This window comes from Schistocerca cancellata, chromosome 5, assembly GCF_023864275.1.
Source record: "Schistocerca cancellata isolate TAMUIC-IGC-003103 chromosome 5, iqSchCanc2.1, whole genome shotgun sequence".
Lineage (NCBI taxonomy): Eukaryota > Metazoa > Arthropoda > Insecta > Orthoptera > Acrididae > Schistocerca > Schistocerca cancellata.
In genome coordinates this window covers 247191934-247336112 of record NC_064630.1, presented here as the reverse complement: position 1 = coordinate 247336112, position 144179 = coordinate 247191934, and the positions used below count along the sequence as shown (strand labels likewise).

Here is a 144179-nt window from a genome sequence, read left to right as displayed (position 1 = left end):
TCCCGTAGCGGCGTACTACGGTTCTTCGTTGCGAGCATTTCAGTATGTACCGCCATTGTAGACCTTTACCTGCAAACAAACAAAAAATTAACTACGTAACTTTATTTTTACGAGCTAACATGAGGAGTAAACTACAGGGAAAGATAGGTATTGTAGACTGTTTCGCAAATCTTAAGGACGAAAAAAACTTCCATATTTGATGTTTCACTGCTAAGTAATATAACCGGACGAAACTTGGAATGTATATAGAAAGCACTGTTACAGTATAGTGTAGTGTCAACGTAAGACACCACTCGTTCGCTGGCCGTCAAAAGCACGCCAGCGCGAACGTCAGACCCCGAGGGGTGGTCCCAGCGTGCCAGTCTACTCAAATCAGGCGTCGCACTTTCCCTCTCCGAGAACACGACACGACACCAGCGCCCCCTCCCGTGCTGGCATGAAGGACGCCAACGACAGCGCTCGAGGTCCAGTTAGTCAGTGCAGATCGTCTTCTCAGACCGACAGCTCACCTCCACGAGAGAGCGGCTGGCGACGTCATAAATAGTTAGGTCTGCTAGAACCAGCACAGCTAAAAAGACGGTTTACTGTTGAGTTGACAACAGACTTTACTCATAGATTGGAAATGCTTTAAAAGCGATGCCTTGTTTGTTTTAAGTACTTTTTTATGAGAACGTGGAAAGATACCTCAACAAATAAATTTAATAAATAGGCGATAGTTATTTAATTCAAACTCTGTATCCCCTATTCGGGATAAGGCAACCAACTTTCACCACATCAAGTGGAGTTTTGTTCATCACTCGCAGCGAGCCATGACTCTTCCCTTATTCCGGAAGGAAGAATTTAATTAGTTATAAGCGGTTCCGTAAGTGAAATGGTTACAATGGGTCTGCGAGAACAAACTCCTCCCCAACAAAGAGAAGCGCGAGATCCGCACGACCTTACAAAAAATGGTTCAAATGGCTCTGAGCACTATGGGACTTAACATCTGAGGTCATAAGTCCCCTAGAACTTAGAACTACTTAAACCTAACTAACCTAAAGACATCACACACATCCATGCCCGAGGCAGGATTCGAACCTGCGACCGTAGCAGTCGCGCGGTTCCGGACTGAAGCGCCTAGAACGGCTCGGCCACCGCGGCCGGCGCATGACCTTACACAAACCGACTAAGTTAATTTGGTTGATGGGGAGGGTGGGTTGCAAGTTGCTCTCATGTGGGAGGGGAGTTTCATTGAACTGATGAAAGCAGATAGACATTAGCATGACATCCTTATTACAAAAAGAGTGTAAACGAGAACTTGCCTAAATACAAAGAAAATAAGGTCTTTATTTCCGCTCCTTCAGACACTGTTGAACATAATTTTGCGGGAGGAAGGAAAGATTGGTTTAGCAGTCGGCCCTCTTCACAATGGCGAAGATGGCGGGAAGAGGAATAAGGGTCGTTATCGTTGTAACTAAATAGATATGCTACCATTTGTACAAGAGAGTGGTATTATCATCAAGCACTCACCACTACCGTAGACTAAACAGAGTAAGGGATAAACACCAGAATAAGAAAGTCCCAAAGTGGCCTCCCCACTGTAAACCAAGTAGCTCACGTGAATATCTGTCATCGCACCACCTCTTTAAAGCGAAGAAAATAAGATCACTGCAAGGTTAAGAAGTGTCTATTGAATTAGCAACACGCAAGACCAACCGCTCGTCAAGTGGTTGCTTGCTATAGCACAAAGGACCATGAGTTAACAATCTAGACACTTAAATTCACAGCCGTATCACAAGAAAAAGACTAAACAAGAAAAGCTGAAGGCGATACTGCAACTTTGAGGACAAGAATCTTTACCCCAATACGATCCGTAGCTGACCTCATGCTCGTAACGGAGAAAGGTCAGACGCGAAGTCCAACATTACTCACGAGTTATCGAATTTACGAAACAAAATTTATTAGAAACGAAAAGAAAATAGTATTCTCTCACTAACGAATCCCTAGTGCTCTAAGGGCATTATAACCAACTAAGTTGGCATTACTGAGTACACACATGCTTACCGACATCAGTATCGTGACCTCGCCTCCACCAGCGAGCAGAAACAGAACAGAACTGCCCGAGGTTCCACGTCTCCAAAGGATAGCTGGGAGCGTTGGGTCGCGACCATTGGCACGCCCCTAACCCGACCAATCAGAGGCCACGAGATTGCCACGGAACACGATGCCCGAACACCGAAAAATGACTCGTGACTCGTCAGCAGATGGTCAGAGTTTCGTCAGGAAGGCTACTTTGCAACGTTAAAAGGGAGTGAGAAGTTAAGCTTCAGGTTTGGCACAACATTTGTAAGACTAGGAAGGGGGTCAAGTTTGTCCACTACATAGCATTCAAACTGGTCCCACATGCTCCCTACAGCAACGATCAGCGAGGGAAAAGGGAAGAAGGGAAGCCATCATGCCCACTCCAGGCAGACTACTAAACTGGATTCACAAATAATGAAAAATATCCTGCGCTCAGCCTCTCTCACTGGCCAGCGTAACATTACCATAGAAAATTGCCTAGCCATATAGGCATCCCACTGCAATTCATGTTCTACATCACTGCTTCTCTAAAGACAAAAATGTGTTCGAGTATTCAATTATATCTCTGTCTATTGACATTATGTAGTGTGCTCAGCTACCCTCGTCTGTCTCCTGCTTCCTAGTCGACGAATTAGTATTATGACCACTCGAGATACAACTTACAGTACAGAAGGTAACTGAAAGAAATACGCAACGAGACGAGCAAAAATGACTCTTTTACTGAAGTGCAGGAATTATACTGAAGTAACCTCGATTTACGATGGTCCCTTAGACAATGCAAAAGGCCTGACACAGTTATTAACAAGATGTGCGACCACCACTAACTGCATTGCATGCTCTGCGACGTCCACTCATGCCTCAAGGCTGGTAAGTAGTTCTTGTGGTAGTGTAGTAGTGTATTCCATTCCTCAACCAGCGTTGTTGGAACTGCTGGACGATGCGGTCGCGCAGTGTAATCCATAAAAATGAATTCAAGGATAATGTAATTGAAAGGAGTACACAGGGGAGGAGAACACTGTCACAAAAACGTTGACCAGTGAGTGTTCAGAGACTTGCGATAGTGTCAGAACACAGAGACTGGACCGACGAGTATGAGAGTAGACACAGTCTGAGTACTGACTCTGGACGTGCCCACATATGGCGGGCGGTGGCAACACGTAATGCTCCCAACATCGGCCTTGAGGAGTACATTATGACAATGTTCGTTTGAACCACAGCATTGGATGACAGTGAATGAACCATGGACGATGGGAAAACTGAAAAAGAACAGAAGCGAATCGTTTGAGATGTACTGACGTAGACGGATGTTGAAAACTGAATGGACTGATAAGGAATGAGGAGGTCTGTACAGGTTAAGCTAGGAAAGGAACATACGGGAAACACTGACAAGAAAAATAGACAGGATGATAGAACGTGAAATAACTTCCCTGGTACTAGAAGAAGACAGAGATTGGGATACATTCAGCAAATATTTGGGCGCAATTGTTACTCTAAGGTGAAGAGGTTTGCATAGGAGAGAAATTCATAGCGAGCCGCATCAAACCAGTCAGGAGATTGATGATTTTTTTAAAAATTGAAATTTTATGACTCGCACCATTACGTCACGGATGACGCGTCCTGGGTACGTGTGGGACCTGAGCTGCAGAGCGCATGCGCCGACAGCCCTGCGTATTTTGCGACCCTATCCTGACCCCGGGGTGCTGCAAATTTCACTTACGGGGTAGGGAGTGGGGCGGCTGCGTGACTTGTCAACAACATTCGTCGCGCTGGGAGGAGGCACAAACTGGCGCAGGTCGTGTCGTGTACTGACCATTATTCTTCATTATCTGGTGTTCTACTTAATGTTTTGTGTACGCCCTGAGTACTGCGCACGTAAGTTTTGCTGCTTTGGAATGAAAATTTCATCATTGTATGGTATTTATTTAGTTTAGGAAGTAGACACCATTACGACAGCTATAATTTGACACATCACTTACAAGACATTTTCGTGTTGTATGGTACATACATTATTATACATACACCAGTTAGGAAAGATTTACAACATTTTGTTAAATGAAAATAATTAAATGCATTCACATCACTCTTCCAAATATTAAAAGAGACGGGTATACAACTGCAAACACTTGCAATCATTAACAGACACTGACAGGCAGAAAGTCCTAGATTAAATTTATGAGAGAAATTACAGATCCTTTCGAAATCAACACTGAAGTAAGACAAGGATATGAGCTGCCTCCATTAATTCTCAACTGTGATCCTGAGAAAGTGAAGCAAGGATGACGCAAACAGCAATCAGTAGTCAACGTAGATCATCCAGTCGCTTTGGGCAGTGGCAAGTTACCCTACAGATGGCCCAGCATTTGCAGATCATTTAGCAGTCTCAACTCGAAACATTTCATCAGCCCAAAATCAGACTGGATTCTTGAGAGAAAATACAGAAAAAGTCGGTCTCCAGATGTCTTTTGAAAAGGCCGAATATATCATATCACCTGCAACAAACGAGTATCCAAATTCATGGAAGCGAAATTAACAGAGTTCAGAATTTAAATACCTTGGTGAAACCATTCAGGAAAATGGAATTGAAAGCAGAAAGACACATAAAACTAAAGACATTACAATAAAGTAATTAATGCAGAATGCCTCAATGTCTTAGAACGGCTAATATTTAACAGGAAAGCAGATATTGAAAACATCGAGAATAAGGAACATAAAATCATAAGAAAAATTCCAGATCCAAAACTTGTAGACGAACAATTTACCCACTCATAGGCAAATAGGAAATCAAACAATACACAAATATCCGCCGGCAGTTGTGGCCGAGCGGTTCTAGGCGCTACAGTCTGGAACCGCGCGGCCGCTACGATCGCAGGTTCGAATCCTGCCTCCGGCATGGATGTGTGTGATGCCCTTAGGTTAGTTAGGTTTACGTAGTTCTAAGTTCTAGGGGACTGATGACCTCAGAAGTTCAGTCCCAATGGCTCAGAGCCATTTGAACCATTATGAACAAATATCCACAGTTATAATTAAAAACTGCTGGTTAAGATATTATGGACATATTACAAGAATGAACCTAAACAGACTTAGCCGGCCGGGGTGGCCGAGCGGTTCTAGGCGCTACAGTCCCGAACCGCGCGACCGCTACGATCGCAGGTTCGAATCCTGCCTCGGGCATGGATGTGTGTGATGTCCTTAGGTTAGTTAGGTTTAAGTAGTTCTAAGTTATAGGGGACTGATGACCTCAGAAGTTAAGTCCCATAGTGCTCAGAGCCATATGAACCATTTAAACAGACTTACAAAACAAACAGTTTACTTCTTTGACAACAGGAGTAAAGCCAAAACCGATACGATGAAATGTATGAGGGCAGAGAAATGAGAACCAAAACCAGCCTGAAACTGTCAGGAATCAAGACGCCCAAAAACACGAAATTTTAATGTTCAAATTCACAAGTGGCAAGCTAACCATAGGAAACACAAAACAAGAAGAGTGGAACAACATGGTCTGAAAAGAGAAAGGAAGCCCTTAGGAAGAGAATAAAAGAAATATGGGCACGAAGGAGGCAAATTCCCACCTCTAAATACTTTTTGGAACCCTAAAGGTTGTATTCACAAATAAATAAATATACACACAATAAAATCACAATGTTTTGATACCTTGATGTCTGACGCTTTAAAATAGTTTCTTATGACGCACTAGATACATAGACTGTCTGTATAAGGTGCATTTCAAAAAATTAAATAAATAAATAAATAAATGAAAACCGCTGATCGGAGCGTAATGACACTGGCTACCGAAGAAGGCCCTTATAAGAGCTCTGATATCCCACACTCGCCACCATAGGGATATGGACGCACATTCACGTGACGAAGGAGCGAGCACGTGCACGCGTCGACCGTCCACTGCACTCAGTTGTGCTGAAGACAGTGAACTGGAAGATTAAAAAGAAGAGTAAATGACTGTAGTGCGCTTCCCTACTGCTGAAGGAGTGCGAGCAACGGAAATTCATCAAAGAATGGCACAAATATACGGAGAGCACTGCAAGACGTTGCAAGGATCAAGACCGATCACAAGCGATTCAAGGAAGGACGGATGTCGTTGGCCTAAGGTGCACTATCTGGAACGCCACACCACGTTACCGATACCATTGTCCAGCAGATGGATGCCTTCAGTGAAGACCGGCGAATTCTGGAGGTAGCCACTGCTCAAGAGGTCGAATTGAGAGTCGTAATTGCAACGGATGTGCAATCCACTCAGTACTGTTGTACCATTATTCGATGAGTATCCGTTCCCCACACTCTTTTCGCTGTAACGAAACGCACTAGACCACTTTGTTCTCCTTTTGAAGCGCACATTTCTCTGTTTTCAGCACTACTGAGTGCAGTGGATAGTAGTCGCGTGCACGAACTCACTCTGTCGTCGCCATCTAGAGGTGAATTTGTGGCTTCAGCGCTCTTATAGGGACCACATCCTCTTCTGTAGGCAATGATGATTCGACCCCTTCATCGATTTTCATTGTACAGTCTCCGACTCATTTCCTTTTGAAGGCATGTTATACATAACACAGCTGTAAAAGAGGAAAGTAACGAAATTTTTAACTGGCTTAGTTCCACCTATGATTCTGCTAACGGTATTCGATATTCAACGTATTGGAGTGATTTGAATCGAGTTCTCCATCACTGTCATGCCCGCACATGGGGCTCTAAGGCTGTTTTGTAGAGATAACTGGGCTAGCACCTACACTATCTGATGAAAAGTATCTGGACACCCCTATGTACAGCAGAACTGACCATTACATGTCACGAGAGGCGGACTCGCCAGTACAAATGAAGTCAAGTATTGTGTTGTCAACAGAGAAACAGGAACAACAGAACTGGTCGGCCAGGAGAGAACTGTCACTTCCAACTCGGATCAGTCATTGGATGCCAAATAACCAATAAGTCCACCACGGGGATTTCAACCCTTCTAAAGCTGCCCAAGTTGACTATTAGTGATGTGATTGCGACATAAGAACGCGAAGGCATAATCACAGCTCAACGAAGAAAATGGTTCAAATGGCTCTAAGGAATACGTGACGTCACCAGTCACCTAGGCTTAGAACTACTTAAACGTAACTAACCTAAGGACATCACACACAGCCATGCCCGAGTCAGGATTCGAACCTGCGACCGTAGCGGTCGCGGGGTTCCAGACTGAAGCGCCTAGAACCGCTCGGCCACATCGGCCGGCCCTCAACGAAGACCAGGCAGGCCTCATGTGATGACGGACGGGGCAGCCGAGAATTGCGGAGCGTGGTTGTAGAAAATACACACAGCAAAAAAATTTTACATCACCCCAAGTTCACTGTGGATATTGTATCACAGACACAGTCCCTTTGAGCCGGCCGAAGTGGCCGTGCGGTTAAAGGCGCTGCAGTCTGGAACCGCAAGACCGCTGCGGTCGCAGGTTCGAATCCTGCCTCGGGCATGGATGTTTGTGATGTCCTTAGGTTAGTTAGGTTTAACTAGTTCTAAGTTCTAGGGGACTAATGACCTAAGCAGTTGAGTCCCATAGTGCTCAGAGCCATTTGAACCATTTGAACAGTCCCTTTGACTGTTCAGGGATGTCACTAAACCCGCCCAAAGATGTAAACAACCATCCATCAACAGCGCCTATTAGACGGAGTGGGTCCGACAGCCGATCAGTCCCAGTCATTCCACCAGGAAAGAGGTACACGGCTCGTCTTGTCTGTAGTTCAACCATGCCTAGACGGCCAATACCGCTATTCGATCGCGTCCGCATTGTTACTTTGTGCCAGGAAGGGTTCTCAACATGGGAAATGACCAGGCGTCTCGGAGTGAACCTAAGCGATGTTGTTAGGGCATGGAGAAAATACAGAGAGACAGGAACTGTCGATGACATGCCTCGATCAGGCCTCCCAAGGACTACTACTGCAGTGGATGACCGCTACCTACGGATTATGGCTTGTAGGAACCCTGACAGCAACGTCACCATGTTGAATAATGCTTTTCGTGCAGCCACGGGACGTCGTGTTACGAATCAAACTGTGCGCAATAGACTGCATGATGCTCAACTTCACTCCCGACGTCCATGGCGAGATCCATCTTTGTAACCACGACACTATGCAGCACGGTACAGATGGGCCCAACAACATGCCGAATGGACCGCTCAGGATTCGCATCGTGTTCTCTTCACCGATGAGTATCGAATATGCCCTCAATCAGACAATCGTCGGAGACGTGTTTGGAGGCAACTCGGTCAGGCTGAACGCCTTAGACACACTGTCCAGCGAGTGCAGCAAGTTGGAGGTTCCCTGATGTTTTGGGGTGGCATTATGTGAGACCGACGTACGCCGCTGGTGGACATGGAAGGCGCCGTAACGGCTGTACGATACGTGAATGCCATCCTCCGACCGACAGTGCAACCATATCGGCAACATATTGGCGAGGCATTCGTCTTCATGGAGGAAATTCGCTCCCCCATCGTGCACATCTTGTGAAATCACTTCCTTCAGGATAACGACATCGCTCGACCAGAATGCCCAGCATGTTCTCCAGACATGAACCCTATCGAACATGCCTGGGATAGATTGAAAAGGGCTGTTTATGGACGACGTGACCCTCCAACCACTCTGAGGGATCTACGCCGAATCGCCGTTAAGGAGTGGGACAATCTGGACCAACAGTGCCTTGATGAACTTGTGGATAGTATGCCACGACGAATGCAGGCATGCATCAATGAAAGAGGACGTGGTAATGGGTATTAGACGTACTGGTGTGTACAGCAATCTGGACCACCACCTCTGAAAGTCTCGCTGTAAGGTGGTACAACATGCAATGTGTGGTTTTCATGAGCAATAAAGTGGGCGGAAATAATGTTTATGATGATCTCTATTCCAATTTTCTGTACAGGTTCCGGAACTCTCGGAACCGAGATGATGCAAAACTTTTTTTGATGTGTATTACAAAAAAATATGAGCGTAGGTCTCAGCTTAGAACGGAACTTCTCTCCAGCAATCGGCATATCCCCTTCGGTCCCTGCCGGCAACTTTGGGTATTATATCTTGGCTGATTCTATACTTCTAACAGTTTGGAAACCAGACTGTAACTGACGTGAGAAGTTTGTATCTCTCATAAATGAGTCTGTTATTTTTGAGAATGGTGGCAGCAGGCGACACAGGTCGGTGGTTTTCCATGTCTTCTGCATTTCCTTTTTTTTTTAGTAGAGGCACACCTGGAAGGTTGCTTGATGTGAATGAGTCGCTTATTATGTTTCTTAATGGAGCTTATGTACTTTTATTCATTGCTTCTGCAAACACTTGTACTTCGTCTCAGTCTACTGACTTCTTACTTTTTTAGATTTTTTAATTTTATTGACATTAAGCTCTATTGTTGGTAGTAACATCATTGTACAAGCTATACTTATTGACAGGTCTTATATTTGTTTTGGGTATTCTAGTTTCTAATTTCTCTGTAATACATGAAAATTGCTTGTCCATATAGCTGACTAGGTGATATTGAATATTCATTACTTTATTGCCCTTCTTCATCAGTATGTTACTATGCTTTTGGTATCCCTTTATTTCCTGTTTAACAACATCCTGGACTATTTGTTTTCTTTTCGTTGGATAATATTTTGTCATTAAATGACTTTTTGCAGCAATCAGCACCTTACTGATCTTTTTGTACGCATGATAGAAATTGAAAAACTCTGGGTCATTATGACTCTTTTCCATGGAAATGAGATATTTAGGGTTTGGTAGAACTTCCTAATACCTACTGTTACCCGTTTGCTTTTGTGAGAAATTGGTACTGATGTGGATTCTTCGGGAAATGTCTTTTCAAAGTTCCACTTAAATAATGTTGAGAAATTAGAGACTTACACATTTACATCAGTCTCTCTGAACAATTCATTACAACTATGGTTGGCTACTTCTCTTGAAAAATCTTTTGATAAATGTCTTTTGCAGGCCTGCAGTTTAGGGATTTCTTTCCATGCTTAATTTTACTGTTATTATTTGGCAAAAGTGGTCTGAGACTCGAAGACTTTTACAGCTACATCACATTTTTCCCTGTCCATAGTTGGGACCACATGGTCTATTGCTGATGTAGACATTGCATTAGCCTTTGTTGGACTGCTGGCCAACAGGGACATGCCAAAACTCTGAAGGATATTTGTGAGCGTGTCACTAGTATCATTCATGATATTTCACTTGATTTTTATGACTCCACACAAAATTATGTTATCTTTTATGGGTGAGACTGAAAGTAAATGGGGAGGAACTAAGCATCCTGGCTATGTGAGATAAATTAAATATATCTATTGGGGGACTGTGAATGCTGCTGCTTGATTCTGCAGATGATTCAGCACAAAGGTCGCCAGATGCCTGAGCGTCAATGATTAGCCTGTAGGCGAGTAGGCTGTTCGGAAGCTATCTGTTACTTGAAGGAAGGCTTGCACCATGTAACTGTCATCAAAAACAAAGAAACAACGTCTCTCACACCTAAATATGGCTGATGGCCTAGGTTAATCTGTATTCAATTGACATGGGGTTAACTAACTGCCAAAAGGAAATCAACAGCAATTCGATTACTGCACATTTATTTCAAAATGGTTCAAATGGCTCTAAGCACTATGACTTAACATCTGTGGTCATCAGTCCCCTAGACTTAGAACTACTTAAACCTAACTAACCTCAGGACATCACACACATCCAGGCCCGAGGCAGGATTCGAACCTGCGACCGTAGCAGCAGCGCGGTTCCTGACTGAAGCGCCTAGAATCATTAGGCCACAGCGGCTGGCACATTTATTTCACAGAGGTCTAGGCGCGTGGGAAAACTAAACATGACGAACGTCATCGTTCAAAATAACAAGAAACACATGAAGTCTCAGCTATAAGTAACACACGTATGGTGCGTCCGCAAGGTACTGGGGAACACAGTATAAAAGAGGCGTTACTTCCAGAGATCGTGACTGTACAGACTTTAAATGATGTGGCAGAAATAACTGTATTACCCGCAGTATTAAAGAGAGGTTAGACGTGGACCACAACTAATATGTGCACCTGGCAAGTTAACGAGCAAGTCAATGGTAGCTCCAAATTCACTGTAACAACGTTGAGTCTAGAGTCTAATGATAAAATTAAGAATCGTGACTATGGCTGTTAAACGACTGAACTTGAGTGCAATGTTGCTAAACTTCACATAATGCCGACCTCAGTCACATCCTAAAACCGCAGCGAGAACACCCACCATTCGGGGTGCCGTCTCAGATCTCGAACGAACACCGTCTGCTCTCCGTCGATCTCAGCAAGGAAAGCTGCTGGCCTCCGCAGATCTCCGACACAAAAAGTTCTCTCTACCGTTCTCGGAAACAGAATCCTCTCTTCGCCGTTCCCCGAAACCTAATGTTCCCTCTCCTTTTTCGTTTTTCAAACTCTGGCATCACAACAAAAATAATTCCGCCAAAAACCCGTGTCGGCCAACCAAGATTCGTGCTTATTTGTTCGACCTACCGGAAGAGAGAAATTTTTCCACACGACTTTCCTCCTCTCGTCTTATGAACCTCAGAAAGACCCACTTCATGTATCAGAGGCCAAGGAGAACTCTTATCCGAGCGTTATATTGTGAGACTCGAGTAATTTATCAAGAACATTTGTTAATTTATTGAGAAAAGTGTCTATGCTCCTACTGGGTTATCGATACACACACAAAATGATTAATTTCTTGTTGATGACAAACCCTGTTAATTCAACAACTGATGTTTCAAAAAGTTTGTCTTCATTAGGCCTGCCAGTGTGACCGAGCGGTTCTAGGCGCTTTAGTATGGAACCGCGCGACCGCTACGGTCGCAGGTTCGAATCCTGCCTCGGGCATGGATATGTGTGATGTCCTTAGATTAGTTAGGTTTAATTAGTTGTAAGTCTAGGGGATTGATGACCTCAGATGTTAAGTCCCATAGTGCTCAGAGCGATTTGAACCATTTTGAAGAACAGTCCAATGAAGTTTTTGAGCTCTCGTCGGGTGCGCAGACTTGTGTGAGGCCTAGCGTTGTCATGGAGAAGGAGAAGTTCGTTTGCTTTTTTGCGGCGACAAACACGCTGAAGTCGTTTCTTCAATTTCCTGGAGGTAGCACACTATTTCCGAGTTGATCGTTGCACCATGAGGGAGGACATCAAAAAGAATAACTCCTTCAGAGTCCCAGAAGACTGGCGCCATGACTTTACCGGCTAAGGGTGCGTTTTCGAGTTTTTTCTTTGGAGCAGATGTGGTCTGGCACCATTCCACGGATTGCCGTTTTGGTTACGGTTCGAAGTGATGAACCCATGTTTCATCGCCTATGACGATATTCGACAAAAACTGTCATGATCAGCCTTGTAACGCGCTAGCTATTCAGCACAGATGATCCTTCGTTGTCCTTTATGGTCTTTTGTTAGCGGGCGAGCAACCCAGCGGGAACACACTTTGAGTTCCCCAGCTGGTGGACGAGAGTGTCAGTGCTATCAACAGAGACGTCCAGTCGAGCAGGAAGCCGTGGGGTTGAGAACCTATGATCGTCTTGAATGAGAGTGTCCGCACGTTCCAACATTGCAGGAGTTACAGCTGTGTGCGGCCGGCAGACGCGGTGGAGATCTGACACGTTTGCGCGACCACGTTGCGATGATGACAAACGCTGCAAAGTCTCTGTAGGCATTCTGCAAGCGCCTACGAATATCTGCAATGCTATGGGTTTCCGCCGAAAGAAACTCAGTGACAGCTCACTGCTTGGAAGGCACCTACGTTACAGATGCTGATTCGAAGGCTGTGTATAGCACCGCCGCCTATCGGAACATTATAAAACTGAAGGGGCTGAAGCTGGAACAAATTTTAACATTTTCATCCGAAATTGGCCAGGAAAAAATGATGCATTACTTTTCGAGTGCCTTCCGTATTTTACTTTCTCCAATGTTTCTTTTTTTTCTTTTCTTTGGCATGTAGTATGTTTAGCATTTGGTGTGTTAGAAACTATCTTATGAGTTATTATTTCGTATTTTTTAACTGCTGATGACAATCTTTAGGCAAAGGAACTGGTTGTCTGTGTTCATTCTAAAAAACAGACGTAGATCTCCCACCCATAGCCAGAGGTATTCGACTATATACGGTCCGAGATCCACCCCCTATACTTTCATGAATAAACAGTACCAATCTTCTCTACCTAGTCCTGCTTTGATAAAAGCCATGCCTAGTAAAATCCATCTGTCTGGTCTGGAGAAACGAGTAGCTAAAACTTGTGCTGGATTCCCAAAGATGGGGGATACTATGAGCTGTTGGACCTCAAGTGTGAGGGTATTATTGGACAGGCCATGGTGTTCTAGCTGTTTGAGCAGTTATGGGACTTAACTAGCTGGTACAGAATATTGAGGGGGGGGAGGGGGGAGGGATAAAACAGCCAGATACATAAAGCAAGGTGAAGTTCAGGTCGTTCTAAAATTGGGAAGGAGTGGCAGAACTTTGGAGGAACTAAAGTCCATGGCGCATTTCTGTAGATGTGGACGTGACGGATGAGGGTCTGGTAAGTGTGGGCAAATATCGTGGGATTTAGTGGCTATTTTCGACAGTTAGTAATTTCAGTGTATTGTGAACTTCCCTTTTGATGGTAAGTAGATGGACATTCCAAGTTAGTACTTGCTCAGGTGTTAGCCCTAGGTATGTTGGTGACTCAGAAACATGGTTCTGGCAGTTGCGGAGCATTGGGTAGAAATCACGAGAACGGAAATCCTGGGTGCGTGTTTTCTCCGTAAATATTGTTTAGATTTTTACTAGGTTGTTGGAAAATATCAATGGTTCTACCATAGACGTGCTTCTCCCACCCACGCCAGAGGTATTCGACTATATGTGGCTCGAGATCCACCCCCTATACTTTCATGAACAAGCAGTACCAATCTTCGCTAACTAGTCGTATTTAGATAAAGGCCATGCCTAGTGAAACTCCATTGTCTGGTCTGCGGCAACGAGTAGCTAATACTTGTACTGCATTCCCAAGGGTGGGGGTACTATGAGCTGTTGGACCTCAAGTGTGCGAGTATTATTGAACAGGACAGGGTGTTCTAGTTGTTTGACTGGTGAAGTTGGAGCCACCTTTGGGATGGATGGATGGCGATACGGACGGCAAAGAGGACGTTGTCGTCAGCGTGTTGTATTAGGTATATAGGTGGTGCTGGTTTTGGAACATCGGCTATGTATGAGACATAAATGAGGGCTGATGCTACGGATGTTCGGGTCACATCTGCTGTTGGATGAAAAAAAACAGCTTGTTGCTAACCGCTGGATAAGAATGGTGTTTTACTAGAGAGAATTGCGTAAGCTTTCTCTATGCAAACTTAGACATTGGTACAGCAGTGACTTTGGATTAATTCGAACCGTCGTTTCTACCCGCTGCAATGTCACAATTGTCAGTGCACAAGCCGGTCATTTCAGCTGGTAAGTCCAGCATCACCGTCAACAAGTGTAAGCACAGCTGGCCATTTCAGTTAGGAAGTCCAGCATCATCAAAAAAATGGCCCTGAGCACTATGGGATTTAACTGCTAAGGTCATCAGCCCCTAGAACTTAGAACTTCTTAAACCTAACTATCCTAATGACAGCACACACATCCATGCCCGAGGCAGGATTCGAACCTGCGACCGTAGGAAAGGTACTTTCAACCTTTCTTTTCTTCTGGTACATACTAAAGCAATCTACCTCTAGGCATAATAAACGTCGTGGTTCAACTCTTGAAAGCACTCTAACGAATATCCGCCCGGTGGAGAATAAAAGCAGAGCATCAGGAATTTTAGCGATCGGATTCTCGCAGCTGTATACCAGGTTCTTATCTGTATGGTTCTTCGCCTTTTTATCGGTGGAATGTCGCGCACACCTGCCACTCGTAACTCTTGAGACGCCCTGGAGATAAAGAACAGAGTTCAAACTAGATTTTTAAGAAAAACATCGCTCTGACTGCCGAATTAAGCACCGGTCAAAGCACCCCGCAAATAGTTCTGAACGGTGCTGAGTAGCATATGATACTTCACCGAAGCAGCAGGGTGAATAATATCCTGGTTTAGTCAGTTCATAAACGTAGATTATATCTTGAGAGACATCTTTAAATAATGGTCTGTTTATGCAGTGTAAAGTGTAGAATGTTGAGGGCCAGGGAGGTGTTCGAGGGCAACTGGAATTCGACTGTCGATGTTCCTGCTACCTGGCTGTGGTATTTCGGTGGCTTTCCACGACCCTCTAAGTAGACAGTGATAATGCGATAACACGCGGAAAAAAGCTTAGATGATGCGCAAACAGTTGGTGAACATATCCACTTCCCCAATCTACATCTTAGGCAAACAACCATGTGGCGACAAATGTGGTATAAACACCTTATCATCATCAGACATCTAACATCCACTGCTAGGTTAACGACCTTCTGCAGACGCCTACTGCATTACAGTCCTCAGTTATATGCAGCCAGTATGTTTCATAACATCACTTGCCCACCTCAAGGCAGGTCATATTCTTGGCCTGTTCTTATCTCTTAGAAGCAAGCAAAGTACTTTCTCGTTCAGTCTACCAACCTTCTCCCTGGTGCAAGTCCAACCCGCCTCCATTTTGGTTCCATTACGGTCATAATTTCATCTTCCATTCCACTCTACTCCCTGGCCCATTTGTTTGTTTTCCTGTCTCGTCTAATGATTGCCAACTGGCATCTCTTCTTTATTCACAGAATTTTTTAATAGTTTTCGCTTTCAAAGCCCGCGTCTCACCGCTGTAAGGCAAAACTGATACCGAAAACTGACTGTAAGCTCTTTGTTCACACCCACTGAAAGTTTTATCATCAGCGCTCCAAGTCGCTTTTATTCTTGAAAGCCCACGTCTCACCGCTATAAGGCAAACCTACTAATGAACACTGATTGTAAGTTGTTTTTTTTTTTCAGACCCACTGAGAATTTCGTTTACCAACAACGCTTCAAACCATTTTTATTCTTCTGTTTATTTCTTTTGCTGTTGATGCAGATGCCGTGTTGAACTGCCTTGAATACAAAAATTCATAACTGGTTCTACTAACGCATTCTTAATTTGTAGTGTTTTATTTTCGACAGGTTTTTACAGTGTCATTTTAATTTATTTTTCAGGTCTACTTCAAATTTGTTCTCAAATTTTTCCACTTTGTTTTGGAGTTTTTCTGCTTTAAAAATAAACAGTACCGTCACTGTCACCAGCGAAACGAATATGACTCATGTATATTCGATTAACACGTGTTCATTTCCTGTTTAAGAACTGAAACTTCATATATGACCACTGGAAATAGTTTTTGTGATCCGTAAGATAGTTAATAACAAATCCAACCGGAATGGGATATTACCGATGAACGGTGGACCCAGACGACGAGAGTAATATCAGAGGAAGGGAAAAAGAAGAAAAGAGGAAAGGAGAAGCGGGGAATGACAATAACATGGCTTTTCAACACAAACAAAACTGACTGGTCCTGCGACAGGTTTCAGGTATTTGTACGTTTTACGTTCCAGCTTCCGCAGCCCAGGCAGCTAACATAGTCTAGTGATGCGACTGTCTACTAGGCGGCTGTAGGCTCGAACTCAAGTGGCGGAGGAAATCACCATCACCAGAATGGTTGGAGATTTGGTGTCGTACAGTTCCTGATCACCAGACCTGCGTCGGGTTCCAAGCCTCTCCGCAGTGTCTCATGCAGTGAGGGCATCTGACGCTGTGGATAGAGATCCGTTCGTCGTATGAGGATGTTAAGGTCGGCAGATCTCTTGGTGCTGTTTGAGACCTCAACTATGTGTCACTACCAGATTCCACCACCTGGCTTCATTTTATTCCACAATAATTCCTAACAACAGAAACACAACACAGAAGCAGTCAGTCATTCACACGTGACAGACACACAAATGACAGATAAAAACTCAGAGAACACTGACAGCGAACCACTTCCTCAAGTACTTTGCAAAGTTGTCACTTTGTCCATAATTCCCGCTCCCTGAATACGTGACTGACTGAGTAGGAAACGGCTAAGTACAGGAGGAGCGTGGAATGACGTCTACCTTTTGTGTCCGACTATTACACAAATTTGCGCTGAACCCTAATAATTTTTAACAGTCAAGACATAAAGAGGAGTGCATTGCATAATTTAATATCGCACACGATACCGATTTATTAAAGTCACCAGTTTTGTATCCTATGGGCACGAAGTCTGAGTTTGTGGCAAATGTATTTTCCGTTCTGAGCAGTCATGCCACAGTTAACAGCAGATACCTTACGCTGGGGTTTTCGTGTCTAATCAGTTCATCAGCAATGTGGACGACAAATCATAAATTGAAACGGAATCCAAAATTTCCAAGTGCCAGGAAATAAAAACCGAGCGATGTGGCGCAGTGGTTAGTACACTGGACTCGCATTCGGGAGGACGACGGTTCAATCCCGCGTCCGGCCATCCTGATTTAGGTTTTCCGTGATTTCCCTAAATTGCTCCAGGCAAATGCCGGGATGGTTCCTTTGAAATGACACGGCTGACTTCCTTTCCCATCCTTCCCTAATCCGATGAGACCGATGACCTCGCTGTTTGGTCACTTCCCCCCAAACAACCAAACCAAACCAAATTAAAAAACCAAAAAATGCGGTGTATGCTAGCAATTTATCACACTCATACAGATTCTCGTTGGTGACAGATGAAGGCTGCATACACAGCACCACCTTCCGGCGTGTACTTCTTCTTTCCTTTCTTGATCATTTCATCGTGTGCAGAGAGTTCACGCACTTCCATGAGTAGTAAAAGCTTCCATCAGAGATAGTAACGTTTATGGTTCGCCTGGTGAAAATTAGCTTCGTAATCCACATGACAGGGAGATGAACCGCGGGCTCGCAGGAAATGTTGCCGCCAATACTACAGTCTTGCAAACACGCCACCATGGTCCACTGTTGCTTCTCGTTGCTAGCACTTCTCTCTCTGACCCCTATAGTGCTTATCTATATATCAGAAGAAATTCACTTTGTAACCTTATAACCTGCCCGCATTCCCCTTGCGTGTTAACGCGCCGCTTCCGAGATTCGGGGAGCAGAGCCTCGCATCGGCCTTGCGGAATGAAGACGTCGACTGGTGAGGCGGCCAGCTTGGATGTGGTTCTTGGGTGTTTTCCGCATGCAAGTAAACGAATGTAGGACTGGTACCCACGTCCCGCTTCAGATATGCGCGACGCAAACATTTAGAAGACGTTCTCACGTTTGACCACGAGGCGAACAGATGGTGTACACAGATTCCGTCCCATAGGGAGTCGTGGCATCAGGAAAGGCATTTAGCCACTGTTACTAACATTGCCAAAACCCGTATAACAATACCGATTCCATGAGCGAAATGAGAAAAGACAAAGAAGTAACCCTTCCCAGTTTGATACCTTTGTTAACTCACTAAACCCAACAGCCAATAATAATGCACTCTTCCCACTGATTACAGCGCAAAGTACGAGGCGCGTTCATTAAGTAATGCAACACTTTTTTTTAAAGCGGATTCCAATACACCATATTATTCACCATTCTTCTGGCTACAAAATTCTATTTTTCAACATAACCTCCGTTTAGTACGACGGCCTTACGCCACTATAATGGGAGGGCCTGTAGCCCGCGCTGTACCACTCTACTGGTCGACGTCGGAGTCAAAGTCTTGCTCCATCAATAACCTCCCCATTATCCACTTACTGTTTCCCGCGGAGTGCATCGTTCATTGGGCTAAATAGATGGAAGTCGGAAGGTGCGAGATCCGGACTGTAGAGTGGCTCCCAGCGAACGCACGCCATTGAGTACCCAAACTGATGGACAAGTGTGTCAACACTACCAACAGAAAGGTCCAGTTGAGCAGCGAGGTGTTTGATTGTGATCCGTCGATCACCTCCAAAGAGTGTGTCCGCACGTTCCAGCATTGCAGGAGTCCCAGTTGTGTGCGGCCTGTCGGCGCGCGGTAGATCGGACAGGTTTTGTGCGACCTTGTTGCGATGATGACAAACAGCTCGCATGAACGACTCACCCTGCTTTTGTCCACTGCCAGGTCTCTGTAAACATTTTGAAAGCACCTATGAATATCTGCGATCCTCTGATTTTCCCTCAAAAGAAACTCAATGACAGCTCTCTACTTGGAACGAACCTCCGTTACAGGCGTAATTTGATGGCTACACATAGCGCCGCCACCAATCGGAACGTCATGAAATTATATGGGCTGAAGCAGTTTTTCGAGCGAAATTGGCCCATAAAAAAAAGTATCTCATTGCTTATTGACCGCCCCTCATACATTGATGAGACAAAATATTATGACCAACTCCTTAATAGTATGTTGGTCCAATCTTGTAACGCTATGCAGCAGCGATTCCCCACGACATGGATTCGACAAATCGGAAAGCTTCCGGAGGTACGTGACACCAGATTTTTACGCTATGGTCACAAAATTCCCGTAAATTACGGTGTGGTGGTTCGTGGACGCAGAGCTGCCTCCCGACAGCATCCCGTATATGTTCCATCGGATTCAGATCAGGTGAAGTTGCTGGCAAACACATCAACTTGAGTTCACTATCAGGCTCCTCAAACGACTGTAGCACGATTATGACCTTGTGGTAAGGACTGTTTCATGCTGGAAGATGCCACTGTTGAATAACAAGCATGAAGCGACGCAGCACGTCCTCAGTATTGTTCGCGTTGTCCACAGCTGCATGCTTCCAGCCGTACTCCTGGATGACGACGTATTAGGACACGACCATCGACCTGATATAACAAGAAACGTTTAGCATCCGACTGGATGACACGATGTCATTGATCTACGGTACAATTTCGATGTTCCCATGCGCATTTCATTCGCAATTGGCAATGTCGTTCAGTCAACTTGGAAATATGTAGGAGTCGTCTACGATTGAAGCTCATGTTCCACACTATGCTCACAATAGTACGCCCTGGTACACTCATGCCAGCACCAGCACTGCACTCCATCGTCAGATCTGCAGCGGATCGCCACCTATTTCACTCTATTTTGCTTTACGCAGGGGCGAAGACTCCGACCTCCATGTTCTGTGATAAGGCGTGCACGTCCAACATCTTATCGCCTACCCATGGTGTCACTGTCCTGCAACTGCTTCCCATATACACCGTCCAGTCACGTTCATGTGACCAACGCCTATGTTCGACGTCAACGTGCAATAACCACACGTAGACGTCAGGTGGCAGCACTAGCAGAGGAGGGTATATGAAGCCTATCGGGGAACATAGGTAACAGTGCAGTCGTTGTTGTAATGCGGAACGGAGCGATTTATTTGACGACAAAAAGGGCATGAGCATTAGCTTTCAGGCCAAGGGTGGAAGCATTTCCAAAAAGGCCAATTTTGTAAACTCAATCGAGAATCTGTGGGACCTCCTCGTTCGAGTGTACACGTCATGGATCCTGAACCTTGAAACCTAGTGCAGCTGGCCATGGCTATGGATTTGGTATGACGCCACATCCTTTTCAGTACCTTCCAAAACCTCATTGCCTCTCTTCCTGCATGCCTTGCTGCAGTCTGCGGTGCAAAATGTTGTTATTCAGGCTTCTGAATGGCGGTCACATTACTGTGACTGCACAGTGAATGTTCACGACAGTAACACGCACACAGCCGACGAGTTTCGCCGCTTCCGAGAGGTTCGGTCCTAGGCATTAGGCCATAACAACGTGCACTATGTCAAAGTTGCCTAAGCGAATGAATTTCCCCCTTTGCGGCCCATATCGTTGCTAGAATGATTCCCTATTCGTCTCTGCTCCACTTATACAGGATACCACAGAAATGTTGTGACAAACTGCGAGGAGTTGTAGATGGTGTCTCGAGGAACAAATCAAGGATAGGGGCCCATCTCTGGAAATATCCAATGAGGCTACAGAGCATCTACGTTATATATGTCGGCGCCTGCAACTAGGCCACTCCATCGGCAGCAAAAGTGACTTTGCACGTTGCAGGCCATAGGCAGAACGTCTCGCAATTTCGGTTGCTATTCAATGATCGCGATGGACTGCCATGTGCGCCAGCAGTGTAGATGGAGCAAGCTACTGCTTAGACAAGCATTGTATGCTATGAACGTGATGCTCTATTGCCTTGGAGGATGACGGGTTCGGACAGGCGTTTCCATCTACAGTTTATTTTTATACTGTGTTCCGAAAACATTGGGTTTTTAGAGGGTTCCAGGAGAAAAATTAACTGTGGATGGAAATCCGTATCTGAAACCGAGACAAACAGAGCATCGTATTCATAGGAGACAAGGCCTTTCTAAGCAGCAGCTGGCGACCTTGGCAGTCAGTCCGATTACTGAATAACAAATATCTTTACGAGATGTTAAGCCTATTGTCAGCCTGCATAAAAGGTCACATACAGTATGCTGATGAAGTGGTAGCCTACTGGCAGGCACCAGCGCCTGTAACTTTGACTCCCTGCTTTTTTTTTTCTTTATTGTCATTTCACTCCCCAAAAAGGGGCAGGCTGGCAGTGGCACAGTGGCACAATACGCCACTCTTCAGCCAAGAGAGTTACAGTGGAAACATAGGCTAATGAGAAAATAACACATAACGTAGAATGGTATAAAATGGTGAATTAACAAGAACAAAAAGAGATGAGTAGAAATGGTAGATTTAAAAACAGCATAGACTAGAGCCATACACACATGCGGAAAATGAACATTGTGAGTCGACACAAAAACAAAGAAACACCACAGTGGGAACACAGATGAATGACGCTGGCGACATTGATTGTGCTGGTGGAACGAAGCACTGCACATGGCACTGGACTAACACTGATACCACAATGAAAACGTTAAAAATCACTGCACTGAAGGGGACCTACCACTGGGTGAAAGGGAGGAGGGGGGGGGAGAAAAGGGGGGAGAGACGGTAGAGGGAAACTGGAGAGGGGTAGGAGGGGGGGGCAGTGGAGGGGAGAAGGAAAGGAGCTGGAAGACTGCAGGGGGGGGAGGGTGAAATGGAAAAAGAAGGTGGTCGGAAGGGGAAAACGAGAAAGAAGGGATGGGGAGAGGGAGGGAGAGAGGGAGCCCTGAGAAGAGGGGGAGAGAAGGAGGGATTAGATCTGGTAGGAGGGGTAGATGGAAGGCACAAGGACATCATCTGGGAGGGGGAGTTGGCGGAAGCCACCTTGGGCGAGGGTATGAAGTGTGTGGAGATCGAGACCAGGCGGGACACTGTGGTACAGGCGCAGCAGCGGACTGGGGTGGGAGAGGATGGGGGAAACCAACAGATGGGTGAGATCCAGATTTTGGGAGACATATAGGATCTTTATTCGTTCTAGGAACAGGAGGAGATGGGGGAAGGGAATCAGATCATAAAGGATCCACGTGGGTGATGGGAGACGGATGCGATGACCGAGGCAGAGTGCATGGAGCTCAAGGATTTGGAGGTATTTTTAGTTGGTGGGGTGGGCATAACATAGGGTGGGGCGGATGAGGGACTTATGGGTATGGAGGATTGTGGAAGGGTCTAATCCCCGTGTTCGACAAGAGAGGAGTTTGAGGAGATGAAGACAGTTACGTGCCTTGGCTTGGACTGTGAGGAGATGGGGCTCCAGGAAAGGCGGCGGTCGATGGTGATGCCAAGTTACTTGAGGGTGGGAGTGAGGGCAATGGGGCGGCCATAGATAGTAAGGTAGAAATCTAGGAGGTGGAAGGATGGGGTGGTGCAGCCTACGATGATTGCCTGGGTCTTGGAGGGATTGATCTTAAGGAGCCATTGGTTGCACCATACGGTGAACAGGTCAAGGTGGGACTGGAGGAGGCGCTGGGAACGTCGGAGGGAGGGCACAAGAGCAAGGGAGGCGGTGTCATCGGCATATTGCAGGATATGGACAGGTGATGGGGGCTGCTGCATGTCCGCCGTGTATAAGAGGTAGAAAAGACTACCTGTAGTGTTTTGGATATTTCCGGGCACGGTTTCCTATCCTCGATTTGTTCCTCAAGACACTCTCTACAACCCCTCCAAGTTTGTCGTAACATTTCTGGGACACCCTGTATACAGAGATTAAACTTTCGCTACTTGAATCGGTGTAGAAGGAAACCTATTTACCGAATGAGTACCCAACATTATAGGAACGATGTTCAGGCTGTGCGCTACAGGATTTGTGTTGTTAGCAGTGTTAGTCATGACTTGCCGTAAGGTGCCCGTACTGGTACGGAGACGTAGGGCTGAAGCACAAGCATGATGGTGCACTACAGTTGCAGTCAGCGTGGATCTGTAGAAGGTGAGCAGGGCTTTGCTAGTAAACTTGTTTTATCGTTAACAACAGCAGTAATGCTGCTGCTCTTCGTGACTATTGACGCATTAAAGGATACTGAGAGATTCTCGTTCCGCACCGGAGTTTGAAGAATATGCTTCGGAATTTCGAATTAAGTGGCGATTTGAGGATTGTTCCTGGGAGAGGCCGACGGCCAATTGCGCCATAAATTGTTGAAGAAGTTACTGTTGCCACGGCTGAGAATGCTGGATGCAGTGTGCGATCTTCAAACAGTGCATGAGCTCTGTCACGACAGCTGAGCATTCCACGGTCCACCGTTCGAAAAGTGCTGAGAACAATTATTGTGAAGTGGTGTCCGTACAAACTACACATTACTCACCAATTTTTGTCTCGTGACGCAGACGTTCGAATAGACTTTGCTCTTTCGTTTCTTGCAAGGGATGAATGAAGTTGATGACATGTGGTGTTGGAACATTTTATGAAGTTATGAAGCACACTTTACGCTCTCTGGGGGAATGAACACTCACAGTTGTCGCATTTTGGGATCGTCACCGCCGACGAACTTTCATGACGTTCCCCTGCATAGTGGACGCATCACTGTGTGGTGTGGATTAATGGCATAGCTCATCATTGGTACATATTCCTTTGAGGAATTCGGACACCAAAGAACAAGGACATGCGGCGTGGACGGCACACGTTACTGTGATCTGCATCGCCAACACGTTATCCCAACTCTACGGGAGAGAGGTGCCATGGACTCAACTGTTTTGATGCACGATTGAGTTCCACTTCACATCGTGAGGTCACTTGGTTACCGCATAACACATTTGCAGAAAACCGAATCATTGGCCGATAGTTTCAAATGGCGTGTCCATCAAGAACACAAGATTTGAACCTGTGAGATTTCTGGCCGTAGGATCACCAGAATGGCGGGGTTTATCAACGGGACACTACACACGTTAGAAGTAGAAGATAGGCATAGCGATGGAGGTAGCCAACATCGCACTTGAGCTGTTTCGGCAACAGTAGAGTAATCTCTAGTACGATTCCTAGTTGTGGATGCAGATGGTAGTCACACTGAGGAACATTTCGTAATCTGGAACGTATACATGTTACATAATTAACAAATGTTACTCCCTCATACCGAAACTAAATCTGTTTCTTTCAATGGTTTATTCGTTATTTCTCTTCACCATGTCCTTACAAATCTTTCCACAAAGTTTCATGGGGGCCCTCTCAAGTAGCGAAAGTTTAATTATAACTTCCCTTACCGTGTCACGTGCCATCAGGTCCACCAGACAGTGGTCATAATGTTTTGGCTGATCACTGTATTTCTTAGTCTTTTGTGCTGTATTAAATGTAAGAAGCTGGTGCCCAATACATTTGCATTATCATACTCAATTTGTGCTGTCTCCGTTCTTATGCTTACGGTATTGCACCATCTATCCACGGCCTTCTTCGTTATCAAGAAATATCATTGTGTGCCGCGTCGTCGACGACGAGATCGTTGGAGACGGAAACACAAGCTCGTATTGCAAAAATAAATCAGTCGTGCCCTTTGAAAGGAATTTGCTTTAGTGATTTTAAGTAAATACCAAAAAAAACTTAAACGTGGATGACCGGATGGGGATTTGAACCGGTGGCATCCCGAATATTAGTCCATTGGCCTATCACTGCACCACGTTGAACAGTTCGTTAGTAACTTTCACTAATGAATGTAAGATTACAGCGCTCGATTCACGTCTGTAAGCAGGATCGAGTACAATGCTTCCGAGGCTACACATAACGGAATATCTTTTCTCGAATTTCACAGTTCTTCTTGTTATAAGAACAGATGAGCAGGGAAGACATAACACCAAAAGGGATTTTTTGTCGTCTACAATGTGTTACGTCAAGATATGAAATAATATATAGCTCGTGTTTTAATTGCGAATTGTAGCAGATAGGGTGTTTTTGAGATGAGCGCCAGCGTATACAAGACAGCAAAAGAAGTGTAAAAAAAAATTGCTCTGAGCACTATGGGACTTAACATCTTAGGTCATCAGTCCCCTAGAACTTAGAACTACTTAAACCTAACTAACCTAAGGACATCACACACATCCATGCCCGAGGCAGGATTCGAACCTGCGACCGTAGCAGTCCCGCGGTTCTGGACTGCAGCGCCTAGAACCGCACGGCCACCGTGGCCGGCGAAGTGTAAAAGTAAGAACAGAGTTGGAAATACACAGAGTAAGAGACGATATACAGGGCTACACAACAGATGAATAAATCACTTAGATCATATGCAGCGCCTTTTTATTCCCAAAATATTGAAGCTGCATGAGCCATGGACAGCAAATATCTTCCGGAAGCTACGGGAGAGATGAGCAGACCAACACCATCAGTAAGTAGTGTAAGACATAACATGGAAAACAGCCTGAATACATGAGGGAAGAAACACAGTACATAATTCCACATCGTGTTCTGTAAACAGTGGAAATTTTAACTTAATGGGCTTTGGTGATTAAACAGGCACGAGCGAGACTGCAAAAGTCGGGAGTTCTATCCTACAGTTTTTAGTGTCACTTGTCGCTTCTTTAACCTATTGCAGTGATTTTTAATTGTGAAGAACGCCAATTTTCGCTGGTGTTCCGAAGACCAACTAAACCGCGGATATGTCTACAACTGGCTGAGCCAGACAGTTCAAAAGTCGGAAGAAGGCCAGAATATGCCATTTCCGATAGGACCACGCCAAATTAATCACTGTGTTTTTGAAACCAACCTTCGAGTTGATGACAGTTTTAACGAAACTCTAATTCCAGATAAGCTGGTTTGACAGTTCATTTTCGACCACCCCAACTTGTAATACACAACAGTGTTGTATAAAATTGTTATACTGTAAATCTCGTTCTGAATTACACTCCTGGAAATTGAAATAAGAACACCGTGAATTCATTGTCCCAGGAAGGGGAAACTTTATTGACACATTCCTGGGGTCAGATACATCACATGATCACACTGACAGAACCACAGGCACATAGACACAGGCAACAGAGCATGCACAATGTCGGCACTAGTACAGTGTATATCCACCTTTCGCAGCAATGCAGGCTGCTATTCTCCCATGGAGACGATCGTAGAGATGCTGGATGTAGTCCTGTGGAACGGCTTGCCATGCCATTTCCACCTGGCGCCTCAGTTTGACCAGCGTTCGTGCTGGACGTGCAGACCGCGTGAGACGACGCTTCATCCAGTCCCAAACATGCTCAATGGGGGACAGATCCGGAGATCTTGCTGGCCAGGGTAGTTGACTTACACCTTCTATAGCACGTTGGGTGGCACGGGACACATGCGGACGTGCGTTGTCCTGTTGGAACAGCAAGTTCCCTTGCCGGTCTAGGAATGGTAGAACGATGGGTTCGATGACGGTTTGGATGTACCGTGCACTATTCAGTGTCCCCTCGACGATCACCAGTGGTGTACGGCCAGTGTAGGAGATCGCTCCCCACACCATGATGCCGTGTGTTGGCCCTGTGTGCCTCGGTCGTATGCAGTCCTGATTGTGGCGCTCACCTGCACGGCGCCAAACACGCATACGACCATCATTGGCACCAAGGCAGAAGCGACTCTCATCGCTGAAGACGACACGTCTCCATTCGTCCCTCCATTCACGCCTGTCGCGACACCACTGGAGGCGGGCTGCACGATGTTGGGGCGTAGGCGGAAGACGGCCTAACGGTGTGCGGGACCGTAGCCCAGCTTCATGGAGACGGTTGCGAATGGTCCTCGCCGATACCCCAGGAGCAACAGTGTCCCTAATTTGGTGGGAAGTGGCGGTGCGGTCCCCTACGGCACTACGTAGGATCCTACGGTCTTGGCGTGCATCCGTGCGTCGCTGCGGTCCGGTCCCAGGTCGACGGGCACGTGCACCTTCCGCCGACCACTGGCGACAACATCGATGTACTGTGGAGACCTCACGCCCCACGTGTTGAGCAATTCGGCGGTACGTCCACCCGGCCTCCCGCATGCCCACTATACGCCCTCGCTCAAAGTCCGTCAACTGCACATACGGTTCACGTCCACGCTGTCGCGGCATGCTACCAGTGTTAAAGACCTGCGATGGAGCTCCGTATGCCACGGCAAACTGGCTGACACTGACGGCGGCGGTGCACAAATGCTGCGCAGCTAGCGCCATTCGACGGCCAACACCGCGGTTCCTGGTGTGTCCGCTGTGCCGTGCGTGTGATCATTGCTTGTACAGCCCTCTCGCAGTGTCCGGAGCAAGTATGGTGGGTCTGACACACCGGTGTCAATGTGTTCTTTTTTCCATTTCCAGGAGTGTATAATCTATAGATAGTCTGCAGCGCAGGGATGATTTGTGGAACCCTACGACTTGGCATTATATCGCGCGCAGACGTGTCATATTATGTTGTGGTTCAAATAGCTCTGAGTACTATGGGACTTAATTTCTGAGGTGATTAGTCCCCTAGAACTTAGAACTACGTAAACCTAACTAAGCTAAGGACATCACATACATCCAGGCCCGAGGCAGGATTCGAACCGCGACCGTAGCGGTCGCGCGGTTCCAGACTGTAGCGCCTAGAACCGCTCGACCACCCCGGCCGGCTATGTTGTGGTGATTGCTGGCATCGGGCGCACCTTGGACGACATACCACTGTGGATGTGCGAAGCTCTTAAAAGAAGACAAAGCGCAGCGTTCTGTCCCCTAGACGTACTGGAAGCACCTGTGTCACAGATCCGTAACCACAGTAAACGATTCATCTCTGTAGTAGAAGTTGCTACGCGAGGAACCGTCTAGACGCTCCATTGCAGGGAATTCTCAAAAGGTGGTTCGTGACCACGGTCGGTTGTACTAGATTAAAACGAGCAGAGACAGTTAGTATCGTCTTACATCACAAAATAATCGTAACAGGGTGCTGCGGTATTCATAAGAAGCTTAATCATTTCCTAATTATGTCAAATGTATAATTAAAAATCATCATTGACTCTGAGTCGCAACTAGACGGAAAATACACATATATGCCCTAAACCTTCTTCTGCTTACTATGACTCTGTTATGTACATTCTTTAATCTTAAAATCTTTGGCGAAAAAAGTAACTTCTTTGCTACACAACCACAAAATGGTACGACTGATGTACAGTGAGACAAATATGCGGTTTCTCGTGTCAGAAGGCAGCACACGTCCTGTTCTTCTTGCACTGCAAGTGCCCTTTATTCTTTAAACCATCAGGTGCGGTACACATGTAGACTCTGTGGCTAATTCAGTTAATTATTAACAGTTTGAACAGTTCTGGGTATCCGACCGGGTAGCGTCGTAATTTCTCCACAGTCTGAAGATGGCAGCGTGTACGTCTGCCGAAATATTATGGAGAAATTACGACGCTTTCCGGTCGGGTACCCGACAACTGTTCAAATTGGAAATACGCTGGGAAAACTTCAGATCGCAATTATTAACAGCACAAAATGCAATGTAGCCTCTCGGCCACACCACATGCTATTGTAAGAAATCACCGATGTTTGCCATTGAAAGTGACTGATGATGATGGTGTGTCTTTCGAAACGCTTTGTGAACGGGGTGAAGTCTTTTTAATAGACGCTGGATTACATACGCTATGAAAAATATTTCATAGCATCGTACTATACGAAGTGGACAGAATGAGTCCGGAAACAGCCAGCAAGCAGCCGAGAAGTGTCCTCTTGTTTCGTGTGTGCCCAGGTGTACGCCAGATACGGCGAGACTGAGTTATTAGCGGGTTGTTTATCTGGGAGCGCACAGGAAGCTAGCTGCCTGGTATTACTCGCACAGCTAAGGCCACGCCGCCACACGTAGGCGCCCGGCCGGCCACGTGCGCTAACTTATCTGGCGTGTGACACCAGCTGGCCCCGCGATAAGCTTTGCGCTGAATGAGCGCAAGGAAAGGAGAAAAGTAATCGTCTGTGCTATCTGGGCGCGAGAGACGGTCGCAGAGCTGCGCCACATTCGCCGCTGCAAGGTCGCCGCGACAGCGCCACTGCTGCAAGATGGCCGCCGCTAAGCATCTGCCCGGCTTCGGCCAGGAACTGGTCGACCTCCAGTATGAAGACGTGAGTTTTCTTTTCTTCTTTTAAACCGCTGAATATGTGTGTGCATGTGTGTCCATCAAGTGAGACAACTTGAAGACGATTGAGTAATTAGTGACTATTTCGGCATTATGTTCTCCGCAAACCATCGTGTGCTGTGTGGTGAAGGCTTTATTATATCCCCGCCCCCCCCCCCCTCAAGCTGTTCTTTTCACTGATGGTACGCGGTAAGAATGTGCCCGAATCACTATGATTGTAGCGTCCTGATAATTAAGCGATTAAGGAAATAGTATGCTTCTTAACTCGCTTTGGGAAACACAATGACGCTCTCACGCTGAATAAACAAAAAAGTGACGAATCGTGCAGCTCTTCTTTGAATCTTCTCTATATCTTCCGTTAATTCACTCTGGCAAACGTCCAAGACGTATAACTAATTCTACGCTGTCGGAAAAAACGTAACATCCTCAACGATAAGGTCATTTTATTGACAAGTTAGGTCACAGGTAATTCTCCTTGTAGGTGTATACGATAATAAATTGAAACCAAATGAAACACACCTGTCACAGTAAAGAGTGCCAAAATAGTCGCATCAATACACAGCCACCCCTCCCCCTCTCTGGTGGCAATGCAGGGGTGTACTCAAGCATGCAAATAATCATAAAGCTGCCGAATTGCATCGTGCTATAGAATGTCCCAAGCATCTTCCACCTTTTGGTCCAATTCGGTAATGGTTCCTGAAGGCCTCGAAGAACAAGTAAGCTCTCACATTATCATGTCGCATACTTCTTTAATTTGGAGAGATCCGGTGATCGTACTGGCCAGGGCACATGTTCTGCACCACGAAGAGCACACTTCTACGCAGCAGCCGTATGTGGACGTGCATTGTCCTGCTGAAAAAGCACATCGCCTTCATGCTGCAGAAATGGCATTATCACGGGGATAACAGGATGCAAAATGTATTGGGCACTGGTTGCTTTACCCTGTACAAACATCAAATGTGATTGCGAGTTGTAACCGATGGGCCTTCTCACTATGAAGCCGGTATTTCGCCTGTGTGTCGCGAGCGAATACAGTATGGAAAAGACAGCTCACTAGGTCTGCACCATCCACGTGTACATGTATCACTCGATTACAAACAGAACCCATTCTCATTGCTGAAGACAACAGAGCGCCTTTCGACTCTCCAATCAGTTCTTTCACGACACCAGAGCAGCTACGTGCCAGTGGTAGCCTGGCCAGAATGTACGCGTGATCTTATTCCTGGGGCCGCCGCTGCTCGCACAATGTATCGGTCTCATCGTGCGTCTGCTGTACTACACAGAAGTCCAGAAGCTAGTCTATAGGTGTGGGAATGTGTCACACATACCACTGTTGAAAGCAGCGACATTAACACCTGTACCGTGTACCGCAAGTCTCTAGAGGAACGGAAGGTTCCAAATGATTGGAAAAGAGCACAGGTAGTCCCAGTCTTCAAGAAGGGTCGTCGAGCAGATGCGCAAAAGTATAGACATATATATCCGACGTCGATCTATTGTAGAATTTTAGAACATGTTTTTTGCTCGCGTATCATGTCGTTTCTGGAAACCCAGAATCTACTCTGTAGGAATCAACATGGATTCCGGAAACAGCGATCGTGTGAGACCCAACTCGCTTTATTTGTTCATGAGACCCAGAAAATATTAGATACAGGCTCCCAGGTAGATGCTATTATCCTTGACTTCCGGAAGGCGTTCAATACAGTTTCGCACTGTCGCCTGATACACAAAGTAAGAGCCTACGGAATATCAGACCAGCTGTGTGGCTGGATTAAAGAGTTTTTAGCAAACAGAACACACCATGTTGTTCTCAATGGAGAGACGTCTACAGACGTTAAAGTAACCTCTGGCGTGCCACAGGGGAGTGTTATGGGACCATTGCTTTTCACAATATATATATATATAAATGACCTAGTAGATAGTGTCGGAATTTCCATGCGGCTTTTCGCTGGTGATGCTGTAGTATACAGAGAAGTTGCAGCATTAGAAAATTGCAGCGAAATGCAGGAAGATCTGCAGCGGATAGGCACTTGGTGCAGGGAGTGGCAACTGATCCTTAACATAGACAAATGTAATGTATTGCGATTACGTAGAAAGAAGGATCCTTTATTGTATGATTATATGACAGCGGAACAAACACTGGTAGCAGTTACTTCTGTAAAATATCTGGGAGTATGCGTACGGAACGATTTAAAGTGGAATGATGATATAAAATTAATTGTTGGTAAGGCGGTTGCCAGGTTGATATTCATTGGGAGAGTCCTTAGAAAATGTAGTCCATCAACAAAGGAGGTGGCTTACAAAACACTCGTTCGACCTATACTTGAGTATTGCTCATCAGTGTGGGATCCGTACCAGGTCGGGTTGACAGAGGAGATAGAGAAGATCCAAAGAAGAGCGGCGCGTTTCGTCACAGGGTTATTTGGTAAGCGTGATAGCGTTACGGAGATGTTTAGCAAACTCAAGTGGCAGACTCTGCAAGAGAGGCGCTCTGCATCGCGGTATAGCTTGCTCGCCAGGTTTCGAGATGGTGCGTTTCTGGATGAGGTATCGAATATATTGCTTTCCCCTACTTATACCTCCCGAGGAGATCACGAATGTAAAATTAGAGAGATTAGAGCGCGCACGGAGGCTTTCCGGCGGTCGTTCTTCCCGCGAACCATACGCGACTGGAACAGGAAAGGGAGGTAATGACAGTAGCACGTAAAGTGCCCTACGCCACACATCGTTGGGTGGTTTGCGGCGTATAAATGTAGATGTAGATGTAGATGAATTAGAACAATGAGTCTCAGTCCATCATCTGCCTTACCACCAGTTGCTTTCCATGGGACTCTTCGCAGGCTGTTATATGCAGAGAAGTCACAAAGCCAGAAAACTGTAGTAAAATGCAAGAACACCCGCAGAGGATTGAAGCTTGATGCAGGAATTGGCAGCTGACCCTCAACATAAACAATATAACATATTGCTAATAAGTTAGCAAAAAGACACCATTCGACTGTAAATGACTAGGTATGCATACTCTGGGGTTGTGATTGTTTCCAGTGATTGTTCTGTAATCGTGTAATCACATGATAATTAAATGATGAACCCATGTTTTATCGCCTATGATGATGCTCGACAACAAACTATCACGATCAGCCTCGTAGTAACGCGCAAGCAGTTTCGCACAGGTGGTCCTTAGTTGTTCTTTGAGGTCTACTGTTAAGCAGGAGGCAAGGCACCCAGCTGGCACACACGTTCGAGTACCCCAACTGGTGGAACAGTATGCCAGCACCATCAACCCAGAGGTGCAGTTAGGCAGAAATGAGTTTTATTGTGATCCGTCGATCATCTCAAATGAGAGTGTCCGCACGTTTCAACATTGCAGGATCACAACTGTGTGCAGCTGGCCAGCACACGGGAGATCGGACAGGTTTGCGCAAACTTGTTGCTATGATGTCAGACGAATCGCCCAACGACTCACCGTGGTTTTGTTCACTGTCAGGTCCCGTAGACATTCTGCAAGTGCCTATGAATATCTGTAATGCCAAAAGAAACTCAATGACAGCTCTCTGCTTAGAACGCACCTACGTTGCAGACGCCATTTTAAGGGTAGATTTAGTGCCACCAACTACCAAAACTTTAGGAAACTATATAGGCTAAGCGGGAATATTCCTCGGCATCTCACAACAAATTCTACGTTTTTTCAACCGAAACTGCCCGAGAAAAAAATGTGTTGTATTGCTTATTGAACGCCCCCCGTACAAAACAGCTATTCGCTCTCCCAGAAGCAAAATATATGTCCCGTAACTGTACAACAAAATAACGTCAGCGAGATACCCTGATGAGCCAGAACATTGTGACCAGCTGGCTAATAGCGCGTTGGTTCTCCTTTGGAACGCAATACAGAGATGAATTCGTTTGACAAGTCAGTGATAGGGTTCCATACGCATGTGTCACCTGACTTCTATGCACTGTTTACGCATTTCCCGTAAATTACGAAAGTTATCCGGCTGGAAGACGCCATCACCGTCGGGGAAGACATTAACCATGAAAGGATGCAGGTGGTTCTACCTAGTCCACGGCCATCATTGTACCTTCGATTTTTACCACAGGTCTCATGAAACCCAGGTACATGCCCCCATTCAACCGACTCTTGCCTATGTTCGTAGAGCGGTGAATGTATCGAGCAGCCGTTCGGCTGGATGACGGGTTATCCAGACACGACCATCGACCTGGTCCAACAAAAAACATATCACCCGACCAGGCGACATATTTCCGTAGACCCGCTATCCAATCTCTATGTCCTGTGTCCACTGCTATCGTAAGTGATGATATCGTTGAGTCAGCATGGGAGTACGTAAGGTCATCTACAGTTGAGCCCCATGTTCAACAATGCGCGCTAAACGGTGTGCTCTGAAGCAATTGCGCCTGTACTAGCGTTGTTCTCTGTCGTCAGATCTGCCACAGATCACCTCCTGTGCTGCTTCGCAGAGCGGGGAAGCCTCCAACCACCACGGTCTGTGATGACACGTGTACGTCTAACACCTTGTCGCCTATTCGCAATTTTCCAGTTCTTCATTCACTCTTCTTATGTGCTCGTGACACAAGCACGCCAAAAGCCGCCCAGTTCCGCAAGGCTCGTTCCCAGTGCCCGAGCCAAATCAGTCGGTGGTTTGAGTGAAATCTGTAAATGCCAACGCACACTGATCGATACTCTAGCGTCGATAGTTTTCACCATCCGTTACCCAAGAAATCGCTCCTGAACGCGCAAGCACACATAGTAAAGATTATTTCTGACGACGACCACCTACAGTTTGAATTGTAGCGTTTGAGACACGTGTACAGAGAGAATGGTTGTAGCAGGGGGAACATTGAAAACGCTTTCGGGTGCCACAGACGCCTTGTAACTCGTCATGCTGTGGGGCGACAAACAGCAAGTTAGGGCGTGTGCTGCATAGACATGGACTGAGACCACTGTTTCGACCCCCCATAAGATACGAGATTTTCTTTCCGTGTGTCCGGTGTGTATGGTGTCCCTTGCGAATGCGGCAGCGTCTATATAGGTCATACTATTCGCACAGTTGGAGAGCGTTGTATCTAGCACAAGTGACATATTAAACTATCAGAACCTGACAAGTCGGCGATAGCTGAACACTGCCTGAAAAAATATTGTGTATTTTATTTATTCGAATTGACGAAGCTTGAAAACCGAGGAGATTCTGTTCGGACAAGTTACTGCTAAAAATTTGAGGACACAATTCTGTTATTCGTGAACGTCGCTTATACCAGTGGATTTCCACATTCACGGTGCTTATCGTTGCTAGAATGATACACCATTCATTTCTGCTTCTGTTCCTTAGTGCGTCATGTCTCCGCAACATTACTAGGCGGCATTCAACCTCGCGGTGCGTAGTATTTATAAACTATGAGCTCTGTTTCGAACAATATGTCCTGATTCGCGTTACCATGCACGTACCATTGGGTCATTACCACTCGTGGCTTGAAACATCTAGTGTTGAATCTCCCAGTCTGATATTCATAGCCGGCCACTGTGGCTGAGCGGTTCTAGGCGATTCAGTCTGGAACTGAGCTGCTATTACGGTCGCAGGTTCGAATCCTGCCTCGGGTATGGATGTGTGTGATGTCCTTAGGTTAGTTACGTTGAAGTAGTTCTAAGTCTAGGCGACTGATGACGTCAGATGTTAAGTCTCATAGTGCTTAGAGCCATTTTTTGATATTCATGTATCTCTTACGCATGTCTTGCAATCGATTTTAGCTGATTTAGCACATAGTTCCAATTTATTAGTGGTGTATCACATTAGATACACTACTGGCCATTAAAATTGCTGTACCACGAAGATGACGTGCTACAGACGCGAAATTCAACCGACATGAAGAAGATGCTCTGATATGCAAATGATAAGCTTTTCAGAGCATTCACACAAGGTTGACGCCGGTGGCGACACCTACAACGTGCTGACATGAGGAAAGTTTCCAACCGATTTCTCATACACAAACAGCAGTTGACCGGCGTTGCCAGGTGAAATGTTGTTGTGTTGCCTCGTGTAAAGAGGAGAAATGCGTACCATCACGTTTCCGATTTTGATAAAGGTCAGATTGTAGCCTATCGCGATTGCGGTTTATCGTATCGCGACATTGCTGCTCGCGTTGGTCGAGATCCAATGAGTGTTAGCAGAATATGGAATCGGTGGGTTCAGGAGGGTAATACGGAACGCCGTGCTGGATCCCAACGGCCTCGTATCACTAGCTGTGGAGATGACAGGCATTTTATCCGAATGGCTGTAACAAATCGTGCAGCCACGTCTCGATCCCTGAGTCAACAGGTGGGGACGTTTGCAAGACAACAACCATCTGCGCGAACAGTTCGACGACGTTTGCAGCGGCATGGACTATCAGCTCGGTGACCATAGCTGCGGATACCCTTGCCTCTGCATCACGGACAGGAACACCTGCGATGGTGTACCCAGCGACGAACCTGGGTGCACGAATGGCAAAACGTCATTTTTTCAGATGAATCCAGGTTCTGTTTACAGCATCGTGATGGTCGCATCCGTGTTTGGCGACATCGCGGTGAACGCACATTGGAAGCGTGTATTCGTCATCGCCATACTGGCGTATCACCCGGCGTGATGGAATGGGGTGCCATTGGTTGCACGTCTCGGTCCTCTCCTGTTCGCATTAACGGCACTTTGAACAGTGGACGTTACATTTCAGATGTGTTACGACCCGTGGCTCTACCCTTCATTCGATCCCTGCGAAACCCTACATTTCAGCAGGATAATGCACGATCGCATGTTGCAGGACCTGTACGGGCCTTTCTGGATACAGAAAATGTTCGACTGCTGCCCTGGCCAGCACATTCTCCAGATCTCTCACCTATTGAAAACGTCTGATCAATGGTGTCCGAGCAACTGGATCGTCACAATACGCCAGTCAATTCTTTTGATGAACTGTGGTATCGTGTTGAAGCTGCATGGACAGCTGTACCTGTACATGCCATCCAAGCCCTGTTTGACTCAATGCACAGGCGTATCAAGGCCGTTATTACGGCCAGAGGTGGTTATTCTGGGTACTGATTTCTCAGGATCTATGCAACCAAATTGCGTGAAAATGTAATCACTTGTCAGTTCTAGTATAATATATTTGTCCAATGAATACCCGTTTATCATCTGCTTTTCTTCTTGGTGTAGTTACTTTAATGGCCAGTAGTGTATATCAAGCTGTTCTCTGTTCTGAAACTAACTAAATCGTTTCGCAATAAATCTGCTATTATCTTGGCATCAGCTGTGTTAGGTATAAATGTAGTATCTATTAGTGACATATGAAAATTTGTGCCCTGCCAGAACTCGAACCCCGATTTCCTGCTTATTGCGAGCTGTAATCTTAACCACTATACATATATTTACCAGCACGGTAGCTCAGCGTGTTCGGTCAGAGAGCTGGTTGGCTTCTGTAATAAAAAAACTGAGTGAAAGGATCAACAAACGAACTTTAACGGATTTCATGTGACGTCCGCAACGACTAACACAACGATCTGCAACGAAAAAGAAAGAAAGAAAAAAAAAACACTTCGACTTTATGTACTCGCCTCCTGGTCTGATTCAAACTTCCTTATGTCACATTGTCTACATCCCTATATCATAGTCCCCTACATTGAGGACTGACGGCTGTCAATCGTAATTCATGTCTGTTCACCCAGACATGTAAATAAATAACTATACTGTCGTTTTTTATAACCTTTCTGGAGAACCGCTCACACGGCGACAGCTTCGAATCACGTGAGGCTACAAAGGTAGGCAACGAATTTTTCTTTCAGCATCTCGGCTTCCGTCCATAAACACGATATTGTTACAGGAGGAGGCTAATGAAACAAACTGAGTATTTATCTAAGTGAAGGCCGTTTATAGAAGCGTACCTGATGGCAAACGTTCAGTGACACCTGTATTAGTTTTGATCTGAAATTCTGATGTGCTACACTGTTTCTGCCCTGATATTTGGTGCGGGATTTTCATTAAACGTAATGTGGACATAGTAAACAAATGCGTTCAGTAAACCCTTTGATGTGTGCACAAGGCAGCTGCTATTAAAATGAATGTTCCTAATCAGCAAGTAATTTCTAAATTGCAAAATTTGCTAATGTGTAACTTTTGTTACTCGCTCCGTTAGTTTATGGATGGTTTGCATTCACATTCTATGCACTTTTAATCACTTACAGTTAACTCTGTGATGCACACTATTCATTGCAGTGGACAGCTTTTAATGGTCACTTCTCTGACGTTTTCAATCAGTCATGATGCAGCAAATGCGTGCAGGGCACAACACCAGTAGAGATTGGCCACTGCAGTGGACTGCGTGCATTTACAACCTCATGACCGATGGAAAACGTCAGAGAAGCGACCATTAACAGCTGTCCGCTGTAGTGGGTGTTATGCGCCACGGGGTTAATTCTATGCGCCAGGTATATTAATTTAAACTTGAACTAATTTTCTTAAGCCCTCGAATAGGAAACTTCTTGTTTAAATTTTTCACACACACACACACACACACACACACACACACACAAACACACACAAAACGCCGAAATAACTGGCCGACGGAAATCAAACCAAGGCTGAAGTCATGGCACAAAATGCAAAGAGCCTCTTTTTCAGTTTTTGGTAAGAACTCAGAACAGAGGGACTATCACTCATATTTTACGCAGACTATGCTAGAATTGTTGTGGACCTGTTATAAGAAGACAGCATTTTTCAGCAAATGCAATATGCATCTATTCTGTACATAAAATAAATCGGAAAAAAACTATACAGGTAGACCAACAGTTCAAAACAGTAAGGGGGTTCAAATGGATATTGGCTGCAGCTGTTATTGGAGATGAAGAGTCTTGTGCAAAACAGACTAGCGAGGAGAGCTGCATGAAAGCAGTCTTCAGACTGAAGACTAGACCAAAGTCTTCTTAAATAATCGTAATGGCTAAACTCAGCGCTGCCTAGAGCATTGTTTGGCTTCACAAAGCATACGCGCAGTGTCGTCTGCAAGGTGCTATGCACGAAATGAACAAGTTGAATTTGTTATGGCTCTAACCTAGTCTCGTAGTTTAGAGTAGGGCTTGGAAAGATGGTTTCAAACTTGCGGCAGTGGCATATTCGCTGAGACAATGGAAGAAATGAGTCATCTGAAAGCATTTCAAGTTGCCAACTTCGGTGAAACTCCGGCCCTAATTTTTTTTAATATAGTTTTTGAGTAAAACATGAGAAACGTTTTCCCAAATATCTGAATTTCTCTAAGAGTGTTTTGTTTCTTGCCACTATCCGTGGCTGATACTGAATAGCAGTATAAAACACTGGCAAGAATAAAGGCAGTCCTACTATCTACAAGGATGCAAAATAAATATTGAGATTTAGGAGTGCCCCCTATAACGTTTACTTTAGCTCATCACTTAAATTTTAGTGATACAGTCTAGATATTTCCTTGTTTCAGGCACCAAAATAGTGATGTTTCACTGTGTCTGCACTCCTACATCAGTATTCTGCAAACCACTGCGAAGTATTTCACAAAGCGAAGAGTACATTCCTAATGTGACAGTCTGCATTCTTTTAATTACATACAGATGTTCGAAATAATAATATAATGGTGAGACAGAAATTTCGAATCCAGATTTTAAAATGCAAAACATTTCCAAGAGCACAAGTGAACTCTGAACGTAATTTATTGATTATGAAGTGCAAACTAAAACTGAAGAAATTTCAGAAAATTAAAAAATTCAGGAGATGAAACATAAATAAATTGAAAGAAAGGGCTTCATGGGAAGTATTAAGCAACGGTTGACTGAAACAGGGGATAGGATTACAACAGAAGACGAATAGGCTCCTCTTAGAGATGAAATAGTGTAGGGAGCAGAGGACCGAAGAGGCGAAAAGGCCCTGTAAAAATTCGTGGATAACACGTGAGATATTTAATTTCATTGACGAAATGAGAAAATGTAAAAGTACACACACAGAGCAGGAGAAAGAGGATACATATATCTAAAACTGATGTTAACAGAAAGTAGAAAATGACTAAGCAAGTACGGTTGGAAAACAAATGCGAGGCTGTAGAATCAAGCCTTATTAGGAGAAAGATAGATGCCGTGCGTAGAAAACTTGAAGAGACATTAGGAGAAAAGAAAGGCATCTGCATGAATACCAACAGCTCAGCTTTGCTCCCTCAGCAAAGAAGGGAAAACTGGGAGCTCAAATGAATATGTGAAAAAACTATATAAAGGCATATGAGCTTGAAAACAACATTAAGAAAGGGAAGATAAAGTAAATGAAGAAGCAATTGGATAAGTGATGTTGCGAGAAGAAATTGATGGAGCATTGAAAGACCTAAGTCGAAATAAGATCTCTGCAGTAGACGACATTTCCTCACAATTATTCATATTCTTGGGAGAGCACACACCCGTGACGAAGCTATTCCACCATCCGGTGTTCAAGATATACTCTAAGATTAAAAAAAAACGCACCAGGTGGGAATTATCGAATGGGACGAAAACTGGAAAATGTGGTGTACATGCACAGAAAAAGTAACGATCACATTTTCGGAAAAATTGGATAATTTATTCAAGAGAAAGACCTTCATAAATTGCTCAAGTCAATAACGTGTTGCTACACCTCTGGCCCTTATGCAAGCAATTATTTGCCTTGGCATTGACTGATGCAGTTGTTGGATGTCCCCTTGGGGACATCGTGACAAGTTCCGTTTAACTGAACCATTGGATAGTCAAAATCATTGCAAATGATTTTTTGCTGACAAATCCGAAAATGATCTTTCAAAAAAGTTCAAATGAACAATTTAGATAGTAAGCAAAATACGACATTTACCATGAATAATTACGTGACAATAGTAAAATTTCAGTAATGAATTAATCTACTGGCCAATATTTATAGTCCACTCTGTTGTAAATACACGTTCTATAACGAGGTAATCTGGAAGTTGGCTCATATCATCAGAAACAACAATATCATTCAGAGTTGATACCAGTCTTTCAGAAGTCACAGAACTTCGCAACAAAGTCGCTTTTTTAAAAGAAATTCATTTAAGAACAAAAAATTCTAATGCCATATGGCAAACTGATGTACCGATTTACATCTATCAGCAAAAAATAGAAATGCCCGTTAGAACCAAGATCAAATACCAAAACACTGGTCATTTAGAACTAAAATAGCGGCATCGGTTTTAACCGGTAGGTTTTTTTTCTCGCGTAATGACCTCGAGGAGAAAATTTGAGAAATTAGAGCCAATTCAGAGGCTTACCGACAATCATTCTTCCCACGCGCTATTCGCGAGTGGAACAGGGTCGGAGGGCTCAGTTAGTGATAGAAAAAGTACCCTCCGCCACTCACCATTAGGTGGCTTGCGGAATATGATGTAGATGTAGATATAGAAATTCGCTAGACATACGGGTGAAATGTGTGTACAAATATGCGCGAAATACATTAAATATATGTGAAATATATTTGACATGTGCGAATGCGAGCAAAGCCGTGTGTAAAAGGCTCGTCGTTAAACCCCTGTAAATATTTCAATCAAATTTGGAACACATATTAGTTACAATCTGGGAAGAAATACTGTAGCCTCCCATTGAGATGAGTATGATAAAAGTGGAGAGAGAAGGGAGAACGAGGAGATGGACAGATAGCGAGAGGGGGGGGGGGGGGGAGGAAGAGATAGCACGAGGAAGAAATTTCGAGAGATAGGGGAGGAGATGAATAGAGAAAGAAAAGAGGAGGAGATGGGCAGAGACAGAGGGAGGAAGGTACAGGCAGAGGGACTAAGAAAGTCAAAACAAGTTTCAGTGGCGTTAAAAGTAAGGATACAAAAGGAACTTCTCTGTTATACGTAGAGAAGAGAGCTGGTACTTAGGAAGAGTACACTGAAGGCCTCTATGAGTGAGAGTAACTATCTGCTGACCTGACAGAAAAAGAAATGGGTTTCGATTGTACAGGAAACCCAATACTAGAGTTAGAATCTGACGGAGCTTTGGAAGACTTGCGATCACACAAAGTTGAAGGAATAGATAACATTCCTTCGGAATTTCTTAAAACTATTGGGGAAGTGACAACGAAATGATTGTTCGAGATAATGTGTAGAATCTGTGAGACAACAGACATACTAACAGAATTTCTGAAAAACGTCATTCACTCAGTCCCGACGGTAGCAAACCATATAATTGAGAGACCTTCCGCACAATAAGGTTAATAGCTCAGGTATCAAAGTTGCTGGCAAGAACAACACAGTGAAAAACTGAAATGGAAACTGAGGGTTTGTTAGATGACAATCACTTTGACTATAGGAAAGCTAACGGCAGCCGAGAGGCAGTTATAACGTTGGACTCCGTAATGAAAGCAAGACTTACGGAAAACAAAACGTGGCTATAGTATTAATGGGGCTAGAAAAAGCGTTTGAAAATACAAACTGGTGCAGGATGTTCCAAATTCTCCGGAAAATAGATGTGAATTATATGTAAAAACGGCTAATACGAAACATCTACGAGAACCAATAAGGAACAATAGGAAAGGAGAACTTAGAACGAAGTTCTCGCATTAAAAACGGCGTAAGGCAGGGATGTAGTCTTTTTCCCTCACTTTTCAATTTGTACTTCACACAAGCAATGGTGAAAATAAAAGAAGGTTTCATGAGTGGGATTAAAATTCATGTCGAATAGATATCAATCATAAGATGCGTTGATGACACTGCTATCCCCAGCGAAAGTGAGAAAGAATTGCAGGACCTGTTGAATGGAATGAACAATCTAATAATAACACTTTATGGACTGAGAGTGAGCGAAAGAAAGACGAAAGTAAGAAGGAGTAGCAGAAATGGGATTAGCGGTAACTTAACATTAAGATTGAGGATGACGAAGTAGACAAAGGTAAAGAAGTCTGCTAACTTGAAAGAAAAATAACACCTGCCGGACGAAGCAAGCAGAACACTGAAATATATAATCACGGTCAAAGAGGAAGTTCTCAGCCAAAAAAGTCTACTGGTGTCATATGTTGACGTTAATCTGAGGAATAAATGTATGAAATTACACTCTGGAGCGCAGCATTGTATGGTAGTGAAACATGGACTGTGGGAAAATCGGAAAAGATTGTTAAAATGGCTCTAAGCACTATGGGACTTAACATCTGAAGGCATCAGTCCCCTAGACTTAGAACTACTTAAACCTAACTAACCTAAGGGCATCACACATATCCATGCGCGAGGCAGGATTCGAACCCGCGACCGTAGCAGCAGCGCAGTTCCGGACTGAAGCGCCTAGAGCCGCTCGGCCACAACGGCCCGCACCGAAAAAGAAAAAAGTCAAAGATTTTAAGATGGGGTGATACACTAGGATGTTGAAAATTAGGTGGACCGATAAGATAAGGAATGTCAAGGTTCTCCACAGAATCGGCGGGCGAAGAAACACGTGGAAAACATTGACGAGAAGAAGGACAGGACAATAGGACCCTTGTTAAGACGTCGAGGAATAATTTCCTCGGTACGTGAGGGCAAAACCTGTAGGGGATGACAAAGATTGGAATATATCCAACAAATAATTGAGGACATGGGGTGCAAGGGCTTCTCTGAGATGAAGAGGCTGGCACCGAAGAGGAACTCGTAGTGCACCAACATGAGACAAGTTATCAGTCTGAGGAGAATGAAAAGATAGATTTAGAAGCTTTAAGTTCTGTCTTGGTGTTTTCCAGTTCTGGGACTGGTTCGTGAAGGTGAATGACCCAGTGGCGATGTGGAGGGCGCAGCCGACGTACGTGCTCTCTCAGCTATCTTACATCCTCGGTGGACTCATCACCTTGGTGCACGGTAAGTTTCATGAATATCGACAAGTTGATATAAATAGTACACTTCTTAAGTCACTCTACAGAGAGCGATAGAGACGTCTTGGTGGCAGCGTTAGCGATTATACACTGAGATGACAATAGTCATGGGATACCTCCTAATATTGTGTCGGACCTCCTTTTGCCGGCGTAGTGCAGCAACTCTACGTGACACGGTCTCAACAAATCGTTGGAGGTACCCTGCACAAAAGTTAAGTCATGCTGGCTCTCTTCCAGTTCATAAGTGTGAAATTGTTGCCGGTGGGGCAGTATTTTTTGCGTGAACTGACCTCTTGATTATGTCCCATAAAGTTTCTATAGGATTCGTGTCAAACGATCTGGGTGCCCAAATCATTCGCTCGAACTGTCCAGAATGTTCTTCGAACCAAACGCAAACAATTATGGTCCCGTGAGGTGACGCATTATTGGTTCAAATGGCTCTGAGCACTATGGGACTTAACTGCTGAGGTAATCAGTCCCCTAGAACTTAGAACTACTTAAACCTAACTAACCTAAGGACATCACACAACACCCAGTCATCACGAGGCAGAGAAAATCCCTGACCCCGCCGGGAATCGAACCCGGGTACCCGGGCGTGGGAAGCGAGAACGCTACCGCACGACCAAGAGCTGCGGACTGACACATTATCATCCATAAAAATTCCATTATTGTTTGGGAACATGAAGTCCATGAATGGCCGCAAATTGTCTCCAAGTAGCCGAACATAAACATTTGCAGTCAACGATCCGTTCAGTTGGACCAGAGGACTCAGTCCATTCCATGTAAGCACAGCCCACATCATTATGAAGCCACCACCACCATGCACAGTGCCTTATTGGCAACTTGGGCTCATTGTTTTGTGGGGTCTGCCCCACACTCTAACCCTACGATCAACTGTTAGCAACTGAAGTCGGGACACATCTGACCAGGCCATGGTTTTCCAGTCGCCTAGGGTCCAACCGACATGTTCACGAGCCCAGGAGCGGCACTGCAGGTGATATCGTGCTATTAACAAAGGCACTCGCGTCGCTCGTCTGCTGCCATAGCCCATTAAAGTCAAATTTCACCACACTGTCCTAACGGGTACGTTCATCGTACGTCCCACATTGATTTCTGCGCTATTTCACGCGGTTTTGCTTGTCTGTTAGCGTTGAAAAGTCTATGTGAAGCGCGACCACTACGGTCGCAGATTCGAATCCTGCCTCGGGCATGGATGTGTGTGATGTCCTTAGGTTAGTTAGGTTTAACTAGTTCTAAGTTCTAGGGGACTGATGACCTCAGATATTAAGTCCCATAGTGCTCAAAGCCATTTGAACCATTCTATGTGAACGCGGTTGCTCTCGGGGGGTTAAGTGAAGGCTGTCGACCACTGCGTTGTCCGAGGTGAGAGATAATGCCTGATATTTGGTATTCTCGGCACACTCTTGACCCTGTTGATCTCGTAAAACTGAATTCCCTAACGATTTCCGAAATGGAATGTCTCATTCGTCTAGCTCCAACTATCGTTCGCGTTAAAAGTATTTTAATTCCTGTCGAACGGCCACAATCACGTCGGAAACCCTTTCACATGGATCACCTGAGTACAGATGACAGCTTCGCCAATGCACTGCCCTTTTACATCTTGTGTATGCGATACACCATCTGTATATGTGCATATTGCTATCCGATGACTTTGGTCATCTCAGTTTGTGTCCCCTTCCAGTGAAGTAGGGAAAATGCTCGTCTGTATGCCTCTGCACGCGGACTAGTTTCCCTCGTCTCAATGTCACTACCCTTATGCTAGACATGTCGCTCAGTCATCTTTGAATACTGTAATTCTTCAATTTATCCAGGCATATTTTATGACAAAATAAATCTCGGGTGAACAGCCTGGTATTAGTGTGCATAGGACACAATATTTCGGCAATCGACCACGTTGCCATCATCAGGTGCGCTGCCTTCGGGGGAGGAGGAAACAATAACGAGAGCCGTGCCGGCAGGCCCTCCTCAACGAGAAGACCTAGGACGCAGCGCCCAGACGGCGGGAGAACGGACGCTGTACCTGGACCGTGCCCAGGGAAGCGTCCTGGGACCTCTGCTGTTCCTGATCTATATAAATGACCTGGGTGACAATCTGAGCAGTTGTCTTAGGTTGTTCGCAGATGATGCTGTAATTTACCGTCTAGTAAGGTCATCCGAAGACCAGTATCAGTTGCAAAGCGATTTAGAAAATATTGCTGTATGGTGTGGCAGGTGGCAGTTGACGCTAAATAACGAAAAGTGTGAGGTGATCCACATGAGTTCCAAAAGAAATCCGTTGGAACTCGATTACTCGATAAATAGTACAATTCTCAAGGCTGTCAATTCAACTAAGTACCTGGGTGTTAAAATTACGAACAACTTCAGTTGGAAAGACCACATAGATAATATTGTGGGGAAGGCGAGCCAAAGGTTGCGTTTCATTGGAAGGACACTTAGAAGATGCAACAAGTCCACTAAAGAGACAGCTTACACTACACTCGTTCGTCCTCTGTTAGAATATTGCTGCGCAGTGTTGGATCCTTACCAGGTGGGATTGACGGAGGACATCGAAAGGGTGCAAAAAAGGGCAGCTAGATTTGTATTATCACGTAGTAGGGGAGAGAGTGTGGCAGATATGATACGCGAATTGGGATGGAAGTCATTACAGCAAAGACGTTTCTCGTCGCGGTGAGATCTATTTACAAAATTTCAGTCACCAACTTTCTCTCCCGAATGCGAAAATATTTTGTTGAGCCCAACCTACATAGGTATGAATGATCATAAAAATAAAATAAGAGAAATTAGAGCTCGAACAGAACGGTTTAGATGTTCGTTTTTCCCGCGCGCTGTTCGGGAGTGGAATGTTAGAGAGATAGTATGATTGTGGTTCGGCGAACCCTCTGCCAAGCACTTAAATGTGAATTGCAGAGTAGTCATGTAGATGTCATGTAGATGTAGGAAGCGCCTGAGGGACGAGCGGGAGGGGGATTGTCCTATATATATACCTGGCGCCGGCCCACCGCCGGTCAGCACATCAGCGCACCTGGTCGACTGCCGAAATATTGTGTCCTATGCACACTCACACCAGGCTGTTCACCCGAGATTTATTTCGTCATCTTTGAATACTGCTTCTCTAAATTTACCAGACAGTGGTTCGTGAGAACAACATCGCCTTTCTTCCAAAGATGCACATTCAAGTTCTTCGGACGTCTCTGTTAAACTTTTGCATGAGTTTTATCGACCTGTTTTGATTCTAACTTTGGGAAGATCTTATATTTTAGAGCCTCCAAAGTACAAGGGGCGGACAAAAATATGGAAACACCAAAAACACAAAACATTACCTTGTCTCATGCGGTGTAGGAAAACCGTTGGCATTCAAAACAGATTCTATTGATCTGGGAGTGGATAAATAAAGATGGATAAATAAAGACCTTGTATGCTTTCCAAGGGATGTTACATCATTTTCCCTACAAAAAAGTAGCAAGTTCAAATAACGATGTTGGAGATGGATAGTAATCACACGCCCTTCTCTCCAACATAGACTAAAAAGGCTCAATAATATTGAGATCTGGTGACTGTGTTGGCCAGGAGATATGCAACAATTCATATTCACGCTCACAAACCCAGTCCTGGACGATACGAACTGTGTCAACAGGAGCCCTGTCATCTTGGTACACACATCACCACAGGGGAACAAAAGTTTTACCATGGGATGGACCTGATGAGCCAAAATGGTCCCATTAATCCTCAGCAGTAATTGGCTACCGAAATCATCACCGAACATTCGCCATGTTTTACTCTGCACTACACTTAAACACAGCTAGAAGTTGGCAACTATGTGAAAGTGGACTCAGCCTACCCAATGACTTATTTCCATTGCCCCCCTAGTCCAGATTTTGTCTTCGGCACCACGCTTTCCTGTTGTGGGCACTTGCATCACTGATGAGTGGTCTGGGAATTCAAGCTCGCCTTGCAAATCCCCGCTTATGGAGCTTCCTTCGTATTATTTTGGTACTGACAGAGTTCGCGAATGTCACATTCAGTTCTGCAGTGAGTTTTGCATCTTTCGCCCTGCTATTTTTCGTCACCATCTTCTCCAATGGCCGTCTGTCACGAACGCTCCATACACGCTTTCGTCCGTGTTGAGACTTAGCGGATGATGTTTATCTGCCTTCCCTGCATGCCGTATAAATCTTCGATACGGTACCTTTTGAGACACCAAACACTACAGCTGTATTGGTTACGGAAGCTGCCACTACATGACATCCAGAAATTTGCTCACGCTCGCATTCACTTGTCTCCGACATAATACAGCCACAACTACACACAATACTGTTCTGAACACGACTGAAGCTTACAACTTATTGAGTGCATTACACAGGTGCCGTTCGTGGTCAAATACAACAGCGCCACCTAAAGACTTGGCTAGCACTTTCATTTGTACTCAAGCATGCATTTCCAGCTGTATTTCCATATTTTTGTCCAGCGACTGCGCAAACAATGAGTTATTTATTTCACATTTAACTTACGGGAAGCAAAGGTTCACGTTAGATACCAGTTGCTATTTTCTTGGTAAAACTTCTTCTGAGTGGAGACAAATTACTATGGTCTTCCACAGGGTTCGATATAGGAGGTACTCCATTTCCTGTTAGTATAAATGACTCTTCATTAAGTTCCCTATTAAGTAGGATATACCAATAAAAACACAGCACGGGAGAAATGTAATATGTCAAACTGGTTTTCATACTTCCTAGCTGCTTATATTGATCAGTACATGAACTGTCAATCACATATTCCTAATATACATTTTCTGAAACGCCTGATTTAAAAACATTTGTTCTACATGTACACACATCAAAAAAAGTTTTGCATCACATCGGTTCCGAGAGTTCCGGAACCTGTATAGAAAATTGGAATAAAGACCAACATAAACATAATTTCCGCCCTTTTTATTGCTCATGAAAACCACACGTTGCATGTTGTACCACCATACAGCGAGACCTTCAGAGGTGGTGGTCCAGACTGCTGCAACACTGGTACCTCTAATACCCAGTAGCACGTCCTCTTGCATTGATACATGCCTGTACTCTTCGTGGCACACTATCCACAAGTTCATCAAGGTACTGTTAATCCAGTTTGTCCTACTCCTCAACGGCAATTCGGCGTAGATTCGTCAGAGTGGTTGTTGGTCACATCGTCCATAAACAGCGCTTTTCAATCTATCCCAGGCATGTGTCCATAGGGTTCATGTCTGGAGAACATGCTGGCCACTCGACTCGAACTATGTCGTTATCCTGAAGGAAGTCATTCACAAAGTGTGCACGATGGAGGCGCAAATTGTCGTCCATGAAGAAGAATGCCTCACCAATATGCTACCGATATGGTTGCACTATCGGTTGGAGGATGGCATTCACGTATCGTGCAGTGATTACGGCGCCTTCCATGACCACCAGCGGCGTTCATCGTCCCCACATAAAGCCACCCCAAAAGAGCAGAGAACCTCCACCTTCCTGCATTCGCTGGTCAGTGTGTCTAAGGCGTTCAACCCGACCGGGTTGCCTCCAAACATGTCTCCGACGATTGTCTGGTTGAAGTCATGTGCGACACTCATCGATGAAGAGAACAAGATGCCAGTCATGAGCGGTCCATTTGGCATGTTGTTGGGGCCATCTGAACCGCACTACATAGTGTCGTGGTTGCAAAGATGGACCTCGCCATGGACGTCGGGAGTGAAGTTGCGCATCATGCACCTGTTGCACACAGTTTGATTCGTATAACGACGTCCTGTGGCTGCACGAAAAGCATTATTGAACATGGTGGCGTTGCTGTCAGGGATCCTCCGAGCCATAATCCGTAGGCAGCGGTCATCCACTGTAGTAGTAGCCCTTGGGCGGCCTGAGCGAGGCATGTCATCGACAGTTCTTGTCTCTCTGTATTTCCTTCAAGTCCGAGAAACGTCGCTTTGGTTCACTCCGAGACGCCTGGACACTTCCCTTGTTGAGAGCCCTTCCTGGCACAAAATAACAATGCGGACGCGATCGAACCGCGGTATTGGCTGTCTAGGCATGGTTGAACTACAGACAAGACGAGCCGTGTACCTCCTTCCTGGTGGAATGACTGAACTGATCGGCTGTCGGACCCCCTCTGTCCTTACGCGCTGCTCATGCATGTTTGTTTACATCTTTGGGCGGGTTTAGTGACTTCTCTAAACAGTCAAAGGGACTGTGTCTGTGATACAATATCCACAGTCAACGTCTGTCTTCAGGAGTTCTGGGAACCGGGGTGATGGAAAACTTTTTTTGATGTGTGTAATTGAAGCGTCGCAGCGTAAATGATGTAAGACATAAAATGCAGATTTTATAGCAGAAGGGAAAAACGGTTGTGAGCTATGTATTTTTATTTGTATAAACTGATAGAGGAATGTACAAAACACCTGTGAAACAATGGAACACAAGTAATATTAGTTAAATGATAGCATGATGCCGACAGTAAAACGTGAAATGAAAAAATGGGGCGAGCAAAATACGCTTGCTACGTTGAAGCGCAAAGTTTTCTGTAAAATGCGTGATTTTTCATCCGAAAAGTACAAAACGAGTAATAAATCTTTTTTCTTAGGCTCATTAATCGATATTCTTGAGAAGTTAAAAAAGTCCGATATTAATGATGTGGCGCGAAGGGTTTTCTCTCCTCTTGAGCTTTATCTCCTCCCTTGTTTCCAGCCCGTCGAATGTAATGAACTACCTTTCTTCTTCATCTTCATCAAACTTTCGATCGGTTGGCAGCTCTCTATCTAGATTTATAAGAGGCATCATTAGAGGATCCTAAAATATGTATAGCATTATGAAGGAAACCCAGTTTCTTGCTAAAGTACAGCTGACTGACATCTGTATTGTAGAAAGCTGAGATTGATTTCATAAGAGCGCGGCCGTCTGCTCTTCGTTGCCACGTCGTGTATTAGCCCAAAAAAAGATACCGTGATTTTACAGTGTTTTTCTCAAAAACTGACTCTACAATTCCCGTTTATCGAATTCTTTTACGTCTCGACTCTTGTACTGACACTTGTATGTAACCTTGCAAAAGACGAGAAACCACCATTTCTTGAGGAGCATAGCCGCAAAGAGACCGTTACTTCACATGATAATAAGAAGTGTCTACGTTATCAAATTACCAAAACACAGCCGAGAGCTAACAAGTGAAAAACGTAGACTTCACACTGCCAGAATTTTGTTCTGTGACATTAACTTAACTGCCTCCTCTGTGCCAATGACCTCACACTTACCCAAACGCAAATCATGGACAGCTGCAGATATACATTATTCTATCTAGCAGCTGATTGGCCAACGGCCTAGCCGCAGTGGCAACACCGGTTCCCGTTAGATCACCGAAGTTAAGCTCTGTCGGGCTGGGCTAGTACTTGTATGGGTGACCATCCGGTCTGCCGAGCGCTGTTGGCAAACTGAGGAGCTACTTGATTGAGAAGTAGCGGCTCCGGTCTCGGAAACTGAAATACGGTCGGGAGTGCGGTGTGCTGACCACATGGCCCTCCATATGTGCATCCAGTGACGCCTATGGGCTGAGGATGACACGGCGGCCGGTCGGTCCCATTGGGCCTTCATGGCCTGTTCGGGAGGAGTTTAGTTTAGTTTAGCAGCTGACTGGCTTCAAGATGTTTCTGACCTGGATCCTTAATATCTTATGAGCAAAAAATTTGATTTTCAATTTTTTGAGTTACATGCTTTTCAATGTCAACGTCTCGATTCCTGATTGTATTGACGAAATCAGCATAAATATGGATTAATTTGCATAATTCCATTCATTAATGTCATTTGCTGTAATGATAATTGCATCGTGTACAACGTCGAACCTCAAGTCGGTAACTTCAAAAAATGTGGGGCACTACAATCCCGTTAACTTCTTGTCCTGCACGTGGAATGTGATAGTATAGGTTCTGCAACTGCAGTAGTTACATGGAATCAAACACATTGATGGAAAAAAAATCGCAACACCAAAAAATTGTTCATGTAGAATATTTCGAAAATACATTTCTCTAGGTAATGTATTTATGTGACTAATATTGTAAGGTCACAAGTTAATGTAAGCGCGAGATAACCCATTGCGAATGTGAGATGCTGGTACATCAATAAGCCGTGTAACCGTTTGAATGTTGAATGCAAGCATGCAGACGTTCGTGCATTGTGTTGCACTGGTGCCGGATGTCAGTTTGTGGGACAGAGTTTCATACCTACTGCACTTGGTCGGTAAATATAGAGACGGTTAATGCGGGTTGTGGATGTGGTTGGAATTGTTGTCTCATGATGTCCCACATGTGCTCCACTGGAGACAGATCTGGAGATCGAGCAGGCCAAGGCAAGATGTCGACACTCTATAGATCGTGTAGAGTTACAACGATGGTATGTAGGAGAGCGTTATCCTGTTGGAATACACCCAGTAGAATGCTGTACGTGAATGGCAGTACAATAGGTCGAATCACCAGACTGGTGCACAATTTTGAAGTCAGAGTGCGTGGGATAACCGCGAGAGTGCTCCTTCTGTCATACGAAATCACACCCTGACTCAAGGTGAAGGTCCAGTGTGTCTAGCACGCGACAGGTTAGGTGCAGATATTCAATTGGCCTCCTTCTAACCAACACACGGCCATCACTGGCACAGAGGCAGAACCAGATGCAACCAAAAACCACAAAAGACCTCGACCCTGCCCTCCAATGGGCTCTTGTTTGACATCATTGACGTTGCAAATGGCGGTAGTTTGCAGATCAGTGGAATCACGTCTGACTCGGAGCTGCCAACTACCACTCAGATTGCTGCTGCAGATGCTGTACAATGCGCCATAGCCATACGCTGAACACGGCGCTCTTCCCCGTCGGTTGCGCCCCCTGACCACTCGGAGCCCGGTCTTCTTGCGACCTTACATTCTCGTGACCACACGGTGGAGTCATGTTGACTGGCTAAGTTCCTTCCTAGTCTTTCTGCAGTATCACAGAAGGAACATCCACCTTCTTGTAGCCCTATTACACGACCTCGTTCGAACTCTGTGAGTTTTTGATAATGTCGTCTTTGGCGCCTTAAAGATATTCTTGACTAACATTAAGTCACCGCGTCGGCTGTCAAAGGCAACAAACGCTGACGAACGTTACAGCGTGTATTTAAAGCAAACCTCATTTGCATCCTTATATTGCCGCTACTTGCGCCATTCTTATGCAACTGGCACGAAATCTGAATGGATATCATCTCTTTCAAATGTAGAAACACGCCAACTTTCGTTTACGTCACATAATTCCTTTTTGGTACTGCGGTGTTTTTCCGTCAGTGTAACAGAACCAGAGGCACTTCTGCTTTCGATCATCACAACCAGTCGCGGCCAGTGGCATTTTCCAGTGGTCATGAGTCTATCGTCTGGGAGTATACAGACACAGTAGACTCTGACACATACTGTACTCCCACAACGGTAGACTCACAACTAGAGCGTGGATTTTTATGTGATATCAACACGCAAAATTTGTACATAAGCTCCTGGAAATTGAAATAAGAACACCGTGAATTCATTGTCCCAGGAAGGGGAAACTTTATTGACACATTCCTGGGGTCAGATACATCACATGATCACACTGACAGAACCACAGGCACATAGACACAGGCAACAGAGCATGCACAATGTCGGCACTAGTACAGTGTATATCCACCTTTCGCAGCAATGCAGGCTGCTATTCTCCCATGGAGACGATCGTAGAGATGCTGGATGTAGTCCTGTGGAACGGCTTGCCATGCCATTTCCACCTGGCGCCTCAGTTGGACCAGCGTTCGTGCTGGACGTGCAGACCGCGTGAGACGACGCTTCATCCAGTCCCAAACATGCTCAATGGGGGACAGATCCGGAGATCTTGCTGGCCAGGGTAGTTGACTTACACCTTCTAGGGCACGTTGGGTGGCACGGGATACATGCGGACGTGCATTGTCCTGTTGGAACAGCAAGTTCCCTTGCCGGTCTAGGAATGGTAGAACGATGGGTTCGATGACGGTTTGGATGTACCGTGCACTATTCAGTGTCCCCTCGACGATCACCAGTGGTGTACGGCCAGTGTAGGAGATCGCTCCCCACACCATGATGCCGGGTGTTGGCCCTGTGTGCCTCGGTCGTATGCAGTCCTGATTGTGGCGCTCACCTGCACGGCGCCAAACACGCATACGACCATCATTGGCACCAAGGCAGAAGCGACTCTCATCGCTGAAGACGACACGTCTCCATTCGTCCCTCCATTCACGCCTGTCGCGACACCACTGGAGGCGGGCTGCACGATGTTGGGGCGTGAGCGGAAGACGGCCTAACGGTGTGCGGGACCGTAGCCCAGCTTCATGGAGACGGTTGCGAATGGTCCTCGCCGATACCCCAGGAGCAACAGTGTCCCTAATTTGCTGGGAAGTGGCGGTGCGGTCCCCTACGGCACTGCGTAGGATCCTACGGTCTTGGCGTGCATCCGTGCGTCGCTGCGGTCCGGTCCCAGGTCGACGGGCACGTGCACCTTCCGCCGACCACTGGCGACAACATCGATGTACTGTGGAGACCTCACGCCCCACGTGTTGAGCAATTCGGCGGTACGTCCACCCGGCCTCCCGCATGCCCACTATACGCCCTCGCTCAAAGTCCGTCAACTGCACATACGGTTCACGTCCACGCTGTCGCGGCATGCTACCAGTGTTAAAGACTGCGATGGAGCTCCGTATGCCACGGCAAACTGGCTGACACTGACGGCGGCGGTGCACAAATGCTGCGCAGCTAGCGCCATTCGACGGCCAACACCGCGGTTCCTGGTGTGTCCGCTGTGCCGTGCGTGTGATCATTGCTTGTACAGCCCTCTCGCAGTGTCCGGAGCAAGTATGGTGGGTCTGACACACCGGTGTCAATGTGTTGTTTTTTCCATTTCCAGGAGTGTATTTATGTAATGAAAATGGGTAAGATACACAGTCTGTCCCACGGAAATGTAACAGTTTCATATTCGCCTAACTACTAACGCCATCAGTGAACAGATGCATGACTTAACCGAAACTTAACAGATGTTTTGTACTTCGCTCGTGAATGGACCAATGGAGAAATGTGCAAACATTAAGTTTTGTTTTAAATTGGATAAAAGTGTCATGAACACTTTTGAAATGACACAGAATTTTTATCGTAGTGAGGTATGTGTCGTAAAAATGTTTTTAAGTGGTATGCAACGTTTCGTACTCTTAAAGAGAGCATTGAAGATGATCCACGTCCAGCAGCTTCACCGACAGTTTGAGTAGAAGAAAATGTTCAACAAGCGTCTGAAATTCTTCTCATGTATCTACCAGGTTAATTGAGGAGCAGAATAGATTTCATAAAACAACTGTGCATCGCATTTTAACTGAAGGCTTGTGCCCCAATCACTGAATGACGATCCAAAAAATTGCAGAGCAGAACACTGCAAAGACATAAAAAGATCGGCCCAACTTTATGTCTTGCCTCGTAACATGTGATGAAACATGGCATTTTCAGTACCAGCCTCTTACAAGGCGCCAAAACAAGGAATGGAAAGATCTAGAATCTCTGAGAACGAAAAAAGAGCGCACGCAGAAAGGCCGCGTCAAGACAGTGCGTACTCTTTTCTTTGATTCAAAAGGGACTGTTCATAAAAGATTCGCCTCAGAAGGTCAAATGGTGAATGTGGGTTACTAATTGGTTGTTTTAATTCTTTTATGGGACAGGACTGTTCGTGTTCTACTTCAATAAAGGAATCAAGAAACGTGGTGTTAGCTCTACGATATTGCACTGGCGCACAAAAGCAAGTTTGTATGCGATTTATTGACTCAAAAATGTATCGTTGTACTTGAAACCCTCGACATTCTTTTGATTTTCCCCTTGCGGTTTCTGGTTACTTCTAAAACTGAAAATGGCAGTGAAAGCGAAGCGTTTCGACACGGTTTCAGATATCCAAAAGGCTATGACTATGGTACTGCAGGCAGTTTCAATGCTTGAGTATCACAACTGTTTCGAACATTTTTCCAGAGTTTCCAACTGTGTATTGACACACAAGGACCCCATTTTGCATAAAAATTCATGTAAACTAAAAATGAACAACGTCTTATATTTTATTTCCCGTCAGTTGCCTTTTCTGTGGGACGGACTGTGGGCGTAATATCACGACAATATTTTATTAAATATTACCATAAAATGGTTACTTCAATTGAAATGAACTTCTGAATAACATCATAATCTGCCACATTATCTTAATTAATATGCCCTGAAAGTTATCAGGAACACGAATAGGACATTAAGAAGGTACACTCCACATTTTTTTTTATTTTGAAAGTGCGCTGGTAAAAGAAAATTATTTTCGTTTACATTTGTTTATTAAAATGTCCAGCTTCACTGAAATTACTAAGGTACCCTACCGCACATTTCATTCTGATGCACAAGGAACAATTCGAAATTCTCTGCATTCGTAGAATGTCCCCGAGCAGAAATAATGTTTTTGCAAGAAGAAAATGATCTGTCCACAGCACAGGACGTTAGTTCTAGGCGACGAAATATTCCTGGAGGAATGTTTGCTGGAGCGCCCTCTTCTCCACCGCTGAGAATATTGCAGATCGTACCAAAAGTTGAGCAACTTGGATTTTTTGCCAAAAATGTGTCAAATGAATTCAATACCCTCTGTACAATATTACCTCTCACGTCAGTCAACTTGTATTTGGCATTCTCAAATACACTCCTGGAAATGGAAAAAAGAACACATTGACACCGGTGTGTCAGACCCACCATACTTGCTCCGGACACTGCGAGAGGGCTGTACAAGCAATGATCACACGCACGGCACAGCGGACACACCAGGAACCGCGGTGTTGGCCGTCGAATGGCGCTAGCTGCGCAGCATTTGTGCACCGCCGCCGTCAGTGTCAGCCAGTTTGCCGTGGCATACGGAGCTCCATCGCAGTCTTTAACACTGGTAGCATGCCACGACAGCGTGGACGTGAACCGTATGTGCAGTTGACGGACTTTGAGCGAGGGCGTATAGTGGGCATGCGGGAGGCCGGGTGGACGTACCGCCGAATTGCTCAACACGTGGGGCGTGAGGTCTCCACAGTACATCGATGTTGTCGCCAGTGGTCGGCGGAAGGTGCACGTGCCCGTCGACCTGGGACCGGACCGCAGCGACGCACGGATGCACGCCAAGACCGTAGAATCCTACGCAGTGCCGTAGGGGACCGCACCGCCACTTCCCAGCAAATTAGGGACACTGTTGCTCCTGGGGTATCGGCGAGGACCATTCGCAACCGTCTCCATGAAGCTGGGCTACGGTCCCGCACACCGTTAGGCCGTCTTCCGCTCACGCCCCAACATCGTGCAGCCCGCCTCCAGTGGTGTCGCGACAGGCGTGAATGGAGGGACGAATGGAGACGTGTCGTCTTCAGCGATGAGAGTCGCTTCTGCCTTGGTGCCAATGATGGTCGTATGCGTGTTTGGCGCCGTGCAGGTGAGCGCCACAATCAGGACTGCATACGACCGAGGCACACAGGGCCAACACCCGGCATCATGGTGTGGGGAGCGATCTCCTACACTGGCCGTACACCACTGGTGATCGTCGAGGGGACACTGAATAGTGCACGGTACATCCAAACCGTCATCGAACCCATCGTTCTACCATTCCTAGACCGGCAAGGGAACTTGCTGTTCCAACAGGACAATGCACGTCCGCATGTATTCCGTGCCACCCAACGTGTTCTAGAAGGTGTAAGTCAACTACCCTGGCCAGCAAGATCTCCGGATCTGTCCCCCATTGAGCATGTTTGGGACTGGATGAAGAGTCGTCTCACGCGGTCTGCACGTCCAGCACGAACGCTGGTCCAACTGAGGCGCCAGGTGGAAATGGCATGGCAAGCCGTTCCACAGGACTACATCCAGCATCTCTACGATCGTCTCCATGGGAGAATAGCAGCCTGCATTGCTGCGAAAGGTGGATATACACTGTACTAGTGCCGACATTGTGCATGCTCTGTTGCCTGTGTCTATGTGCCTGTGGTTCTGTCAGTGTGATCATGTGATGTATCTGACCCCAGGAATGTGTCAATAAAGTTTCCCCTTCCTGGGACAATGAATTCACGGTGTTCTTATTTCAATTTCCAGGAGTGTATTTCTAAATAGTCTGCCGGAAAGAAAAATTACTACAACTGGAAAGACGGGTCGGCCGGAATGGCCGAGCGGTTCTAGGCGCTTCAATCTGGAACCGCGTGACTGCTACGGTTGTAGGTTCGAATCCTGCCTCGGGCATGGATGAATGTGATGTCCTTAGGTTAGTTAGGTTTAAGTGGTTCTGAGTTCTAGGGGACTGATGACCTCAGCAGTTAAGTCGCATAGTGCTCAGAACTATTTGAACCATTTGGAAAGACGGCATCGATTCCGATCCGCTGACGGCATATGCCACCTGGGGATAGAAAATGTGATGATAATGGTTTCAACGTCGTCCGCCAACAGGTAGCGTAGTGGCATAGTTATCAGAGCGCTAACTCGGAACATTTTCACACCCATAGAAGAGGTTCTGGACGTCAGAGCAGCACAGACTCCCGCCAGGATCGTCGTATTGTAAGGGCAGCTGCCATAGCACAGATAAGCGAGCTTGTAAGTCAAGACGTGTCAACACGAACTGTTGGGAATCCGTTATCAGCAGCGGGACTCTGGACACGCACACCTCTAGGCGGTCTTCCACTCACGCCACAGCAAAGACTTGCACAGCTCGACTGGTGCCATCAGAGGATTACTTGGAAGATGGAATGGCACGCTGTTGTCTTCAGCGATGAGAACAGATTCTGCATGTACGCAAGTGATGGGCGTTTGTGCAAGATGTGCAGCAACTTCCCTGGTCAGCACGATCTCTGGACTTGTCTCCAATAGAGCACTTGTGGGATATGATAGGACGAGAAGTCAGTCTTGCGCCTCGTCAACCACCAACTCCTACAGAACTGCGCTGAAGGTCGAGCAGCGTGGAATAACGTATCCCAGCACAGTATCCGCCATCTGTACAATAGACTCGATGCCAGGGTCAGTCCTACATTGACACCTGTGGAGGCTAAACCACGCACTAATGTGGGTGTTTCAGCATGGATCGATGCCTGGTACCGCAGAACACCTTGTGCTATTGATATATAAATGTAATCATTTCATCTATGCCATATGCCCTGTTGCAACAACAAAATCTTGATTGAATTGGAAACCTCTAAAAGGGTGTACTAATTTTTTCCGGCAGTGTTTTGCTACATAGGCAACCCGATAAATTCATCAACATTTTATGCCACTCTTAGTAACACTGAAGATTCTCTCGTAAAAGAATCAACCATAGGTTTTATGGCTTGACAATGTCCATTATAAAAACCGACACATTCAGTTAGAACCAGCTCAGGCAGCAATGCTAGTTTCAGCAGCAGCCCTCTATAGAGGGACACAGGATGTGGTCCTTTAAGAAAGACTTTCTTCGTTCATGAAATTATTTCATTTACTTGTGAGAAACGAACGCTCACTTTTTCTACGTTCAACAGATTAAGGCAGACAGGAAAAGTGGATTAAATGCGTATAGAATACCCGTACGGCAGCTGCCTGCCACCTTCAGCATGTAGGCCCTCGCATCCAAACACATAAAAATAAATTTTCCTTATTGAAATCTTTCAGTTGACTTTCAATAGTGTCAGTAACAGAATGAGCAACTGTTGAATGATTTGTGTGTTTCAACACCTTACTTTTAGGTTGTACTCTGTCGAACCTGCCATCAATTAGATCGCCAGTCATACGTCCACATACATCTGATGTTTGACCGACAGTTGTCCATATACTATCTGGTCAAAATGTGGTATCACGTATCGATACCACCCCATTGGCGTCAATGGTGGCAACGGAACTGCAAGTTTTCAGCAGGCGCCGATAGTTGTTGTGCCGAATCCGGCGGACCCAACAGAGCACGCCTTCTGAGCCACACCTCCAGCATTTCTCTACTATGGGTGCCCTCTGCCACCACAATATACAATGGCTGACTGCAGTCACACAGCCGCTCGCACTCGAAGCCGCTTTGCTACGTGAACCTATCCAGGTGCCTCCTACTTGCGGCTCCCGACAGCACCATTCGTGCTTTAGTTCAGCAAACCTCAGCATTGTTGCTACTGCATCAGCTGGACTCTGTTTCTTGCTGCATTATTTATAATGAGTCTTCACGCGCTTGGAGAAATACAAGTTAAGTAAATCTTCTGTTTTCTGTGTTAACTTGATCGCTAATCATTTCTGCTCCTGTCCACCTTTCTTATGACTACAGTTGCCACGCCACTCGGCGGCCAAACTTCCCCGGTTGGGGCCTCCCGGCCATCAATGCAACACGATTATTTCTTTTTTTTTACTTACGCTGCACACATCTCAGAGCCACATGGTAACAAAAAAAACTAAATAGTTTTTCCTTAATGTAGATCCTTCAGGAACCTTTTGGCAGAGTTTTTTTTTCTTTTTTTTTTTTTTTTTTACAAACGCGCGATATTCAAGGGGAAGAAGTTTGTACCATGGAATATTCGCAAAAACAATAGCGCAGCATATATCATCGTAATACTGATTTGTAGACTTCAGAGTCTTTGGCACCTGTGTCAATAACATTTGCTTTTCAGACGATTGCACAACTTTTCTTGGAGTGCCCATCACTGCATTGCTGAAGTTGAGACTTCAAAGAGCAACTGACCTGCTTGTTCCACACTCAACATAGAACATCCTGTCCGTCAGTCGAGAAAGGGTCATCCGTCATAACACAGGATCTTAATTTGGATGATAACTCTGATACATGAAGAGGCCTTATGAACACAAACAATCATAATCTTTAAAGAAGTACTATTTGGGTTACTTTTCTGGGAACATGCACTCCTTAATTCTGAATCGGTGGTAGTCGCTAGCTGTCGGGAAACTTCGGTCCACTAGTCTTCTGTTTATGCTGCTCCTAATCTCGACAGCACATGAAGAAGCCCTTTATTACACACAGCAATGGCCACGCATCCTGTTATTATCATGCACTGCTGTGACAAAAGCCATGAGACACCTCCTAATGTCGCGTCGGAGCTCCTTTTGTCCGGCTTAGCGCACAAACTCAACGTGGCATGGACTCAACAAGTCCTGGGAAGCCCCATGCAGAGGTACTGAGCCATGCTGCTTCTACAGCCGTCCATATTGTGAGAGTGTTGCCGGCGAAGGATTTTGTGCACGAACTGACCTCTCGATTACGTCCCATAAATGTTCAATGGGATTCAAGTCAGATGATCGGGGTGGCTAAATCATTCACTCGAACTTGTAATGTTGTTGCTTTGATTTGTTCTGATTACGGTGCTGATAGCCAATAAAAACGGTTTAAATGCTGTGAGCTGTCTGGGGAAGTTAACCTTGCATTACTGCGCAACTGTTTCACCAGGTATCCTGTCTAGCTTACCAAATTCCCAACCAGACTAACATTAATTATAATCTTTTAATAGTCATACGACAACCGGTGATATATATATATATAAAAAAGAGAATTTAAATAAAAAGAAATAAATCAGTTTATATTTGGAAATTTATTTTAACATTGATCATTGAAATTTCAGTATATTAAACGTGAGTCATAACTAAGCTGGTGCCTTATTTAGGACTGTGAAAATGTGAGTTTGTAATCTTACGGAACACATCAAATATGGAGCCAAGATTGGGAGACTGCATACAACACTGCATTCATAAAAAAACACGAAGAACGTTGAAACATATGCAAGAGGAAATTAACCACAACCAACCGATTCAATTTTCACCCAAAGAAATTACGTTCGTAGCACAATCCTTTCCGCCATGTAATTACCACACACTGGTATACTAAATTCATACTAACTCCCTGTGAAATCTTCCCGAAAAGAGTAGCTGAGGGCTATTTTGATGATTACACCACATGCCTCACGTGGTCAACTTGATTTACACAAAGAGTGTAACTCCACAATAAATTTCGATAATTAAAATAAATCAGATCGAAAAGTAATTTATAAAAGAAAAACCTCAAACCGGTTACTACCGTCTTACTATTAACCTGATGGGTCAAACAATTGTATAAGCACGTGCTACTGGTCTTACAAAGTACACCCCACGTGGGTTGAACATAAAGAAGAGTTGCTATATTGAAAAATATTGTCAAGACGAGACGTTATAATCTCACGCACATTCGCATTGAAGATTGATGATGCTAGTTAGAATTACTGATCAACACGTGGTTCCACTTTACTCATAAAGTAGTGACAAAGCAACTACCGGAATATATTCTGAACTTCACACTCGAATTACACTGCGTTGCAATTTAAGAAAACATTCGATATTTTAGAGCTAAACCTGAAATAAAGGTGATTAAATTTTCAGTGAGACTGAACTTAAGAAATCCATTGGCCTACGGACTTAGCAGAGACGCGCTTAGCCGGAGATCTTACCACTTCAGACGCTCGCCGCGGACAGACTGCCCTGGTCCCTTCCTGAGGGTGGCTCACAAATACAAACGGAAGTGGCCAGAGGGGCAGCTTCCTATACCAACATAACAAGGGACGGACAGGACCATACTAAGGATAGAAACCTCTTTGCTTTTAGAAAGCGTAGCTACCTTTTCCGACGTTGGTCCTAGTGTTCTCTAGCGGACAGGCTTGTCTGCTATCCTCAAGCATGCAACTAGAAATACATTTGCTCATTCATCCTCTCACACAGAATGGAAGGGGGATGACAGTATCTTATCATATACAGCATATAAAAGAAAGCGGATGTAGGTTCCGTATGAGACTGTGTGACATGAATTACATATAAACTGTGTTTTAAAGTGTAGTAGTGTGACAGATCGTTCTTGTTTATGTGTAAAAGAAACACGTTCCACTACTCAGTCTCCTCCCAGATAGTCAGAAACGCCACAGTAAATTTAGAAGAGGAATTTATGCCGTAAATGACAACAGATTTAAGAAATTAACATGAAAGGCATCCAGCAGAGACCTTTAAAACTGTCTAGAATTGTCTTCAAACCAATCGCGAACAATTGTGGCTCGGTGATAAGGAGCATTGTCATCCATAAAAATTTCATCGTTATCAAAGAAGTGCATGAATGGCAGTATATGGTTTCCAAATAGCAGAACATAACTACACTCCTGGAAATTGAAATAATAACACCGTGAATTCATTGTCCCAGGAAGGGGAAACTTTATTGACACATTCCTGGGGTCAGATACATCACATGATCACACTGACAGAACCACAGGCACATAGACACAGGCAACAGAGCATGCACAATGCCGGCACTAGTACAGTGTATATCCACCTTTCGCAGCAATGCAGGCTGCTATTCTCCCATGGAGACGATCGTAGAGATGCTGGATGTAGTCCTGTGGAACGGCTTGCCATGCCATTTCCACCTGGCGCCTCAGTTGGACCAGCGTTCGTGCTGGACGTGCAGACCGCGTGAGACGACGCTTCATCCAGTCCCAAACATGCTCAATGGGGGACAGATCCGGAGATCTTGCTGGCCAGGGTAGTTGACTTACACCTTCTAGAGCACGTTGGGTGGCACGGGATACATGCGGACGTGCATTGTCCTGTTGGAACAGCAAGTTCCCTTGCCGGTCTAGGAATGGTAGAACGATGGGTTCGATGACGGTTTGGATGTACCGTGCACTATTCAGTGTCCCCTCGACGATCACCAGTGGTGTACGGCCAGTGTAGGAGATCGCTCCCCACACCATGATGCCGGGTGTTGGCCCTGTGTGCCTCGGTCGTATGCAGTCCTGATTGTGGCGCTCACCTGCACGGCGCCAAACACGCATACGACCATCATTGGCACCAAGGCAGAAGCGACTCTCATCGCTGAAGACGACACGTCTCCATTCGTCCCTCCATTCACGCCTGTCGCGACACCACTGGAGGCGGGCTGCACGATGTTGGGGCGTGAGCGGAAGATGGCCTAACGGTGTGCGGGACCGTAGCCCAGCTTCATGGAGACGGTTGCGAATGGTCCTCGCCGATACCCCAGGAGCAACAGTGTCCCTAATTTGCTGGGAAGTGGCGGTGCGGTCCCCTAAGGCACTGCGTAGGATCCTACGGTCTTGGCGTGCATCCGTGCGTCGCTGCGGTCCGGTCCCAGGTCGACGGGCACGTGCACCTTCCGCCGACCACTGGCGACATCATCGATGTACTGTGGAGACCTCACGCCCCACGTGTTGAGCAATTCGGCGGTACGTCCACCCGGCCTCCCGCATGCCCACTATACGCCCTCGCTCAAAGTCCGTCAACTGCACATACGGTTCACGTCCACGCTGTCGCGGCATGCTACCAGTGTTCAAGACTGCGATGGAGCTCCGTATGCCACGGCAAACTGGCTGACACTGACGGCGGCGGTGCACAAATGCTGCGCAGCTAGCGCCATTCGACGGCCAACACCGCGGTTCCTGGTGTGTCCGCTGTGCCGTGCGTGTGATCATTGCTTGTACAGCCCTCTCGCAGTGTCCGGAGCAAGTATGGTGGGTCTGACACACCGGTGTCAATGTGTTCTTTTTTCCATTTCCAGGAGTGTATTTCCAGTCAATGATCGGTTCGCTTGGATCAGAGAATCCAGTCCACACAACTATAGAGCCACCACCAGCTTGCATAGTGCCCCGTTGACAACTTGGGTCCATGACTTCGGAGGTCTGCACCACACTCGAACGTTGTCATCAGCTCTTACTAACTGAAATCTGGACTCATCTGGCCAAGCTACGGTTTTGCAACTCGGCTACCGCCATCAGTATATGTGCATATTGCTACCCCATGACATTCGTCACCTCAATGTATCTGCTTTGCTTCTGAGAAATTAAATTCCAAATTTTAGAAAATGAAGCAGAAGCGCGTCCTTTATAATCTAACTCATAGTGCAATTAACCACTTTTTATTGCCCCATAACGTAATTTTTAAACATAATTTACCTCCTGTCATCAACCTTTATGGTAGGTTGGATTCGGATATTTTTCTAAGGGAAGGTACGGGGAAACAGGAAGGATAGTAAAAAAGCGTAAGTAATACACAGTACTATGTACCACAAAGTTAAAATATGTAGAACATGCAATTATAGTGAAATATGTAAAAATGCGGAACCTGAGTTTCTCCCAGTGTATAAAATATTCACATAACATACACGAATGTAGCCGAGTGACGTCTTGTAGAATCGTCGATACTTCGACAATTGCACACCCTGCCATTTTCAAGTCGCGAATGCCGCAAGGAAGAGCTGTGCAAGGGAATTTAAAACCGCGATCCACAGAGCACTGCATCGTCACATCACTTCCGTCACACAGGAGTGCAAAACGATCGCTGCAACGGAAATTTGGAAATTTGTGGTAAGTTCTTATGGGACCAAACTGCTGAGGTCATCGCTCCCCAAGCCTACACACGACTTAATCTAACTTAAACTAACTTACGCTATGGACAACACACACACCAATGCCCGAGGGAGGACTCGAACCTCCGACGGGGGGACCCGCACGGCCGTGACAAATCGCCGTAGACCGCGCGGCTACCCCGCGATCGCTGCAACGCATCAGGCAAAAAACATGAGATCTACACAAGATCCGACCGCTGCTGCAGGAATATTTCTGCAAGAACATCATTTGCTAATGAGTGATGGGAGCAAATTTTTACTTGCGGATAACAACATAGGACCAAATGATAGGATATTGATGTTCGCCAGCGAAAGGGGAAAATCGTGTTTAAGACTGCAATTCGTTCTTTGTCGATGGAACGTTCAAAAGCTCCAGCAAGCAGTTTGGACAGTTATTTATTGTTCATGCCGATATTTCTAGTTCTGAGAAGGAAACAATCACAGTTCCAACCGTGTACGCCTTGCTACCCAAAAAAAAAGCGAGAAACGTACGATCGATTTTTCTCAGCTGTTAAGAGTAACGTACCTGGATGGAATCCTATAGTTATCATGATGGATTTTGAAGCTGCAGTCATCCAGTCAGTAACACATTTGTTTCCTGATGCAAAGATTAATGGCTGCAACTACCATTTCAATCAGTGCTTGTGGAGGCAAGTGCAGAATTTCGGCCTTATTGCTGCCTACAAGGAAAACGAAGAAATTCGTTTTCACATAAGATTGTGTTCCGCTTTGGCTCACATTACCCTGGACATATTAGATGATGGGTGGCTATGCATTAAGGAGAACATGCCAGATAATGAGAAACTACAGGATTTTTACGACTATTTTGTTGAACAATGGCTGGATAATGAAGACATGCCAAGAGATATATGGAACAGCGCAGGAAGGCGTCACCGCATCAACAATGATTCAGAAGGATGGAATCAGAGGATAAATACACTCCTGGAAATGGAAAAAAGAACACATTGACACCGGTGTGTCAGACCCACCATACTTGCTCCGGACACTGCGAGAGGGCTGTACAAGCAATGATCACACGCACGGCACAGCGGACACACCAGGAACCGCTGTGTTGGCCGTCGAATGGCGCTAGCTGCGCAGCATTTGTGCACCGCCGCCGTCAGTGTCAGCCAATTTTCCGTGGCATACGGAGCTCCATCGCAGTCTTTAACACTGGTAGCATGCCGCGACAGCGTGGACGTGAACCGTATGTGCAGTTGACGGACTTTGAGCGAGGGCGTATAGTGGGCATGCGGGAGGCCGGGTGGACGTACCTCCGAATTGCTCAACACGTGGGGCGTGAGGTCTCCACAGCACATCGATGTTGTCGCCAGTGGTCGGCGGAAGGTGCACGTGCCCGTCGACCTGGGACCGGACCGCAGCGACGCACGGATGCACGCCAAGACCGTAGGATCCTACGCAGTGCCGTAGGGGACCGCACCGCCACTTCCCAGCAAATTAGGGACACTGTTGCTCCTGAGGTATCGGCGAGGACCATTCGCAACCGTCTCCATGAAGCTGGGCTACGGTCCCGCACACCGTTAGGCCGTCTTCCGCTCACGCCCCAACATTGTGCAGCCCGCCTCCAGTGGTGTCGCGACAGGCGTGAATGGAGGGACGAATGGAGACGTGTCGTCTTCAGCGATGAGAGTCGCTTCTGCCTTGGTGCCAATGATGGTCGTATGCGTGTTTGGCGCCGTGCAGGTGAGCGCCACAATCAGGACTGCATACGACCGAGGCACACAGGGCCAACACCCGGCATCATGGTGTGGGGAGCGATCTCCTACACTGGCCGTACACCACTGGTGATCGTCGAGGGGACACTGAATAGTGCACGGTACATCCAAACCGTCATCGAACCCATCGTTCTACCATTCCTAGACCGGCAAGGGAACTTGCTGTTCCAACAGGACAATGCACGTCCGCATGTAACCCGTGCCACCCAACGTGCTCTAGAAGGTGTAAGTCAACTACCCTGGCCAGCAAGATCTCCGGATCTGTCCCCCATTGAGCATGTTTGGGACTGGATGAAGCGTCGTCTCACGCGGTCTGCACGTCCAGCACGAACGCTGGTCCAACTGAGGCGCCAGGTGGAAATGGCATGGCAAGCCGTTCCACAGGACTACATCCAGCATCTCTACGATCGTCTCCATGGGAGAATAGCAGCCTGCATTGCTGCGAAAGGTGGATATACACTGTACTAGTGCCGACATTGTGCATGCTCTGTTGCCTGTGTCTATGTGCCTGTGGTTCTGTCAGTGTGATCATGTGATGTATCTGACCCCAGGAATGTGTCAATAAAGTTTCCCCTTCCTGGGACAATGAATTCACGGTGTTCTTATTTCAATTTCCAGGAGTGTACATTAATTTCGAATGTTCATCCAAATTTTTACTCCTTAGTAAAAATTCTCAGAGAATACGCAGAATATCATGGGCACCAATTTGACCCACTACTTTTAAATCTAGGTGGGAAAAGAAGAAAGAAGTCCGCAATTAAGACAGATAAGATAATTTCTAAGACTCTTACAAGACCCCAAGTTGATGGCAATATAAAATCATTTCTTAATTGCGTGGCCTGTGCACAGAAATTACAATGAAAAGGAAATGGCTAAAGCTACAGCAACACTTGTAAATATTGAAAAGGGGTTCAGTTCACGCCGATAGCGCTATTGTAAAAATTGTAAATAAATGATCATCCTATAAATATTGTAAATAAATATAATGCGGCACGAAGAGAGATTACCTCCTCGTGGTGTTCCCTGGAAACGACACAAAGTCGGCTAAATGTCTCTTGCAAATTTTAAAAGATTCACTAATGAAGTCTGAAAAGTGATAGCTTTTCTAACAATCGCAATCAGAATTTTTGTGTAGAGAATTTTAGAAACAATGTCTGTTTGAGTGGACGATGAATACATCTTGTTTCAATACATAAATTTCATTCCTTAACGCTAATTGCTAACAGGACTCACATTAGACATCAGTACACTTCCCTCCGTGGTACGGGAAAATTGAGGTTTATTTCGAAATAATTAAAGAAATAGTTTCTACCGAGAACCAAATTCTCTAGTTGGCTCCCCTTAATATATTGTAAAAGGTTGCCACTCATATCATATCAAATTTTGGGTGAGGGGTTGAAAGATGTAAAACATTTTCGGTTTCTATAATTTATGTAAAATACTTCGTTAAGTATGAGGTTGAACGAAAAGTATGCCCTATGTAAGATTAATGAGAACAAAAATTCCAATGAAAAAGGTCTTACGCATAACTGTGCTGCAACTAATGGTTGACATGATATCGTGGGGGCAAAATCAGCTCCGATTTCTAATTTGACTAAGGCTATTCTTTCTTGCCCAAAGCAATTCTGAAATAATGTAACCTGGCTGCACTGGAGGAGTGCGAATGTCCGTCGGCAGTTGCCCGGGCCGGCACAAGCCGAGAGCTCAGTCACGCTAAGCGGCAGCAGGTAGTGGCCAAGCTTCAACAGCCAGGTGTCGGCGCGTGCGAAAACAATTCCAGAACTCAGAAGTTCATGTGACTAAATGACATCACATTGGCACCAAATTTCATCACAATTCTGCCCAACGCCACCGTGAACGTGTCAGACGATGTGAAGGTCGTCATAACTCCGTCTAATGACGCCTATGTGAAGGACGTAAGAATCGTGACGCCCATCGTTGAAATTACACGCTTTTCTGATAGGTGACCGAGGAAAATATTTCAGACACAGCGCCACTCAAAATCGACCCAAAAAGGCCGGGGGGGGGGGGGGAGGCGCATAAAGGTTATACCCCAAAAAATGGTTTAAATGGCTCCGAGCACTATGCGACTTAACTTCTGAGGTCATCAGTCGCGTAGAACTTAGAACTAATTAAACCTAACTAACCTAAGGACATCACACACATCCATGCCCGAGGCAGGATTCGAACCTGCGACAAGAGCGGTCGCTCGGTTCCAGACTGTAGCGCCTAGAACCGCACGGCCACTCCGGCCGGCTAGGTTATACCCCCTCGGGGTATTGATTCCAATAGATTTCCTGGTCGACAACAACAGTTCACAGTGCGATGAGCAAGAGGACGATGTTCTTGACAACCTATGACACTGCTGACATGTTCTTGACTATCTACGACAGTGCTGGCACCTTCCACACGTTTCTACCTTTCTCTAAGGACATTGTGAGGCTGCATTCCCACTGAATGTACTCGCACCTCTTTGGAGCGCAGTGCGACCGCAATTTTTGCTCTCGCTTGCAGGATGGAACCACTACAGACCGTTAAAAACCATTACATAAATTTTGAATTTGATCAGAAGCATCAAAGAATGTTCATGCATTTCCAGTCTTTCTGTTTTGCGCCCTTCTGAGGCGTGATCGCAAAGGGGTGCGACACTGACACATATGTGAAAAACTAAACACGGTTCATCTAAGACCCCCCCTCAGTATGACAACACCCGCAGTGGCACCCATCACGTTTCTTGATAATTTTAAAACTGTAGTTGTGCTGAGACAACCTCTGAAATAGTCCTAGGCGCCTATAAGCAAGCATCTGGCATTGGAGGTGTGTCGAGGGGTTGCCTATGAGCAGGTGGCTCGGACTACTTCATAGGGTGCCTCAGTACAGGTACATTTTGTAGAGTTCTCAATAAAGTTAGGTGAGTGCCACCAAGGGTGTTGTCAAACTGGATGGTGGGGTGCTCTTACAGGAATCCTTTGCCATTTTTTATTCTCGCACACCTCAATGTCGCAACCTCTCGTGATCACGCCACAGGTGGGTGTGAAACAGGAGAGCTGAAAATACATAAGCAGCCTTTGCTACTTCGGAGCACGTTCAGATTTGGTCTCATAGTTTGTGCTTCGCCTGCGAATCTTCTAGCCTTCGTGATTTATATAGTAACATCCTTAGCGTCCAGAAAACCTTTCTTTAAGCAGACTGACTTCTTCCACAGTTCTTTAGTTTCACAAAACTTTCAGTTCGAATTCTTGGCGCTTTGTGTATCCACTCCATTCCAGTACTTGCAAGGATCCCTAAGTTATCTCTACGTTCTCTCTGTCCGCCAGCCCTTTTGTGCCCTTTCTTAAGCAAGGCTAGGCCGTCCGCCAGGCTACCCCCTTCGTGTCTGCAGAATGCATCTCTGGCACTCTCTCTGTAAGGTTAGACTTTCCCCTCGTTCTCGGCCTCTGGCGCTGTGAGTCGGTCAAAATGACCACTGGGGGAGGTATCGTAATGCAGATCTTAACTCTGAACAAGTGGACTGAGTAAATTAACCTCTACTTGAAAAGTGCATCGCGATCGTCAACAGAAAATGTGAGATTCTACAACACGATAATGCAAGACCTCTATGCGCAAGACGAAGTCTGGAAAACTTTAGTGGCAAGTATCGCCTCACCCACCATATTTTCCCGATATTGCACCATCGGATTTACATTTATTCCGATCGCTACAACATTTTCTAAATGAAAAAAATTAAAATTTGCATGATGTCCAAAATGCCATCTCTAAGATATTTTTCTCAAAAATCAGTTGATTTTTATCAACCTGTCAGCGGGAATTTGCTCACTGTGGTACGAGGTTGTTCATAATCAGGGTGATTCCATCATTGATTAAAAATCAAAACTTGTTATCAATTTATCTGTTTGAATTTAATCTATAAAAACAACTTTACTTTCCAACCCCCCCCCCCTAATACAATAAGAAAAACTTTAGTAAATTACTTGCACATAAACAAATAATTAATCCCATATGGCAGACAGCTTGATGCAAATATTTTTAACTGGTGCGGTAATGAGTGACGGATATTTCAGTTCAAACTGGAGCTGTCATCAGTAATTGAACACAAGTCCACTCCAAGATTTCTCTTTCGTATCACTCACAAATTATTTTCCTTTTCAGTTGGATTCATAAAAATTTTGACTGTCTTTATCAATTTTCAACTAGAATCACGGCAAATATTCTAAAATTCAAGTAGTTTCTGGTGAGTTTTTTTGCACGTATAGTGTACAACTTAGGCAGCTTAACAGTATCTTATGATTAACAAGTCAGTATAGCATTAGAAAATATTTTTTTTTGTATTTCTGTTTCACTTTCTCCGACAGAAAGTGAAATAATCTTAAAAAGTAGCTAATCACAGATATTTTACACGTACTTTCATTCTTTCCTCTGATTTTAATAGATAACACGTTTTTATTGAAACTAGAGTAATACAGTAGATCTAGTTGTTTCTGCTTACCCTAAAATCTTTAAAGATCTCAGGAATTACCTTAAATGGAAATAAATAGTTTCTTCTTTTAATGTTGAACACTGGAACAAGATTCAGAAATTTATTTCTGTTTCGGAGGAATATCTGTGTAGTTCTTCTTCCGAAGGAAAATCAACCCATTTCTTTTTCACTATATTTAGATCTATTTTTAACGGTCTTACCAGGGTGCCAAATGACAAGTCACTTGGGTAGAAAAATGTTCTCAAACCCGCGGTAAGACGGGAAATTTTGTTCCGTCATTAGGTTAAACTCTCCAATTTATACTTTTTAACATGAAGTGTAATAATTTATAATATAAGTAGTCTTACAAATGAGTAAAAACCTGCAAAATGGTTATCATACACTCCGAACTTAGTAGAAAGAAGAGCGAGAACACACAGCTCACTTGGTCAGTTGCGGTGAATTCACAACCTAAGTAAGTAATGCTCCAAAAATTTTACACACTTCAAAAAAAGATTTGCATCACTCTTAAAGATATACGTTGACTGTGGATATTGTATCACAGACACAGTCCCTTTGACTCTTCAGAGATGTCACTAAATCCGCCCAAAGATGTAAACAACCACGCATGAGCAGCGCCTATTAGACGGAGGGGGGCCGACAGCCCTATCAGTTCCAGTCATTCCGCCAGGAATGAGTTACACGGCTCGTGTTGTCTGTAGTTCAACCATGCCTAGACGATCAATACCGTGGTTCGATCGCTTCCACATTCTTACTTTGTGCCAGGAAGGACTCTCAACAAGGAAAGTGTCAGGGCGTCTCGGAGAGAACCAAAGCGATGTTGTTCGGACATGGAGGAGATACAGAGAGACAGGAATTGTCAATGAGATGCTTAGCTCAGGCCTCCAAAGGGCTACTACTGCAGTAGATAACCGCTACCAACGGATTATGGCTCGGAGGAACCCTGACAGCAACGCCACCATGTTGAATAATGCTTTTCGTGTAGTCACAGGACGTCATGTTACGAATCAAACTGTGCGCAGTAGGCTTCATGATGATCAACGTCACTCTCGACGTTCATGGCGAGATCCATCTTTGCAACCACGACACCATGCAGAGCAGTAGAGATGGGCCCAACAACATGCCGAATAGACTGCGCAGGATTGGCATCACGTTCTCTTCACCGATGAGTGTCACATATGTCTTCAACCAGACAATCGTCGGAGACATGTTTGAGGCAGGCTGAACGCCTTAGGCACACTGTCCAGCGAGTGCAGCAAGGTGGAGGTTCCCTGCTGTTTTGGGGTGGCATTGTGTAGGGCCGATGTATGCCGCTGGTGGTCACTGAAGGCGTCGTAACGGCTTTACGATACGTGAATGCTATCCTCCGACCGATAGTGCAACTATATCGGCAGCATATTGGCGAGGCATTCGTCTTCATGGACGACAATTCGCGCCCCCATTGTGTGAATCTTGTGAATGACTTCGTTCAGGATAACGCCATCGCTCGACTAGTGTGGCCAGCATGTTCTCCAGGCATGAACCCTATCGAACATGCCTGGGATTGATTGAAAAGATCTGTTTATGGACGACGTGAGCCACCAACCACTCTGAGGAATCTACGCCGAATCGCCGTTGAGGAGTGGGACAATCTGGACCAAAAGTACCTTGATGAACTTGTGGATAGTATGCCACGACGAATACAAGCATGCATCAATGCAAGAGGACGTGCTACTGGGTATTAGAGGTACCGGTGTGTACAGCAATCTGGACCACCACCTCTGAAGGTCTTTCTGTATGATGGTACAACATGCAATGTAAGGTTTTCATGAGCAATAAAAAGGGTGGAAATGATGTTTATGTTGATCTCTATTCCAATTTTCTGTACAGCTTCTGGAACTCTCGGAACCGAGTTGATGCAAATTTTTTTCTGATGTGTGTTTTTCAGTTTGCTACTGGTTAGTCTTACAATTCGTAAATAGTGATTCTCCTCTTTATGTGAATGAAGCTAATAAAGTCAACATTGAGGGGTACTATTAGAGTCATGAGTAATGTTTATAATGGTTCAAAGGTATAAGCTCGTAGCTTTTGTTAGTGCTTCTGTTAGTGCAATGAAATTTTATTAAAAGCTATGTTCGTATATTATATAGATCGTGGATAAATACGTTTGAAAATATGAGTACATATTTCTGAATAATCGCCCAACACTCCATCAGTGCTATAGTTGCCGCTTGGTCTTAAACCTGCCCTGTGCTTCACGCGATTGCGTTTCTGTGGTGCCGAGCTGATTTTTAGATAGTATTATATAACTGAGCGTTTAGGTGCGGGGGGGGGGGAGGGGGGAGAAAGGAAAGGAACTGCATCGAGACTTTATCTGGAATTAAAAACTTCCTGGCAGATTAAAACTGTGTGCCGGACCGAGACTGGAACTCGTGACCAATGCCTTTCGCGGGCAAGTGCTCTACCAACTGAGCTACCCAAGGACGACTCACGCCTCGTCCTCACAGCTTTACATCGTCTCCTACCTTCATTCATTATCTGGAATTGTTAGCGACGAGTGAAAATGAGTACCGGATCGGGTCTCAAACCCTTGATCGCTTACTGAGTAGGCTGTCGCGTTAACCACTGCTCCACAAAGACAGTTTATTGCAATTGTGCAAACTGTCTCGGCACGCGTTCTGGAGAACCCACGTTCCCACCCAGCGCCACTTATCCGCAATCCCTGTCCACGTGCTTCACGCTCGCTGCTTTGAGATTCTCGCAGGAGGTCAAACTTAATCGTGCATCTGCACTGAATGTGGTGTTTATTACTCATCTGGGCGAATCAGTTGTATGAATGGCTTGTGTCTGTTCATCCGAACACGGCATTTCAAGGCGAATCAATTATATAAATGTGTGGTGTCTGCTGTCTCAGACATGTCCAAAAGAGCAGAAACCACACATTCGTATAGTTGATTCGTCTCAATGGGCAATGAATCCGTCACCTTCAGTGAGGATGCATAATTACGTTCGACTTCCTGTGGGGTTCTCAAAGTAGCGAGCATGGAGGACACGGACAAAGACTGTGGATAGTTGGGATTGGGTGGGAATGCAGATTGGCCGGGAGGCGTGCTGAGATCGCACAATTGCGATAAACAGTGTGTCTGAATGGCGCAATGGTTAACGCAACTGCCTAGTAAGCAGGAAATTCTGAGTTCGAATCTTGTCTGGCACACGTTATCGTTCGCCGCTGATTCCTCATGAAATGCCGTTGCAGCTGACACCAAAGGTTCTTCCCTTTTCCTTTCCTTTCTCCCCATCTCCAAACTCAATTTACACTACTGGCCATTTAAATTGCTACAGCACGAAGATGACGTGCTACAGACGCGAAACTTAACCGACAAGAAAAAGATGCTGTGATATGCAAATGATTAGCTTTTCAGAGCATTCACACAAGGTTGGCGCCGTTGGCGACACCTACAACGTGCTGACATGAGGAAAGTTTCCAACTGATTTCTCATACACAAACAACACTTGACCGGCGTTGCCTGGTGAAACGTTGTTGTGATGCCTCGTGTAAGGAGGAGAAATGCATACCATCACGTTTCCGACTTTGATAAAGGTCGGATTGTAGCTTATCACGATTGCGGTTTATCGTATCGCGACATTGCTGCTCCCGTTGGTCGAGATCCAATGACTGTTAGCACAATATGGAATCGGTGGGTTCAGGAGGGTAATACGGAACGCCGTGCTGGATCCCAACGGCCGCGTATCACTAGCAGTCGAGATGACAGGCATCTTATCCGCATCGCTGTAACGGATCGTGCAGCCACGTCCCGATCCCTGAGTCAACAGATGGGGACGTTTGCAAGACAACAACCATCTGCACAAACAGTTCGACGACGTTTGCAGCAGCATGGACTATCAGTTCGAAGGCCATGGCTGCGGTTACCCTTGACGCTGCATCACAGACAGGAGCGCCTGCGATGGTCAACTCAACGGCGAACCTGGGCGCACGAATGGCAAAACGTCATTTTTCGGATGAATGCAGGTTCGGTTTACAGCATCGGGATAGTCGCATCCGTGTTTGGCGACATCACGGTGAACGTACATTGGAAGCGTGCATTCGTCATCGCCATACTGGCGTATCACTCGGCGTGATGGTATGGGATGCCATTGGTTACACGTCTCGGTCACCTCTTGTTCACATTGACGGCACTTTGAACAGTGGACGTTACATTTCAGATGTGTTACGACCCGTGGCTCTACCCTTCATTCGATCGCTTAGAAACCCTACATTTCAGCAGGATAATGCACGGCCGAATGTTGCAGATCCTGTACGGGCCTTTCTGGATACAGAAAATGTTCGACTGCTGCCCTGGCCAGCACATTCTCCAGATCTCTCACCAATTGAAAACGTCTGGTCAATGGTGGCCGAGCAACTGGCTCGTCACAATACGCTAGTCACTACTCTTGATGAACTGTGGTATCGTGTTGAGGCTGCATGGACAGCTGTACCTGTACACGCCATCCAGCTCTGTTTGACTCAATGCCCAGGCATATCAAGGCCGTTTTACGGCCAGAGGTGGTTTTTCTGGGTACTGATTTCTCAGGATCTATGCACCCAAATTGCGTGAAAATGTAATCACATGTCAGTTCTAGTATAATATATTTGTCCAGTGAATACCCGTTTATCATCTGCATTTCTTCTTGGTGTAGCAATTTTAATGGCCAGTAGTGTACATAGCATGTATGACAGCTGCGGGTTCCGCATGGTGTGTTGTTTCGGACGTGTCCGAAAGAACCAGCACCATGCAGTCATACCTTTGAGAGTAGCTCGTAGTGAGTAAGCGGGCGTCCGTGATTGCAGCGCTGAGGAACGGGGGCCGGCTGCCCTACGTGTGGCTGGCGGCTGCCCTGCACGGCCTGGTGGTGGAGGGGATGTCGTACAGCCTGGAGGACGTGGACAACTTCTGGCACGCGCAGGCGCTCGTCATCTTCCTCGGCCGCCGCCTGCCCCTCCACATCGTCCTGCTCTGTAAGTAGCCCAGCCCACTGCCCGTGCTCTGCTCCGCTAATTACCTGGTACTGTCTAAACGTGCCCTTTACAAGTTCAGGTTTGTCGGCGGAGACCAGTTCTCAACGATCGTCTGCACATCTGGTCTGGAGTATTCAATTCGCATTTACACCTTCCAACCACAATGCATCTTTCGCACAGCCCTGAATCAGTAGCCCGCGAACACAGAGGGTTTTCAGGCCATGGATAAATTAAGTGAATTTTCTTATAAGATAACTATTCTACCTAGTGCTACTATTTCAGAAGTTGTAAAAAGAAAAAGACCTGTACAGATAACATGGACAAAAGAACGGTTTCTAAACCGTGTAACCTCGTCGCGTGTTAATCGTTTGAAGGGTCTAAAACTGAAAAAGAATATTTCTTTAACTACCTAGAGCAAATAAACATTCTTTGTGTGGTTGCAGTATGTTACACCTCACACAAGGAGAAATGACGTTGTAGTGTTTTCCCTGAGGCCTGAGAAAGGGGACTAGTTAAGCCAGTACCTAAAAAGTAACATTGCCACGGCATCCGCTGATTACCGACCTATTTGCAGTCTTCCTACACTCTCCAAGTGTGAGGTGGAGTGGTTGTGGTCGTAGTAGTGCGTACCCCTCAGATGCAAAATTATAGCCCTGAGATACAAAGTTAAAGCCCCTTTGATTAGAAAACGGAGTGCAATCATGCAAATTTACTTTTCAGAAGGTAATGAAATAGTCCACCTGAATTTAACGGGGTTATGCCCACCTTCACAGATTAATTACCTTGCGTGAAATACACAGGTCAACCACCACGCAGCAACGCATACTTGTTAAGAGAGACACCTAAATCTTGAATGAAAATGTGCGCTATTGAAAAATGCTATTTAACTTCCTTAATGTGCGTTCAGATGGGAAAACCTTCGACAAGATGACCATGAGTGAAAAATTAAAGAAACTTTTATGTTTCCAATTCTGGGATCACGTAATGAATATTGTCAATGTCCAAGCGAAAATCATATCAGGAAGTGCTGATAAAAAGTGAAATCAGAAGAGCAAATACCGTACAAAGATGCAAAGTGCATCCTGCAAATCAAGCAACTAACTCCCGTCATCAGTTACCACAACGACTAACTCCGCGAAGTTAACAAATACTGCACCCCATGACTCATACACTGAAGCGCCAAAGAAACTGGTATAGGCATGCGTATTCAAATATAGAGATATGTAAACATGCAGAATACAGCGCTGCAGTCGACAACGCCTATATAAGACAAGTGTCTGGCGCAGTTGTTAGATCTGTTACTGCTGCTACAATGGTAGTTTATCAAGAATTAAGTGAGTTTGAATGTGGTGTTATAGTCGGCGCACGAGCGATAGGTACCGATGAAGTAGGGATTTTTCCCGTACGACAATTTCACGAGTGTACCGTGAATATCAGGAATACGGTAAAACATCAAATCACCGACATCGCTGTGGCCGGAAACAGATCCTGCAAGAACGGGATCAACGACGACTGAAGAGAATCGTTCAACATGACAGAAACGCAGCCCTTCCGCAAATTGTTGCAGATTTCAATGCTGGGCCTCAAGAAGTGTCAGCGTCCGAACCATTCAACAAAAAATCGTCCATATGGTCTTTCGGAGCCGAAGGCCCACTCATGTACCCTTGATGACTGTACGACACAGAGCTTTACGCCTCTCCTGGGCCTGTCAACGTCAACATTGGACTGTTGATGACTGGAAACATGTTGCCTAGTCGGAAAAGTCTCATTTCAGATTGTATCGAGCGGATGGACGTGTACGGGTATGGAGAGAACCTCATGAATCCATAGACCCTGCATGTCAGCAGGGGACTGTTCAAGCTGGTGGAGGCTCTGTAATGGTGTGGGGCATGTGCAGTTGGAGACCCCTGATACGCCTAGATACGACTCTGACAGAGGACACGTACGTAAGCAGCCGGTCTGATCACCTGCATCCATTCATGTCCATTGTGCATTCCGACGAACTTGGGAAATTCCAGCAGGACAATGCGACACCCACACGTCCAGGATTGCTACAGAGTGGCTCGAGGAACACTCTTCTGAGTTTAAACAGTTCCGCTGGCCACCAAACTTACCAGACATGAACGTAATTGAGAATATCTGGGATGCCTTGCAACGTGCTGCTCAGAGGAGATCTCTACCCCCTCGTAGTCTTACGGATTTATAGACAGCCCTGCAGGATTCATGGTGTCAGTTCCCTCCAGCACTACTTCAGACATTAGTCGAGTCCATGCCACGTCGTGTTGCGCCACTTTTGCATGCTCGCAGGGGCCCTACACGATATTAGGCAGGTTTACCACTTTCTTTGGTTCTTCGGTGTACCATGGAAAAGCATTGTTGCCTGTACCTCACCAAATAGCTTCCAGTGCTTGTGCATGTATGAGCGCTGGCCGTGTGTGGCAGTTAACAGTGTTCACGACTCATCTTCGCGGCCATGAGACTGTAGCAAGATCATCGTTCCTGGAGACAGTAGGCAAAGTGTCGTTCTTTACTAAAAGTCGAACCTCTCTTTAGCTTTGGAAAAGGTCCAAGTCATCCATCAACGACGGCAGTGATTCCGAGCGCCGTTCCAAAGCAGCGGTTGAGATGCAGTGTCTTTCAGTTCCCATGGAAGATTCCAACCGCTGCTTTTTTTTTCAAATCGAGGAGACATTCCTTCACACGGCCCTCGCGACTTTGGACGAGCACTAGCTAGCCGGTGGACATGCTACCATCTGTCATGTTAAGAGTGGCGATAGCTTCGGCCCTGAAGCCCACTTTAAGCTACAAATTCATGCCATGCCGAAAGCTAGTTGCTTGCTACCCTCCGCCGTCTCTCTCTGCTAGGCTGTTGTGCCGAATAAAAGAAAAAAAAACAGCTTTTCACAACGATAAGTGAATATCTAATTAGATTCCTGGCAATATGTGGAGTTACACATGCCCTTTGTAAGTAGTAATACGTATTACGAAAAGAACATCTCAGTTACCCATTCATAATATTAAGAGACCTGGAGAGTACTATGTGAGCATAGAAATATGAATAAAATTATATAGGGTGGCGCTACATGAATAATTAAGCCACCTTACAGAAAGGCTTAGAATATATAGTCCACGTCCAGCTAACCAACTGCAGTCAACCTACTAGACGAACATCAATCATGTTATCATAAACATCGCATCGCAACATCTGCCTTAATAAAGGTAACAGATGAGCTGAAGCTTGTTATGGATGGACAGTAGGCGACTATCATGTATTTCTTAGAATTCAGAAAAGCCTTCAACACTGTAGACTTCGATATTTTATTTGCCTAACTCAGTAGCTCAAATTTCTTATCACATGCAACAAAATGGCTCCACTCGTATCTGACGTCTCAACAGCAATGCATCACATCTGGTGTCTGGTACCATAAAGTCACAATGGAGACAGTATCAGGCGTTCCCCACTGTTCGGCATTACGTCCTATACTCTTTTCATTGTATGTCAATGATGTGTCATAAATTTTGTCCTATTGCAAACACCAAATGTATGCTGATGACCTCCAGTCGTATGCAAGTACAAGACCAATAAACTTCAGGACGACTTCTGAGAATTGTATCATTGACCTGAGTGCGTTATCAAAACGGGCACCGAATATAGGGTTAAAGCTCGACCCATCCAAAACTCAAGAGGTACTGGTTGGTCACTGTAGGCTCATTAGCCCGAAATATCGGGAATCCCTACAATCTTTAATCCTAAATGGGATAAATATCAACTTCTCTCCCTCAGCAAAGAGTCTACGAGTAATAATAGATGAGAAACTAAATTGGACTGAGCTCATAACTGCAATGTTCAAGAAGGCATCTGCGTCTCTCCATGCGCTACAAAAATATAAAAAGCTCTTCTCTTTTGAGCTGAAAAAGAAATTTGTACAAAAGCTTATACTTTCAGTTATTGATAACAGCGATGTTATCCTGCTAGATCTGTCTCAGGGAAGCTCACGGCTCCTGGAAACGGTTATAAAGGCGTGTGTTTGATATATCTGCAACGTTAGAATTTTCTGATCACATTTCACCATCATACATACAATTATCCTGGTTGCAAGCACACAAGCGCAGAGATTTCTGTACACTCTGTCTCCTCTACTATCTTATCATCGTACACATACCCTCATCTCTCTCTTCTACCTTAACACTCTTGTCTGAACAACATGGAAGAAACACCCGTTCCCCTCAGAGCAAATTTCATCAAGCAGCCACTTTCTCGAAGTCCTTTTCTGCAGCAGGGATCCGACTCTAGAACAATCTCCCTCATTGTATTAAAAAACTGTATAGCATCTCCAGTTTCAAAAGACAGTTAATGGCATATCTACCTAAGTCACAGTAATGTCTACCTTTGTACCTGCACACACTCGTTATCCAGCTACATCCTTCTTTCCAACCAGATCTTTCCAATTATCTAGTGCTCTTAGCTGGTGCAGTCTACATAATTTCCCTTCGCTGAAACTCGTTATATCAGAAAATAACAATTTTGTGCGCCTATCAACACATTTTATATCTGCCATTATCATTATTATTATCATTGTCATTATTATTATTATTATTATTATTATTATTATTATTATTAGTGGCAGCAGCAGTACGAGGTGCATTCAAGTTCTAAGGCCTCCGATTTTTTTTCTAATTAACTACTCACCCGAAATCGATGAAACTGGCGTTACTTCTCAACGTAATCGCCCTGCAGACGTACACATTTTTCACAACGCTGACGCCATGATTCCATGGCAGCGGCGAAGACTTCTTTAGGAGTCTGTTTTGACCACTGGAAAATCGCTGAGGCAATAGCAGCACGGCTGGTGAATGTGCGGCCACGGAGAGTGTCTTTCATTGTTGGAAAAAGCCAAAAGTAACTAGGAGCCAGGTCAGGTGAGTAGGGAGCATGTGGAATCACTTCAAAGTTGTTATCACGAAGAAACTGTTGCGTAACGTTAGCTCGATGTGCGGGTGCGTTGTCTTGGTGAAACAACACACGCGCAGCCCTTCCCGGACGTTTTTGTTGCAGTGCAGGAAGGAATTTGTTCTTCAAAACATTTTCGTAGGATGCACCTGTTACCGTAGTGCCCTTTGGAACGCAATGGGTAAGGATTACGCCCTCGCTGTCCCAGAACATGGACACCATCATTTTTTCAGCACTGGCGGTTACCCGAAATTTTTTTGGTGGCGGTGAATCTGTGTGCTTCCATTGAGCTGACTGGCGCTTTGTTTCTGGATTGAAAAATGGCATCCACATCTCATCCATTCTCACAACCGACGAAAAGAAAGTCCCATTCATGCTGTCGTTGCGCGTCAACATTGCTCGGCAACATGCCACACGGGCAGCCATGTGGTCATCAGTCAGCATTCGTGGCACCCACCTGGATGACACCTTTCGCATTTTCAGGTCATCATGCAGGATTGTGTGCACAGAACCCACAGAAATGCCAACTCTGGAGGCGATCTGTTCAACAGTCATTCGGCGATCTCCCAAAACAATCCTCTCCACTTTGTCGATCATGTCGTCAGACCGGCTTGTGCGAGCCTGAGGTTGTTTCGGTTTGTTGTCACACGATGTTCTGCCTTCATTAAACTGTCGCACCCACGAACGCACTTTCGACACATCCATAACTCCATCACCACATGTCTCCTTTAACTGTCGATGAATTTCAATTGGTTTCACACCACCCAAATTCAGAAAACGAATGATTGCACGCTGTTCAAGTAAGGAAAACGTCGCCATTTTAAGTATTTAAAACAGTTCTCATTCTCGCCGCTGGCGGTAAAATTCCATCTGCCGTACGGTGCTGCCATCTCTGGGACGTATTGACAATGAACGCGGCCTCATTTTAAAACAATGCGCATGTTTCTATCTCTTTCCAGTCCGGAGAAAAAAATCGGAGGCCTTAGAACTTGAATGCACCTCGTAGTAGAAGAACTTCCAGTATTAACTTTAAGAGTTCTTAATCAGTACTGTTTATGCAGATTGTCTCTACATACACTCATATCATTTATTACTATATATCGTATTAAAATTATTGTTATTTTTTAGGTAACTATGTGGTAAAAATGTATGTGTGAAATGCTCGTCCGATGTAAGAGTGGGCCTGAAGGCCCAAACCTGTTAAGATTAAATAAATAAATAATGAGAAAATCTTTAAGTGCTTATGAATGACTTACAGTAACATTGAGGTACTTGGGAAATGGCTGAAGCTATGGTGATCTCAAATTTTCTTATGTGATATCACCTGCATTGTTGAGCCATATCATCCTAGAAACATTCTGTGCCACATCTGTAATACCAGAGCACTTCATTTGGTTTGCACATCTGGTCCGTGTCGCCGGCCGGGGTACCGAGAGGTTCTAGGCGCTATAGTCTGGAACCGCGTGACCGCTACGGTTGCAGGCCGAACGCAGACAGTAGTAACTCAGACAAATTTTTCAGTCGGCGATTCATCCCACGCAACTATTTGTCTGTGCAAACGCTTTCTGTATAGACAATCTGTGCAAATATCAGAAAGTGTAGGGACCCTTAACCCTAAACTTTCCTTCAACCCCCAATACTATGGGTCGAGAGCCTGTGCACTCAAAATCAAAATACATCCCAAAATTACATACATCGATTTCAAAAGAGCCTCACGGCGGAACAGGCTATTTATCACTTCACGTCTGAGCTTATAAAAAAATTTAAATGACAAAATATCGCCGACAAATATTTTCTACAGCTTATCAAAGGCATTTGATTGTGCAGTTCTCAGTCTTCTCGTACAGCGCTCCGATATTATTGTATCAGAGATCTTGCTCGTAACAGGTTTTCATCCAGTCTTACTAAAAGACAGCAGAGTATCAGATCATGACACCAAGAGAGTATAACAAAGGAACGACATCTTCAGAATGGAGAATGCTCACTACAGTTGTACCACAGAGGTTGGTATTGAATCTACTGCCGTTCTTGTTATAAACAGCGTGTTAAAAATGAAGTATTCCATATTTTGAGAGTTGGTAATACGGACCAAAACAAAACAGAACTTTCCAGTACACATGGACTGTAAAATGCATACTTAAGGAGACATAAGCTCTTGTTCATCTTCGCTAGTGTGAAACACATCTCTTCTACTGCAAAGTCTTTGCTATTACGAACGACCTACAGAATGCAGTAAACAAATAGTAACAGATTCCTCTGTTATTATCCATGTATTCAGCATTCGGTAAACGCCTGTTAATGCTGTTACTATAAACCGTATTCACAGTACTCAGTAAGTGCAGCGCAACGTTAGTTCTAACGGAACCAGTTTGTGCTTTGTTAAATTTGTGAAATGTTTTTAGGCTGTAGTTTCATCTTTGCACTTACTAGCAAAATGGTAGACTATTTTTCCACACGGAAAACGACAGACATGATTTTCTGTTACGGTCTAGCAAAGGGAAGCTGAAAAATATCCAGTACGCATGCTACCATCAGCACAGTTATTCAATCGTGTTTTCCAGCTACTAGCAGACTCTGGTTCCACAGCTCCAAGTACGGCGGATCATTGCAGACCTCGCACCATTCGTTCAAATGTTCAAATGTGTGTGAATTCCTAAGGAACCAAAATGCTGAGGTCATCGGTCCCTAGACTTACACACTACTTAAACTAACTTATGCTAAGAACAACACACACACCCATGACCGAGGGAGGACTCGAACCTCCGGCGAGAGAGGCCGCGCAATCCGTGACATGGCGCCTGTAACCACGCGGCCACTCCGCGCGGCTCGTACCAGTCGTACTCCAGTTATGGGGGAGAGGGTATTGCAACGAGAGGAAGAAGATCCTGGAACTAGTGTACGTCGAATTTCAGAATCTGTCGGAGGTAGACATCCTCTAATCTGGGCGATCCTGCCATGTACAGTTGCTATACCCATATCACGTACAGTGTATTCAGGCCTTTTAGCCACAAGATCAGCCGTCCAGAATGCACTTCTGCCAATGGCTTTTGCAAAGTTATGGTGAAGATACACTTTTCACAACAAAGATCTGCTCACAGATAAGGCTTGTTTCAGGCAAGTTGAGACTGTCAATTTTCACACCCAACATGAGTGGGTTGGTGTAAAACCACATGCAGTTGAAGAAGCAAGGCGTCAGAAAGTAATGTATGGGCAATAATCATTGGTGATAAACTAATGGGCCCTTACATACTACCAACCACGTTGACTGGTGCACGATATCGTCAGTTCACATCAAACGGATCTGTCAGTCCAACTACACAAGGTACCATTCCAGCAGTGGCTGGCGATGTGGTAAATGCATGATGCCGCACGAACCCATTTTCTCCGAAATGTTCGAGAACGTCTCGCACAGACATTTGATTTGTATTGGATTGGTCGGGGAGGTCCAGTGCGTTGGCCAGCTCGCTCTCCCGATCTCAGCTCCTTGGATTTTTTGTTGTGGAGATACTTGAAATCTTTGGTGTACCCAAGCAACATTAATAGTGTACAAACACAAGACGAACCACTCATTAATGTCTCCCAGTGCATCCGTCACCAACCTGGAGTTTTTCAGAGTGCATGATTCCCTACGACGTCGGACAGAAACATGCCTCGCTATGAGTTTTCTTCCTTAAAACATGTTGCGATACTTATGTGTCATCTCCTGTGGGTCTCGTTTTCTTTACGAAAAATACAAAACTTTTTTGATCATTCAGATTTCCTCGTTGTGGTTGATTCATTACTGATTTAACTCTGGGAGTTCAATCGACTTTGTATTTTCATTGTCGCACAATGTTTAGATGACCAACCCACTCGTCTTCTTCAGGTGTTGTGAGTTTTGCTGTTTGGAGCACCGGCAGCAAGAACACAAGCAGCTTAATTCGGAACACTTGAAGAAGACAGTCGGGTCGTCTTCGAAATAATTTACAAAAATGGAAATAAAACTCGGCTGATCTCCTGGAAATGTATCACTAGCCTACAATTTCAGTTGTTTTCTATTTTAAACCTATCACATATCTGTGAATATATCAACGTGTCTTGGTCGTCAAGAAAAGAAGGGAGGTTAGCGTTTAATTTTCTGTCGATGCTGACCATCTCCGATAGCGATGAGTCGCAAGTGCAGATCGTATGTAATAGCAAGCATATTACGTAAGGGGCTCTGCTGTTTCACGATAACAGAATGATGTGCTGTCATTTGCTTACTGCATTCTGTAGGTTATTCGTAATAGCGAAGAGCTTTCGGTAGAGAAGATGTGACAGTAGCGAAGATGAACAGGTGCTCATATCTCTTATGATATGCATTTTAGAGCCCATGTTTATTCGACGTTTTTTTCCTGTTTTAGTCGACATTACCACCTCTCAAAATGTGGAGTACATTTTTAACACCCTGCATAAAATATCGGCTAATAATATCCCAAAGGCTACAATAGGTACCTTTCATGACTACTCAAGGATTGTAATCAAGCCATACGTAGCAATTTGTTCATTTGAACGGTGGAAAAAACTATTAACTGCTTCTTTTCCAGTGAACTGTCGCTGAACGTAGATAAAATTAATAACATGCAATTCTGTACACAAGCCCTGATCCTAAAATTAGATACAATGTGTGAGCGCAAATCAGTAAATGGAAGAGAATATTCTAAATTCTTGGATGGTTGATTAGAACCCAAACTACGTGTCACATGCTTCTTCTTAAGCTTCTAAGTTCTTGAACGTATGCCTTACAGGTAACAGCGGAATTTGGAAGTGAAAAGTAAAAGCTTGATTAACTTACATTTTCACTCATTAATGTCATATTCTGTTAGAACCTTTCGTTGAAGAAGGAACTATTCGTTTCAATGTGACGTTTAACAATAATAATATTAGATGACCACTCTAGAACTTCTTGTAGACAGTTCCTCAAAGAGTTGGGCATACACCAGCGTCATAGAACATTTACTCCGTTACAGAATTTGTTGTCAGCAATCAATAGTATTTCGGGAACAGCAGTAACATGCCGGCAATCAATAGTGAACTTTAATTTATGGCCTGTCCGCTCTTGACCTTTATAGCGCCTTGAACTTTGCCGGGGACACTTTTAATAAGGTATCTGGATGGCTGTGGAGGAGTGACAGCCCATTCCTCCTCAATAGCCGAAGCCAGAGAAGACAGCGATGCTGCACACACGGGTCTGGAGAGAAGGGCAGGTCAGTCCATTTAAAGAACGTTTATTGTTTACAAATCATTACCTTACAGATGCTGCTTTATGACAGGGTCATGTCACGCTGGAGCAAACATTCATCGGCTCCGAACTGTTCCTCTACCATGTGCAGTTCACAATGCTGAAATGACTTCATATCCTTCCGCATTTAGAGTTTTCTTAAGCACAGGAAGGGAACCAGACCCTGACCTTTAGAAACACTCCCATACCGTAAAATACCACCTCCTCTGTACTTCAGTGTTGCCACTACATAAGACGACAGGCAACTTCCTTCACGTTTCCACTTCACAGTCGCATCACCAACAGCCAACTTGAACAACTTTAAAAGGGTTGAAATATTCGTGCCAGATTTGTTACCCAGGTGACATCCAATGACTGGATTCAGTGAGCTCTGCTGACCGACCCATTCCGCTGTTATTGTTTCCTACTGACAGCACAATAATCCCCGCATCCTTTTATGCTATCGAGCCGCGTCTCGTGACATTTGGTGGTCAATTCCGTGTTACGTAGACGTGGTCGGATACGTTTGATCAGGTAGCGTATAATACTAGAAGAAGAAATGAAAATCCATCACTTGATTTCAGAGTGGCACATATAGGAGTCACACATTCAGCCAACAAAATCCGTAGTCACTTACTCAGTAATGTGAAGACGGTAATAGCTAATAAAATTTAACTTTAGAAACAAATTTTAATCGTCTGCTTGACAACTCCTGCCGCACGGTTTGAGGCGCCATGTCATGGATTGCGCGGCCCCTCCCGCCGGAGGTTCGAGTCCTCCCTCGGGCATGCGTGTATGTGTTGTTCTTAGCATAAGGTAGTTTAAGCTAGTTTAAGTAGTGTGTAAGTCTAGGGAGCGATGACCTCAGCATTTTGGTCCCTTAGGAATTCACACAGATTTGAACACTTTGACAACTCCTTGCATCCAATAGAAGAATTTTTGAATGCGTGCAAGAACTGCCTTTCAAGCTTTTACAAAAGCAACGAAACAAAAACTTTTTTGTATTAATTGTTTTCCGTTCGAAGCAACCCCAAAAAGATTTTTTTTTCGCTATGATGTAGGTACCTCAAAACAGCCTCTTTAGGTGACCAAAACAGCTGTCCACATTTTTTGTTTTGTTTGGAATAAGGGAACAAAAAGAAGGCGTTATATGATGAACCAGAAAACAGCAGGCAAAGCGACATTAATTCCACGTTTTTCCTCGTCAAATAATCTATTGCATTACGGTACGTGAGGCAACTGGCATTTTCATGGTGATGAATGATGCTACGTTTTCGGCTCTTTTTACTGATTACTTCGGTGATTTGTAACACACAAATTGTTGCACACAATTCAAAGTTATCTGTTCTGCGATCCTCTAAAACACTGATCGTCATATGGCAATGTAACCAAAGACATAAACGATCATTTTCTTGAAAATGCTTCATGAAAGGACTTCTTTTGTTGGAATCTGTCGTCTTGCAAAACCCCGTCTGTTGTTTGACGCTTACCTTCCGATCCGTATGAATAGGCTACACCCATGTTTTGTCCTGTTACTGTGTTATACAGGATGTCTCACATTTTCCTACAGGAGACAGTATTGGTCAAAATCAGAAGAAAAGTTCCCAAAATTATATGTGTAGAAAGCAATACCAGTTGATATATGGGACGATCTGTCCTCTGATTCTCGTCTGTCTTACCTAGCAGCATACTCTATAGGTAGTATGCTCCACGTGATTATCACACATCCTAACACTTCTTTTAGCTCTTCTTAGCAGTGATTCACGCACGCTTTCAGATACACCTGGCCCCATCCACAATGTGTCACATGTGTCGGTCATATGTTCCTGTAACTTATGCACATTGTCAATGGATTGCTCGTTCACCAATGCCTTTTTCACATGGGAAAGCGATATGCACATATACAGACTGAGTTAGTGTCGCATACATGTGATACTACACACAAGGTATAAAATGGCAGTCCATTGACGCAGCTGTCATTTGCACTCAGGTGATTCATGTGAAAACGTTTCTGACATGATTAAGGCCACACAACGCGGAATGGTGGTTGGAGCTAGACGCATGCGACATTCCGTTTCGGAAATCATTAGCGAAAGCCAAAGTGTCAAGAGCGTGAAGAGAAAACCAAATTTAAGGCATTACCACTCAGCACGGATAACGTAGTGGCCGACGGCCTTCGCTTAACGACCGATAGCAGCGGCGTTTGCTTAGAGTTGTCTGTGCTAACAGACAAGCAATACCGCGTGAAATAAACTCAAGGACAGTTGGCGAAATTTGTCGTTAACGGGCTATGGCAGCAGACGACCTACGCCCCCTGCCGCCGTTGGATAAGCAGCTGCAGCAGCAAGTCGTATACTCCTAGCTCACTCATTTGTTACATAGTTTAATTCTTAATTTCTTTGCGTGTTTTTGGTACTTGCATTGTTTAATTCATAAATTTCGGACGTATTATAGTATTTGAGAGTTGTAGCATCGCGTTTTAGTACCTGAATAGTGTAAATTCGCGTAGTCGTCTGTCATCTGTTTTTGTTTTGAACGGCCAGTGTCGGTTGGTCACAGTCAGTGTGCTCCCTGCCGCCGTTGGATAAGCAGCTGCAGCAGCAAGTCGTATACTCCTAGCTCACTCATTTGTTACATAGTTTAATTCTTAATTTCTTTGCGTGTTTTTGGTACTTGCATTGTTTAATTCATAAATTTCGGGCGTATTATAGTATTTGAGAGTTGTAGCATCGCGTTTTAGTACCTGAATAGTGTAAATTCGCGTAGTCGTCTGTCATCTGTTTTTGTTTTGAACGGCCAGTGTCGGTTGGTCACAGTCAGTGTGCTCCCTGCCGCCGTTGGATAAGCAGCTGCAGCAGCAAGTCGTATACTCCTAGCTCACTCATTTGTTACATAGTTTAATTCTTAATTTCTTTGCGTGTTTTTGGTACTTGCATTGTTTAATTCATAAATTTCGGGCGTATTATAGTATTTGAGAGTTGTAGCATCACGTTTTAGTACTCGAATAGTGTTAAATCGCGTAGTCTCCTTCCGCCGCCGAGCAGTGTGTCAGCAGTGCACAAGTGGCAGAATTACTGCATTTACTAGGCAATCTTGTATTTTAATAACCGCTTCAATTTTGTGTCGTTTTGTTTGCGCTCTCTGTAGATTAGTTCAGACGTTCTTTGCACAAGTTTTTAGCATGGATAGGGACTGCAACTGCTGTGTTCGGATGCAGGCTGAGTTGGCATCCCTTCGCTCCCAGCTTCAGGCAGTGTTGGCTTCGGTCACACAGCTTGAGGCTGTTGCCAATGGGCATCACTGTGGGGGTCCGGATGGGGGTTTGTCGGGGACGGCCAGCTCGTCCCACGCATCCCCCGATCGGACTACGACTGTGGTTGCCCGGGATACTGCCCGCATTGAGGCTGATCCCTCACCTGTGGTAGAGTGGGAGGTCGTCTCAAGGTGTGGCAGGGGGCGAAAGACATTCCGGAGGGCTGAACGGAAGGCCTCTCCAGTTTGTATGACGAACCGGTTTCAGGCTCTGTCTCAGGCTGATACTGATCTTCAGCCTGACATGGCTGCTTGTCCTGTTCCAGAGGTTGCCCCTCAGTCTGCAAGATCCGGGCAGTCGCAGAGGGTGGGCTTACTGGTAGTTGGGAGCTCCAACGTCAGGCGCGTAATGGGGCCCCTTAGGGATATGGCAGCAAGGGAGGGGAAGAAAACCAAAGTGCACTCCGTGTGCATACCGGGGGGAGTCATTCCAGATGTGGAAAGGGTCCTTCCGGATGCCATGAAGGGTACAGGGTGCACCCATCTGCAGGTGGTCGCTCATGTCGGCACCAATGATGTGTGTCGCTATGGATCGGAGGAAATCCTCTCTGGCTTCCGGCGGCTATCTTATTTGGTGAAGACTGCCAGTCTCGCTAGCGGGATGAAAGCAGAGCTCACCATCTGCAGCATCGTCGACAGGACTGACTGCGGACCTTTGGTACAGAGCCGAGTGGAGGGTCTGAATCAGAGGCTGAGACGGTTCTGCGACCATGTGGGCTGCAGATTCCTCGACTTGCGCCATAGGGTGGTGGGGTTTCGGGTTCCGCTGGATAGGTCAGGAGTCCACTACACGCAACAAGCGGCTACACGGGTAGCAGGGGTTGTGTGGCGTGGGCTGGGCGGTTTTTTAGGTTAGATGGCCTCGGGCAAGTGCAGAAAGGGCAACAGCCTCAACGGGTGCGGGGCAAAGTCAGGACATGCGGGGACCAAGCAGCAATCGGTATTGTAATTGTAAACTGTCGAAGCTGCGTTGGTAAAGTACCGGAACTTCAAGCGCTGATAGAAAGCACCGAAGCTGAAATCGTTATAGGTACAGAAAGCTGGCTGAAGCCAGAGATAAATTCTGCCGAAATTTTTACAAAGGCACAGACGGTGTTTAGAAAGGATAGATTGCATGCAACCGGTGGTGGAGTGTTCGTCGCTGTTAGTAGTAGTTTATCCTGTAGTGAAGTAGAAGTGGATAGTTCCTGTGAATTATTATGGGTGGAGGTTACACTCAACAACCGAGCTAGGTTAATAATTGGCTCCTTTTACCGACCCCCCGACTCAGCAGCATTAGTGGCAGAACAACTGAGAGAAAATTTGGAATACATTTCACATAAATTTTCTCAGCATGTTATGGTCTTAGGTGGAGATTTCAATTTACCAGATATAGACTGGGACACTCAGATGTTTAGGACGGGTGGTAGGGACAGAGCATCGAGTGACATTATACTGAGTGCACTATCCGAAAATTACCTCGAGCAATTAAACAGAGAACCGACTCGTGGAGATAACATCTTGGACCTACTGATAACAAACAGACCCGAACTTTTCGACTCTGTAAGTGCAGAACAGGGAATCAGTGATCATAAGGCCGTTGCAGCATCCCTGAATATGGAAGTTAATAGGAATATAAAAAAAGGGAGGAAGGTTTATCTGTTTAGCAAGAGTAATAGAAGGCAGATTTCAGACTACCTAACAGATCAAAACGAAAATTTCTGTTCCGACACTGACAATGTTGAGTGTTTATGGAAAAAGTTCAAGGCAATCGTAAAATGCGTTTTAGACAGGTACGTGCCGAGCAAAACTGTGAGGGACGGGAAAAACCCACCGTGGTACAACAACAAAGTTAGGAAACTACTGCGAAAGCAAAGAGAGCTTCACTCCAAGTTTAAACGCAGCCAAAACCTCTCAGACAAACAGAAGCTAAACGATGTCAAAGTTAGCGTAAGGAGGGCTATGCGTGAAGCGTTCAGTGAATTCGAAAGTAAAATACTAGGTACCGACTTGACAGAAAATCCTAGGAAGTTCTGGTCTTACGTTAAATCAGTAAGTGGCTCGAAACATCATGTCCAGACACTCCGGGATGATGATGGCATTGAAACAGAGGATGACAAGCGTAAAGCTGAAATACTAAACACCTTTTTCCAAAGCTGTTTCACAGAGGAAGACCGCACTGCAGTTCCTTCTCTAAATCCTCGCACCAACGAAAAAATGGCTGACATTGAAATAAGTGTCCAAGGAATAGAAAAGCAACTGGAATCACTCAACAGAGGAAAGTCCACTGGACCTGACGGGATACCAATTCGATTCTACACAGAGTACACGAAAGAACTTGCCCCCCTTCTAACAGCCGTGTACCGCAAGTCTCTAGAGGAACAGAAGGTTCTAAATGATTGGAAAAGAGCACAGGTAGTCCCAGTCTTCAAGAAGGGTCGTCGAGCAGATGCGCAAAACTATAGACCTATCTCTTTGACGTCGATCTGTTGTAGAATTTTAGAACATGTCTTTTGCTCGAGTATCATGTCGTTTTTGGAAACTCAGAATCTACTATGTAGGAATCAACATGGATTCCGGAAACAGCGATCGTGTGAAACCCAACTCGCTTTATTTGTTCATGAGACCCAGAAAATATTAGATACAGGCTCCCAGGTAGATGCCATTTTCCTTGACTTCCGGAAGGCGTTCGATACAGTTCCGCACTGTCGCCTGATAAACAAAGTAAGAGCCTACGGAATATCAGACCAGCTGTGTGGCTGGATTGAAGAGTTTTTAGCAAACAGAACACAGCATGTTGTTCTCAATGGAGAGATATCTACAGACGTTAAAGTAACCTCTGGCGTGCCACAGGGGAGTGTTATGGGACCATTGCTTTTCACAATATATATAAATGACCTAGTAGATAGTGTCGGAAGTTCCATGCGGCTTTTCGCGGATGATGCTGTAGTATACAGAGAAGTTGCAGCATTAGAAAATTGTAGCGAAATGCAGGAAGATCTGCAGCGGATAGGCACTTGGTGCAGGGAGTGGCAACTGACCCTTAACATAGACAAATGTAATGTATTGCGAATACATAGAAAGAAGGATCCTTTATTGTATGATTATATGATAGCGGAACAAACACTGGTAGCAGTTACTTCTGTAAAATATCTGGGAGTATGCGTGCGGAACGATTTGAAGTGGAATGATCATATAAAATTAATTGTTGGTAAGGCGGGTACCAGGTTGAGATTCATTGGGAGAGTCCTTAGAAAATGTAGTCCATCAACAAAGGAGGTGGCTTACAAAACACTCGTTCGACCTATACTTGAGTATTGCTCATCAGTGTGGGATCCGTACCAGATCGGGTTGACGGAGGAGATAGAGAAGATCCAAAGAAGAGCGGCGCGTTTCGTCACAGGGTTATTTGGTAACCGTGATAGCGTTACGGAGATGTTTAGCAAACTCAAGTGGCAGACTCTGCAAGAGAGGCGCTCTGCATCGCGGTGTAGCTTGCTCGCCAGGTTTCGAGAGGGTGCGTTTCTGGATGAGGTATCGAATATATTGCTTCCCCCTACTTATACCTCCCGAGGAGATCACGAATGTAAAATTAGAGAGATTAGAGCGCGCACAGAGGCTTTCAGACAGTCGTTCTTCCCGCGAACCATACGCGACTGGAACAGGAAGGGGAGATAATGACAGTGGCACGTAAAGAGCCCTCCGCCACACACCGTTGGGTGGCTTGCGGAGTATAAATGTAGATGTAGATGTAGTGTTTTTGCTAAGAGCACGACGTCGCCCACAGTGCCTCTTATGGGCTCGTGACCATATCAGTTGGATCGTAGACGACTGAAGAACCGTGGCCTCGTCAGACGAGTTCGATTGCAGTTGATAAGACCTGATGATAGGGTTCGAACGTGGCGCAGAGTCCACGAAGTCATGGACCCAGGTTGTCAACAACGTACTGTGCAAGTTGGTTTGGCACTATAATGGTGTGGGCTGTGTTTACGTGGAATGGACTGTGTCCTCTGGCCCAAATGAACCAACTGAGATCATGTACTTCATGTTTCCAAACAAAGACGGAATTTTTATGGATGACAATGTGTCAAGTCACTGGGCCACAACTGTTCGCGATTGCTTTGAAGAACTATCTGGACAACATGAGCAAATTATTTGACCACCCAGATCGCCCGACATGTATCTTATCAAATATTTATGGAACATAATCGAGAGGTCAGTTCGTCCACGAACTGCGCCGTTAACACTTTCGCAATTATGGCCGGCTATACAGGCAGCATGACTCGATATTTCTGCAGGGGCATCCAACGTCTTCTTGAATCCATGCCATGTAGAGTTGCTGAACTACGCTGGGCAAAAGCATGTCCGAGACGATATTAGGAAGTATCCCATGACTTTTTCGCCTCAGTTCAAATGTCCCCACAACCAGGAATCCAACGAACTCAGGTCTGTTGGACAGGGAAGCCACGCTACAGGATCGCCTCGACCAAACCATAACCCATGAAATATTGCGGTGAGGTACTGTCGCACATTCAGTTGAAAGTGGAGTGATACCCCGCCTTGTCTTTCTGCAAGGCTGACGTTCTGCAGTAGCGCTGGTAATTCATTGCGCAATAATCGGTAATATACTGAACTTGTTAATCTGTTTGGTCAGTTTATGGCCCTTTGAGTCTGTCACTGACACTCCTACATCACTGATGCGTTACTGCTTGTGATTTTCAGTAAAACTGTGTGGAATCCATCAGGAACAGATCTTTATCATAGCTAAGTGTTAATGCAGAATGTACTGCAGTCTTCGAAATGTCTAAGGATGCCTCTGTCTCAAGCAAAGCCACATGCCGACACTTCGTTATCATGCAGAGCACAGCATCGACGTTCGACGTTTATCTAACAACAATCGACTTTGGTCAACCTTCACGAAATTCGTCGTGATGGCAACATGTCCATGATGAAATTCTGTAAGCCGATTGTAAACAGTCTTTTCTGGATGTCATTGGTTACCGAAAATTGAGCGAAGCGATTCGATGTATTGTTATAAAGTTAGGCCTTTGCGAAGATCGTAAAAAATCATTCAACGAAAACTTTCACATGAATTTTCAATGTGGTCCGCAAAACTGCTTCTTTAAAAGTTCAATCTAAGCAGATTTCTAATCGCACACTTAAAGGTGCGACTTTGGGTCGCTAAGGAATGTTTACGCCTGTTGCCAATCTGAGCTACATTACTATACTGTGCACCGTAGCAATAAAGTGGCCCTTGTGAAAATAGTGTTGGCCGGCCGGAGTGGCCGAGCGGTTCTAGGCGCTAAAGTCTGGAACCGCGCGACCGCTACGGTCGCAGGTTCGAATCCTGCCTCGGGAGTGGATGTGTGTGCTGTCCTTAGGTTAGTTAGGTTTAAGTAGTTCTAAGTTCTAGGGGACTGATGACCTCAGATGTTAAGTCCCATAGTGCTCAGAGCCATTTGAACCATTTGAATTTCAAAATAGTGTTGATTCGTGTGGGCTTTTGTGTGCTTTGATTATTATTATCGTTCCGAAAAATAAGCGAAGGGGGTGTACCTGATCCTTTTAGCGGCTCCCCATCGTTCTTTCATAAGCTATGAACTGACTTCCTTGCGAGATGGAGACGTGTCTTGCAGAGATCAGAAATGAGCTCCTTAAATTCTCTTTAAACTCGCAAGCGAGTCTGTGACGTCATCTCAAAACTCGCCGTCTCCGTGTGCCCGTAGATTCGACTCCTCAGTTTCCGCCGGAGCCCACACGTCAGCAGAGTCTGTTGTCGGGTAGAGCCCATGCAGAATACAATGGCCCATAGATGGGCAGTCAGCAGGACATGCGTAGGGAGCCGACAGTAGTGTGGGTTACCGGCAGGCTCTGTAGGGGAAATGCCGAGAGCTGGAGAGGAAACGCCAATTTAAACTGAAACCTGAGCTCACATTTTTTTCTAAATTTAAAGTGGAGCCCTCCACGCCCACACTTGCATGGTGACCATTCAAAAAGATCTGCTACCTCTTCTTTGGTTAGTATCAACAAAGAATTCCGCTAAAAACGGAGCGATTTATTTTCGCCTGGCCATTGTAACATTTGTAACTTTCAGAGAAGCGTCATGAGTGGCGAATTTTGAGTAAAACTTACACGTTTCTCTTGTTGCCATGTTAAAATTTGCTTCTTTTGCCATAACACAGCGGAGTTTACACAGTCTCACCGCACTAACATGTGCAGTTGAGAGAGAATTCGGAAACTGGTTTATTAAGGGGCTCCGGAAGGCTCAAAATCATGAAAAGTTCAATTTTTACTTTTTTGCGTTTTCTGAATCTGCAGACTATTACCTTTTAATAGATATATAATTTATTCAATTCCAAAGACTACAACTATTTTTAAATTTTTTTTGAAATGTGTTCTACATGGGCGTGACCCACTGTGGCGCTGTTAAACTGCTGTCAAATGGTGTTATTATTAACGTCAGTGTTCATCAGGTACATTTTAGTGATGTGAGATAAAGTATGTGTTGTGGCTAACCTGTGATGGTTCAATATATATCGCTGGTGTGATTGTCGATTGTTTCATGTTTATTTACTCTGTCGTTATCTCGAAAATATTCGTAATTAATTCTGTTTCTTGAGTCTCTGTTTTGTTGAAGTATAATAATGAGTAAAAGTAAAGTTATTAGAAATCCTCTGAAGGCTTTTAAGAAAAGGAGAAATGTTGGAAAGCCAAAGGCATGTGTTATTACTGTAAACAATAAAGACGATAACCAAGTGAGTGAACCTAACCTCTCAAGTACACCTGCCCATAGCAGTCAAAGTGGGAAAGAAAATACTTCACAGAAGAAGCTTGGTTCAATGAGTGAAAACTATGAATGTTTTATGAGCGAATCGGATGTGAATGAAATATTTGATATGTTGGTTCTCAAAGGAATTTTTTCAAACTGTGTAAGATGTATTCATTGTAGTGAAGTTGGTCTGGAACTCTCCATAATAAAGCACGTAGGACTTGCTAGTGAAATACAACTGAAATGTGATAAGTGTTCATACATGACCACCTTTTGGAACAGTGTTGCAGTAACTGCAACTGAAGAAAATGGTAGCAAAATCAACGAACACAACATTAGATTTGTTTATTCCTTGCGTTCAGTTGGTAAGGGTGCTACTGCAGGTGCAATTTTCTGTGGCATCATGAATCTTCCAAATCCCCCAACCAAGTTTACGACCTATAATAAATTAATAGGATCTAAAGTAGAAGATGTCTGTATAGAATCTATGAAGAACGCTGTGGAAGAGGCAGTAATGGAAAATAATGGTAACAGAGATTTGACTGCAGCGTTCGATGGTACCTGGCATAAACGGGGACACACATCTCTTCATGGTGTGGTAGCTGCCACCAGTATGTATACAGGGAAAGTTTTAGATGTAGCGGTAATATCAAAGTATTATAGATGTCCACAAAAATATAAAGGTACACATGAAAATAATTGCAAAGCTAACTATAGTGGCAGTAGTGAAGGAATTGAAGTGGCTGGTGTTGCCAGTATATTCCAGCGTTCTGAGGCGTGTGATAAAGTGCGATATGTCAATTACCTTGGTGACGGTGATTCTAAAAGTTTCAAACATGTTCAAGGACTGAAGCCCTATGGTGATGATGTTGTAGTGCAGAAATTTGAGTGTATTGGACACGTACAGAAGCGAATGGGAACAAGACTTCGGCGACTGAAAGCTTCGTACAAAAAACAAAAACTCAGTGATGGTAAAGGGTTGGATGGGAAGGGAAGGTTAACTGACAGTGTAATTGACAAAATACAGAACTATTATGGAATGGCTATTAGGCAAAATACACAAAGTGTCGACGAAATGAAGAAGGCTGTTTGGGCTCTTTTTTTTTCATACTTCTTCAACCGATGAAAATCCCCAACATAGCTTGTGTCCCAAAGAAGAAGACAGTTGGTGTAAATATAACAAAGGATTGCTAACTGGTGAAGTGTACACTCATAAGCATAGTCTGCCTCATGCAATAATGGAGGTGATAAAATCTATTTTCAGAGACTTAGCAGCACCTGAACTGTTGAAAAAGTGTATTCACGGAAAAACTCAAAACCCCAATGAAAGTGTAAATAGTGTTATATGGTCGAGAATCCCCAAGACTGTATTTGTTGGAATAGAAACACTTCACTTTGGTGTGTATGATGCTGTTGCGACTTTCAATGATGGCAACATTGTAAGGTGCAAGGTATTTAGAAATATGGGAATTCTAACATGGTACGAGCGATGCTTGCTTTAGACAAGGAACGCCTTCGGGCTGCAGACAGGGCTGTAAAGAGTCTAGAAATATAAGCAAGAGTAAACAGGAGGAGGAACAAGAGGAAGCTGGAGGAGGAGTTTGCAGAGGATGAAACTAATCCATCCTATGGACCTGGAATGCACTAAAAAGTTAATCCAATCTTTGTCGCTCGATTCCCAAAACTTTTATTTTCTCATACTAATTACATGTTTTCTAAGGATCTTCCAAACATATTTGTTTCAAACTTTCAGTAAATGTTACACAGTACCTTCTGCATAATTTAACACAGCCTTTTTCCAAAAAACTGTATTTTTTGAATATATAAATAAAAAATTGCAAAAAAATGTTGTGAATTTTCATTACAATTGAAAAAAAATCATCTTTAATAACTGAACTGAACTAAAATTTTGTAAAATCCCTGTGTTAAGTTGTAGCCCATATTCCAATAAATAATCTGTAAAAAGTCCAACTTCCTACCTCAAATACTTTGTGAGGAAAGATGTAATTTATAAGCGTTATTTTAACATTGCAAGTATAGGGCATTCCGGAGCCCCTTAAGTGAGGAACAGAGGAAAAGTAAGGTCAGTAGCTTACAATAAGCACGCCCTCGGTACAAATTATAGGTGTAAGTTTTCACTTACGTTGGTACAAAGCCCGTAGCATTTCTCGTTTCACCAGATATCAATGTACCTTAAAAATTACATTCTGTCACCGAAAAAATCAGTAGTTGTGGAGTAACACTGTAGATAATTACAAGGTGTACAACTTTGCTTCCGCTGTTTGCCGATAGGTGGCGACAACGGTAAGTAGCGGTCGAAAGAAACAGATCGCAGACATCAGGCAGATACTTAGACCTCGGTCAACATAACCTCAATCAAACATTAGTCGATTTGTCTCTGCATCATAAAGTTGTTCTTGATTGAAAATCTCAGTTTACGAACCTAATTCTTATCATTTGCAGGAGGTGTTACTGTTTTGTTTCTGTATGAAGAAAACGGCGGCTGAGTCTCATCGAATGCTCTCAAGTACGTATAGTAAGGACGCTATTAGTGAAATAACGTGTCGTGAGTGGCTTCACCGCTTCAAGAACGGTGATTTTAACGTCGTAGACCGGCATAGTGGTGGAAGAGAGAATGTTTTCGAAGATGCAGAATTAGAGACGTTGTTGAGTGAATTCTCGAGTCAAACTCAAGAAGAATTGGCACGACTAGTGAGAGTGACACAGCAAGCCATTTCAAAACGTCTCAAGGCTATGGGCATAAGAAGGAACTTGGGTCCCGTGTGAGCTGAAACCAAGAGATGTTGAACGGCGTTTGTGTGTTTGTGAACAGTTGCTTCAGAGGCAAAAACGGAAGGGATTTCTGCATCGCACTGTGACCGGGGACGGAAAATGGGTTCATTACTATAACCCTATACGTAAAAAATCATGGGGATATCTAGGCCATCCTTCCACGTCGACGGCCAAACCGAATATTCACGGCTCTGAGATCATGCTCTGCATTTGGTGGGACCAGCTCGGCGTCGTGTACTATGAGGTATTAAAACTAACTGAAACAATCACAGGTACTCGTTATCTAACGCAATTAATGCGTTTGAGCAGAGCATTAAAAGACAAACGGCCGCAATACAGCGAGAGGCACGATAAAGTGATTTTGCAGCACGACAACGCTCGACCCCACGTTGCAAAAGAGGTCAAAACGTACTTGGCAACTTTAAAATGGGAAGTCCTACCCCACCCGTCGTATTCTGCAGACATTGCTCCCTCTGACTATCATCTGTTTAGACCAATGGCGCATGGCCTGGCTGACCAACACTTCCGACCTTATGAAGAAGTCACAAATTGGATCGATTCGTGGATCGCTTCAAAAGATGAATAATTTCGTACTCTGCCCGAAAGATGGGAGAAAGTAGTGGCCAGCGATGGAAAATACTTTGAATCATACATGTGTAACCAATTTGTTTTATTAAAGCCTCAAATGACGGGGAAAAAAACGGCGGAAGCAAAGTTGTACACCTTTTAAGTTTTGCATAATAACCATATGGAAAAATACTCTCCTGTTTGGGTGCTGTCATTTGCTAAAATCTCATGTCGATATCTGCCACTGTTTATGAAATATTACGAATGTTGTGAATATTTCACTCTGGCTTCATTGCTGGAGCGGCGTGACGGCAAATGAGGGTGCTACATCAGGTCAATTTTCTCGACAGATAGAGACTTCCACCCAGCTCTAAGAAAAATTCAGTATGTTAGCTAAATTTCAACACATTGTGTAACATACACCAGACGCAAAATTATCCACCCCTATTTTTTATTGCAAACTTTTTTCGTATTTAGCGCAGTGTCTTACTTCCATGTGAATATCACAGGAACTATGACCATTAACGAAATGATGGTACCTCACATTGAACCTGACATATAAAGCTATAAGTAACGCGAAAACGACATTTTTACCGAAAAGTTTCTGGAAAATCGTTTGAGAAAGACTGCAGGGCGTGTGACCCGATTTTGTCATCGCCGACCGGCCGAAAGCCGGCGAACACTGAAGGCCTCCTGTTGCGAACAAACGAATGAACTCTCCTAGCTGTTTGGACGAAAATTGGTCACGCGCATTGGCCACCGTATTCTGCGCGGACTGTACAACTGTGCTCGATCCGTTGCGAAAGGAGAGCGAGTACACGAGGTCGCAATCATAACCGCAGATTCACGGAGTTCCTGCTACATACGCAACCGATTTGAAAAAAAATTGCTGCCATTAAACTGTAAATTATTCATTTACTATCATGATTTCGGCTTCATAGCCATTTTCAAATGCGAGCTGAAATATCATAACATGCCTGACCTGGCTAAATCACATACGCAACCAATCGGCATGATGATTATTATATACCGATATAACGACTGATGGGTTAACGGTGAATATTATTCTGTTTATATATCACTTACATGGATAAAAAATCTTTGAAGACTGCTGAAAATTTATGGCGATACTTAATATCTATACAGACGACGACTAAAAATTACGTTGAGACATACACTTTCGAGACCTTACCATGTTACCAACTCACTGTTAGCCCACAAACACAAGTTGCCATAACGAAATGCCTTTCTGTCGCAGGGATGTGACAGTGACGTTGCTCAGGCCCAGTTTTCGCAGCACGTGTTTTCTCATGGTGAAGGTATAATAAACAAGAATAAAATCATTTTGTTTGCATTGGACGAAATTTATATGTTTTTTCGTCTGAAGCATGGACTATAGCATGAAACTTATTCAAATAATCACTCCTCCTTTAATGGAACACGTTAGCAGTTGTGTACATATCATCAGTTAATTTTCGTCTTACATGCTCCACAGTCTCACGAAACACAGATTCGTTACAGGCCATCTGATCCCAATAATCGATCATTTCGCCATGTCAGTGCTACTTTACAGCAGAAAGATCGTTTAGTCATCTTCCATACTAACAATAAGTCACGAGTAGCCTTACATCTCCTGCATGTTTTAGTAAGAAAGAACGAGTCGACGAGCATGATGCGACCGCAGCGCCACATTTAAGACTCCTCATATTCGCGCAACTACAGTGGGAACGCAGGAAGTCCGTTAGGACTGATGTAACAGCAGTGCTCTGATTTGCGAAGTACGCAGCACACAACAATTGACACGTACTAGCTCCGTATCTGATCTCTATGGTTCTGTCCCAGCCAAGGCTGTAGCCAAAGGGGGAGGGGAGACGGATCCAGGGGTCCAGATACTCCATATTACTACAACCTACAACCTAGTTGCCGTGTAATGAAATTGGTTGCTACTTTGGTTTTCTGTCACATGGCGAAAAAGGAATGCGCAGTATCGATAGTCAGCAAGGCCAACGATAGATTTAAACTAGCTCAGTTGCTTTGTTAGTCAGTTCAGTTCTTACTTGCAGTTGAATTTAATGTAAGTGCCGCCGTTTACTTTTTGTGCTGTGTGCTGTTGTGGTAGTTTCTAATTATGAGTAAGTTTGTAACAAGAAAGAAGAGGAAAATAGTTTTGATTCATCCGCTAGCGTTATGTTAAATTAAAAATATGTACGCACTGCTATAACAGCGCAATTATCCATCTATAGCAATTAAATTTTAGCACTGGATACGTTAGTTGGAGGCTAGTAGAACTTTGGTTGCAAAATTTCAGTATTTCACAAGTCAGCGGAGCTGTAAATACAATTACAAATAACATTAAATTAAAATCAGTGCATGAAAATCCTCTTGGATTTGTCTGAGTCGCCCAAAAATCGCGTTGATCAATAAAAATATCACCCAGTCTGGTCACCTGGGCGGTATTCAGTTATCATAACCAGTTCCGATACGGAACGACAGGGATGAGATTGCGGAGAGCAGAAGGGGTACGGGATGACAGCACATCCTACAGTTCGTTCGTTTCTAAAAGATTTTTTCGGTGGGCTGCTTGAATTCGTCCGAGCCGTCTGCGCTCTGCATTCCTCCCTCCCCATTTCGTCCAAAACCGTTTACTTTCTCGTAATACTGTAGTAAATGAAGCCAGTAGTCCTACGCACAATGATATTTTAAAATTTGCATGCATTCATGCAGTATCAAATGATTGTACACGCACAATTAAAGGAGAAACATGCAATGTCAGAAGCCAATCTTTTGTTGTGATGCAAAAAAAATGGCTCTGAGCACTATCTGACTTAGCTTCTGAGTTCATCAGTCCCCTAGAACTTAGAACTACTTAAACCTAACTAACCTAAGGACATCACACACATCCATGCCCCAGGCAAGATTCGAACCTGCGACCGTAGCGGTCGCTCGGTTCCAGACTGTAGCGCCTAGAACCGCACGGCCACTCTGGCCGGCAAGAAGAGTGTAAAATGACCTTAAAGGGTGAAGGGAGGTTGAAGCGTGACTGCTTCTTAGTGGTTTCCCAACATACAGCACTCCTAAGTAAAGGGATTACATCTATGTTTTGTGAAAACTCGGACATCATTGTCGAGTAGAATGGTTTATAGTAATTTACGCAAATATTCAGAATATATGATAAACATATGTCTTTTTAACGTGGTCTTTAATAAATCGGAACCCTCCCTCCCCAATTTCATAAAATCCTGCCTAGGTCCTTGTCCCAGCAGCAGTGTGCATCTATCCGATCGTAAGCTTTTGCTCCCAGCATTCTCCGCAAAAGGACTGTCTTATAGCGTGCAATTAGTACTCGGGCAATTTCTGGACTGCCATTTTTTCCGCAAATACGAATGACACATTTTAAAACAGAAGCCGCCTCATATTTCACTATTGCCATATAGTGGCCGGTAGGAAAAAACGTAGAAGGTGACCCTTGCAGTGTTGCAGTATAAAAGTCTGTGGTGTGTGTGTGTGTGTGTGTGTGTGTTTCACTACATGTGAAAAATGGCTCGAACAGTGGCTAAAAGAACTGAGTTCACCTGTGAGCGGTAATTGTATTATTGGGGCACCGGTCATCATTTCATGCTGTATCGTCCTTGCCTGCAGGACGGGAGAACATCAGTGATTAATGGACCTGTAACGGCATCCGTAGTAACTGAAAACAAGCGGTGTACAGAACCCCGCTGTCGCCACGTGCCCCGTTTGCACGTTGTTTGTTCGTGTTATGTGATTAACGACTGGACGCCGGGTTGGTTTCCCTCAAACATTCCGTGCCGCACCAATTATTGATCCATTAATGGTGTACCTTTAGGCTTTGTTGCACATTCCTGCTGCGTTAATGGCGACCATTCCGGCACTCGTGGTCAGTAAAGTCCGCTCGTGCGATTCCGCTCGTTGTAGTGCGTCTTCCAGTCCTGGCGGAGGGAGAAAATTTCATGACCAGTACCTGACCTGAAAGGGAAGGAAGCTCGGTAGAGTAACATTAGTAATCAAAAGACTGTCCATCAATGGCATCTTTTTTTTTCTTTATTGATTTTCAATTCCCCCTGAAGGGGGCGGGCTGGCAGCAGCTTAGTACGCTGCTCTACAGCCTACAGACTTTGTTTCTAAAAACGGAAGAAGAAAAGAAATAAGAAAAACAGGCGCTAAAACGGTGACTTAAAGTGTAAAACGGAGGAAAAATGCGGAAAGTTAGAATAGAAAGCAAAAGGGATTGGCAATGTTTATAAAAGACACAGGAATCAGACAAGTAACATAGTACACACACAATTAAAAAAACACGGCGACAGTCTGGTTTCTGTTCGCAAGAGATAAAAAGTACACCCAGCGACAGTATGATGGCCGTTCGCAACACTTCCAAAAAAACACAACACAGAGCACTCACTGTAAAACACTCACTGTAAAACACTGCACGAAAATGGCGGCACAAAGATGACACTCCCGAGCAAAGGCAGATGGGGGGGGGGGGACCTGAAGTAGGGGGAAGAACAAGGAGGGAGGAACGAAACAACGAAAAGGGGGGGGGGGGCGGACCAAGGAGGGAGAGGACTCATAAAGGGGGAGAGAGGCACGGCAGACGCGAGAGGGAAGGAGAGGAGGCAGAGGAGGGAAATGCAAATGGACTCGGGGGAGAGAAGGGGGGCAGAGAGAGGGGAGGTGGGGAAAAAGGAGGATGGAAGGGGGGCAGAGAGAGCCCGGGAAAAGGGCAGAGGAAAGGAGGGGGAGTGAGGATCAGAGTTGATAGGAGGGATAAATGGAGGGAGAGAGGGCATCATCTGGGAGGGGGAGTTGATGGAAGCCACCTTGGGAAAGGAGATTTAGGGTGTAGAGATGGAGGGTAGGGGGGACACAACGGTGAAGACGTGGCAGGGGGCGGGGATGGGAGAGGAGAGGAGCAACCAGGGGGTGAGGGGGTTCAAGACGGCGGGAGGTGTAGAGGATGCGGATATGTTCGAGGAATAGGAGCAGATGGGGGAAAGGAATGAGATCATAGAGGATCCGCGTGGGGGACGGGAGGCGTATACGGAAGGCGAGGCGGAGTGCAATCAATGGCATCGGTTAAATCTCAAACTTACAGCTCTAGCGCTGCCACAAACCGAGATTTCAAAGGTCTTCTGCCACTTCAGTCTGTCTGCAACTTCCTCTAGTTGAGCACCGAGTGACGGAAGTTCAAACAGCCAGCCTCCACGGTCTCACGGTAGCTTCGCTTCCTCGAACCTCTTAGGCCAGGGCCGGCCAGAAATTCTGCACGCGTGCGGTGCTCCTGCACGCGTGCAACTTCCGGGTCAGAGCGTGCACGCCGCAGCCGTCAGCGTTCATGTAGTGCATGTTTCTACGCACAGATGTCGCTTTATCCACTTGCTGGGATACTCTGTACCGGCGTATTCTAGTGCTCTTTCCATTGCTTGCAAGCCAACCATGGGAAGGTATTTCGCGTATTAAACATTTAAAATACTGTCACAGTCTACTCATTGAGACGTCTACTCTTATGTTAACAGTTTAATCCAGTAAGACAAGTAATACAGTTAACAACCGTGGGTTTTTATTAAGGCAGCTTGACTGACGGCACGTAAATACGCGTAATGTTTTTGATCTAGTATTTAAGAAAGAGAGCACTTAGCGACTTCCAACGAACCTTATTCATGATTTCAAATAACATTAAACTAACGCAAGGTTTCCTATAACTAATTCTTGGTGCCCTCAGTTACACCCACATAATTTAGGTCTCACTGACCTCTTAACAGAATAACCGCACACCTCTCGATGATCACCTGTTATTTCAAAACCATTATTACTATATTTTTCACCAGTTCCGTCTGAAATCTGCATAATAACCGACAATTAGATGAATGTTATGTTTTATCGACTTCAGCTGAGCGTAGCCCTTCACACATTTAAAAAAAACCCTAAATGTAAGTATACATTGAGAGAATTGGTTTAATGACCAACTTTCCCGATAATAATGTAACGTGGAGCAGAATGAGGCACTAATACACAGTTAGTAAACAATAATTTTTAATTATGAAAGGAATAAATCCAAACACGTTTATCACTGGTCATGAAAAATGATTATACAGTTGACGTGTCTCATCCATTTTCTTAAGGACATTTAATTTCGCTTGCCGTTCTTCACTGTTGAGTAGACTACACTCGTCTTTGTGATGTGTATTGTAGTGTCTTTCAATTGAAAACTTACGCTGGCCGCCTATTACTCGGCGGCACAGCAAACACTGTGAGTTTTCACCAACGGCTACAAAAAAGAATTGCAGTTCCCGTCCTTTGCTTTTTCACAGTACCAGCCATTTCTCAGTACTTCTCTGTTAAGGTTACGGTTACCAAGGGTAAACGAGACTGGGTATGTTGCGCTCTAGCTTGTACCACATAAACAGGGAAGTTGAGCGGCCGCCGTTCATTTAGGACATGTCTAATAACAGATGTCGCTGTCGCACACGTGGGCACATGTGCAGCACTTCCGCACGTCTGCACACTGTGCAGCGTTTGTCCGGCCCTGGGCCCACAAAGAGTGAGCCATCCCTTTTACATATACACTTTTTGATACGTTAAAGGTGCTGGTAATCATTTTCGATTTGACAAATAGTCACTACGTGGCCATAAAAGAAGCATGTTTTTATAACCTTACAAAACTACCGAGGTGCAGCTCTTAACTTCGCTTTTTTCTTTTCCTTCAGATAAAACTGTGGTTTTTTTAGCTGCAGAATGGTAGATCTCGCTCAAGTCGTCCGCAGCTCATGGTCTAGTGGCTAGCGTTGCTACCTCCGGATCACGGGGTGCCGGGTTCGATTCCCGGCCGGATTGGGAATTTTCTCTGCCCAGGGACTGGGTGTTTGTGTTGTCCTCATCATTCCATCATCACTCGTGAAAGTGGCTAGATTGGACTATGTACAGATTGGGAATTTGTACGGACGCTGATGGCCGCACAGTTGAGCGCCCCACAAACCAAACATCATCATCATCATCCATGAGTTGTGCTACTCGGTGCGTTTAGTGACGTTCTCCACTTGTTAGTACTGTGTCAGCATATTTTTCGTAAGTAAAGATTATTTTAGATCTCAAAATCATTTAGAAATAAATAACGATTCGACACGGTAGATATTGTACGAGCAGCATGAATTATATGAACTTCGGCATAACTTCCAGCAGACCTGATGTACGCACCGTTTCATTCAAATCCTCAGAAGGGCAATCCACAGTTATTTCAGAATGTCATACCTCGGCAAAACACTTTGCAGTTAATAAAAAGCGCATAATTTTAGATGGTGCGTTATTCAACCCACCAAGGCAACATCAGATGAGCCCAAAGCATTTTTGGAATAATAATTGACATTAACTAACACAAACTTACCTGCTTCTCCGCACAAAACGAAAGAACTCTGGAATACACTGTGTCAATGTCCGTCCGCTTTCTTTCGTCAAATGAACGCCCCTTCCTTTTGTCACGTAATGCACGTTTCTATGGCAACGTCTCAGGGTTAGTTCAGCTCCGGGCAAACATTAATGGACTGTGCGGCTGGTTCCGGCGGAGGTTCGAATCCTCCCTCGGGCATGGGTGTGTGTTTGTTCTTAGGATAATTTAGGTTAAGTAGTGTACAAGCTAAGGGACTGATGACCTTAGCTCCCATAAGATTTCACACTATTTTTTTTTTTTTGCGAACATTGCTGTTTTCGCCGTACAGCGAACAGCTTTGTGCCGTGGATACCACTGACATTTCACAGGTTCCGGCTATGTGCTGGGTCCTGTAGCCTGTAAAAATATTTTTATACTAGCGAGCCTGGCAGTGCTTTGCAACTGCTAAATCTGTATGATGTATAGGAAATCGATGTATCATATATGTCCTAATCTCCTCCTCCCCCCCCCCCCCCCTGCTTCTCTCTCTGTCCACCACCACCTCTACCACTCTCTGTCCATCTCCCCCTCTCCCTCTTTCTGTCCATCGCCTACTACCCCTCTCTCTTAGTTTGAACCTTGTTTATTGGAAATGCAAATTCAGATTCCATAACAGTATTCTAATAATAACCTGATAAGCTACACACATCAAAAAAAGTTTTGCATCCTACCGGCTCACAGAACTGAAGGTAGACTTTAACTGTGGATACTGTACCACGGGCACAGTCCCTTTGACCGTCCAGATATGTCACTAAAGCCGCCCAAAGATGTAAATAACCATGCATGAGCAGCGCCTGTTAGACGGAGGGGGTCCGACTGCCGATCAGTTCCAGTCATTCCACCAGGAAGGAGGTACACGGCTCGTATTGTCTGTAGTTCAACTGTGCCTAGACCGTCAATACCGCGGTTCGATCGCGTCCGCATTGTTACTTTGTGCCAGGAAGGGCTCTCAACAAAGTGTCCAGCCGTCTCGGAGTGAACCGAAGCGATGTTGTTCGGACTTGGAAGAGATACAGAGAGACAGGAACTGTCGATGACATGCCTCGCTCAGGCCGCCGAAGGACTACTACTGCAGTGGAGGACCGCTACCTATGGATTATGGCTCGGAGGAACCCTGACAGCAATGCCACCATGTTGAATAATGCTTTCCGTGCTGCCACAGGACGTCGTGTTACGACACAAACTGTGTGCAATAGGCTGCATGATGCGCAACTTCACTCCCTACCTCCATGGCGAGGTCCATCTTTGCAACCATGACACCATGCAGCGCTGTACAGATGGAACGCTCAGGATTGGCATTACGTTCTCTTCACCGATGAGTGTCACATGTGAATTCAACCAGGCAATCGTCGGAGACGTGTTTGAAGGCAACCCCATCAGGCTGAACGCCTGAGACACACTGTCCAGCGAGTGCAGGAAGGTGGAGGTTCCCTGCTTTTTTGGGGTGGCATTATGTGGGGCCGACGTACGCCGCTGGTGGTCATGGAAGGTGCCGTAACGGATGTACGATACGTGAATGCCATCCTCCGACCGACAGTCAAGCATATCGGTAGCATATTGGCGAGGCATTCGTCTTCATCGACGCAGTGTGCACATCTTGTGAATGACTTCCCTCAGGGTAACGACATCGCTCGACTAGAGTAGCCAGCATGTTCTCCAGACATGAACCCTATCGAACATGCCTGGGATATATTGAAAAGCGCTGTTTATGGACGACGTGACCCACCAACCACTCTGAGGGATCTACGACGAATCGTCGTTGAGGAGTGGGACAATCTGGACTAACAGTGCCTTGATGAACTTGTGGATAGTATGCCACGACGAATACAGGCATGCATCAATGCAAGAGGACAAGCTACTGGGTATTACAGGTATCGGTGTGTACAGCAATCTGGACCACCACCTCTGGAGGTCTCTCTGTATGGTGGTACAATATGCAACGTAACGTTCCCATGAGCAATAAAAAGGGCGGAAATGATGTTTATGTTGATCTCTATTCCAATTTTCTGTATAGGTTCCGGAACTCTCGTAATCGAGGTGATGCAAAACTTTCTTTGATGTGTGTTTTAATACAGCTTTTTTGTTTTCTGTGAAAACTGACTGCGAGGAAGTAAACAAAACTGCACATTGTCTCGTATACAACTTTCGTATATAAAGATTACACAAAACTGATATCACGGAAAAAGAACACTGAACGCCCATGGTGGGACTCAGAACGTAAAAATTCACTAGAAAGATGCAAACAAGCCTTCCAGGAATAGAACAGTAAAAAATCTCCGGTAAATCTGTTCGTCTTAACGAGTCCAGAAAACCGACGACACTCTTTTCGCAAACCAAGAGAAAATAAGATGCTACAGAGGAAAATTTTCGAACCACAACAGGATTTTGTCGGACTCTGGCAAGGAATGTCCACCGTTACACACTTCAAAACTTATGCATCATAAAATCGGATGGAAAATTAGCATCAACTAATGGAAAGAACTGTCAAGAACTGACACGTTGTTTCTCTGATCTCCTTAACTGCCCTGAATCTGAAACAAGATTCCCAACGTGGGACTGCACTTCCACTTACTCGTATCACTCCCCTAAACATGTAAAGAGATCCACAAACATATACTTAAATTAAAAACAACAAGATATCCAATGAAGACGGAATCCTTGCAGAACTACTAAAGAATCTCGGACCAAAGTCTTTACAGGAACTTACACAAATAATGACAACCATCAGGCAAACAGAAAAACACCTGACGACTGGAAACGTGCGCTTATCCACCCGCCGCACAAGAAAGGAGATGGGGTGAATGTGAGCAACTACGGAGGAATCTCCTGCTACAAGACACCTACAAAATTTTCTCAGCTTGCTTACTCCAGAGAACACAAGAACAGTTAGAACACAAAATTGGCGAATACCAGGTAGACTTCCGCCTGGGTCATTCATGTACAGAACAAACATTTCTAAAATAAAAGGCCAAAAGGAATACTCCAATCATTTGCACTTTCATAGAATTCAAGAAAGCATATGATTCTGTTGACCGAAAGTCCCTATTCATCATCTTAGAAGACCAGGGAATCGATCCAAAACCACTATGACTAATCAGACAGGCAACACCAGCACAACACCAAAAGTTAAATTCATGGGTAAAATCTCCGACACCCTCATGATCAAAGCTGCAGTGCGCCAAGGCGACGGATTATCCCCATTATTGTTCAATCTAGTCATGGACAAAGTAATAAGAGAATGGGAAAAATAGCTGAAAATCCAAGGACACTCGAAACCGACACGACAAGGACGATCCCGGGACAAGATAGAGATCAAGCCTCAGATAACAAAGGGACAGTGACCAAACAAATAGTAATACTAAATGAGTGTGTAGGAAAAGTTAGCCTGGAAATCTCTTTCCAGAAGTCTGAATTCTTCTGCTCAAAATGAAACATACAAAAATTAGACACAAATTCTAGCAAGATAAACAGAGTTACACATTTCAAATATCTACGTGAAATCCTCGAATCTACAGAAGGAGAAAAGATCTCATAGAAGACTAGTCTGCAAAAAGTGAAGAGATATTACAGCAGAACACAAGACCTAAATAAGAAATGCAGGCCCACTCAAACAAAGGTCAGACACTACAACACAGTAATCAAGCTTAAAATACTGTACGCAAGTGAAACATTTAACATTCAGTACGAAAAGCGACATGGAAAGCGTAATGAAGGAAGAACGCAAAATTATGAGAAAAATTCTCGGTTCAAAGCTGGCAGAAAAGGTATACACATCACACTCTAGGAAGACGACAGAGAATATGTCAAACCTAGCAGCAGATGTGAGAAAAGGAAGCCAAAAACACTCGCCACCAGAATTCTGACATAGGGGTCTGGTCAACAATACCACGAATCACTCAGGTCAAACTGGACTTAGAAAAAGCACAAATCCATCCAATAAATTTCAAGACAGAAAAATATCAGAGACAAGACATATAAGTGGAATGTTACGTAAGAGAATTAAGCCACAAAGAAACCAGGGACAAAGTAGGGTTGAGGATAGAAAGAGACTGCACAGAGGAAAAAGTGACAGAACGTGCAAGATCAGAAAGAATGCTCAAATGAGACAAAATTCTTCACGTGATCCTACAGGGTCTCGACGCAAATAACAATAATAATATGATGATGAGAAAGTATATGTACAGTAGAAAATTATATTCTAAACTTTTTTTGTTTCTTTCACTGACGTCATAGTCCCGCAGCGATCACAGGGTCGGTGTGGTTACAACGGACCTGGCAGTGTTAGTGTTAGGGATGGCCAGATGCCCTTCCTGCCACCACCCCGTACCCCAAGGATGGAATCAATGTACCCCAACTATCTGCGTCTAGTGTAAATTGTGAAATAGTGCAGACGAGTTTCAAATGTCTGTGTCGCGTGTAACTGAGGCAGAATGTGGGGACCAGCCCAGTATTCACCTGGTGGGATGTGGAAAACCGCCTAAAAACCACATCCAGGCTGGCCGGCACACCGGCCCTTGTCGTTAATCCGCCGGGCGGATTCGGTACGGGGCCGGCGCGCCTACCGGAGTCCAGGAAGCAGCGCATTAGCGCGCTCGGCTACCCTGGCGGGTAAAATTATTTTCTAAACTGTCTTAGTTAAAATTGATTGCGAAAATGAAAACAAAACCGCACTTACTCAGAGCAGAGCAAAGCATTTTCCATCTCGCAATCTGTTTTAATTGAAAACGGATACATTGTTGTTTAAAGAAATCTATGTCCTATGTCCACATGAATGGTTTCTAGTGTGTTCAGTAAGAATTTGAAGTAAATTGGTCAAATACTTTTCGAGATTTTTGGTAACAACATTTACTCTTTATATACTAAACATTTACCTGTACGTGACTATCCGTCAGAAGCCTGAATAACCATGTTATGCAACGCGGAGCGCTGCGAGACGTGCAGGAAGAGAGTCGATCAGGTTCTGGAAAGTATCGACAGGTACGTGGTGCCGCGTCGACTCCGGTGACGTGGCCAACCGTGCTAGGTTGAGGACCCAGGGCGCACATGACCCGATCGAAGAGGACCCTCAAATACTCGATAGGGCTTTAATCCGGAGAGTTCTTTTGCCGCCTTGGTTTCCTTTACTGCTTGCTCCATGTGCAGATTGAATAATATCGGGGGTAGTCTAACAATGGCTCACTATCTTCTCAACTACTGCTTCCCTTTCCATGTCCTTCAATTCTTATAACTGCTGTCTGGTTTCTGTACACATTGTAATTAACTTACCCTCCCTGAATTTATCCCTAATATCTTCATAATTTCAGAGAGTGTAATAAACTCAATATTCTCTATATCTACTAATGCTATACATTTAGGTTTGCCTTTTTTAAAGCTATCTTCTTGGAACAGTATTGTGTCGTATGTTCTAACAGTTCTCTGGAACCAAAGCTAATCGTTCCCCTAGTCGGGTTCTACTAGTCATTCCATCTTTCGCAGATAATTCATGTTAATATTTTGCAACCATCAGTTATTAAACAGACAATTCAGTAATATTCACACCTGTCAGAACTTGTCTGTTTTTGGAATCTGTGTAATTACATCACATGTTAGGAGATGATGTATATTTTATTTGGTTTATACCATTTCATGGTGTTAGGAATGTGTATAAATAACTCATATAACTTGAGTTTATATATCATTGCAAAACTGTTTGTGGTTTAATTATCACATCTGAAGATGGTGGTAAATTGCCGAAAGAGGCAAATATTTTGTTGACACCGACTTGCATAGGGAGGAACGATCACAAAGATAAAATAAGGGAAATCAGATGGTTCAAATGGCTCTGAGCACTATGGGACTTAACATCTGAGGTCATCAATCCCCTAGGCTACTTAAACCTAACTAACCTAAAGACATCACACACATCCATGCCCGAGGCAGGATTCGAACCTGCGACCGTAGCGGTCGAGCGGTTCCAGACTGAAGCGCCTAGAAACGCTCGGCCACTTCGGCCGGCGGGAAAGCAGAGCTCGTACGCAAAGATATAGGTGTTCATTCTTCCCGCGCTATACGAGATTGGAATAATAGAGAATTGTGAAAGTGGTTCGATGAACCCTCTGCCAGCACTTAAATGTGATTTGCAGAGTATCCATATAGATGTAGATGTAGAGGTCCTGTGAATATTTGTAGCAAATACACAACCTTTACGTAATAAGTTATTCAAAATGGTTCAAATGGCTCTGAGCACTATGGGACTTAACATCTATGGTCATCAGTCCCCTAGAACTTAGAACTACTTAAACCTAACTAACCTAAGGACATCACACAACACCCAGTCATCACGAGGCAGAGAAAAATAAGTTATTATACAGGATGATTCTGTGATAGTGTTACAAACTTTCAGGGATGATGGAGACAAGTAAATGTATCAATTTGGGGTAAGGGATGATGGTCCAGAAACGGCCGAGTCGAATGTTATGTGCGAAAATCGTTCTAATACCTCTGTCGGTGGACCTCCTCTAGTGCAAACTCTTTGATTTCCATATTTTGTGAGGATGTAGTATGGCTATGGACAAAAACAAGAAAAAACTGTCCAGTAAACATGAGCTCTAAAGCCCATATATTAAGAACTAAACTCCGTCCGAACAGGCCTTGGAAGGCCCAATGGTACCTACCGGCTGCCGTGTCACCCACAGCCCACAGGCGTCACTGGATGCGAATATGGAGGGGCATGTGGTCAGCACACCGCTCTCCCGGCCGTATGTCAGTTTACGAGACCGGAGCCGCTACCTCTCAATCAAGTAGCTCCTCAGATTACCTGACAATGCCTGAGTGCACCCCGCTTGCCAATGGCGCTAGGCAGACCGGACTGTCACCATCCAAGTGCTAGGCCAGCACGACAGCGCTTAACTTCGGTAATCTGACGGGAATCGATGTTACCACTGCGGCAAGGCCGTTGGCCCATATATTAAGAGCTATGAGCTTTTGTTCATATTTGCTACTGTGAAACACATCCCTTCTACTGAACAAGTGCTCATAACTCTTGATGTATGTATTTTAGAGTCCATGTTCACTGTAGAATTTCTTCTTGTTTTGGTCCATACTACCTCCTCCAAAAACATGGAAAGCAAAGAGCTTGCAGTAGAAGAGTTCCACAGTCGGAGGTATCAAAACGAATTTCGCTTACCACTTTCGACTCGGTCGTTTTCGGACCAGGATCGTTTACCTCAAATTGATACATTTACCATTCTCCACCATCCCTGAAAGTCTGTATCATCATCATGGAATCATGCTGTATACACATTTATAAGATCGCACGCTTCCGTTTCACTTAATACAAGTTTCAAAAAAATCACTCCTTTGCTTAGTACTGGCTAGCATCCGATCTCTTCATATTCCTATATCTCCTTCTCTTTTCTCGAAGGGTCTCTTTAACTTTCCTATACGCAGCAGCTATCTTTCCCACAGTCATGCACATATGGAATGTACTCAGATCAGATGACGCCAAAGAAATTCGATTTGGAAATGAGGATCTGAGAGCAATGGACGAGTTTTGCAATTTGGGGAACAAAATAAGTGAGATAAGGTAAAAACTATATAAAATGTAGAGTTGCATTAGCATAAAAATTTCTGATAAGAAAAAATACGAGATGAGGCTATAAAATAACTGGATTGATGCTGTCCTAGAGTAAGTACTCCTGCGCCAAAGACGAACGACCAGCAGCTGTGAAGCCTTCTCAGTTGAATGCGGCATCTATGCTGTCTGTAGACAAGTCAGTGTGCCCGTGTCCTATGTTTACGTTAAGGTTTGTTATTTGTTATAAGTGTAACAATAGAGCAACGAATTATTATGAAATTTCACATGGAACTTGGAAAAAAATGCTACTGAAAGCAATCTTTTACTAGAAGAAGTGTGTGGTGAAGACTGTTTATCACATAAATGAGTTTTTGAGAGGTTCAAAAGTTTCCAAGATGGCCGAGAAGACGTCGAAAATGACTCATGCCCAGGACGCCCTTCAACATCAAAAATGGATGAAAATATCGAAAAAGTTGGTAATCTGATTCAGTCTGATTGTCGGTTGAACATTCGATCATTTGCTGGAACTATATGAATTGACCAAGAATGCTTAAGGCAAATTATACGTAATCAATTTAACATGAGAATAGTGTGCTTGAAACTGGTGCCGGGAAACCTCACGACAGAACAAACAGATGCTCGTGAAAATGTTTGTACCTACATTTTGAATACCACTGAAAATTGTCCTAATTTCTTGGAAAGGGTGACAACATGTGACGAATCTTGGTATTACCTTTCTGATCCAGAAAGTAAGCGCCAGTCCATGTACTGGAAGGGCCCAACTTCAACGAGAGCGAGAATAGCTTGAATGAGCAGATCAAAATTCAAAGGAGTGATTTTTTTTCGTTATTCCTTGAATTGTGTATCTTCACTGGGTTGCTGGAGGTGAAACTATTAATCAAAACTACTACCTTGAGGTTTTTACTCTGCGAGGAAAAAATGACACGAGTTGTGAAAAAACAAGTCATGGGTTCCGCATCAAGACAACACACCAGCTCATACCGCTTGTCTGTTAAGAGGTTTCAAGCGGAGTACAGCGTCCCAGTGTTAGACAACCCACCTTATTCGCCTGACTTCGCACCATATGACTTTTATCGATTCCTCTGCATCAAATCTGCATGAAAAGGGGCAAGACTTCAGTCCGTTGATGTAGTTAAAGAAAAAACGGCACGTGTGGTCAAGGAGCTCACAGAGGAAGCCTTCCAGCACTGTTTCCATCAATGAAAAATCCTTAGGGATAGAGAAAGGGCGTATATTGAGGATGACAATAACTAAATTGTAGGTTTTTGAAATAAAAAGTTTTACAGCAATAGTCCCGTTATTTTATAGCTACATCTCATACTAATAACAAATATAAATTTTAGGAAGTCTTTTCTGAAAGTATTTGTATGAAGTGTAGTATAATACGAAAGTGAAACATGGACATTACACGGTAAAGACAAAAAGAGAACAGAAGCTTTTGTAACGCAAAGGTAAAGAAAAATGGCGAATTTTACAGCCGGTGATCAGATGACTAATAGAGAAGTACTAACAAGGGGAGTGCCAGGGATGGCTAATGAAGTTCGGAGTGGGACGGCGCATGTTTGCAGCGCTACCCCATAGAGTTACAATGCCCCATCCATACGGCTAGATGGCCAGCCATTCACGAGAAAAACGCTCCGAAACTTTCAGTCCTGCAGTATATAATACCCATGTGTCCGCTCACTGAACCAAATGGCGCGGTAGCCAATGCAATATTGGTAACAATTCGTGCTTCGTATTTTCAAAGTATCTATTTGCTTTTCCTTATTGAAAAAAAAATACAATGACGTTCAAATTGAAAACTTTTGTTCTTTCAACATTTTCAACTTTTCCAACCAAATTATTTCCTTCAAATATTCGTTCGTATTGTATACTGACAATATTTCATTTCTATCATGTATATTATACATAACATCTGTCGAACAGGAGCGTACGGCTTCCCTCCGACTATAGTTCAATTCTTTTATCTTGGCGGTTCGCGCATGCCAGCCCAGACGCGGGAAATTGCTGCGTTGCCGGTTGAACGCGCCAAGAGAAGCAGCACCATAGTATAGTTCGCAAACTTACGTTTAGGGGGGAGCGCGCAGTTTATGAAGTAAAGCCACCACGGCCGCATTAATCCTTTTGCTGCTACAGAGACGTGCTCCCCGCATTCCGCGATGTGCGCGATTTTGTCATCATTGCACTGTTCGCCATGTGCAGACACATGGTGTTTCGAGTTTCGACTGCTTTGACACACTTTATCATTCGATTTCACAAAAACTATTTGGCCCAAAAATTTGATTATAACACATCTTCTTGACTGATACCTTCCCCCCATAAATGACTTAATTTTGTTTCGATGTTCAACGCAGTTATTGTGCAGCATTAGATGTAGTAAACCATTGCACAAATTTTGAAGAGTTTGCAGATGTAAAAGTCCATAGCGTATACTTTCTGTATGGTCGATTTTAGTTGCCACTAGAAATTTCAAAAAATTACATTCAAACGAATAAAATTCATGAAGTAAGACACTTCGATATTGTTTTTAAAATAAAGAAAATATTGAGCACTGATCAAGGTTTGAACCCAGAACCTTTCACTTAGCAGCCAGACGCAGTAACCATTACACTAACGCAGCTTGTCGTTCATTATATCTCCTGGAGGACTTAAAAAATCACGAAAAATACCGACAAACACTGTTAGTATGATTATGAATTATTCACGTTTCGTCGAAGTACAATAGGAAATAAACAATTACGCTGTTCTTTATTGCGAAAAAGCGGTTAGTGAGAATGATAGAAACACCTTTCCTTGCTATCGCCTTAATTAGGAGGCTTATTGCTTGTTTTGTTTAATTAATTAAATGAATATGAAGCAATTGGTATAAAGAATGCTTTTTCCAAACTTTCTACAAAAGAAAGTCTGCTATCAAGACATTGCTTTTGTTCAATTCCTTTATTTATGACTGAACGTTTCTAAAACTGAAGACACTCGTCCGTGCTCTGCACTGCAGTCGAGCTCTGGCAACGTCGTTCTCTGTTCATTGGCTGACTGTGTTTTGTGACGTCAGATGCGCAGAACGAACCTAAACTCGGCCGCCGTCATAAATGAGGCGCACTTTAGTTCAGGTAAACGATCGACTTCAGTGTCATGAGACCGCTATAAACGTGGGTCCCCATAAAGGGGCATTTGACAAACTTCGAGAGCGAGGGGATAGCTGTGCATCCGCGTTCCCGGCACTACAAACAGGGAAGAAGAACCTAGCAGTTGCTTTTGCGCGCTTGGAACGAGTACACGTGTGTGAAAGTTTTCCTGTTGCTAACGTTTTGTTGTTACAATGCTTCGAAGTGAACACATCGCGAGGGTCTTGTAGAAGATATTACCGACGATTCTCTACACAGTGAGAAATCGAAGTTGCTGATTAAAGATGCTGTTACCCATTTCAATGCAGTGTTGGTTGAAAACGATTTACTAGCGTCAGAAGGTTCACCGTCAATTCCACACGAAGCTATGCTGATGGCACAGAAATTGTACAACACTGTGATAGAGTTCTTGAGTGAAAACACTATTGTGGTTGATGAAGAGTTACTTCACGAGAATGAAGGTGGTGAAGACGTAGAATTCGAAGAGGTTACAATAGACGATTCTTCGGACAAGTATGAACCCCCAGGGGAAAAATCCAAACAGCCTACGCATATTCCGCTAGAATACAAAATACAATGTGTCAACATTGCAAAAGCACATCCTCGGTGGAGTCTGCAGGCGCTGAAAAGTAAAGGATGCCATCGTTAAAAAAAAAAAAAAAAAAAAAAAAAAAAAAAAAAAAAAAAAAAAGGAATATTTATCACGATGGGAAGACGAAAATAAAAAGGGTGGATTTGTATTTGACAAATACACAGCGATAGACTCGTGAACTTACGATCGTTTTGTCGAAGCTAGGCACAATTACCAGCAAGTTACCACTCGAAATCTGCAACAATGGGCTTTAGCAGCGGCCGCACAATATGAAAACTTTGAATTTAAAGCTTCTAGTCGATGGGTGGCGAGATTTAAACAACGGCACAGAATTTGTCAACGGAAAGTAACAAAATTCATATCACGAAAGGAAACGTTGACATTCGAAGAAACCTTGGCTGTTGCAGAAACTTTCCAGCTACAAACTCGAGATTTAATACCTACTTTTGACAAGGACTATATTATCAACACGGATCAATCAGGTATGTGACACAAAATGAAATCACATTCTATAAATGGTATTTCAAACAACGAATACCCATTTGAATAATTCTCATATATAATCATGTAATTGTACAATCGTTTCGGTCATTAAATATCATGCTGTTTCATTTGCTTCCAGGATGTCAGTAACAGTCTACTTTCAGCCGGACTCTCACCCACAAAGGAAGCAAGACCGTACTTGTGACGAGAGTGGACATGAAGAAAGTTACACATTCATATAGAGCACAATATGCTATTACTTTTCCTGGACGTGTCCTGCTGAGTGTTTTCGCTATGCCTGCAGGAGACAACGGGTGCATTTGGACCCCAAGCCCAGAAGACGATCGATGAATATGCCAAAACATACAAGAACGTCATTATGACATCATCAAAATCTGGAAAGCTGACTACAAGCATGCATAACGAGTTTCTTAAAACATCTTTGAAGCCCTATGTTGGGAACAAAAGGTTTCTCCTCATCGTCAACTCCTGAGGAGGGCAAACACAACCAGAACTGTATGACGAGGTTTTCCAGGACGACGCACAACGTCCCACCTGTACCTTCAAAGTTATTCCACTACTTAAGAGCCCAGTAACTCTAAGGCAGATTCCGAGACCTGACCATTGAACTGGAATGCAAACACAGCTATCACCTCATATACTGCATATCTTACTTCCGCCCATAATCTCCACAACAAAACAGGAATCCAGTTAAATACAAGTCGCGGAGAATCACACAAAAACACCACACTTAAAATTCCACGGAAAAAAATTCTCATGAAAATCTTGCCTAATTCGTATTGTACACTAACACCCCAGTCGAGCTAGCTACTTGGCGCCTCAAGTTAATTTGAGGTCTCTTAGCATCGCCTAGAAAACTGGAATGGGCCACGCACAGAAAAACACTCGGCTGATCACAAAGGATCGCCTTCTCCCGACTTCTGAAATACATTACGAAAACATCACCAATCCCGCAGATGGCACACGACTTCTACACTTCATGAGGGAAGCTGGCCAATTCCTCAGTTTCATTGGCTGCAAACCGCTCCAGTAAATTATTTAACATTTATCCCTTTCAGCTAATCAGAATCAGGAGCAGAATGTAGGCATTTTCGTTGGCCATTTCCTGCTCCCATTGAGGACGATTAGGGAAAGACTGGCCCATTTGCTGTGGGCTGGAGAAAACTTCCATCTCTTGGATACCTGCCAGGACTTTTATAAGTTCCTTTCCAGCAGGTGTTGGAAAACACTGGCCATTGTAGCAAAATTACCCACCCTCGTGCTCAGCTTTGTAGACTCTTGCCACCACCCATCGAGGAGGATTAGGGAAAGACTGGCCCATTTGCTGTGGCCTGGAGAAAACCTCCATCTATTAGATAACAGTAATTGGATTCAACATACAAAGTCTGTAAAAAAGTATCAGGAAATTGTTTTTCCTGAGATAACTGTATGTCGCCATGTGCTCGCATTTCAGTGCTGGATGGTGGGGGTGTGACCAACAACACGACCCAGTGCAAGTCGCCTGAATGAAAACCATGCTCATTGTTTTCTTCAGTGCCAACGGGGTGGTTACTATGAATTTGTGCCTAAGGGACAGGCAGTGAATGTTGTATTTTACCTAGAAGTGTTAAGAAGCCTGAAGAGAAGGGTCAGCCAGGTGAGCCCAGCAACCACCAGAAATTGGAAATTGCATCACCACAATGCACCCAGCCCTACCTGCTCCAAGCCACTGACTACCTGTGAGCGAGGTGCATAAAATCCTACGAAACATCCTGCATTTGCTATCCACATAAAATCACCCTTGTTCAGGAGTTGCTTCTTGCTGGCCTGCCAGGAAGACAAATGTTTGCTCTACAATTTCTTGCTTGCACGGAAGTGGACAGTGAATGGCCATCGAATATGGAACAGCTGAGTCCCATTTCCAACTCCAAGGACATGACAATGCACAGGATTGCAGAATATGGGTAACAGAAAATCAGCAGGCACATCAACCAGTACCATTTCATTCTGTGTATGTGACTGTGTGGTGAGGGTTGGTAGCATAATTTATCGTAAGGTTGTATCTTTTTTGAGGAGATGAGGTCTGTGGGTCCTGTTACCCGTACCATCACCAGTAAAGGCTATGAGAATCTCTTGTGTGCCAACATCATTCCAACCCATCAATAGTGTGGATAATATACAAATATTGCACACATAAGAAATTTTGTGAAGCTTCCAGAAATGATAAATACTAACAGCAAATTACAATGAAATGAACACCCTTAGCTGCTTACAGGTGTTGACATACGTCAACAGGGGACAGATGAAAATGTGTGCACGGACCGGGTCTCGAACCTGAGATCTCCTGCTTACATGGCAGACACTCTATCCAACTAAGCCACCGAGGACGCTGAGAATGTGGGTTTCACGGGAGGCATGCCAGAGATAAATCCCTGCAGTCACGCTATCCTCTGTGTCCTCAGTGGCTCATATGGATAGAGCATCGCCATTTAAGCAGGAGATCCTGGGTTCGAGTCCCGGTCGGGGCACACATTTTCATCTGCCCCCATTGATGTATGTCAAAGCCTGTAAGCAGCTAAGAGTGTTCATTTCATTGTAATTTCATTCTAACGAACTGCATGGTCACTGATGGTGTCTGTTCTTTCGGACATGTCCGAAAGAACGGGTACCATCTTAGTATACTAACAGCAAATATTTCCCAGTGGTCAGATTGGAACTGGTGACCCACAGCATGCGAGCCCGCAGTGCTAACTGCTACCTCACATTAAACATGCCACAGCTCATGGCAGTGTATTCAATTTTCAGTTTCAGTGAAACGAAGAAGAATTACAAAAACAGCAGTATTTCTGGAAAAAATAAAGTAATTGTGTTAAAAAGTGAGCTGTGTTGTTACCACAGTAGCACTGGGAAAGCTATCACATGCAAACCCATTAGTTCAAAGTCTGCATGTGTCACCTTACATCTGATTTCTGCCTAATAACTTTTATCTTTCAGTTACCAATAAAAAAACATCATATGCAAAGCTCATGACCCATTGCATTAAAATGCTTAATGTTGCTGTTAGTTCAACATCAGATGTTCTAGTTACCAGCTGCTATGTAGATTTTTGTCTGTCTAAATAATATTAAGAACTCCACTCACTACTATTGGGTAGGTGACACATTCAACAGGACTGTCTGCTCATCTGCTATTGTTTGACATGCTCATTAGGAAATGTTATTCCTCTTTTCAGCAAGCCCACTGGTAGTGAAGTGAGACTGAAACAAAACATTTCATCATAATCACAGAAGAGTTCTTATTAAAAAAAAAAAAAAAAAAAAAAAAACAGACTAAAAGTCTTCTTCATTCATGTGTTGGATCTAGTTCATCTGTTTGAACAGATGATACTAAAACAGATCTTTCAAGCAATGGACTCAAGTACTGGTACACTTTTGCATGAAATCCTTGTCACAACACAGGTTGGGTCTTCCAAGACGTTGTAGAGTTAACCACAGTCACTCACCAAATGCTACAAGCCTTAAATAAAAAGATATCATCAGTTGTCCAAAGCATTAAATGGTGTACATCATACTACCTTGATAAACTTTAAATTTTATGAAATTACTTATACTTAAACATTCGATTTGAATCATTCACAATAAAAAGTGATGTTGAATAACTCAAACAATGGAGGAAGAACAGGAAATTTTAGTGAATGGAAAGAATTCACTATTGAAGTTCTACAGCATTAAGTTTGGGGTCCACTCATCTTCCTTAGATAGATTGAACCATGTAACTTGGATATCCAGGACATTTCATAAATAGTTCTTACTACTGAAGTGATGTTTCTGGCAAATGATATTACACAATGGGGCAAGTAATTTGCTATGTTAGTACAGTAACACTTATAAAATTCTAAAACATCCCTTAAAAAAATAAATATGCATTTTTAAATGGAATGTCATAATTTATTTAATCACATTCATTACCTCTTTTCACAGAATTAACTGTAAAAATGTGAGACAGCAATTAATTTATCCCACACATCTTATATACGCTCTTTCACAATATGTTTGGTGTCAAATCGTTATCTACATTAAATATCCATTTAATCTGTAAACGTATATTTTAGGTTTCATTAGGTTTCGTTCTCTTTTTCGAGACCTAGTATTTATTTAAAATGCTGTAGTAGCTGTCTCTCATATTTCATTCTCTTTTTCCAGATCCAGTATTTATCTACAATGCTGTAGTAGCTGTCTCTCATATGAATTTACATCGCTGGGCTGAGCCATTCGCAGGTAACGTGTGTTATGTGTCAATGTCAATGATGCATAAATATCATTGTTACAGCACTGAAATGCTGCTAGTTACAGTTTAGTGTGCCTGCCCTTTACTGTTTTCTGCAATATACTAGGAATTACAGTCATATACTTTCTTGCAACTTTTTTAGATGTTATTGAAAACAAATGGGGCAAATAGTACGACATAGCAAAGATGGAATTACAAAGTAACTCGCCAAATTTTTATTTATGAAACGTCACCTTGTGGATATTAAAATCATCTCTCCACATCAATGACTTGTGTCTGTGACAGAATCCTAAAAACAATTTCGCAGACTGAAAACTTCTAAGTAATCATAAGTTTACCTGCATTTCTTAATAAATTTCACTTTTGGGAAGTTAAATAGAATAAACTGTACTTACAAAATGTACATTTTGTTTAATATGACCAATTTTTCCCGTTTCATGAAGTTTATAAAACTTTCACTTTGTTTAGAAAACGATTAATGCACATTGATGGAAAGAGGGAGATAAGAGATGGGGGGATGGGGGAGGGAGGAGTCTGACTAGTTGTAAGCAACTGGCAGGCCCAGCTCTTCTGTAGAGGGAAACAGGCAGCTACCAATGGCAATGAAAATGCTGCGTGAGTAAAATTACTTCATTTGAAGACTGAAATGCTCCATCTCAAGTAATGTTTCTTGTGGAAGAGACACTTAACAAAGAGACAAGGAGAGATTCACAATGGCAGAGGAGAGATTCACATTGACAGACTGTATTACAGACATGAACTTAACCTCAGAATGTGGAAATGTAATATGTGGCATCCCAAAAGGATCAGCACTGGGTCTGTATTTGTTCTTAATCTACATAAATGATCTTCCTATGGCTTTAATGGGTGAACTGAAAACTAATGGGTGCTGATGACACAAGTGTCCTAATCAAAGGTCCAAACTCAGTCTTCCCAGACACAGCTCTGATGATTACAGAACATGCCTACTGTCTTAACATCACAAAGACACATATTATGCAGTTTCAAACAAACAAGAAACATGTACTAACACCAGAAGTGGACATTATTGGTCATACACTGAACGAAACTTTGTGTAAAATTCATGCAATCCGCACAGTCAACAAACACAGGGTGTCCCTCAAAGGGGTTTACACTGTTTGGATTTTAATAACCAAAATAAAACTTCGAAGTTTTAAGTCGCATAGATTGTCACAACATTACTGATAACGTTTTACTGTTGAAAATGTTCACAATTTTCTCCATTTACAGCAGTACAGCATCTGCAATGCTGTGGAACAGATCAAAACACAAGTGTTGTGGTTGCCACTTGAATGGATACACAGGCACTCACAATCACCTCTCTCAAGTCATACTGCAAATGTGGCTTTGTGTATGCCGCATGGAGTGGCTGCGCGGTTTGAGGCGCCATGTTACAGATTTGTGTTTGTCTTGTTCTTAGCATAAGTTAGTTTAAGTAGTGTGTAAGTCTAGGGACCAATGACCTCAGCAGTTTGGTCCCTTAGGAATTCACCCACATTTGTGGCTTTGTGGTGTAGATAGTGTCCTTCGGAGTTCCACACAGATATAAATCTAGCAGCAGTAGCTCAAGAGATCTGCGTGGAAACTCAATACTTCCTCATAGTCCTATCCACCTCCCAACAGATGTTTCATTGAGGAGTTGCCACATGTCATGATGTTAACGTGTAGGTGCACCACCTTGTTGAGAAAAACAATCTTCAGCTCAGTACAGTTGGTGAACATCTGGTACAATTCATTCCTGCAACATGATAAGGTACTTCACATCTATCACTTGAAAATTAACAGCTCATTCTCCTGTAATATGTGAGTTATTTTTTGCCCAGTACATACAGTTATGATGATTGATTCAGTTTAAATGTCACCTCATCAGACCAAACAATGACATCAATCAAATGATCACTATCGCAAATTCATTCACAAAATTTGAAGCACCTATCCAGATCACTCTCATTCATCATGTTAAGCACCCTGGGAATACAGGGTTTCCACTTTGCTTACCTTGAAATGCAGTAAGCACTCAATTTGCTCACACCTGATTCACATGCAGCTTTCTGTGAAGTACTTCTTAGGGGATTTGTGAAAGTTTGTACCATTCCATCCACTCCTCTTTCATCCACTACTGATTTCTTTCTGCCACACTGTCCCTTCCTCTCAAATTTGTCACATAGTTTCATTATTGTTACATGTGGTGGTGGTGTAGTATCATACTCTGCCTGCCATTGTCTCTGCACTTCTTTCACGTTTTCACATTTCCAACAACACGTTAAAATCAACTTTCTTTGCTCCAAGGACACATTGACAGCCATCTCGATTTTACATGACTACACACACTAGCCATGAGAGCACCATATAATCACAATTAGATCAGATTATCTTTAATACCTCCTCAGACATTAAAGTTATAAACTCCTTTTTAGGGACACCCTATATATAAACTAATCAAGAATTTTAGTTCAGTATGTTTTGATCTTCAATGTATTTTTCATTGTGTTAGTCTAAAAACAAGACTATTAGCTTGTTTCACATCCTATCACTCCCTGCTGCCTTATGGGATTATTTTCTGAGGCAGTGCAGTTACAGTAAATAAAGTACTCATATGGAGAAAGATGTAAGCATATTGGAATTTTTATGCTTCCTTCCCAGTACATTTCCATCTACTATGTAATGCTTCTTGTTACTGAAAATGAAAATCAGTTTGAGCTGAACTGTGATTTGCACGATCACATTACAAGACACAACAATGATTTTCATATATATTCTGCTTCCATGTTTAGGGTTCAGAGTGGAGTTCTGTACTCCAGCACAAAGATATTCAACAATTCCCTTCTTATGCACAAAATGAGGATTCCATACCAGTTCAGACAAAAATTACAAATATTCCTCATTATTGAATCACACGAATTATCTGATTATCTAGAATCAGCACTGAATATTTCTATTATCTAAGTGGTAAGTCAAAGTGTTCATCACAGATCTGCAAGGCAAGTAGTGGCATGTTATACAATACACAGATGTATGTATTTATAGATGTTGGAAACTATTTTCTAAAAAAAATCAAATACAAAATAAACCACCAATGTAGTCAAGTAAATATTAAGCTATCAGAAGGAAATAAGCAGTGGTTATGTGATACAAATGAAGAAGCAGCAGCTTTTCTCAAACTAGCATCTACCTTCCTAATTTACTGAGTTAAATTACGCAGGCATAAGCAGCATACTGGTGATTTATTGTTAATGCAGTGTACAGATTAAGTTCATATTGTTTGTTTGTGTTTTGACAAATACCTTGGTCCTGAGTCAGGTGGAAAGATTGAACCAGGAACTTTGAAGGTTCTGTGAGAAGCTAAGCTGCAACTTCCTGGACTTATGCCATAGGGTTGAGAACTGTAGGGCCCCTTAAGTGGGTCAGATGTGCACTACACAACAGAGGCTGTTACCCATGTAGTTGACGGTGTGGGGTATGCACAATGGTATTTTAGATTAGCAACTCTCCATTCAGTCCACATAATGATAGTTGTAGGAAACCCAGATCAGTGTAAGATTGAAAGAAATGCCTGCCGCAGGTGAGAATGTTAAAATCCTAGTGGTTAACTGCCAAATCATTCACAGCAAAGTGCCAGAGTTCAAAGTGCTCCTGAAATGCTGTGAAGCTCATATAATACTAGGTATAGAAAGCTGGTTGAAACCTAAAATTAATATCAGTGAGATTTTTGGGGAAAATTTAATTATATATTGAAAGGATAGGCTAATGGAAAAAGGAGGCAGTGTGTTTGGCACAGTAGACAAGAAACGTAAATCTACCAAAATAGAAATTGAAATTGTTCTAGAGAATGTTTGCGCAAGACTCAGTATCAGGGAGGGCATACAATGGTAATTGGATCCTTCTATTATTCACCAGACTCATCTCCTGATGTAACCAAAAGCTTTAGAGAAAGCCTCAGTTTACTTATTCATATGTTCCCCAATCATACTGTAATCATCATTGGAAACTTTAATCATCCAACCAGCAATTGGGAAAATTATAGTTTTGTTACTTGTGGGCTTGGATCTAATGGCAATAAATAGACCTGATCTCTTTTAGGACATCCACATCAAAACTAGTATCAGTGACCATGACATGGGTGTGGCAACAATGATTACCATAGTACGTAGACAACTAAAACAAGCAGAAAGATATATATGTTCAATAAATCAGATTAAAAAAATCAGTAGTGTCACATCTGAATGAGGAAGTTGGTACTTTCAGCTCAGGTAAAGAGCACACAGAAGAACTATAGTTGACCATGCACTGGACAGATATGTACCCCATAGAACAATTCCTAATCGGAGGGATCTCCATGGTATACAGTCACTCTAAAAAAAACTTCTAAAGAAACAGAGACTACAGCATATAAGTGTAAAACAAAGCATAGTAATGTAGATAGAGAGATGCCATATAAAACACATTTGCCTGTCAAGAGAGCAATGTGTGAAGCCTTCAATGACTACCATAGCAGAATATAATCAAATGATCTTCCATAAAAGGTGAAGAATTTCTGGTCGTATGTAAAGGCTGTTAGTGGCTCCAAAGTTAATGTCTGAGCAGCGAATGAGACAAGAACTTAAGTTGAGGGTATCAAAGTAAAAGCTGAAATGCTTAGCTCTCTTTTCAAATGTTTCTTTACGAAGGAAAATCCAAGAGAATTGCCCCAATTTAATCCTCGTATCAATGAAAAGATGAGTGAAACCAGTATTGGTGTCAGTAGTGTTTAGCAACAGCTGAAATGATTAAAAGAACAAAGCTGCAGGGTGTGACGGCATCCCTGTCAGATTTTATACGTATTTGCAGTTGACTTAGTCCCTATTCTATCTATAATCTAATGTAGATCTCTCGATCAAAAAACAATGCCCATTAGTTGGAAGAAAGCACAGGTCACACCCATCTACAAAAAGGTTAGTAGAAGTGATACACAAAACTGCCATCCAATATATTTGACATCAATTTGTTACAGAATATTAGAACATATTCTAATCCCATACATAATGAGGTATCTTGAACAGAATGACCTCCTCCATGTCAACCAGAATGGGTTCCAGAAACATCGATCATGTGAAACCCAACTCCCAATTTTCTCACATGACATTCTGAAAGCTTTGGATCCAGGCTATCAGGTAGATGCGGTATTTCTCGAGTTCCAAAAAGCATTTGACTTAGTACCACACCTACACTTATTATCAAAAGTTTGATCATATGGGATATCAAGTGAAATATGTGACTTGACTGAGGACTTTTTGGAATGGAGGATGCAGATTTATCTTAGATGGAGACTCATTGCCAGATATAGAAATAGCTTTGGGTGTGTCCCAGAGAAGGGTCTGGAACTCTTGTTGATCTTGTAGACAATATTAATAATAACCTCAGACTTTTTACAGATAATGCAGTTATCTGTAATAAAATATTGTCTGAAGGAACCTGCATAAATATTGAATCAGTTCTTGATAAGATTTCATAGTGGTGCAAACATTGGCAACTTGCTTCAAATGATCAGAAATGTAAAATTGTGCACTTCACAAAACAAGAAAATATAATATCCTCTGACTATAATACCACTGAGTCACTGCTGGAATCAGCCAACTCATACAAATACCTGGATGTAACACTCTGTGGCGATTTGAAATGGAATGATCACATAGGTTCAGTGATGGGTAGAGCAGGTGGTAGGCTTCTGTTTATTGGTAGAATACTGGAAAAGTGCAATCAGTCTACAAAGGAGATTGCTTGCAAATCAGCAATTCGAACCATTCTAGAACACTGCTCAAGTGTGTGGGACCTACACCAAATAGGATTAACAGGCAATATTGAAAGTATACAGAGAAGGGTAGCATGAATGGTGAAAGGTTTGTTTGACTCATGGGAAAGTGTTACAGAGGCACTGAAGAAAATGTGCTAACAGGCTCTTAAAGATTGGTGTAAACTATCGCAAGGAAGTCCACTAACAAAGTTTCAAGAACCGGCTTTAAATCATTATTCTGTCAATACCCTACAACTCCCTATGTATTGCTCACATATGGATTGTGAGGATAATATTAGAATAATCACAGCATGCACAGAGGCATTCAAACAATCATCCTTCCTATGCTCCTTACATGAACAGAACAGGTAGAAACCCTAATACATGGTACAATGGGACATCCCCTCTGCCATCTACTTCACAGTGGTTTGATCAAAAGTGGTGTGATCAAAAGTATCCAGACACCGCCAAAAACATACATTTTTCACATTAGGTGCATTGTGCTGCCACCTACTGCCAGGTACTCCATATCAGTGACCTCAGTAGTCGTTAGACATCATGAGAGAGCAGAATGTGGTTCTCCGTGGAACTCACGGACTACGAATGAGGTCAGGGATTGGGTGTCACTTGTGTCATATGTCTGTACACGAGATTTCCACACTCCTAAACATCTCTAGGTCCACTGCTTCTGATGTGACAGTGAAGTGGAAAAGTGAAGGGACACATACAGCACAAAAGCATACAGGCCAACCTCGTCTGTTGACTGACAGAGACTGCCGACAGTTGAAAAGGTTCGTAATGTGTAATAGGTAGACATCTACCTAGACTATCACACAGGAATTCCAAACTGTGTCAGGATCCACTGCAAGTACTATGACAGTTAGATGGGAGGTGAGAAAACTTTGATTTCATGGTAGAATGGCTGCTCATAAGCAACACATCACACCAGCAAATGCCAAACAACACCCCACTTGATGTAAGGAGCGTAAACATTGGATGTTGTGTGTGGAGTGACAAACCATGGCAATCCGATGGCAGGTGTGAGTATGGTGAATGCCCAGTGAATGTCATCTGCCAGTGTGTGAGGGGCCAACTGTAAAATTCAGAGGCTGTGGTGTTATGGTGTGGTCATGTTTCTCATGGATGGGACTCGCACCCCTTGTTTTGCATGGCACAATCACAGCGCAGGCCTACCTTGATGTTTTAAGCACCTTCTTGCATCCCACTGTTGAAGAGCAATTCAAGGATAGTGATTGCATCTTTCAACACGGTCGAGCACCAGTTCATAATGCACAGCCTGTGGCAGAGTGGTTACATGACAATAACATCCCTGTAATGGACTGTCCTGCACGGAGTCCTGACATGAATCACCTTTGGGATATTTTGGAATGCCGACTTCGTGCCAGGCCTCACCAAGCAACATCGATACCTCTCCTCAGTGCAGCACTCTGTGAAAAATGGGCTGCCATTCCCCAAGAAACCCTCCAGCCCTGACTGAACATATGCCTGCAAGAGTGGAAGCTGTCATCAAGGCTAAGGGTGGGCGAACACCATATTGAATTCCAGCATTACAATGGAAGGCACCACAAACTTGTAAGTCAGTTTCAGCCAACTGTCCGGATACTTTTGATCATATAATGTAGTGTAGATGTAAATGCAGATGTAGATGTAGATCTTCTTCTTGGCGGTATTTATTGAGCAAGATGAGTAATGGACAATGAAAAAGCTGTCTATCTATGTAAATGGGCATCCCAAAACATTTGGATCCTCTCCCATACAAGCAGCCTCTCTGAATTACACATGTAAAATCTCTCCTTTCTGCATACTTTCCTTTATCATGATCCCCTTGGACTAAACCTCTGCTAGTTCCATTTCATCTCCTTGCCCTTTCCCTCATTTCTCCATCCTGCCATTTTCCGCCTGACTGCTTTCCTGTTTCTTAAGTCTTCCTCTTGCTACTACCACTGAGAGGCAGCAGTTTCCCTCACTAGATTGCCCTACTTCTCATTACCTTGACATTTTCGCCCTCCCCTTGTCTGTTCCTCAGCCACAGGCTTTTCCCCTCTTTACACTGCTGTCAGCAGGAGTAACCTCTCATAATGAGTCAGCCTCACCAGAGCCATAAGTCAGTGTGTGTTTGGATGTCTGTGTGGATATGTTCTGTCAGACTGTCTCCTTAAACCAAAAAGAAAAGGGTTTTAGCTCAAAAACTAGTAATACCTTTCTCCTGTTACATGTTTCTGCCACGCATCAGCATTTATTCTTTCTATCCATATATTTCCATTGCTGCTAGACTAGAATTTAATCTATATAAAGCTATAAAAACAATACACATAAGTCTCATTGGCTTGGTGGGTAACTGGCACACTACAAATCCAAAAGTATGGGATTTGATCCCCAGTCTGTCCTAGAATTTTTTCTGCCACTTATCATTTCTTTCATCTCTGTAACTGATATTTTAATGTGAAAACTGCAGAGTTGCAACACAGTTCATAATCCACATCAAACTTTAGCCACCCTTATAACTGACTCGACTAGTCAGTTCATAGGTTTGAGGAAGGAACTGTACCAAGGTGATCCCACACATTTCGAAACTGCTCACTGCCCCATGTTCCTCCCAATGTGAAATTTTTTCCTACAGGGTAAATGAAAGATTTAACATACTCCTACACATGTCTTATGGTAGCCATTAAAGGTACAAAGTAATATGAGAAGTGTCAAGCCAACTGTTGTTGCAACTGCTGTAGTTTGTCCTAGGTTTTCCAACACTATTTGATAAAGTATGTATGTAGCTTTTAATATTTTGATTTTTATAGTAGTAATAACTTTTGTAGTCATATATAGGTTCACATCTGTCTTATGCAAATCACTGTGAAGTGCAGGATATATATAATACTATTGTATCATCACATAAATCAGCTTTTCTTGTCCCATTGTGTTTAATAGAGAGAGAGTTATGTTATTGCTTGCTGGTTCATGCATTTAATCTAACCTCTCTCCACAGCCCTGCCATAACATACATGCAAGTCATTCCAGGATATTTTAACTTGTGGGTATTTGTAAATATTTCCTTACCTCCACCACTTTTACAGGAGCAATTGTGAATTTATATAGTATGAGTATCCTTCAACATTCTTACCTGAAATGAAGAATGTGTTTATCACATGCATTATAGCTCTACAGTTGCTGTACCATGTCCCATTGCAATGAATGAATGATATTTCATATGCTACCTCACAGTTTTTGTGATTTTTCATACAAGTCATCTCGGCAGAAAGGTTTTTTGCCCCATTATCCTACAAATGTGCCAGAACTTGTGGTTCATCAAATTTATAATTTAGCTATACAGTAACAGCATTTAATATATCTGTGGTGTCACCGCCAGACACCACGCTTGCTAGGTGGTAGCTTTTAAATCGGCCACGGTCCATTAGTACATATCGGACCCGCGTGTCGCCACTGTCAGTAATTGCAGACCGAGCGCCACCACACGGCAGGTCTAGAGAGACGTACTAGCACTCACCCCAGTTGTACGGACGACTTTGCTAGCGACTACACTAACGAAGCCTTTCTCTCATTTGCCGAGAGATAGTTAGAATAGCCTTCAGCTAAGTCCATGGCTACGACCTAGCAAGGCGCCATTAACCATTTCTAGAGAGAGTCTCACTTGTATCATCAAGAACTCTGTATATAAATGATGGATTAAAGTTAAGTATTCCAGCAGCTACGTACTTTTCTTTATAGCATTCATTATGTATCCTGTTTCAGACCTAACGCCAGCCGGCGTGTGTAAACGCGTGCCTTTCGGTTACCCGTCACTGTGGACTGGCTGTCTTGTCAGTCCACAACAATCTCCATACACAATTACTTCTATACCTGACAGGGTGTTCAAGCCTGACAACCTCCACATACATGTCTGTATGATGTGAATAGTTCCAGTTACAGCCTCCTGATCTTCCAGCCAAAACCAATCCTTCTTGTTTCTTTGTTTTTCATTAATTGACAACAGGTGTTTCTTTTTTTAACATTTTAAGCCAGAAATCAGTTCCCACTACAGGCTTTAAAGTTACAAAAGATGAGTTTGCACATGCTGTTTTTTGTGATAGTTAATTTTTATAAATTGTCATTGCAAATGGCATTAAGCTATTGAATCATAAAGTAGTGTATGAACAACAGTGGCTGCATTTGCTATTGAGGCAATTCTGAGCCTATTTATGACTTTGTTGGAATCAGGGTCAATATCCTATTATTATATCAGGATCTGCTCAGAAACTCAAAAGGAATTTTCTTTGATGTATTTTGATAAAATACTGATTACAATCTTTTCCTAAATCAGGGATGCAGTCTGATTTATTGTGATCCATCCTTTTTGTAATATTAGATGTCCAAACAAATGTGATTTATGAGGTCAGTACTTTCAAATTGTTATTTGACAACAGCAAAAAGGAACTATCTGTTCAATCAGGCCATGTCATTCCAAGTAAAATATGCAATAGACCCCTGCAGCAGATGGACATCAATAACACAATACTCAATATGAATGACACTCTTCAGTATGTCTCCTCTTGCACTCATCTGTTCAGTACTTTAGTACGGGTTTGGGGCTTTTTTTCTTTCTGTTTGTTTATTTGTAAAAGCAGGTTATAATAATTAAGAATAGTAATTAACATCATTTGATTTATAAGAATTTAGTATTTAGTGCAATAAAACAACAAAATAGCGAGAACAGTTAACTACAGTTTGAATGATAAAAATATGCAGGTAACTTAAACTCATATTGTTTGCAGCTGGACTCCTGGTTGTATTAATTGACATACCGTACGACATAGTGTCAGTCAAATTTATTCACTGGTCATGGCATGACACAGACCCAAACATTGCTGATCGCCATTATTGGGTCCCTTGGAATTCATATTATTTTCATGCAACATTTGCTGCAAGCTTTTGTTTCTGGATCACTGCCTGGCGTGATGCGAGGTGGAAACCTGGCAGGTATGTGTTTCTTATCAATTCTGTCACATGTGAAAGTAAACTGCACTACTGAACAATTTTTTATTTTTAAGTATAGATAGTAAACCCACTATTATAATTTAGAAAATCTGCTGCCAGTTTCAGTAAAAAATACTTTTCAGCCTCAAAGGAATATTTATTTTTTTACTTACATTTAGTCCTGTTATATCTTATACAGACCTAGGACAAGCCAAATTCAGTTTAAAATTTGACATTAATACTAGATATGTTCTGCCATGAGTCTATACACTAATTTATGTTTTAATATATCTAAAAACAAAGATGATGAGACTTACCAAACAAAAGCGCTGGCAGGTCGATAGACACACAAACATACACACAAAATTCAAGCTTTCGCAACAAATGGTTGCTTCGTCAGGAAAGAGGGAAGGAGAGGGAAGACAAAAGGATGTGGGTTTTAAGAGAGAGGGTAAGGAGTCATTCCAATCCCGGGAGCGGAAAGACTTACCTTAGGGGGAAAAAAGGACAGGTATACACTCGCACACACACACATATCCATCCGCATATACACAGACACAAGCAGACATTTGTAAATGTCTGCTTGTGTCTGTGTATATGCGGATGGATATGTGTGTGTGTGTGCGAGTGTATACCTGTCCTTTTTTCCCCCTAAGGTAAGTCTTTCCGCTCCCCGGATTGGAATGACTCCTTACCCTCTCTCTTAAAACACACATCCTTTCGTCTTTTCCTCTCCTTCCCTCTTTCCTGACGAAGCAACCGTTTGTTGCAAAAGCTTGAATTTTGTGTGTATGTTTGTGTTTGTTTGTGTGTCTATCGACCTGCCAGCACTTTTGTTTGGTAAGTCTCATCATCTTTGTTTTGAGATATATTTTTCCCACGTGGAATGTTTCCCTCTATTAAATTTTTGTTTTAATGATGATTATATAAAATAAAAGGATTTGACATTATTTAGCAGAATAGACTGTACTCTAATTTGCATGTATATAATTATTCAGCTTTACATAAACTACAATGATTTTACATCATGAGTTTACAAGGAAAACATTTAATGAATAAGAACTATAATTCATCAGAAAAAAACTTTAATTTGTTCTAAAAGAGGTCTACATACTTCCCAGTTTGAATCAGTCTATTGGTTGTTGCGCAGTTTTCCAGGGTATATGTTCTCTTTTGGGGGATATGCATGTTAACACAGCTTCTGGTTCTATGATTATGCACAGAACTGTTTTGTCAACAAGCAGCAGAGGTTTTTACATGTTCACCTACAAAAACTATTGTTTCATGTGTATACAGTCATGGGAGGTTCAAATACTACCAGTGTAAAAATCACTGTTGTCTTTTTCTCCTTTTCAGTGTGTGTGTGTGTGTGTGTGTGTGTGTGTGTGTGTGTGTGTGAGAAAGAGAGGGGGGGGAGAGGAAAGAGATTTATTTTAAGATAGCTGATTAGAAAGAAATTAAACATACCCAAAGATCTGCTTTCTCTTTCTAGTTTCCTTCAAGAGATTAAAAACTGCACTCTGGCAGCTTTGTTGGGTACTCCAGGTGGAGTCCTGCTGTTCCTTCCTCTGTATCACCCTTTGCATGATATTGCAAAAATTCATAGTGAAGTCACATTCTTTATCATCTTCACTGTCTTCTTGGCAATTATATGGACATCTGAGAGGAGTCCAAAGCCACAAATGCAAGGTAAGCTCTTATAAAAACTGCTTTTTGTGTATATTTTTTTCACAAAATTGTTGTATGTCATTTGTTTATCATTTTGACCAGACCAATCGTTTTGCCTCATGCCAATATTTATCCTGAAAGATTCTCTCCAACTGTTCACAGTAGTGCTATGTCCATAGCCCATAGTAGAACTTTACCCTGTGTGTATCCAACAACAAATCTAATTTTCTGGGATTCGGTCCAGGTACGAGGTAAATCATTTCAAAATGCTCTGATAAAGGCGAGGGGTTTGTTTTTTTCCCTTCAGCGGTAAATACCAGAAATTGTTGATGCCTAAGTAATCCTTCATCTGCAAGTATTGTTGACAAACACCGCACTATCAGTGACAGGCGTGTTTATGTTCGCTTGTAGCATGATGCATGGCAACTGCACTTGCTCGACAGTTACAGCTGCCTGCAAGTGTTGCTGCATTCTGCAACCTTCACTATTTTCCTTCAGCAGGCTAGCCATGTGTTGTGGGTAATCAGTGAAAGTATCTAACTTCTTTAAAAGCATGGGCTTTATTTTCTGTCAAATGTTGTTATGGAATGTCAGTAGTTTTAGCAATACCACCTTGTAACCTTCCCTCAGCTTCCTTTAAACCTGAATCTATTTTAGCTAGAAATTGACTTTCCTTCCCTTTTAGAGCTTCTTCTACTGCATCTATAGAAAGTTTTCACTCTGACACTACATTTTCAGCAAGGGTGCTGCCCTTATCCAGCATCCCGGCTTCAGCTTTTTCAGTTATTTCCTTTATATCTGCACATATCTTATCTCTTTGTTTCATGGCAAATTTTGACTCTAAACTTAACTGGTCCACTCTTACACTTAATTTTTGTACTTCGGTAGGTAAGTTTTTATCCACAGCTTGCAGTTCGCTGACTGCGTTCGTCACCTTTTTTATTGACACGTCCACTTGGGACTGCGTCTCCTAAATTTGGAAATATGCTTCACTAAGGTTTTGTAACTCACCTGTTAGTTGTTCCTGTTTATCATCTGTGGATGATACTCTTTCCGCTAACATATTTATTTTGCGGGATATGTCGGTAATTATTTCTTGTTTTAGTTGCTCATCTAGTTCTGTCAACTTCCCGGATAGTTTGTCAGATAATTCAGTGCATATAGTTTAGCTCATCTCACTGAACTGTTGACTAATATTATTCTTGAAGCTGTTAGATGCCTGATTTTGCTGAGTAAACTGTTGCCCTATATTTTCCTGATGTTTTGTGAACTGCTGTGTCACACCCTCAAGTTGTGTTATATGTTGCATGAGGTTTGTCAAACTGTGCATCTCACTACTATTTACATTATTTCTATGAACTGTTTCCTGTTCTTGCATTCACAATGTGGTCAGCAATTAATCAAAGGAATTTTCCCTGTTGCGCATTTCAGTTTCACTATTTGAAAAAATATTTCCCAGTGAGAACCGAGAAAGTGTCTCATGAAGCATCATAAAAGTGCCATCATGATTAGTTACATTACCAGTGTCATCATATATTGATATTGGCATGCCAACCTTGTTGTATTGGTTGTCATTGGCCAGCTCACGAGTTGACATGTTACCTTCAACTGTTGCCAAGCTCGGATTTCCGACATCTTGGCATATTGCATTTTGTAATAAATGTCCAACAGTGGCCATTTCCTTTGACTCCATTGTAAACAGCTTTTAACAAAATTATGAATAAAATTCTTTCAAATACGAAATTTTGTCTGTCTTGGTACTTTCCAATTAAAGTAGATTTAGCGGTGTATTCACTAATAAACCTGACTATTATCTGACACAGTCTTATAGAATTTAAATGACTTGTCTTGCACTTTAATGATGACTTCGTACAAATTTTTGTCCTTTCTGTAGAAATGCTCTTCCTGTAAAGGACATTAATTGGAAGGAAAAGAGACTATCTACTGCCAAAGTGAAGGTGCCAAGCACGGCCATAGAAGGATAGAGCATAGCAGCTTCCTACCTTTACCACTGAAGCCAGCATTCCCGGCTCTTCTTGTTTGTTGGCATAATTTAATTTTAATTTGCTCTTCAGTGTTTTTATCATTCCCAATCTCATGGACATGTAACAAATACAATGAAAGTTTCATCAGTTCCTTGTAACAATAATATGAATCATTAAGCTCAAAAATTTTTATCTCAACAATTGAAAGGTATGTTCATATTTCACTCAGCTCTGGCCTTTAAACGGTCGCTATTGAATAGGTATGTAGCAATGGAAATTAATTAATAATTGCCTGAATAATTGAAAAGATTGATTGGAAAGAATAGTTGAAAAGAAATTTGATGGTAATTCATGAATCTTTCCACAATCTTGGGTGAACTTTAACTGATACCATTATCAACAGACTTTTACTATCATTACATTCAAGGTCAATAATCGTAATTTGCATTACTTATTGCTGCTTCCAGTAGTGCGCGGTACCAAATAATCACTGAAACCATTGAACTTGTCTATCTTCATGTTAATTCCATTGTGTTTAGTCCTGATTGTAACAATGTCACTGCAGGAACGCTCCTCTGGATAACGCATAAGTTATACTTGTCTGCACTGAACCTCTTGATGCAGGATCTCGGCGGCGAGTGAAATGATGAACAGATAGGAGTTGACCTCATAACCATGTGAATAAATATTTCTTTTCTAATAACTTTTTATAACACTTTTAATGAATGATGAAAATACACTTTTTAACAATGCTGGTACAACAGACCCAAGCATACATCCGTATGCTACCACTTCCCGAATCATAAGGGTGAAGGTACATGAATTAATAAACTGAAGAGCGTATCTCTTACTTTGTTTCACACACGTATTTAACAATGTATCAAAACATTATCCTTGCCACAAAACAACTCATTAATTTACCTTTGGCGGTGTCTATAACTCATTCGGTTTACATATAGCTTATACATAAGAAAAGAAAAGAACGAAAAAATAATCTATAGGTTAATGATGCATTAGTTGTATAACATTTTGCATCACTTCTTATAATTTTATTACAGATCTGAAAATGATAATTTAGTTTTACCAAAACTGATATCTACAATCAAGTTTTTGAAGCGATCTCAGCTAAGAAGTTCTTCTTCTCCTAAGTATTCTCAGTCTTTTTTATGTATCTATTGATGATAACATCTTAACTACTGGGTGCTTATAATTAAAGTGTAACTACTCACAGACATCCATTGCGAGCTGTAATTATCGTATGGCAACAAAATTTGGTAGATATTCTAATGCAGAACCGATTTACACAGGAAATAAGTTACTTCCAAGTTTAGCCATCTGATCTGAATCTGCCACTGTGAATGCAAGAATGACATACAGAATTCTATCCATATGTAATGGATTAGGAATGGGACACGGGCAATAAGGGTCAAACGGTTGGAAAAGGCAAAAAGTTGATTTTATTATTAAACAGCACTTACACAATTTGTTCAGCAAGAGCACAAGGGACATTGATGAGATGCTACAGCCCACACAGGACCTAAGTGAGTAGTTGCACTTTAATTATAACCACCCAGTAAATGGTGAGTTGTTACTCCTACTCCTTCCATTATTTACATTTCAACAAGGATTTTCCATCATCATATCCAATGAACTTAATAGTTTTATGTCCTTTATTTTTGCATGCAAGGCATTGAAAATTATTTTTGGCAGAAATAAAATACTTTTTGTGACTGTGGGCCAGGGCACTCATACCCAGGTTCAAGGAGGGCTGCCTCCCCCCCCCCCTTTCACTATTGTAGCTATCAGGGACAGGAAAAATATAGTGTAGTCAGGTGTTTTTCTTTCGAGAAAATAATTTAAAAGATAGTATTATGCAGATTCTTAATAGGGTCGGAACTGGAACTTTTTTATGTCTGCTTACAAGTCACCATTTGGCCCTAGATTTTTCCTCATATCATTCCCTTCACAATGCCCCCAGGTCCATTCAACCTGCTGTCAAATGAGTATTGGGGGCCTATCCCGGGAGTAAAAATCAGCAGGGACAATGGACCAGCTAACCCCTCCCCCCCCCCCCCCCCCCCTCTAGTTTCGCTGTCATGAAAGCCTGTACCCTATATGTGATAGTTCAGTCACAGACTTTACCTTTTTTTGTAACATACACTTTTCAGGTACAAGGTCCTGTTATGAAAATCATTCTTACTTCTATTTCCATAATTGTGAAATTTTTTGTTTAATGCAGAAAACTACCCGAGCGATTTCAGGTAATACACATACATTCTTATATGTATAGTCCCAGAAGAGTTATAATTTTAAATTCTTAATACTGTTCCTGCACTATCCTTATTGGTAAACTCTCTCATTATATTCATTGCTATTTTTTTATTTTAGTGATCAATTTGATAAACTTGCATTTCCCCAGAACTTCACACAATTCTGTAACTGGCTGTGCACATTTGTGTAATAAGCACACAGCACTGTTTCAACATTGCAGTAGCTTCTCAGCATTTTGAAAACTTTTCTCAGTAGTCAGACATTCTATTCTCATCCTAAATAATCATTCACTAATGCTCATAAAAACTATATTATTTCCAGCTTTTATCTACCTTTAAAGTTTATCCATGCTGTTTTCTTTTCATTTCTATCATGCAGTTGTCTCTATAACTTCTTTCTTTTCCTTTGGTCACTGATACTTTCTGCTGCAAATGAGCTTCAAAAGACTAGTATCATCTACACTGGTGCAGCCAAGTGGTGTGGTAAATCATTCCTGAGATACAAGTGTAACAGATGGGTAACATAGTGTCTTGAGGTATTCTGTAACTAATTTTACTACATCCTGAAAAGTAATTTCTGTTTTCATGGTGTATTTCTAAAGATATGACTTAAACCAATTCTAAGGTACTCTATGGATACCTTGTTTGCAAAACTCCATGAGCAGTAGATCATGAATAACCAGATCCAAGTCTTTAGAAACAGCCCACAGTGGTCACAGTAATTCTAGGGCAAAGTGAAAATAAAGGTCTCACACTTACAGAAAATGTTTATGTTAGTACAAAAACTCACTTTCTTGTATATAAACCTCTTTTAGGTCAGTATTTTCTCAGCACTCCCTCTTTTCCTACATCCCCCAATGAGAAGATTCTACCTCCAAAGTGTGGTTCTGAATTATCTGCCAAACATTCATTTTTCGGTGCCATAACCTATCCCTATAACTAGAAATGCATAGTCACCTTTTGACTGCCAACTAGTCTGTATCTTATCCATTGTATTCAGAGCCCTAGAATGTATTGTTCATAATCAAATTACTGAATGTTATACCACAGCTGTGGCTAACGAATTTCTCCACAGCACATTTTCTTCTAGGAGCTTTAGCTATGCACAGGACCAGTTCACAAACATTTTTCCATCTGCTGACTTATCACTGGCACTCCACCCACTTTCTGCCTCATACACTTTCACCCTCATCAGTTATCACAATTAATTGTGATAAGCTCTGTACACAGATCTTGGACTTGCACTAGCACCCTTCTCAGCTTGAAGCTGCAAGTGGCCACAACTAATTGTGACATGTCCTGTATAAAAATCTTACAGTTGTGATGTATATAGGAGCATTTCTCAGAAGTTTAGAAGATAGAATAATGGTACTAGTGAGGGTAAATCTGTGATGGTAGGTTATTACTCATGCCTCAACAAGTCAGTTGGTAAAGGACTTACTTGCCAGAAGCAAAAGCCCCAGTTTCGAGTCCCAGTCCAGGACACAGTTTTAATCTGTCAGGAAGTTTCAAACACTGTAATTTTTACACTTACAGAAACACATTTGAAGCAATTCAAGTGCCGCTTTAATTGCTTGCAAGTCCCAAAACTGGATAACCTGCCTATCCATTACAACAGTTAGTGTAATCTCACATCCCCGAAGGCTCTCCTTCAAGATGAGATTTATTGAACATGATATGTATGAGTAAATAAAAGACAAATTTATAGACATTGTTTCCAATGTGTATCTTTTCTTATTTCTCATCCCTCAGTGTTCTGTTCTGTGGTATGTTGTATGACATACATTGAATTGATAAATGAATGAATAATATGAATTGGTGTAAATTGCAAAATTTCCTGATGTCCAAATGTATAATAAACTGAAATCATCAATCTGTTAATGTTGACCGTCAATTAAAAAAAAACTTTCAGGAACTGATTGCAGATGGAACAAGTTAATTCTTGCACACCTAGTGGTCCATTACTCTCTCTTTTTGGGAATGGTCCTTTTTGGCCACCCAGAAAATGAGATTTCAACAGGATTCCATGAACGTGTTGGACCTTGTGATGAAACAGTTCCAGTACAGACAGCTTTTGGACTAGTAAGTGAGAAAACTATCAAATTGTCTTTATTTATGGCTATTACTCCAAAAATAAAAGGTCGAAAAAACTGTACATTAGTTAAAATTAAAGTGAATTGCTATATTTATTAGAAATGTATAGCAGTTTTAAAATCTAATATCTTCAAATCACCAAGAGATTAAGATAATTAAAAACTAGAATCAAATATTTCACGTGAAATGATTAAGAAAATAACTGGATCTTGCATTGACAGGTCTTGCAGAAAAAGCGGTATCTCTGTGCCAGCAATTATGATGAAGCATATTTTGACTTCCACTGCTTACCTGGAGGAAAGTTACCAGCCAATGGTGTCTCTTGGTACACAATTTGTGGCAATCCTTTCACTAACAGAACTGAATATATAGCCATAATAATGACAATCTGTTTCTTGGCTGCTACAGTATTTTGGAATATATACATCAGATCTACCAGTTTTAAAAGGAGTGGTAACCACACTCTGAAATCAAAACAAAAGAGCCACTAGAAAGATGGCAAAGTTGTTCATTTCGTAACAATGTAAAAAATTTTAAAAAACATTAAAGCTGCTTCAGTAACATAAAATTGTGTTTGTCTCCTCAGTTATGCAACTACAACCAGGGACATAAAAAAGGAAAGATAAGTACAAACTATCTGTCAAGTTAATCTGTTTCTGGACTCATGTGCTTGTTAACAAAATGAATAGAGATGAGCGTAGGTATAATATAGAAGTGAAAGTGTAGGACCAAGCCAGGACATGTCTGAGGTGAGTAAAATCATTGTCAGTAAATAAAGAGTAAAAACTGATATTTTGTAGTTAATTTTGGCAAAACTAGAGGAAATGAAGACAGATAACAATAGCGAATTTAGTGTCATTAATGATCAGTTAACTGAAATAAGAACAGAAAACTATAGTAAAATGGACAGGGTGAAAGAGCAAACGGACCAACTTAGTAATCAGATTTCAGAGTTAAAACACGGGTTGTCAGAGGGGTTAAAAATCGTGAATGAAAAAGTTGATGCCTTAGAAAATAAATTTATTGTTTTGGAAAATGAGTTGATAACCAAATCGGCAAGATAGTCGAAGAATGTTAATGACATCAGAGTTGAACAGAAGGCCATAGCAGAAAAAATGAAACGAAACATCAACAGTTTAAACCATAGAATTTCAAAAGTTGAAAACTATATGCAAACTAATGTAACTGTTCTAGATCAAAATATTTTAGTAGTACAGGAAAACTGCATTCATAAAAATCTGTATTCAAACAAAGGTATTGTGTGGTCCAACACTTCTATCAAAAGTTTTCCATCAGACAATTTACATCCAGTAGATTTTCTGCACCACTGTAGAGATAGTTTCGTGTCAGGCATGTATGACAATCAAAAAATTAAATTTGTTAAGATACATCTTGAAGGTGAATCTCTTTCACAGGTAAATTTAAATTTAAGTCAGTGGAAAATGTATCATAGTTTCAAAAACAGTTTTTAAATAAGTTTTGATCAGAGACTGAACAGTGAATTTTTGAATGGTCCTAATTATAGGAATAGGGGTGGTACTTTGAAAGAGCTTTGTAAGAATCAACTTAAAAATTAACACATCTTGACAAACCATTTGACAGAATGACCTTGAGTGATGCACTAAAAAGGAGACTACCAGAAAGGTTGCAGTGGGATTTAGTTCACGGACCTGATGTTGTCTTGAACAATTTTTGTCATATGTTGACAGGTTGGATAGGGCAATAGAAAGAAGTATGTACCATAACAATTGGAATTATAGAAACCACAATGGGAATAATTACAGAAACAGAGATAGTGGCAACTTCTATCTGGATCAAAATGTTAATAGAGAGAGAAATTTTGAACATCAGCAGGATAGAAATAATGAGGATAATCATGGGCAATTTAATAGAAGAAACAATCACAGAAGTAACTACTCGGGAAATGGCAGTTTGCCTCAATTAAGGTCCACAGTTTTGAGGCGGGGAAACATAACAAGCACAGGACTCCCAATTTATACTTGCAATTAGACAATAATAACAGTCTTAATAATATGGCACATGTGTCTGAAACTGAACAGAAGGAATATCAAATCTCTCATTTATGTTTTGAGCAAACGTTTTGGGATACTTTGTTTAATTATGGTGATGTAGGTACTAACAACAAATCAGAATGTGAGAGTAATGAGAAATTTGATTTAGTATGTACTAATGATTCTCTTGGTCAGAAAACAGTGTTATTGATGTATGTAAATCAGGTGATGATAAATCGGGTGATTGCTTTTGCAATATAAATAGGGAGACCATATGCCATGTGACATTAAGGAGGTACTGAACAGCATATTTAGTACACAAAACAATGTTTCAGGATT

At 43.5% G+C, this 144179-nt stretch overlaps 1 protein-coding gene and 1 pseudogene across 1 annotated transcript; both read left to right on the top strand.

The window, feature by feature from the left end:
• The first annotated feature begins 29112 nt into the window (after window positions 1–29112).
• LOC126187735 (uncharacterized) lies at window positions 29113–142396 on the top strand. Its single transcript, XM_049928984.1, has 8 exons — window positions 29113–29404; window positions 43146–43260; window positions 75753–75920; window positions 122947–123021; window positions 133610–133814; window positions 135304–135500; window positions 141647–141816; window positions 142050–142396. The coding sequence occupies exons 1-8, from the start codon at window positions 29342–29344 to the stop codon at window positions 142317–142319; spliced, it is 1263 nt and encodes a 420-aa protein (XP_049784941.1). The 5' UTR covers window positions 29113–29341; the 3' UTR covers window positions 142320–142396.
• On the top strand, window positions 50611–50728 carry LOC126189945 (5S ribosomal RNA; annotated as a pseudogene).
• Window positions 142397–144179: the final 1783 nt, after the last annotated feature.

Coding starts and splice junctions, on each gene's coding strand:
- LOC126187735 (XM_049928984.1), top strand. CDS start 29,342: ATGGCCGCCGCTAAGCATCTGCCCGGCTTCGGCCAGGAACTGGTCGAC. Junction 43,261..75,752: donor ACTCATCACCTTGGTGCACG/GTAAGTTTCATG, acceptor CCGTGATTGCAG/CGCTGAGGAACGGGGGCCGG. Junction 75,921..122,946: donor CCTCCACATCGTCCTGCTCT/GTAAGTAGCCCA, acceptor CTCTTTTTCCAG/ATCCAGTATTTATCTACAAT.